The sequence below is a fragment of the Aquarana catesbeiana genome, linkage group LG10 (assembly GCF_042186555.1).
Source record: "Aquarana catesbeiana isolate 2022-GZ linkage group LG10, ASM4218655v1, whole genome shotgun sequence".
Taxonomy (NCBI): domain Eukaryota; kingdom Metazoa; phylum Chordata; class Amphibia; order Anura; family Ranidae; genus Aquarana; species Aquarana catesbeiana.
The window spans coordinates 111710885-111855063 of NC_133333.1; the positions used below are offsets into that span (position 1 = coordinate 111710885).

General features: G+C 44.2%; 2 protein-coding genes across 3 annotated transcripts; both read left to right on the top strand.

Annotated features, from left to right (window-relative positions):
• Positions 1-20468: 20468 nt before the first annotated feature.
• Positions 20469-89463, top strand: CXCR5 (C-X-C motif chemokine receptor 5). Of its 2 annotated transcripts, XM_073602445.1 has the most exons (5): positions 20470-20651; positions 45578-45604; positions 49783-49809; positions 68641-68667; positions 85620-89463. In XM_073602445.1, the coding sequence occupies exons 1-5, from the start codon at positions 20592-20594 to the stop codon at positions 86637-86639; spliced, it is 1161 nt and encodes a 386-aa protein (XP_073458546.1). In that variant the 5' UTR covers positions 20470-20591; the 3' UTR covers positions 86640-89463. The 2 variants fall into 2 exon arrangements, with proteins under 2 accessions (XP_073458547.1, XP_073458546.1); XM_073602446.1 differs by lacking the exon at positions 45578-45604 and having other exon boundaries at positions 20469-20651.
• Positions 89464-130283: 40820 nt separating this feature from the next.
• Positions 130284-139099, top strand: UPK2 (uroplakin 2). Its single transcript, XM_073602447.1, has 5 exons — positions 130284-130430; positions 134691-134834; positions 135595-135727; positions 137350-137411; positions 138573-139099. The coding sequence occupies exons 1-5, from the start codon at positions 130376-130378 to the stop codon at positions 138707-138709; spliced, it is 531 nt and encodes a 176-aa protein (XP_073458548.1). The 5' UTR covers positions 130284-130375; the 3' UTR covers positions 138710-139099.
• The last annotated feature ends 5080 nt before the right edge of the window (positions 139100-144179 follow it).

A 144179-nucleotide genomic window follows, 5' to 3' on the forward strand; every position in this document is an offset into this window, starting at 1 on the left:
ATGAGGATGGCAAACATGATCAACTTCTCCAGCTCAGTGGGTATATCTCGGGCTATCTCATCCTTGAGAGACCATGAGAAAAAGCAGCCACAAGGGCCTCATTGTTCCAAGCAACCTCTGCTGCCAGAGTACGGAATTCAATGGCGTAGTCGGCAACAGTTCTCGTACTCTGTTTGATGGACATGAGGCACTTGGCAGCAGAAGTCTCCCATAGAGGGTTTGCCCAGGCCAAGGCTCTCTCAGAAAGCAAAGATATCATGAAACCCACTTTGCTTCTGTCCATGGGAAACGCCTGGGGCAGCATCTCAAAGTATATCTCAACCTGGTTGAGAAACCCCTCTGCATTGGACTGGATTGCCCCCAAATCGCTGGGGAAGCAGAGCGGAACCAGGCATACCTCCTATAGAGGTAATACTCAAGGCGGGTGCCTGCACAGAGACTGGAGCAGCAGCAGGGACGGCCTGCAACACAGGTTGTACCGGAGCAGCCAAAGTGGGAGAATCCAGGTGAGCCGTGCGACTCAGGAGCATTTGTAATGCCATGGCAAACTGATCCATGCGGTGATCCTGCTCATCCCATCTGGAAAGAATATGTGGATTGACTGCTTCTTCTGAATTCATGCCCTTCGCCTACTGTCAGAAACAATGAATCAGACTGAGATAGAAGTACAGTTAAATCACATTTGTTTAATAATAATAAAAAAAAAGGTAAACAGAGTAAATGTAGTCAAAACATAGCCAGAGTTCAGGAACCGGAACGGATAGTCAGACAAGCCAAAACGTCAGGGAGCCAGAGATGAGCGTAGTAGAACAGCAAGCAGGATCTGGAGCCAGAAGGAATGTCAACCAAGCAAGTCTTTAACAGGAACAAAGCAGAGCGTCTATAGAGATGTGACCAAGGCGAAGGCAGAGATCATCTGGGCTGGACGGCTTATGTAGGCAGGACTGACGATATCATCAATAGGTGTCATTGTGGAGAGAAAGGAGCTGGAAATTAGCCGACAGCTGAGCGGCCAGCTTTGAGAAAGAAGAGCTGAGCCCAGCCCTGACAGTACCTCTATAGGGTTACGGTGGGAAAGCACCCCCAACACCCAAAGAGTGATTTTTCAGCACCTGTTTGACAGGTGCATATCATTGCAATTTTTTTCAACAAGGCAAATTCTTGCTTTCATCAAGAGTACCTCTATAGATTTACGGTGGGAAGGCGCCACCGACACCCAAAGACCAATTTTTATGCACCCGTTACTTTTATCCAAAGTCGAAGTGACACCAGAATGTATCCAAAAAATCTCTAATCTTTTTCCCAGTGCACTACATTGTGGCCTCATCATGCACACTGGCTCCCCAGCTGTTGCTGAGCAAAATAAAGTCAGCTTGCAGGGAAAATTTAATTTTTTTGGGGCTTTATAAATGCAATTATTGCTGTAGCGGATTCTAGACATGGTACAGATCTGCCACTTTACAGGTAGACTAATGCCACGTACACAGGAGCGGACTTTCTGGCAGACTTGGCATGGTGGACCGGACTCCGTCGGACAATTCGATCGTGTGTGGGCTCCAGCGGACTTTTTTTCCCCAAAAGTCCGACGGACCTAGAAATAAAACATGTTTCAAATATTTCCAATGGACTCAATTCTAGTCGAAAAATCCGCTCGTCTGTATGCTAGTCCGACGGACTAAAACCGACGCTAGGGCAGCTATTGGCTACTGGCTATCAACTTCCTTATTTTAGTCCGGTCGTACGTCATCACGTACGAATCCCTCAGACTTTGGTGTGATCGTGTGTAGGCAAGTCCGTTCGTTAGGAAAGTCCGTCAGAAGTCCGCCAAAAGTCAGTCGGATAGACCATTGGACCAGTCCGGTCGAAAAGTCCACTCGTGTGTACGTGACATAAGGGGACCCCAGGCACTATATTGGAAGGAATTTTTCATTTTTATGCTTTCACTTTAAAAATCAAAAAATCACTGCTCATTTAAAAATGACGTTTTTCACAAACTTTTGTTTATTGATACATGTCCACCAGGGCAGGACCCGGACCCCTATAACCATTGTATGCCCAATTACTTGCACATAAACCTCGAAAATGGGCACTTTTGATTTTTGACATTCGGGTCCCATTGACTTTAATGGGGTTCGTTATTCAGGTCCGAACTTTTGCGGTTTTCCAAAAAGTTCTGGTGTGAACCGAACAGCGGCCTGTTCGGCCCATCCCTAGTTGTGATCTGGCTGGTTTACATTCAGGGCAATCACCACAGAGGAGGACACGCGGAATGATGACCTTAAAACAAATGCAGGGTGAAGAGGGCACTGCTAGGATTTCATCCCTGGCGTCCATGTGGTCGCACATAGCACTGCCTACCTCCCAGTGCAGACGGGCAAAAAGCAAACATCAGGGCTACTGGGCGAACCTGGAGGACTACATTACATGGGACTGGTGGCTAACCATGACCTGTGTGGTGACCAGACAGAGTGAGTAAGCTGCTACAGTATAGCGAAAACAGAAACATTCATAGGTGTGCACAGCCTATTACATTAGTGTGTGCACCCCAAAGCTCAAACACATACTACTGATCACTCACGATGAAAGGGTAGGGGCCCGTAAGTTACATATTTACCAGCCCCTTACCCCACTCATCCTAAAACCTCCCCACACAACAGCTGGAGGAGATGAAACTAGGGAAGCTGGCAGCGCTGCTGGGGAAGGGGGGGGGAGCCAGGGCGGTATGGGGGAATTTGTGCTGCACAGGTGATTAGGGTGTGCCTGGGTACACCTGCGCACACCTATGGAAACATTATACACTTATATTACAAGTTACAATAATTTGACTAAGTATATCATATTCACATGCCCTTTGAGTTAAGCAGTCCATTTTTTAGGAAACTCCTTTAATAATCAATTGTATTGATCCAATGGCATTTGCGGGAATGAGGACGATTTTAAGGGGGAAGGGTCTTTTGGTAGGACTGTAACATAGGTTACAGGAAAGGCTTAAAACTTAAAGTCTCATTGAGACCTGGATACTTCATACCTTTTAAGTCATAACTCCAACGGGCTTCTAACTGCAATAGTTTGATCAATGCTTCTGCCCCTCGCATGCATAGGTACATGCTTAAGGGCCATAAGTTTGACCATGTGTGTGTCAAAATTGTGATATAAGCCTTCATGTCGGCTAATCAGCGTTTCTATAAGGCATTTCTGAATAGGAGTTATATGATCTTTAATGCGTTTATAGAATTGGCAATTGGTTTTAAAAATCTCCACATAGGCATTTACCTAGGTATACCACTCCTACAGTCTGACATGTCATCCTATGTTTATTAAAAGGGCTGGCCATTTGGAAGAAGAATGCCATTGCCATTCAGTATATATTGACAAACATCACAATTTCCACAGGTGTACGTGCATATTCGCTGTGGATTGATCTCAGCGGTAGAGTTGAAATGACTTTTGACTAATCGGCCCTTTAAAGAGGGTGCTCACTTGTAGGTAATTTTTGGATGTGGTTTTATATATTAATGGTGGAATCTGCTGATAGCAAAGGCCAAAATTTACTTATGATATTTCTAGTTTGCTTATGTTGTCTAGAGTATTGAGTTATTATTCTAACTGATTGGGATGAATATTTTTATTTGTTAGAGAAGTGAGGGAATTCCTTTCCTGTTTTTTTACTTTATTGTGTGCTTTTATTTAGGCATGTATGACTTTATCCCCTATCTCGTAATCTAGAGTAAGGCTACTGTACAGCCTTTATAAAACCAGCTCCCTGGCTACAAATCCTCCTTAGGTGCATTTATTGGTTATATGGTATACTTCTGAGTAGAGGCTTCGGGTGTGAACTAGCAGCCTGCAAAATAGTATTGCCTGCAGAAGGCTTTCTGTATACAGAAACCATGGCAGAACTTTTAAATGACTCTTGGGATGAATACACAGGGCTTTTTTTCAGGGGGAACTTGGTGGAACTCAGTGGCTCAGACCCTTTGGTGCCTGCTCACCACAATCACTTGTAAACACAGAAGTCTGGTTTCTGTGTTTACAAGTGACAGCTCTGCCCTCTGTGTGTAACCCCCATGAACTCTGCACTCTGTATGTAATGCAATCCTGATATTTAATGCCCCTTTAAGACCCTTCTACTGTTTGTGAAATATGATCACACCCACTATTTGATGTGATTTTAAGGGTATGTGTGGGGGGAAGGGTTTTTGGGGGTCGTGGTTGAGTTCCAGCACCTATTGTTTGAGAAAAAAGCCCTGTAAATACATATCTAAACTTCAAAAAGAATTTGGCCAAAATGAATCCCGCGAATCAGAACTAAGCTTCTTGTTCTCGGCTTTGACCAAATGGCTTGATATAAAGTCACGTTTACATTGGCATGTCAAAACATTCCAAGAATATATCAAAGATGATTTAAACTCTCTAGGGCTTCATGTCCAAATTTTTCCCTCTTTTAATAACATTGAGCCTGCATTTAAAACGGCCTGGGAAAATAATTTAATATCTTGTTCTACAGGTATGATGAGGCTTCTAATTGAAGAGTACCAAAAACATTTAGTCGATATAGATACCAACATAGATAAAATATTCTCTCAAATTAAACCTTTACAAAGCCATTCATCCTTTCAGGAATTGAATAAGAAACTAAGAATTTATATAGAACTCCTTAATAAAAATATCCTTGCTAAAAAAAAAAAAAAAAAACATTTCTGGGAGACAGACAGGCCTTTTCTGAGGGAAGGGCATATAAATGGAATAAAAAAGTTACAATAGAAGCTTTCAACGTAATCCTGTATCAAACCATGATCAAACGGAGATGTCAGACACTGCTTCTGCATCATCCACTATCTCACATTCATTCTCCAAACATTTCAAACATATCAGACGGCCTAAAAGATGCCGAAATGGCGACAACCCTCCTATATCTTCCACTAATAAGCGTGCACCTAAACACAATTCTCACACTTCCAGGGGCAGCAGCTGCAGCACCAATGGATTCTGTTGGAGCTGGGGCCTCAGTAACCACCACAGATAACACCTTTTTGTCACTCCTAAAATTCACACAATATTTTTCCCAAAAAAACAGGAGAACTTTCCTGCTCCCCCAATTCCAACACCACCCTAAAATCACCAATTTTGTCTTCTGAATTAAATATTATTAACCTTTCATCTCATTCCCTCACCCAAGATGAAATTTCGGTCCTCTCGAAAGGACTCTCGTTTTGCCCAACCAACAGACTGGTCAAATTCAAGGCAATCAAAGATCTTCACTTATTCACTAGAAAATTATTACTTAAGAGCATGTTTGAAAAAGACAAACCTGAATATAAGGGTTGCTGTACATCTAGTGAGAGGCAAGTTTTGGATAATTGAAACTCCCTGTTGGAGGAGAGCGAATCGAGAGACCTGATCGATATTATCGATTTAGACCTCCTTCAAAACAAGGAGATGATCCACCCACTAATACCACCAATACTATTCCCAAATCCTTATTAAAAAAATCCTCTATACCCTGCTCCCAGCACCAACCACGGTATAGCCACATTTCTTAAAATGACAGGTCAGGAAATAAAGTCCTTGGATTCCTGGCCTTATAGTTCAGGAAATCTTACCAAAAATAAAAAGATGGCATTGAAAAACTTATCAAACAACTATGATATTACTATAAAACCTTCGGACAAGGGGGGCAATGTTGTCCTTATGGACAACGACCAATATAGTCTGATGTGCTCCAAGATGTTAAGTAATCATGACTGGTATCGCCCAGCGAGTACAGATATTGTTGAGGTATTTAAAAAGAAGTTTTACTCTTTCGTTGATGATGCCTTTCACAACAAGATCATTTTGAAACAGACATGGGACTTTATTCGTACCCCATACCCAAGAGTAGAAATGTTCTACTCCCTACCAAAAATTCATAAGAATGCTACAAACCCTCCAGGGAGACCTATACTCTCTGGCAATGGCTCTATCACTGAGAGTCTCTCTAAACTTATAGATGTGCACATCAGACCATTTGTTTCTGCGTTGCCTTCCCATGACCGTGATACTATACATCTTTTGCAGATTATTGAGGGGATACAAGTTTCTGAAAATTGCATCCTTGCGACGATAGATGTAGAAGCCCTCTACTGTTCAATTCCACATTCTAAAGGGCTCTCTTGTGTTCATGTGTTATCTCAAACGAGCCATTGCGAGGAATTGTTCAATGATTTCATTGTCCTGTCTTTGGAACATATTCTTAATCATAATGTTTTTCTTTTGATGGTCAAATTTTCCTTCAGGTGCAGGGCGTGCCATGGGCACCTGTTGTGTCCCTGGCTACGCCAATCTGTACCTTTGGGAATGGGAAAGGGCCATCTTCAGTGATGAGGGCCTCTCTATGTACCTGTGCCACGTCGTTATGTGGCACAGGTATATAGATGACATCTTTGTCGTCTGGGATGGCCCACAGCAACTCTGACACCTCAAGGGCGGCCTTTTTGGACGTCGAGATATTTAAAGATAACTCTAACATGCTTTCATGCAAGCTATTTAGAAAATCCGCTGCAGGCAATACGATTCTCCACTCTTTCAGTTTTCATCCAAGACCCCTCGTTGAATCCATACCCTATGGCCAATATTTGCGTATTAAACGCAACTGCTCCGAATACTCAGACTTTAAAAGAGAGGCTAATAATCTTAAACGTCGATTGCTTGAAAGGGGCTATAGCCACAAAAGCCTAAAAAAGGCATTTAACTGTGCTGATGCAAATAGCAGACACGATCTTCTTTTCTCAAAGAAGATCAAACCCCAACGAATGCCAAAGAATCATTACCACCTATACTGAGGATCATACTCAATTGATACAGATCTGTCAAAAATATTGGCATCTTCTGGGGGCGTGGCCGGCCGGAGAAGAAGATGGACGCCTAAGCACATAGCTCGCCAGCCAGGGGACACAATCCAGCGCAATCGGCTGCCCTTACAACGCCATCCACACCCATCCTTGCTCCACACATCCAGGGGACGAAGATGCAGCCATCCAGGAAAAGATCTACCGACCACAGGCCTCAGAAATTGACAGAATTTGAATACAAGCCGGCGGGATGGGATATCCAAGATGGCGCCGACCAGGCCGTGCCACGAGAGCCATACACGGACCTCCCGGATGCCATCACGGATGAACGAATAGACCCAGGTACCATTGGTCACCCATCCCAGACACTGGAGGGTGACCCCCTCCCTAGCAGCCCAGTCAAAGCTAAGATGCGGCTAGACACGCCGCCGCACTGGACACAGTGCCAGAAAATTGAGGCCCAGGCTCCTATTCCCTTCTCCCTAGACCAGGCCCTGCACTCCTCTATGGCCTCCTTCCCTACCTCAGGCCAGCCAGTCATGGACACTACCCTGAGGGACATGCTGATCTCCCTCCAGACTTCCCTTATGACTGACCTCTCATCCATGTTCCACAGAATCACCTCAGATATCCACCTACTGGATGATAGGACGACTAACACTGAGAGAGGGATACATGCATGCACTACCACAGTGAATGAAGTCATTGACGCTTATGACACAGTTAAAGAAGAACAGGCATGGATGCGGGCCAAGCTGGCCGATTTAGAAGACAGATCCCGCAGGAACAACATTAAGCTCAGAGGCGTCCCTGAGACCATACTCCCCGCGGACCTGCCACAATATGCAAAAGAATTGATGCACATAGTGATTCCTGAAGCGTCTCCGCGCGATGTAATAATAGACAGGATTCACAGAATCGCCAAGCCATCCCACCTCGCAACCTCAGTCCCCAGAGATGTCCTGATGAGGGTCCATTTCTATCATATCAAAGAGAAACTCCTCATGGGACTCAGAGCTAAATCACCTTTACCTGCTCCCTACACTGGCATCCAACTCTTTCCCGACCTGTCCAAGTATACCCTCCAAATGAACCCGATAACCAAAGGCCTGCAAAACCATAAGCTGCAATACAAATGGCGCTACCCCGCAACCATCCTCATTGCGCACAATGGCCAAATGCACACCATTGGGGATCTAGAAAAGGGCCTGAAACTCCTCCACTCCTGGCGGATAATCCCTGAGTTACCCAAACCAACTCCTCAAGACAGAGGATCCAATACGTCCCGCAGCCTACAAAACCGCAATTTTAACGGAAGGATGCACCTTTCTCTACTACACTTGGCCGCTAACATTTAATATGGCTCCCCTGAGCTCTGGCAACCTGCTACTCCTGCCTTCTCCTCCCGGTGTTACTAACTCTTTGTACCCCCACATAGAGGTCTACACGGTGTTGAACACCCCCTCTAGATTTTCTTTTATTACTAGAACCACCTCCAACAACTGCACCGAATCTTCCACTACTGGATCACGTTGCCAATTTCTACCAGTTGCCCTATATATTTTACGTTAATGTTATTTCTTTGACTTTTTTTCTTTTTTTTTTGTTACCTGATACCTAACACATTGCTCTATTCGCAGTATTCTAGTCCACTCTACTTTCAGACCCTCGGATAGCCACAAATCTACTACTAACTCATAGACCCAGGATTCTCCAGAACCAGCCTCCAATACCGGCCTCCTACCACTTCAATCTACACTCAAGCCTTGAACTTCCGCATCCCTACGGCTGAATCTCGCTCCCAGGTACCCCTGTATCAAAACTTCAGCGTCTAACTGTAAGTGCTGCGCACAACACCCACCAACCCCACAACCGCACGATGCCGTTCACCATACTTTCTTTGAAAGCCAATGGGCTGAACCATCCCGCCAAACGTCACTCACTGTGGAGGACCGCTACGGCTCTCCACAGTGACGTACTATGTATCCAAGAAACTCACCTACTGTCTTCCAATACATCCTTATGCAACAACCACCAATATCCCCATATCTATCATGCCACCCACCCCACTAAAACAAGAGGAGTCATGATAGCGATCCGGAACACTATAGACTTCCAACTCCTAGACGTAGTGTCAGACCCCGAAGGTCGTTTTCTTATCCTTACCTGCACGATCAATAAAGCGACCTATACTTTAATCAATATATACGCCCCAAACTCCCACCAAATTAGATTCTTCCACAGAGTCCTACGCTCTGCCAAACCCACCCAAAAAAGCCACAGAATACTATGTGGCGACTTCAACCTGGTCCCAGATGTATCGATGGATTCCACCTCATCGGCAAAACGCCGTGAATCACCATTGAAAAAATTCATCACCTCCCAGGACCTATATGATGTCTGGAGATGCCACCATGGCTCTGAACGTGACTTCACTTTTTTTTCAACCAGACACCACTCGTACTCGAGAATAGACCTGTTTCTTTCTGACAAATGTATTTTACAAAAAATATCTGAGTCAACAATCCACACCACGACATGGTCGGACCATGCCCCCATCTCAATTACAATACAAGATACCACTTTACAGCAAAACACGTTTCTCTGGCGTGCTAACAACTATATTATCCAAAACGACACATACACCCCAGAAATATCAAAACACATTACTGAATTCTTCTCCTTGAACAAAGGCTCGGTACCCGACCCTGCCGTGGTGTGGAGCACGCACAAAGCGTATAAGCGAGGAATGTTAATTAAACTTAGCTCTTATCATAAGCGAAAGAGAACGCAGCAGATAGACGAATTAACAACCCAGATAGCGACCCTAGAAAACAGACATAAAACCAACCCCCGAGACCCACAGGCAAACCAACTACTATCCCTCAGACAGGAGCTTAGAACCCTATTGCTCCACTCCTACGAGTTCCTTCACAGGAAATTTAAAGCGTCTACATACTCCACCTCTAACAAAGCTGGCAAGAAACTTTCCCAACGACTTAAAGGTAGACATATCAAAACCAAACTAACCCAACTCATCCACCCCCATACGAACACCCCCTTAAGCAACCCCCAAGACATAGCCGATGCCTTCAGTACATACTATAAAGACCTCTACAACCTGAAACAGGACCCCCATACCCCACAACCCACACAAGACAAAATTGACCACTTCCTTCACAATTTAAACTTACCCAAATTGACCGAGAAACAACTGACTACCTTAAATGCTCCATTCACTGACCATGAAATAAAAAAAACTACCGACTCCCTCCCGAGTGGTAAAGCACCGGGCCCCGACGGAATAACAGGGGAATACTATAAACAATTTTACCCACAGCTGATCCCACATCTTACTGACCTCTTCAATCATGCTGCCTCCTCTTCTGCCTTCTCGACAGAATATTTAAAAGCGTTGGTTATTACGATACCGAAACCAGGGAAACAGTCGAATGTCCCCCAAAACTTCCACCCAATCTCCTTACTCAACCTTGACCTCAAATTATATGCCAATACGACAAGACTAATCAAAATTATGCCCACTATTATACACCAAGATCAGACAGGATTCACAAAAGGCAGACAAGCCTCAGATGGCACCAGAAGGATGATTGACCTTATTCACCATGCTGAATACACCGGAACGCCTTCTCTGCTCCTATCTCTGGATGCAGAGAAGGCGTTCGATAGAGTTCACTGGTCCTACCTCGAAACGGTCCTCCGGAAGTTTGGGTTCCAAGGCCAAATTCTTGGAGCCATTATGGCATTATATTCCAACCCCGAAGCTCAGGTTTACACAGAGGGCATGCTATCCCGACCATTCCCAATCACAAACGGCACCCGCCAAGGATGCCCCCTATCCCCCCTCATATTCAACATACTTATGGAACCTTTATCAGAACATATCCGCTCTAACCCCAACATCTCTGGCCTACAGATTGGTCCTTATCACCACAAAATTAGCCTGTTTGCGGATGATGTAATCCTCATCCTCACCAACCCGACTCTTTCCCTGGCAGAAGTACAAAAGATGCTAAATTGTTTTAGCTCGGTTTCATACTACAAAGTCAACACGACTAAATCCTTCCTACTAGACATCAATGTAGACGCTACCATGAAGAACCTCCTCCAATTACAATATCCATTCGCATGGGCAGACTCTGACATATCATATCTAGGCATCCAACTACCGAAGACGACTAGAAAACTCTATTCATGCAACTACCTTGCACTCCTCCAAAACATTCAAGGGACTTCACAAAATATATCGAAACACGAACTATCCTGGACAGGTAGGCTTGCGGCCTTTAAAATGATCTGCCATCCCCAAATACTCTACTACTTTAGAACCCTACCCATCCCCCTGCCCGCCACATTCTTTAGATCCCTCCAGACGTTATTTAATAAATTCCTCTGGAATGGGAAACGATCCAGATGCGCCCATACAAAACTGGTCAAACACAGACTGGTGGGAGGCACTGGCTCTATAGATTTTGAAGACTACCACTTGGCGGCTATCCTAGCCCAATTACCCTGCTGGTTTCAATCATCCCCGACCACGTTGTGGGGTCACATCGAACACTCTTCGCTCACAAGACCCAACCTGAAATCCTGGCTACTAAGCATACCGCTAGGCACCTCAGTCCCAAAGTCCCTCTCTCCTACAGTGAAAGCCTCAGCACATGCTTGGAAAAAAGCGTCAACCCTAATGACATACACTCCAAACACGCCACAATCCCACATTCCTATACAATCCTTGCTCCATCTAATGCCTGAAATCTCACTCTCATTATGGACCCTTAAAGGCATACACTCCATACAAGACCTATTACAAGACAACCACATCAAAACATTCCCCCAGCTACAAGCCGCATATGCCTTACCTGCATCCGAATACTTCACTTATCTCCGTATACATCACTGCCTGAAAACTATATTACTCCCCATCTACAATATCCACCCCAAGACATGGGAGTACCTCACCAACCCTGACACGAAAGTTAAAGGTATCTCTTATTTTTATAATAGCCTCCACCACAAACGTACCTTTACCAAACTACCACCTCACCACACCTGGGAAAAAGATCTTGCCAAAAATGTTACCGACACACAATGGCAACAAGCCCTCAAGTCTATTTACAAATCCACCAAATGCGCGGCCCTATGGGAACCCGCACAGAAGATTGCACTACGATGGTATTTGACCCCAGCCCGAATAACATCCTTTAACCCTCAAATGCCCAATACTTGCTGGAGATGTAAATCTTCCACAAGCGACTTACTACACGTTTTCTGGTCATGCTCCAAATTACAAAAATACTGGGACAGTACCTTCCACTTAATCTCGACCATCACCCAAATCAAGACCCCTCCATCACCGGCACTTGCGATCCTCAACCTCACCATTGAGGACATTCCTCATCCTTTCATATTCGTAACCACCCATATTCTCATGGCAGCCAGACTAAATATAACCAGACATTGGAAGTCCGACACACATCTGACACTTACCCAAGTCACTGACTTGGTTTCACTACATTACAGCTACGAGACTACCACAGCCGCACACTCTGGCCAAGCCACAAAACTACACAAAGCATGGCAACCGTGGATTGACTGGACTAAAAGCTGCGCACCCCATGTAAAAACGAACTGATCTACTGACCAGGGATGGACTGGCCATCGGGACTACCGGGAGATTCCCGGTGGCCGATGGCTCAGTCTGGGCCAGTTTCACTTCCAGCCGCATCTGCGGTGCGCGGCGATCTACCCGTCAACTGCCGACAGCTGGCGCCTGACGGGTAGATCGAGATTAGCCAGCATGCAGAGTAGCGCAGGGAGCTTCTGTAGTAGTAAGTTCTCTCTCTCGTGTCATCATGCTGTTCCCCGGCGGCCCCTCCTCTCTTCTTGTCTATACCAATTGGCTTGTAAGATCATCTGGTATAGACGAGAAGAGAGGAGGGGCCGCCGGGGAACAGCGTGATGACACGAGAGAGACATTACTACTACAGAAGCTCCCTGCGCTACTCTGCATGCTGGCTAGTAAGATCCCACAATGTGCCATGTGCCCCACAATGTACCCTGATGATGTGCCCTGATGTGCTATGTGCCCCATCATGTGCCCCGATGTGCTATGTGCCCCATCACGTGCCCCGATGTGCTATGTGCCCCATCATGTGCCCCGATGTGCTATGTGCCCCATCACGTGCCCCGATGTGCTATGTGCCCCATCACGTGCCCTGATGTGCTATGTGCCCCATCACGTGCCCCGATGTGCTATGTGCCCCATCATGTGCCCCGATGTGCTATGTGCCCCATCATGTGCCCCGATGTGCTATGTGCCCCATCATGTTTCCCCCCGATATGCTATGTGCCCCATCATGTGCCCCGATTTGCTATGTGCCCCATCATGTGCCCTGATGTGCCCGTGCCCTGATGTGCCATGTGCCACGTGCCCTAATGTGCCATGTAGCCTGATGTGCCCTAATGTGCTATGTGCTCTGATGTCCCCCGTGCCCTGATGTGCCATGTGCCACGTGCCCTAATGTGCCATGTAGCCTGATGTGCCCTAACGTGCTATGTGCCCTGATGTGCCCCATAATGTGCCCTGATGTGGCCCATCATGTGCCCTGATGTGCCATAATGCGCCCCGATGTGCCATGTGGCCTGATGTGCCCCATGCCCTGATGTGCCCTGATGTGCGATGTGCCCCATAATGTGCCATGTGCCCCATCATGTGCCATGTGCCCCATCATGTGCCCTGATGTGCCCCGTGCCCTGATGTGCCATGTGCCCTGGTGTGCCCCGTGCCCTAATGTGCCATGTGGCCTGATGTGCCCCGTGCCCTGATGTGCCCGTTCCCTGATGTGCCATGTGCCCTGATGTGCCATAATGTGCCCTGATGTGCGCCGTGCCCTGATGTGCCCCGTGCCCTGATGTGCCATGTGGCCTGATGTGCCCCGTGCCCTGATGTGCCCGTTCCCTGATGTGTCATGTGCCCTGATGTGCCATAATGTGCCCTGATGTGCCCCGTGCCCTGATGTGCCCTGTGCCCTGATGTGCCATGTGGCCTGATGTGCCCCGTGCCCTGATGTGCCCCGTGGCCTGATGTGCCCGTTCCCTGATGTGCCATGATGTGCTATGTGCCCCGATGTGCCCTGATGTGCCACGTGCCCTGATGTGCTATGTGCCCTGATGCGCCCTGATGTGCCCCGTGCCCTGATGTGCTGTGCCCCGATGTCCTATGCCCTGATGTGTCTTGTGCCCTGATGTGCTTTGCCCCGATGTCCTGTGCCCTGATGTGCCCCGGTGTGCTGTGCCTTAATGTCGTGTGCCCTGATGTTCGGTGCCCTGATGTGCTGTGTCCTGATGTGCTATGCCCAGATGTGCTGTGCCCTGTACCCTGATGTGATGTACCCTGATGTACTGTGCCCTCACATGCCCTGATGTGTTGTGCCCTATTAGCTGATGTGCTGGGCTCTGTACCCTGATGTGCTGTGCACTGTACCCTGATATGTTGTGCCCTGTACGCTGATGTACTGGGCACTGTACCCTGATATGTTGTGCCCTGTACGCTGATGTACTGGGCACTGTACCCTGATATGTTGTGCCCTGTACGCTGATGTACTGGGCACTGTACCCTGATATGTTGTGCCCTGTACACTGATGTACTGGGCTCTGTACCCTGATGTGCTGTGCCCTGTACCCTGATGTGGCCTGGTGTGCTGTACCCTGATGTGCTAGGCTCTGTACCCTGATGTGGCCTGATGTGTTGTGCCCTGATGTGCCTTGTGCCCTGTGCCCTGATGTGCTGGACTCTGTACCCTGATGTGGCCTGATGTACCGTGCCCTGATGTGTTGTGCCCTGGGCCGGTCTGGATGAAGTCCAGGGCCACATTTTTGTCCCAGTCCAGCCCTGCTACTGACCCTTCTTCTTGACCGAGCAATACCAATCACTATTTGAGAATTTTATGTTAGTTATATAGCTGGTAATTTTATGCTAGACGCAAATTTCGTATCTCTCAGCAAAGGGTCCCCTTCGCTCCTGTGCCACTAGAGCTCCCATATGGGGTGACACACCAGTGAAGTGGACCGATCACGCTTTTAGCACTGTATGCAAAGATACGTTTAATACTTGTTGTATCAGATCAGATTGTGGATAGAAGGTTATACTTTTAAATTGTTATACAGACGTCATTGCACAACGTACAATGCTTAATTGTACATTGTATTGCATTTGAAATCTAATAAAAATATGGAATTAAAAAAAAATATTGGCATCTTCTAACCTCGAACCCTGTGGTGGGACAGTTTGTACCTCCCACCCCAGCGATCACTTACAGACGTGTCACCTCTCTGTGTGATATTCTGGTTAGCAGCGAATACAGAGGTTCTAAATGTGGAGATCCATGCAAAACCTTGGGTACGTTTCCCTGTGGTTCTTGCATGTACTACCAATACATGGATTCTAGCAAACACATATATCTACCTAATGGAAAGTTGTTTAATCCTAAACGTTTTTCCAATTGTCAGACCAGATATGTGGTTTACCTTCTGCTATGCAGCTGTAAATGTTTCTAATTGGGAAAACCATGCAAAAGTTATGGCAAAGGATTTACTGACATATTCGAGCTATGCAAACCAATGATCCAGACCTTCTCCTTGGGAGGCATGTTCTACAAACCCATGGTGGGATATGCCCAAAGGTGTCTGTTCTGGTACTTGATCGTATACACCCCAGTCTGCGAGGAGGAGACTTGAATAAGCTCCTCCTACAACGCTAGCTCAGGTGGATATCCAATTTGAATGCCACCGTACCACCAGGCCTCAATGAGGCCTTCAATTTAAAACCCTTTTTATCAGGTTTCTCATCCGGGGGCTTTGATAGAGACCTCTAATATAATTGTAATGAATTCCTTAGTGGTATGTGGTATTTATTTTACATTTTTTTTTATCATGTATGTATACAATCTGTTTGAAATAAGTTGCTCTAAATCAGTCTTATATTCATGTCATATTCATGTTACATCTATGTTATATTCATGTTTGAATATTTGTTCTATACATATGTATCTAGTCATACCAAATGTAAAAAACATATAATTTAACCTCTTTTTCTTTTCTTTTTGTTTTTTCAGCTTTAATAGAAATACCCTTTATTTCCTTCTGTGGAATTTGAATGTACAAGAGGAATGGTAGCCTCCTGTTTCAATTATTTACTAATTTTATTTTGTTACCAGAACTATATTATACTACATATATTTTTTCTGTAAATTAGAATCTTGCGATGCTGTGGTGCGACTTTTTGCCATTCCCATCTGTGGCTCATTGAGGCTCCCCGGCACACAGGTGCCCTTGGATGTTTTCACATCCCAGGGCATTCCCTCTGTAAGGGCTGCAATACACTGCGCGACCGCTAAGGATGTGCCCATGAGTTCAGCCCACGCAGCTTCAATTTTCCATCTTATCAGCCCCCATGTTCCATCTGGTGTGGCTGTATTGTGCTGCATGGCTGTTTGGACGCTCTCCCTGCGGCGCATGCGCAGTTTGGCTGTGACCAGCTTGCCAGTACTTGCCTGCCCTTTTGTTGTACCGGCGGCTGATTGCGCGTGACGCCAGGTGCCGCATTGGCGAGAGGGAACGCCCTCATGTCTGCCCAGCATCATCTACACATATGCTTCCAAGCACAACAGATCAGCATATATTGCTGACAGTACTCTGTATCTTTCAGCGCCCCCATGTTTGGTCAGTGTCATCTACACATGTGTTTCCTAAGCACAGCAGATCAGCATATATTGCTGACAGTACTATGCATCTCCCAGCGCTTGCACCTGGTTCCAGCTTATTCTAATAAACAAATTAATGAATCACTATTGACCCATTCTGGCTTAAATACTCCTTGTATGCATCAGTTTTCTGCTGCACAGCCAGGATTCAGTCACACATGTAATCTGTGAAACAAGGTGAGCGTTTTTCTCAGAGTTTAAAAACCTGCATATGAGTCTTATTGTACACATCTGTTGCAAGGAAAGTTTATCTACTATTTTTTTTATTGGAATCCAGCTAGATTTGGGATTTATCGATATATTATCATATTTTTTGTATATATATTTTTTCTAAATTTGACTGCAACTGATGTGCAAAAATGACTCATCATTAAAAATGAATATACATTTATTGATACTATTCTATATTTACTGGTATTACTTTTTTGTTAGATTGACGGTTTCCTGAGTTTATGGCTGTTCCTTGCGAGTTTTGATTTGCTGCTTAATGGTGGAGGCAATGCACACCACGGCATACTTTGAAACACAATCTGGAAACATCCCAGTTTAGGGTTTTTCAATGTTTACCAGTTTCGATGACCAGCTATTTAACTGGCTGAATTCCGTATCTCTGGGACAATACTGCTGTTTAAATATTTTTTGAGACCTGAGGCCCTGTCGCTCTTCAGTGTGGTTTGTGCACTATCCTGCAATGGATATTGTAATTGTGAGTATATCTCTTATACCATGTCCTGATTTGTTCTGCTATGTTTATACAATTGTTGCTATTTTAAGTAAATATACATATATACTCTCCATTGTATGTTTTATCATAATGAATTACAATTTTTTTTCTTTATTAGACATATAATAGTTCGCTTCTATTTAACACCTGAGGAAGGAAATGAATATATTTATCCCTATTTCCATGTATTTCCGAAACATGTTGGGATTTTTTGTGATCATATCGTCTGCATGACCACTTTTTTGGAGTCTATATGTGGTCCAAACAACAAGCAACTGTATATGCATATATATCCTATTCTATGATTTTAGGAATATCTAATTGTATTTTGTAATTGTCATTTTGTAATAAAATTTGTTTGTTTCTTTTTATATACTCTAGTAGTTTTTGCTTCTACCCCTTACTCATACTCTTACCAGTACAATCCCTTTAAGGGCATCCTCTTTTCCAAATTGTTACAGTATGGGATGTGGTAGGAGTTTTTCTGGGAATTAACTCTTAGGTAATTTCTCTTGATTTATTTATTGTTCTGCATACAGAAGAGCCCACCAATACATCTTCATTAATGAAGATTTCTACATCCAAAAAACAAATCTTTTGCTGAACACAATACATTGTGAATTTCAAATTATATTTATTAATGGAAATGGCATCCATGAATTGCATTAGTTTATCCTTTGTTCCTGACCAAAATAGCAGCACATCATCAATATATCGATACCAAGAAATTATATGCATTAGAAGTTCGGAAAAGTCCTCACGCTTGAATAGTTCCCTTTCCCACCCCCCCAGGTACAGGTTTGCATAAGACGGGGCACATTGTGTCCCCATCGCAACACTCTGCACCTGGAGGTAGTAGGAGGGGCTAAACATGAAGACATTCCACTTAAGAATAAACATAAGCAATTCTAAAACAAATTCATTGTAATTCTGAGCTGATTGTCCTCTTTCTCGTAAATTATTTCTATGACTTTTTTACCTTTAATGTGGGGGATGGTATTATATAGACTTTCAATGTAAATTGCCACTAACCATGTATTCTTAGGAAGATGAAGACCCTTAATAGTTTTGAGGAGGTCTATAGTATTTTTTATACATGAAAAAAAGGAGGTCACATGCGGATGTAGGTAGCTGTCCACATGACTTGCGCAGCTGATATTATGTGTCATTGTTTTATGTATTTTGGGTAAGGCATAGAATGTTGGGATCTTAGGTTCTTTAATGTGTAAAAAAATCCAAGTATTCTTGTCAATGGTGCCCCTATGGAATGCCTTCAAAATAATATTTCGCTTTTCGTTACAGAAGTTCTCTATTACAGTTTTGGAAATTATTCGATACCACACTATCCAGAATGTTCCTACACATTTTTTCATATTGCTCAATGTTCGACAAGGGTCCCTGTCCTCATTTAAAAAAACTTCAAACTCCTATATTCAAATGTATATGCTGATCTAAAGGGTGTAGGGTGTTCTGCAAGACTTTATATGCTCCCAAAATTTCTGGAGGTCTGGGAGCCCCACATCTCCTGATATATTGCAAAGCAGCACAACTGATCCAGCTTGTTCTACCAATTATAGACCGGCTTTGGTCAAGCTGGAATCTCAAACAGGTGCCCCACACCCAATAGACCTCCTTATGTGAATACCATCAAAGAATTGTAAGGCTATATTATGCCCCGCTTTATTCCACTTTTTTACATCTTTGAGATAGGGTGTGTAAAGCATCTCCTCCTAAATCCCACACACACCAGTTGTCCCCTTTTTAAGAATCCTGCATTTAATCCAGAACTCACTGGCAATTTTCTCCAGGCCTTACCCTTCACCAATCATTATAAATAAATGGTTATATCGGATAGAACACTTTTTCGCCCACAAAGGACCCAGATCGCCCTAATATGTCCTTCAAACGCTTAAGATGCCCCCCTCAGAAGTGTTTCATGTGCACCAAATTCTCCATTTCTTATGCTCAATCAAACAATCCCTGGAGGATTTCACAACAAGAACTCTATTTGAAAATAGATATATGCAGTATGCAGGTCCAAGGGAAGGTAACTCGGCACTATACCAACTGTTCAACATCAGATAAGTTACGTCACCAATTGGTGTTGGAAGCAGATTTAGGAACAGAAGTATGTGGGGAAGATTGGTCCTCCTGGACAACTAAGATATACTATGTCAAGGGATACTCAACACTAATAGAAGCAAATTACAGAGTCATCTCGGAGTGATATCTGGTTACATCCAGACTTGCTAAGATGTATCCCAGTTCATCCCCTTTTTGTTTCAGGGGCTGTAGACAGGATGGCACTATGTATCACACCTGGTGGACTTGTCCCAAGGTTGGGAGATTCTGTACTAGGGTGTTCACTATGATTCTTTCAGGGACTAATATAACTGTACCAAAAACTGCCCAAATTGTTCTTCTGAATGAATCAGTAGAGGACACCCCCAGACATATCCAAACTATTGTATTTTATATCTTCTTAGTGGCTAAAATTACCATTGCAAAATTAGATATCTTGTAATTCATATAGCTGAAATGAAGAACAAATTTCTTAGATAATGTTACATGAGAAGTTGGCTAGCATCCTTCAGGACAAAAACACTAGATTTTAAAAGATGTGGAACCCCTAGTTCCTCTTCTTTTCCCTTTATTTTACTCTGCAGTATTGCCTGTATTCCAATTGACTACTTATAGTAGCAATGGATCACAGGTTCTCTATTTGATGATATGGGGTACACCACAGTACAGTATGCTGACCATTGATTAGTGGAGCTATTATGCTCCAAATTTTTAATGTAAGGAAATTAAATGGAAGCCAACCACTATCTTGTTCACTGTGGTTAGTTCTCTAGAAACATTTTATCTGCTTTATCTGGTCTAATTGGTGCATATACTGTTTATGTTCTGAGATATAATACTTAATGTGACTATACTGCATTCTTACTGCCCTCTGATCCACATAAATGTTTGCACTTTTTGTTTCTTGCAAAACAATAAAGAAAATATTGCAAAAGGAAAAGGAGGAAGGCATAAACAGATACTAGACAACGAGTGTTGTTTCATTCAGGATGCTGGTGAATGTTATACTCATTTTTTTCTTTCTTTGTGAGAAATTCACAGATAGTATCTTTGCAGCTACCTGATTTGCCTACAGTAGGATCTGGTTAACAGCAAGCTGTGAGTCTGTTTTGTGTATTGTACTTTACTGACAGGTGCAGTCAGTACCATCTGTGAATTTGGGTCTACGGTATGACAGAAGAGAATATAGAGAATATATGGGGAATGGACGACCAATTGAGCCTCAGTGCTGTAAGTTATGTTTAGTATACTTTTTAGAATGTATTTTTACTATGTGCTATTCTAAGAACAACTCTTGGCTCCAATCAGGATAAAAAATTCTCTAATTAGGAATTTTAAACTATTTCAATTATATTATAACAGATGTTATTCATTTTGCTTGCGGCTATGATGAACATGCTCCTGACCCAGATTCTCAGTTCAACTGAGAAAAGGCTGCATTTGCATTTCAAATGGGTATTGGTGTCATATTGGAGTCCAAGATTGCATGCTGCTTGGGGCTGGACAGATCTTTAATGGGGATAGATGGAAGAGGGTGTAGGAGACATACTGTTGAAGATGAAAGGCAAAATAAGGAAAGCCAGTGGTGTACAGAGCCAGGTAACTGGCACATAAGGAATGGGAGGCAATGAGTTGTAGTTTGAAGGTTGTAGACAGTGGAAGATATTTAACATGGTAACAAATCAGCTTCTAGGTTTTATTGTCAAAGCTTAATCAAACAAGCTAAAGTTAGAAGCTGATTTGTTACTATGCACACCTTCACCAGATTCTGTGTGCACCAGTTTTTAGTCTACCCCACAACCCAGTTGAGGGCTGTGCAGCCACTTGTGTATGGCTGTCAAATTTTGACATGCAGCTGTGTCTGCTTCCACCTCCATAGGCTGCACGCAGCTCGGGCTGATGCAGGTGCCAAAACAAGCTTATTAATAGAGCTTATTAATAGTTCAAAAATGTATATATATATATATATATATATATATATATATATATATATAAAAATGAAGACTATAAAAATGTGTATATAGTGTATATGTATGAAAAAGGGGTGGACAAACTGTAATGGTTGGGCATGGAAAGACAGGTAATGGAAAGGAAATAAAAATAAAAATAAACCCCTACCTGCTATATTCCTTTTAATATCTGGATGACATCTGGCCCATAAGAGCTTCTATTCCCTTCACTGTATCGTCATTTAGTACCACAGAGGTCTCCCTGGTTATACCCTCTTTGGAACTCACCACCCAACTCTATTTTCGTCCCACTGGCATAACATATAACAAATTATTGTACAGGTGAAATACTCCTTTACTGATATTACCGACCGAGATTTGTAGCTCCCCTCTCCGGACACAGTTAGAACCCAACAGGGGTGTTCAGATGTCGGGGGAGCATACCTGAGTATACCTGTACTTCACCCTCACTAAGTTATACACACCAGACATAGTATCATACTCAAATAGCAGCCAGTGGAGATGTCCTCTTACCATTTATGTCAACTTCCTTATCTGTTCCTATCTTTGGCTTGGTTTTCCCTCTTAGTCTTGTAGTCTATTGATTACTGAACATTTTATATTGTACTGTAATTATACTGTATACATCTAAACCGTGTTATGCTTGTAACATTTAAATGTTGCACTATACTCTCATTGTTGTAATGAAAACTTCAACAAACAATTTGAAACAAAAAAAATAAAATAAAAATAAATATAAAAAATGGAAAGATAGGAAAGCTCCAGTCCATCCTATTAACTGTACGCTCTAATGAGATGCATTCAACTAATATCAAGGTACTTAAATTATAAATGAAAAAAAGTAGCATAGGTTCATATTCTAATGAAACACATGTGGTGAGATAAACCCCTGTCACCCTTCAATATTTCTGGAAATCCTAGAGACCCCTCTTCATTTTCACACACTGACAAACATGAGGAAGGGGACAGTGGGAACCATTTTTCCACGTCCTTTGCTTCCCCTCCAGTCAGATCTGACCTTCTGACCTGTGACTTGACATCTGACATTAATGTTCTGAAACCATTTTTCCACCCATCTACAGAACCTTCACAGATCCCAACATCAGCTAATCTTGGCAATACCCTCATGCTTTCCACAGAGAACCTCATATGTTCTAATTCTGGAGTTTTTTTAGGGAACATCCCAGCTCTCCGCCCAGTGGAGAAGGCCACAAAAAGAAAACAAAGAGAAGAGGCAGACGAGGCGGGAATCGTAAACAAAATATATCACAAGAAAATACCACAGACACAATAAAAATACTTAATTTATCATCCCACATACGTATAGATGGGCATATATATATATATTATATATATATATATATATTTTTTTTTTATTTATATATATATATATATATATATATATATATATATATATATATATATAATATATATATGTCCTCTGAGGAAACATCTATATTAAAAAAAGGTTTAATACAATTTGCCCCAACTAATTCTCCCATCCCTTTTGTGCTTTTTTAAGACTTTAATAGTTTTATCCAGAAACTCACTCTTAAGTGGTATTTTAATCTTAAGAAGTCCCAGAACTATGACTATCTCCGCATCCTCCTCCTCCATTGCGACTACAATGAAGAAGATTTGAGGGTGTTAGAGATTCTAGAGGAACTCCAGACTGAACAGACCTGTGAGGGTTATCCTTCTTTTGCACAGATTTCAAACGCTTCAGTTATACACACAGACTTGAAACCTCCTGCCACGTTTAACCCCACACATGCTAAGAGCTCCTTTTATAGCTGCCTTTTACCATGTTACTTTTGCAGAATTAAGACATCTATGCTCTTCTGCTCTATCTGTCAATTACAAACATCAAAATTTGACCCATAAAGAAAAACAGGCACTAGACAGAATATCACAAAACAATGACCTAATAATCAAACAGGCAGACAAGGGAGGGGGCATAGTAATACAAAATAGGTCAGTTTAAAGAGGCAGATTATTGTCGGACCAAAACATCTACAAAAAACTTGATGCATTTAAGTCTAAATTGAAGGCACTAGTTGACCAAGCCTACCATGAAAAAGTAATTAATTTGGGAGAACACCAATTACTTTACAAAGAATTGTACAAGCACTTCTACTTTTACCACCTGCCTAAGGTGCACAAAGACCCCATCTGTCCTCCCAGAAGACCCATTTTTGCTATGGATAGCTTTACTAGTGGCCTTTCCCAGTATATTGACTGCTTCCTTCAACCTATAGTCCAGTCCTTACCCTCTTATGTGCGAGATTCCTCTCATTTGTTGGAGACTCTCTCCAACTACACGTGGGAGGACTCCTACACTTGGTTATCCCTTGATGTTACGTCACTCTATATATCACTCCCCCATGAGGTTGGGCTCACCACAGTAGGACATTTTCTAACAAAAGAACCTCACCTTCACCATAAACAAGCCCAGTTTGTCCTGGACAGTGTAGAAAATCTGTTTGGATCATATTTATTTCAAACACCTGGGGGTTACTATCTCTAGATTCATGGCACTGCCATGGGCACTTCCTTTGCGCCTTGCTATGCTAATCTCACCATGGGCTGATGGGAGGAGTCATGCATCTGGAGAGGTAACCCCTTTGCCTCACAGATGATATACTAGGGCAGATATATTGTTGACATGATCGTCATGTGGGATGGCCCCTTTTCCTCTATTGCCCCGTTTGTCCAACACTGCAACAATAACCATTTGGGTATTTTTTTTACTCGTGTTTAACCCCACATCTCTAGACTTTTGGGATTTGGATGTATCCCATGCAGAAGGCTGCATTGTATCTAAAACCCATTTTAAGCCCTCTGTGGGAACTCCTATCTCCATTTTGCTAGCTGCCACCATCCCAAATGGAAACAAAATATCCATAAGGGTCAATTTTGCCAGAAAAAAATGCACCCAAGAAGAGGATTACCTAGCCCAGGGGAACATCCTTGTAGATAGGTTTATAGATAATAAATATTACCCTGATTTAGTCAATCAAGCCTTTAAAGCTTGTCTATCCCTAACCTCAAACAGTAGTTCTGCATCTTCCATAACCAGCACAGAAGTCAAGTTCATTACCCAATATAATGTTAAACATAAAAAGATGGGGAAAATTATTTAACTTCATTGGGGTATCCTACAGGATCCCAAATTAGGGCCCATTCTGCCAGATAGATCTAGGGTAATTTATAGAAGAGCCCATAATGTTAAAAACATTGTTGCCCCAGTAGGATTTCCCATTCTGTTATCATCCCTTCTAGTTCTCTGGTTTCTTTTTGCAATTTAACATGTATGTTCCAATGCAAAAAAGGTCAGATGCAAGATGTGTCATTTTGTACAGCACCGCCAAAAGACATTTAATGACACTTCAGGCAAGACTTACCCTATAAAAAGCTTTTTTAGCTGTTCCACTGAATGTGTGGTTTATCGTTTGTCCTGCCTCTGTGATCTCCTCTATGTGGGCTGCACTGTTCTCATGGTAAGGTGCCCACTTTTGGGAACACAGGAGGTTCATTGAGGAGGAAGAAGAGGACCATAATTTACCCAGGCACTTCCTGACTCATCATAACAAATCCACAGAAGGCCTGAGAGTCTGGGTGATAGAATCCATTTCACCTTGCGACTCTCAGGTCGAAAATTTTCACAAACTATGCCGCAGGGAAACATTCTGGATATTCACCTTAAACACTTTGTCCTATCTCACATGTGTGTATAAATAAATAAATAAATAAATATATATATAGATATAGATATAGAGCATGTATGTATGTACATATATACTGTATGTATCCCTCTACACAGCCAATTGTTGAGTTTTCCCTGACATTCCTGTGTACTATTTCTGAATTTAAAATTTTTATTTTATGGAATTTTATCTCACCACATGCTGTTTATTAGAATAGGTCTCTACGCTATTTTATTTAATTTTTAATGTATTATGTACCATGATATTAGTTTAATACATCTCATTAGAGCGTACAGCTGATTCGATGGACTGGAGCTTTCCTATCTTTCTTTTTTTTATTTTTATTTCCTTTCCATTCCCAACCATTACAGTTTGTAATTCCCAACCATTACCCTTTTTGATATATATATATATATATATATATATATATATATATATATATATATATATATATAGTGGGGACGGAAAGTATTCAGACCCCCTTAAATTTTTCACTCTTTGTTATATTGTAGCCATTTTCTAAAATCATTTAAGTTCATTGTTTTCCCTCATTAATGTACACACAGCACCCCATATTGACAGAAAAACACAGAATTGTTGACATTTTTGCAGATTTATTAAAAAATAAAAACTGAAATATCACATGGTCCTAAGTATTCAGACCCTTTGCTGTGACACTCATACATTTAACTCAGGTGCTGTCCATTTCTTCTGATCATCCTTGAGATGGTTCTACACCTTCATTTGAGTCCAGCTGTGTTTGATTATACTGATTAGACTTGATTAGGAAAGCCACACACCTGTCTATATAAGACCTTACAGCTCACAGTGCATGTCAGAGCAAATGAGAATCATGAGGTCAAAGGAACTGCCTGAAGAGCTCAGAGACAGAATTGTGACAAGGCACAGATCTGGCCAAGGTTACAAAAAAATTTCTGCTGCACTTAAGGTTCCTAAGAGCACAGTGGCCTCCATAATCCTTAAATGGAAGACATTTGGGACGGCCAGAACCCTTCCTAGAGCTGGCCGTCCGGCCAAACTGAGCTATCGGGGGAGAAGAGCCTTGGTGAGAGAGTTAAAAAAGAACCCAAAGATAACTGTGGCTGAGCTCCAGAGATGCAGTCGGGAGATGGGAGAAAGTTGTAGAAAGTCAACCATCATTGCAGCCCTCCACTAGTCGGGGCTTTATGGCAGAGTGGCCCGATGGAAGCCTCTCCTCAGTGCAAGACACATGAAAGCCCGCATGGAGTTTGCTAAAAAACACCCGAAGGACTCCAAGATGGTGAGAAATAAGATTCTTTGGTCTGATGAGACCAAGATAGAACATTTTGGCCTTAATTCTCAGACTCATGGCTGTATTAGATCAAAAGGGTGCTTCTACTAAATACTGAGCAAAGGGTCTGAATACTTAGGACCATGTGATATTTCAGTTTTTCTTTTTTAATAAATCTGCAAAAATTTCAACAATTCTGTGTTTTTCTGTCAATATGGGGTGCTGTGTGTACATTAATGAGGAAAAAAATGAACCTAAAAGATTTTAGCAAATGGCTGCAATATAACAAAGAGTGAAAAATTTAAGGGGGTCTGAATACTTTCCGTCCTCACTGTATATATATATATATATATATATATATATATATATATATATATATATATATATATATATATATACACATTTTTATAGTCTTCATATATACACTTTTATATGTATGTACCTGTATATATAAGTGAATTATTAATAAAAAGTATCCTTTCCTTTTCCCCTCATATTGCACTTTATGCTTCAATATTTTTGTTGAAGTTTTTCACAGAACAAAATTAAAGAGATTTCAGCATTGATTCTGAATAATACAATGCTTACAAAATCTGCATATCATACCATACAAAAATGGAAAATCAAACTTTATAATTGCATAAGTACAATCTGAAGAACATATTACCACACTCCGCATGGCGATAGGCCCTGCTTCCTGAGACAACTTGCCTCTTATGTTTTAGAGGTAAATAATCATAATCTGTAATAATGATGTTCTATTAACCACAGTCTTGATTGTTAATCTCCAAAGCGAACTGTAGGACAGACTGCAAAACCTAAACATCTCAGTATGTCCTTCTATGTAATGGTATCAACTCAGGTGAACAAAATATGCCCCCCACAGTGAGGAATGCACATCTCCCCCCTCAAGTAATGGAAGATGCTCCATCCCCCAAAAATGTGAAAGCACGCAGTCTGGGCCCCTCAATACCAAAATCCAGAAAGAGGAGAAAGAGAGAAAAATAGAAAAAAAAAGGGGAGGGGGGAACCAAGAAGAATAAGAGAGAAAAGAAGGAAGAGAGAAAAGAAGGGGGATCATTAGTCAAATATCCGATCCATGGACCCCATACCATTTCAAACACCTTCAATTAATCTTGTAAGATTGCTGTCAACCGTTCATTTTACATAAGCCAGGAAAGTATACGTTTGAGTTGGTCAAATGGTATAGCCGCCGACCTCCAGTTCCTTGCTATTGTAATTTTAGCGGAAACAAATATAAATTTGAGGAGCAGTCTCCGAATTTTAGAGAGCTCCTCAACCTTACAACCCAGTAATGTGTGTTTTGGGGACTTGGTCAGGTAATTTGGGTGAGAGTAAAAGTTAAATTTTAAACTCTGATCCAGAACCGCCGTACCTTGGGTCATTGCCATTAAATGTGATAAGCTGTCCCTTCCTGCCCAAAGCCCTGAAAAAACTTAGAGGAAGCCCCCGGGACAAAAGTAGAATAAAAATATTTCAGCAGATTGGGGAATCCCAGGCCTCCCTTCTGTTTTGGGGTAAACAGTGTGCGTTTATTCACCCTGGGCCTCTTGTCTCCCTATTTAAACTGAAGAAGCTTCTTTTTAAATATCATCTGATCTAACAAGTGGTGTGAAAAAAATATAAAATTCTTGGAAGAATATTCATTTTTACCGAATGCAGTCTGCCGAACCACGATGGAGGGTAAAGCTGCCATCTAGCCAAGTCTGCCGTTAAACGATTATATAGTGCGGGATAGTTGTGGGAATATGCAAGGATACCTAGGTAAGAAAGAGCCTCTGGTTCCCATTGAAATTTATAAGATTGTTCAAAGGCCTTTTGAGTGTTGTTCTGCAAAGAGATATTTAGTGCTCAAGATTTGTCTGAAAAAGGTCAAAGTATTGCATACAAGTTGGGAAGGGAGGTAACGAGCAAAGATATGACCATCAAGATGTCATCCACGAATATTATACATTTATGTTCCCTATCCCTACATTCTATTCCCCGAACATCTGGACAATTTTGGATTTTAATTGCAAGTGGCTCCATTGTTAAAACAAATCGCAATGGGGATAGAGGGCACCCCTGCCGAGTTCCTCTGTGAATAGCGAGGGATCATGTAGAATACCCCTTAAGCATTAAGGATGCAGTGGGCGTGTCATTTAATGCTTGGAGAAGCGATACATTTTTTTTGACCGAAACTGAATCGAGATAGAACATGAAATAAATAGTCCCATGACAGGGAGTCGAACGCTTTATGGATATCTAAAGAGAGCAGCATGCCCTGTCGGGGTTCCAATCAGAATGATTGGCTGAAATTATATCTATAATTCTCCTGGTCTGGTCAGATGCCTGGCGATTGGGGGCAAATCCTGTCTGGTCTAGGTGAAAATATTGTGAAAGAAAGGAATTTAATCTAGGGGCTAGCACCTTTGTCATTATATTTAAGTCCACGTTTATCAAGGAAATTGGACGATAGTTAGAACAATCTCCATGAACTTTTCCCGGTTTCGGTATAACGTGAATGTATGCCACATTTTTTCATGTTTTGGGATGCTATTACCCCGCCTTAAGTCATTAAAACAGGAGCACTGATGGGGGGGGGGTCAGGATCTCCTAATACTTCCTATAATAATGGCCAGAGAAGCCACCCGGGCCTGGAGCTTTAGAGGGATGCTTGATTTTTATAGGCATTCTAATCTCAGATTCCGAAAACTCCTTATCCATAAGCTTGACATGGTTTGTTTTAAGATGTGGTAGTGAGATATATCAAAGAAATTCATCTGCCTTATCCTGTGAAAACTGATCAGGCGCATGGTATAACTTAGAATAGAATTTATGGAATTCCTGTAAAATCAGTTCAGAATTTTGGGTTGGGTGTCCAGTAGATAGGCTTAGTTTAGGTAAAGTAGGCGTATTCACCCGGGGTACCAATTTGCTAGCTAGCATCGTCAACAATAACTTTATCAGAGAATGATCCGACCAGGGGACGGACAATATTTTCACTGATGTTATATACGATAGTAATGAAGTGTGTACAAAAATGTGGTCTATTTGAGAATATGTATGTTGCACCTGTGAAAAGCGAGTGTAATCTCTAGTGGAGGGGTGGGCCTCACGCCAGGCATCGATCAAATCATAACAATGTAACAGGTATGCCACTTTGCTGCTGTTTTTAGGCACTTGTTTCAAAATCACCTTGGCAGGGTCAGATTCATCTAGAATCCGATCCAATGGAATATTACTATCGCCACCCAAAATCACCTGCCCCTGTACTTTAGGCAGCGACACCGCCAAAATCCTGCTAAAAAATTCCACCTGTCCAGAGTTCGGGGCATAATAGGAAATATGAAAAAAAGGGCAAATCAGCGCAAATACGTACACAAGTAACAAAAAGCAGCTGGACACCTGGGTCAAAAGGTCAAATCCCTAAAAGTAATAAATAGCAGATGGTGCAGCGCTAAATAAGATACAATAAATAGTCCATAAAATCCAAGCAATCACAAGTAATGGGACATCATGCTGGAAAATCAGTGGGTAAGTGTGATCCCTCCACCAGTATACAGGTTGGCCTCTCACCTCAGCACCAGGACCCTTTCGTTATAGAGGGTCAAATGCGCTTTCCCTTATGGGTCATATGGTAGTGATAAGCAGCGGATCCAGATCAGTAGAACAGCAGTAACAGACGAGCCATAAACAAGGCACTCATCCAGTGCCAGATGTATGAGCATGAACGAGATGAAGATGCGAGATGGCCGCGGGTGACGTCACGACGCTCCCTTCCTTCCGAATGGAAGGAACGGAAATAAATTAGACCAACTGGTCGTGAATATGACCCACCGACATGATAAATCTGCCATTCTTGTCTTTAATTATAGCGATAAGGGTGAAAGGGGTCTTTTTAGAAAAACATACTGCCACCCCCCCTTTTTCTCAGGGCCAGAAGACAAATAATACTGTGGCTATCAGACACTGAGGTATCTAGGGGCTGAGGTCTTAGAGAAGTGAGTTTCCTGTAACAATAGGAAATCAGCCCTCCATGAGTGGTAGTATTGAAAGGCTTTAGTTCTTTTGATAGGGGATTTAAATCCATGCACATTATGGGTAATTATAGAGTATTTGGTGGAATAAATTTTAGTCACCCTGGTAGGGCAGAGCACACTCAGCTTGATCCATGGAGTTGAGAGGCCAGATTCTCAGAGCCAAGTTTCATAGTCCCCGTTGGTATCCAAAACAGGAAAGCAAGACCAGAGCGTGGAGTCAGATTCCAGTGTTGGGATGGGGAAAAGAATAGGAAAGAAATTTAAATGAGTAGAAAAGAGAGTAGAACGTTTGGCCAAAGGCCTAGTTTACAAAGCATAATAAACATCAAGTAACATCTACAGGAGTGGGTCAAAACCCTACCCATAATCAATGTCCGGGATACAAGTCGTGAGGTCACCCTCATCATCCGAAGAAGGTAACCTCACTGAAGGGGCATGCGTGTTCACCCTGACCCAAAAATCATGAAAATAAAAACCGGAAATAACATTTAACGATTGCAACTTTTGAAACCATATTTAACTGAGAGGATCTCCTCTTCCAGTGTCCCAAAAGCGGAGAGCAGCCTGGTGTGATCACATCCAACTTTTGTCTGGTAGTATGTTTATTAGAGGGTAGCAGCATGGCTGCTCCCAGAGGAGACTGACATTGGTCGATAGCATTTTGCAGCTAACTGACATTAAAGATGTACAAAGTTTAAGGTAAGAGGAATTTAGCGAAGTGCAACCATTTACTGAACAGGAAATGTCAAACGGGTATGATAGTGGCGACTCCACTATCAGCAACAGGTCGAATCCAGCCCTAAGGGAACAGAGATTTTACCCCCGTGGAAGGGGGATGTGAAGCCATCAGGGAATCAGCTGATTGGGGAAGATCTCCTGATGCCCGTTGCTCCAACCAAAATGGCGAAAGAGGGGGGTTCGCCTGATAGGAAGATGAGGCGGCCTGAGATTCGTGAGAAATTATCCCCAATTCCAGTAGTAAATCTTCTCCATCTTGAAATGTAGAAAAGTAGTGAGGTTTACCTTTATATGTAAAAGATAATTTAAATGGGAATGCCCATCTGTACTTAACTGTTGGTTCATCAGCTGCTGTAATAAAGGCTTCACGTTTCTCAGTTTCTCTACTGTAGATGGGGCTAGATCCATATAAAGCTGGATAGGTGCACCAAACAGGGACAGGCCCTGTCTGTTTTTAGCTGCAAACATCAACTTCTCCTTCATGCGATAATAGTGTGGCTTAACTATTATGTTCCATGGCAGGCCGTCCGACCTGGGGGCAGTCAGAGCAAAATGGATTCTATCGATTTCCATCTGATGTGGGGATATATCTGGAATCGGTTCTTTCATTAACTCCTGAATGGCCCCTTCCAAATCAGTATGAGTTTCTGGAAGTCCTCTAATGTGCACGTTGTAACTACGGAACCGGTTTTCCAGGTCTTCAATTTTTGTATAGGCCTCCTCTAATCTGTTTTGGAGCTCTGTGATCATGGTGGAGTTTTGGTTAACCCTTGCAACAGTACTGTCCACCTTGGATTCAATTATATCAAATCTTTCACCTATACCTTGAATATCATGTTTAAGGTCTGTAGTAATAATGGCACAAGCTTTGGAAAGCTCCTGTTACAGCAGCGCAGAGAAGCACTGTGTCCCCTGCATAAGGTGCTGGCTGTGGTGCAGGCAGGTCCCTATCAGGACTTGGTTGGCTTAACATTAGGTCTGCCATCTCTGCCATGTTTAAATCCATGGATGACACTGGGGAGTCAGCAGGCTCACGTGTGCTCATAGGAGTTCCAGGTGATGGGGTTAGTGAAAAGGACCTACCCTGCTACTCTGCCTCCTGATCCCCTGATGACTGGGAGGAGAAGGGGTCATGTATAGGCTCATGCTGGTTATTTTTTGGTGTGGATCATTGTGCCCTGGATGTGCCTGAGCCGCCTCGTGGTTCACCTTGCTCTGACGCCATCTTGGGAAAGTGCATCTGTCCGGGGAAGGGGCGTGCCGCTCTGCTCCACTTCAATTTCCCTGCTTATATGTTCTTCTTTTGGGCTGACCTGTCGCCCATCTCTGCATCACCCAATGGGGATAACAATCCAGCTGGATTTGGGTGTCCGCTCGTGTCCCTGCTGCTATTTATAGCTGCTTTGGACCGTGGTGCACGGAGCTCATTCAGAGCATGTCCATCCTCGAGACCGCGTGCATGCGCACTCCCTCATATTTCACTTGTAAAAGTTCCCAAGCTACATTGAGGTCTGTGCGTTTTTTGTCAGTCTATTAGTACCTTTCATCTGTGCGGGCTAAGCCCCGTGTGGCTGACTCCGCCCATTCCTCATTGCATTTGGACACCCAATAGCTATGCAAATGGTACTTAAAGCGGTGCTCCACCCAAAAGGGGGAGCTCTGCTTATTTGCCACTACCACCCGTCCGCTGCCACATTTGGCACCTTTCATGTGGGAGGAGGGGGGAGCGGATACCTGGTTTTGGCAGGTACCCGCTCTCACTTCCGGGTGACTTTGCCACGGCAAAGTCATCTGGAAGTATGTCCCCCTCCTCCTTCCTCCGCCGCCGGACCATTCACAAAGCGCAGCGTGCTTTGTGCATGCGCAGTAGGGAACCAGCTGTAAAGCTGCAAGACTTCACTGCTGGTTTCCCTTACCTGAAATGGTGGCGGCAGCACTCAAGAGCTGATTGAAAAATCGGCTTGGGTGAAGACACCGCTGGATTCATGGACAGGTAAGTGTCCTAATATTAAAAGTCGGCAGCTACAGTATTTGTAGCTGCTGACTTTAAATTTTTTCTGACGGAGCCTGGAGCTCCTTTTAAAAAAGCCCTGAAACCTCGGGGCCGGTTTGCCTGATGAAGGAGGTAGGGCCTCAGAAATGTGTTGCGTGCCGCCCCCATGGTTGTTCCGAGCTCCTGTCAGTGGTGCGTGTGTGTGCTGGAGACATCGCCATTCTTCATCTTCCCGGCGGGTCTCGACTTTGCAAATTGCGGCTCCACTGGTCCATCCAGACTGTTGTTTGCTCGCCCTCTGCCTGCCCCCACCCTGTTCATTGGATCTTGGAATCTTTTATGTAAGTGTTCTGCATTAAAATGGAAGTTACTTTTAACTCTTGCTGACCTGGTGCCCTTTCTCTTTTGCTTTATGTCCATGAGTTATTCCCAGACCTTAAGGAGCTGCCAGAGACTGCTGGTGTTATATACTTGTGCACTGTCATCCTGCTGATTAACCCTATCACCGGATACGTCTTTTATGAACTTGCTTGGACTTTTAATACTGATTCAGCTATTGTGCTGTCTGCATGTCGGTAGAGTGCTGCTTCACTTGCTGTATTCAGCTTGTGTCTTTGTGTGTGCAATAGTTTGGACCTTTTCTTAAAGTTTGAAGCAACTGAAATAATGTAACAACATAATGCATGATCTTCCAAAATAACTTCCAAAAATGTGAAATGATTCAGAACAAGGAATATACCAAACAAATTCAGAAAAAAAAATATTCTAACATAACGAATAAAACAAAATAAAATGATTAACTTAATAAATGAATCTGAAACGGAGTGAAATGAATTTTTCCATCGTGCACATCTCTATCTGCTGTTCTGTTTATTGTTCTTTTAAAGACCTATAGAAGAATAAGCTGTGCTTGGAGACCTGCAGTGCAAGGATCTTCTTGAGTTTACTTCATTCATTTATTTTGTGTAGCTCTACTTTGCCTGTTGCTTATTGATCCTTCCCACCACTATACATCATTTCATCAGATCGCCAGTCATTTGAGGGGTGGTTCTTACATGAAGAAGCAAAGCCCTTCTCTACTATCATGGTGGCCTTGTCCACATGGGGACACAGAGGTTTGTAAGTGAATCCTTCAGAAAAGATCAGCTGCAGGAAGCTTAACCTTTGCCCTCCCTGTGACTATTTTGGACCCAACTCTATACTGTTGGTGGTCTCCATAATATTGTGTAACAATATCAAATTGGAAAGGCTTCTAAAGGTTCATGCAAACAAGGCCTTTACAGGCATTGTACATGCCTAGAGAAATTCCCCAGTGCTTTTCTGTTCCTGGGGAACCACATGTGATGCGTATAGCCTGCCATACAAGTGAATCGCTGTGCACAGCAGTGCTCTTGTAAGCGCCAATGTTTCATTGCATCAATGTTTACCCACGCGTGTGCATCTGATGTATTTTCTAGATGTTGAAATTTGCTATGTGCATGAACCCTTATACTGCTTACTCAGAAATGTTATCCTTGTTTCCATTAATAGAAACTTGATGACAGGCTTGGTGCCTGGAATCAGATAGCATAAAAAATAATAATTCTCTAACAAATGAAAAATAGTTTGCGACAGAAATGCATCCGTTTTGTATATACAGTAGCTTTTTATTTACCCTTATGCCGCGTACAGACGACCGGACTTTTCGGCATCAAAGGTCAGACGGAACGAATCCGTCGGACAATTCGATTGTGTGTGGGCTCCATCAGACCTTTTCTGTCGAAAAATCTGACGGACCTTAGAAATAGAACAAGTTTCAAATCTTCCTGACGGACTCAATTCCTATCGAACAAACTGTTTGTCTGTATGCTAGTCCGACGGACCAAAAACGACGCAAGGGCAGCTATTGGCTACTGGCTATTGAACTTTCTTTTCTAGTCTGGTCGTACGTCATCACGTTCAAAACGATCGAACTTTGGTGTGATCGTGTGTAGGCAAGTCCGTTTTGTTGGAACTCCGTTGGAACTCCGTCAAAAAGTCCTTCGGAGTCCAGTCTGACGAGAAGTCTGCTCGTGTGTATGCGGCATAACATGCAGTTATATGATTTTCCAATGGCACATTCTAGTTGCAATTGCTATAGCCAGATAGTTTATGGGCTAAAATGCATCTAAAATAACAGCTCAGAATAGATAACTGTCTGGGGAATCAGTCAAAAATATTTAAAGTCTGCAGGTAAAGATATCTTGTTTGAATGCAAAGTCCATTTGGAAAAAAAAAAGCCAATCACCAATAAGAAGAGAGAAATCCTGAAATTTCTGATCCCCAGTGATAGATATGAGCAAAAAGCTGGTGAAGCACATTGAACCCAGTTAAGCCAAAACCACTCAGATATTATTAAGCTGTTGAAAGTTGTTCCATTTTGACATCCTGCTTACTAAGCAGGTTTCTTGGTTTGTGGGGTTTTGTCACATGGCACATTCTCTCAATAAAAGACATTACACAACATTTGCCCTGACGTCCAGAGCAACAGACAGAATACCAAGTAGAGATGGGTGACGCGGGTCTCTCAAACTGGGATTCAACTTTGAAAGGACAGATCTAGAGGTACCCAGTAATGGATGAATCTTTTCCAATCAGCCGGGTGACTTTATTTGCTCTCACACACTGCCCCGTCAAAAGAATTGGACTCTGATCCCTTACCAGTATACAGTACATCTGTGGCTGTGCACACCCCTATGCCTAGAATTATGAGCTTACTTACTGTTCTTTGATTTTTACATGACTGACAGAGCAGAAAATAATGGGGATTTTCTGTGTTGTCACTCATAAATATGTTCCATAAACAGTTGAAAGTAACCTTGCAACAAGAAGTATTGATGGTATGGCACTTTGGTATAGTAATTTAGTAGAAAAGTGATGTCATTATGAATGAGAGTACAGAAATGCCACCTCTTGTATTGCAGCACCTGTTTCACGCTCCACTGCTGGGTTTTCCCCTATGTGTGCAGCCACATGTTTCCAGCCAATCACAGCGGGGGCGCTGTCTTAAAGGGCTAGCATGGGGATTGCTCTGTGTTTAAACAATGCTAGCAGCCAGATCACCCACCTATGTGATCAAGTGGTTTCCTGTGCCTCTTCTGATCACCAGCATTCCTAATTCTTCCAGCTTTTTTCCAGACTTGCTCCCAGTGTGTCCCAGCTTGTTTTTAGCCTTGCTCCTACTGTGTCTCAGCTTGGTTCCAGGTAACCATCCGTATTCCCATCGCACACAATACTGGAACAAGCTCCAAAACAATGCGGCTGCGGCAACCACCAGCTAGAAACTGGAACATACATGATGCAGTGTAAATATTTGCCAGCACACCATCATTCTTGCTCCCAGTGTGGCCCTGCTTGCTTTCAGTGTGTCCCAGGTTGTTTCTTGCCTTGCTACCTGTGTGTACCCGCTTGTTTCCAGCCTTGCTCCCAGTGTGTCCCAGGTTGATTCTTTCCATGCTTCCAATGTGTCCCAGGTTGTTTCTTGCCTTGCTGCCTGTGTGTGCCCTCTTGTTTCCAGCCTTACTCCCATTGTGTCTCAGGTTGTTTCTTGCCTTGAGTGTGTGTTCTCTTGTTTTCAGCCCAGTGGCATCACTAGGGATGGTGTTACCCGGTGCGGTAAAACATGGTGTCACCCCCCTCCACCAACTATAGTCGCCCCTCTGTACAGACCCCCCTCCTTCAGTACCGACCTCCTTCCAAGTATAGTCCCCCACTCAGTACAGACCCTCCCTCCACAAAGTATAGTCCCCCCCTCAGTATAGACCCCCCCACTTAGTACAGACCCCCCTTCCTCAGTATAGACCCCCACTAAGTATAAACCCCCTCCTTCAGTACAGACCCCCCTCAGTACAAACCACCCCCATCCTCCATCAGTACAGACCCCTCCCCCCAGGTCAAAGCGCCCCCTCCATTAGTACAGACCCCCCCCCCAGGAAAAAGCACCCCCCTCCATCAGTACAGTCCCCCCCCAGGACATACCACCATCCTCCATCAGTACAGGCCCCCCCCAGGACATACCACCCCCTCCATCAGTACAGCCCCCAGGACATACCACCCCCCTCCATCAGTAGAGCCCCCCCAGGACAGACCACCCCCCTCCATCAGTAGAGCCCCCCAGGACAAGCTACCCCCCTCTATCAGTACAGCCCCCCAGGACATACCACCCCCCTCCATCAGTAGAGCCCCCCAGGACAGACCACCCCCCTCCATCAGTAGAGCCTCCCCCCCAGGACAAGCTACCCCCCTCCATCAGTACAGCCCCCCCAGGACATACCACCCCCCTCCATCAGTACAGCCCCCCCAGGACAGACCACCACCCTCCATCAGTAGAGCCCCCCCAGCACAAGCTACTCCCCTCCATCAGTAAAGCCCCCCAGGACAAACTACCCCCCTTTACCAGTACAGCCCCCCCAGGACAAACTATCCCCCTTTATCTGTACAGCCCCCCAGGACAAACTACCCTCCTTTATCAATACAGCCCCCCCCAGGGCAAACCACCCACCTTTATCAGTACAGCCCCCCCCAGGGCAAACCACCCACCTTTATCAGTACAGCCCCCCCACCTGTTGCAACACCGCGGAGGACACCGCCCACCATCGCAAGCCGACACCCCTTTCCCCCCGCCCGTTACCGCACCAGCTCGGGCGGCTCAGGTACATGGAACACCCGGGCGGCAGCTGGAGAGGAGAGGACAGTCACAGCGTGCAGCCGCCCAGGTGGAGAATGGAACATGACAGGCTCAAGCAGCAGCGCCGTAGTGCAAGACAGAGAGGAGGAGGAGGAGAACACCTGCAGCGCTGGAGGTGGGTTTCCAGCTGAAAAAAAAAAGACTTCAAAAGTCAGCCAGGGCTTTCCTCACCCTCGGGAAGTTGTCACCCCTCTAGCGGGTGTCACCCGTGTGCGGACCACACCCCCTGCACCCCCTAGCAACGCCTCTGTTCCAGCCTTACTCCCAGTGTGTCCCAGGTTGTTTCTTGCCTTGCTCCCAGTGTGTCCCAGTTTGTTTATTGTGTCCTGCTGTCTACTGTTGTCACGCCACGTTGGACGATACTAAGCTAAGCAGGTCAATAACTTCTCCGCGGGATGTGGAAACCTTGCAAAAAGATCTGAACAAATTAATGGGGTGGGCAACTACATGGCAAATGAGGTTCAATGTAGAAAAATGTAAAATAATGCATTTGGGTGGCAAAAATATGAATGCAATCTGTACACTGGGGGGGGAATCTCTGGGAGAATCTAGGAAGGAAAAGGACCTGGGGTCCTAGTAGATGCATAGTTGCCAACAGTCCCGATTTTCCCGGGACAATCCCGATTTTGGGACCCTCGTCCCAATTGGAGAGTGTCCCGATTCGGGATTTTCCATAAGGAAAATCGGGAATGTTGTTTTTTTTTTGTTTTTTTGGAGCAGCGGGCTCCAGCAAAATGGCGGCCGGCGCCGCCGCTCCATCTGCCTCTAGTGTTGAGTGGAGAGGGGAAGGGGGCTCGATCCGTGCAGCCAATGAAGCGGCTTCTTTGGCTGCACGGCCCCTCCCCTCTCCACTGAAGCGAGAGAAGACACGGCGCTGGCGCTGGCGCCGGCGCCGTGTCTTGCTGAAAGTTCCCCAGCCCCGTACTGCACAAGCGCTGCCCCTGCGCAGTACAGGGGGTCCGCCACTGCCGAGGGGAACTTTCTCGGCAGAACACCGGCCGCTCCTCCACTGAGCGGGGGCCGGGCTGCATTGAGGGGGGGAGGCTGCACTAACTGAGGGGGCTGCACTAACTGAGGGGGGGCTGCACTAACTGAGGGGAGGCTGCACTAACTGAGGGGGGGCTGCACTGAGGGGGGGCTGCACTGAGGGGGGGCTGCACTAACTGAGGGGGGGCTGCACTGAGGGGGGCTGCACTGAGGGGGGGAGGCTGCACTAACTGAGGGGGGCTGCACTGAGGGGGGCTGCACTAACTGAGGGGGGGCTGCACTGAGGGGGGGCTGCACTGAGGGGGGGGCTGCACTAACTGAGGTGGGGCTGCACTGAGGGGGGCTGCACTAACTGAGGGGGCTGCACTGAGGGGGGGCTGCATTAACTGAGGGGGGGCTGCACTGAAGGGGGAAGGCTGCACTAACTGAGGGGGGCTGCACTGAGGGGGGCTGCACTAACTGAGGGGGGCTGCACTGAGGGGGGGCTGCACTAACTGAGGGGGGGCTGCATTAACTGAGGGGGGGCTACACTAACTGAGGGGGGCTGCACTGAGGGGGGGGAGGCTGCACTAACTGAGGGGGGCTGTACTGAGGGGGGCTGCACTAACTGAGGGGGGCTGCACTGAGGGGGGGCTGCACTAACTGAGGGGGGGCTGCACTGGCTGGGGCACCTGATGCAAGGACAGACTCTGGCGGGGGCACCTGATGCAAGGACAGACTCTGGCAGGGGCACCTGATGCAAGGACAGACTCTGCCGGGGGCACCTGGTGCAAGGACAGACTCTGCCAGGGGCACCTGATGCAAGGACAGACTCTGCTGGTGGCAGGCGACGTGGCTAGTGACACGCTCAGGGATCCCACTGATTCGGCATTATGGTGAGTTGAATGATTTAATTTTATATTACAATGTAATAATAGAAATAATGCGCTTCAATCATCCTGACACCATAACAACCATGGTGCCGGGATGATTGAAGCGTTAACACCAGGTGTTTGGAGTATCTTTATCTGCTGATTGTTAAACTTTCTAGAATACACATATTTCTATTGTTGTGTAGGATCTGGGGCTGCTGTCCCGTCATTCCTCTCTCCCCCTCTCCCTCTCCCCCTTTCCCTCTCCCTCTCCCCCTTTCCCTCTCCCTCTCCATCCCTCATTCATCTCAGACTCTAACCACACCCTCTTGAGCCATGCCAATTTAAGCCACGTCCACTTTCACGTAAGCCACACCCACTTTTCATGCAAGCCACGTCACTTTTCATGCAAGCCACGCCCTCTTTTCACGTAAGCCACGCCCATTCTCCGCCGCGGCGTGCAGCGCGCCGCAATTATTATTTTTACTAGGCCACACCTACAAACGAATGCCCCGTCCCCTAATTATTGATCGGCTCCGCCTACAGCCAAAAAAGTGTCCCACATATTTTTTTTTCAATGTTGGCAACTATGTAGATGATAGGCTCAGCAATGTCATGCAATGCCAAGCTGCTGCTAACAAAGCAAACAGAATATTGGAATGCATTAAAAAGGGGATTCATTCCAGCGTTAAAAATGATAATTCTCCCGCTCTACAAGACTCTGGTCCGGCTGCACCTAGAGTATGCTGTCCAGTTCTGTGCACCAGTCCTCAGGAAGGGTGTACTGGAAATGGAGCAAGTCCAAAGAAGGGCAACAAAGCTAATAAAGGGTCTGGAGGATATTAGTTATGAGGAAAGGTTGCGAGCACTGAACTTATTCTCTCTGGAGAAGTGACGCTTGAGAGGGGATACAATTTCAACATACAAATACCATATTGGTGACCCCACATTAGGGATAAAACTTTTTTGCAGAAGGGAGTTTAACAAGACTTGTAGCCACTCATTAAAATTAGAAGAAAAGAGGTTTAACCTTAAACTGCGTAGAGGGTTCTTTACTATAAGCGCAGCAAGGATGTGGAATTCCCTTCCACAGACAGTGGTCTCAGCATAATTGCATTTTATAGTTGCCCCCCTACTTTTGTCCCTGTCCCCACATGTGCCCCCTAAATATGAAAGCTGGAGACGCCACTGGGTGGGGGGTCAGCCTGTCAGTGCTCAGACCATACGCCGCACACTGCATAAAATTGATCTGCATGGCTGTTGTCCCAAAAGGAAGCCTCTTCTAAAGATAATGCACAAGAAAACCTACAAACAGTTTGCTGAAGACAAGCAGACTAAGGACATGGATTACTGGAACCATGTCCTGTGATCTGATGAGACCAAGACAAACTTATTTGGTTCAGATGGTGTCAAGCGTGTGTGGTGGCAACCAGGTGAGGAGTACAAAGACAAGTGTGTCTTGCCTACAGTCAAGCATGGTGGTAGGAGTGTCATGGTCTGGGGCTGCATGAGTGCTGTTGGCACTGTTGTGAAGCTACAGTTCATTGAGGGAACCATGAATGCCACCATGTACTGTGACATACTAAAGCAGAGCATGATCCCCTCCCCTTAGAGACTGAGCCGCAGGGCAGTATTTCAACATAATAACAACCCAAAACACACCTCCAAGATGGCCACTGCCTTGCTAAAGAAGCTGAGGGTAAAAGTGATAGACTGGCCAAGCATGTCTCCAGACCTAAACCCTATTGAGCTTCTGTGGGGTATACTCAAACGGAAGGTGAAATAGCTCAAGGTCTCTAACATCCACCAGCTCTGTGATGTCATCATGGAGGAGTAGAAGAGGACTCCAGTGGCAACCTGTGAAGCTCTGGTGAACTCCATGCCCAAGAGGGTTAAGGCAGTGCTGGAAAATAATGGTGACCACACAAAATATTGACACTTTGGGCCCATTTTGGACATTTTAACTTAGGGATGTACTCACTTTTGTTGCCAGCGATTAAGACATTAATGGTTGTGTTTTGGGTTTTTTTGAGGGGACAGCACATTTACACTGTTATACAAGCTGTACACTCACTACTTTACATTGTAGCAAAGTGTCATTTCTTCAGTGTTGTCACATGAAAAGATATCATAAAATATTTACAAAAATGTGAGGGGTGTACTCACTTTTGTAAGATACTGTATGTGTGTAAAATTTAAAAATTGCTCCATATGAGCAGAGGTCATATGGCATGACCTCATATTTTCATTAGCATTACCTTTTGTAATACACTCTACTTTTTTAGACAGACAGATCCAATGAAGCATCCTTTCTCCAACATCCCTGCAAGCACAGCATTAGTAAATATCAGTGGTGGGTTTTTAAGGGCCAACAAGGCCTTCTCTGCTGGCCTAAACACTGCCCAAATCAGAATCATTGACTTTTTTCCATGAATGTGTTATTCACAATAGTGTATGCTCTTCCTTTCATAGCTTTTTCTCTTGGTTTCGCTGCTTCCAGTAGTGTATGTTTATGTTAGAGCTTTTATCCATTTCAGCCATGATAGCCATTATGTGTTGCCAGGGTCAAATACCGTAAATCTGCCTTAAGGTCCTTAGAATCAACAGTACGGGTGCCTGTAGCTCAGGACTCAAAATTTCAAGTACTGAGCCACTAGCCAGGCCTTAAGAGTTACTCGCCACCAGTTGCCCCACCCAACCCCTAACCTGCCCCACCCCTAAATCCATCCCTAAACATGCCCTCATAAATTATCTCATGAATATACACTGTTAAATGTTTTATGCAGAATTAAGTTCCAAAAATAAATAATAACAACAACTTTAACAATATTAACATAAAGCATATCAGTGCAGCCTATCAGTGCCCATCAGTGCAGCCTCATCGGTGCCCATCAGTGCCGCCTAATCAGCGCCCATCAGTGCAGCCCCATCAGTGCAGCTTATCAGTTCCGCCTCATCAGTGGCCATCAGTGCCACCTCATCAGTGGCCATTAGTGCAGCTTATCAGTTCAACCTCATCAGTGGCCATCAGTGCAGCTTATCAGTGGCCATCAGTGCAGCCTATCAGTGCCCATCAGTGCAGTATACCATTGCCCATCAGTGCAGCTTATCATTGCCCATCAGTGCAGCGTATCAGTGTCCATCAGTGCAGCGTATTATTCCCCATCAGTGCAGCGTATCATTGCCCATCAGTGCAGCGTATCAGTGTCCATCAGTACAACATATTATTCCTCATCAGTGTGGCGTATAATTACCAATCAGTGCAGCCTATCAGTGCCCACCAATGTAGCGTATCAGTGCAGAGTATCATTGGCCATCAGTGCAGAATATCATTGCCCATCAATGCAGACTATGATTGCCCATCAATGCAGCCTATCATTGCCCATCAGCGCAGCGTGTCAGTGCCCATCAGTGCAGCGTATCATTTCCCATCAGTGCAGCATCAGTTTAGCCTATCAGATGCCATCAGTGCAGCCCCATCAGTGCAGCCTATCAGTGCCCATCAGTGCAGCATACCATTGCCCATCAGTGCAGAATATCAGTGCAGCATATCGTTGCCCATCAGTGCAGCATATCGTTGCCCATCAGTGCAGCATATCATTGCCCATCAGTGCAGCGTATAATTGTCCATCAGTGCAGCGTATAATTGTCCATCAGTGCAGCGTATCAGTGCCCACCAGTGCAGCATATCATTGCCTATCAGTGCAGCGTATCATTGCACATCAGCACAGCGTATCATTGCCCATCAGTGCAGCCTATCGTTGCCCAGCAATGCATCATGGAGGAATCAGGAGGATCTGCCAGCTGGATGACACAGAATGGGGATCTCCCGTTGAGAGTGGCTTGTATATGAATATGAAAGTGGCTTGTATACTTGTATATGAAACAAAGTCCCGCCTCCTAGACCACTGGTCAAATGCTGGTCTAGAAGGTGGGGTTTTGTTTGACAGTGGTGGCTATTCATATACAACCCGTGTCTCACAGGAGATCCTTGTTCTGTGTGATCCGGCTGCACGATCCTTCTAACAGTTTCTTGGCTAAGCACTTCTGCCAGAAGCTGTGTGGCCTTTTTTACAGGACATCAGAGCAGCCCAGAGGGGCGGGAAGCCCCCCCTCCAGGCCGCCCTGATGGCTGCACCGCTTCTGCCAGAAGTGGTCAGCCAGGAAACTGTCAGCCCAGTCCTCCCCTGTTCCACACTAATTTCCACTTGCCAAATGCGAGCAGGTGAGTGGAAATTTTGAGGGCTGCTGTAGCTTATAGTAAAAGGCCACGAGACTGTAACTTTAACCAATCAGTTTTTGAGTTGGCAACACCAGGGCCATCTAACAGGTGTACATTCACATCAACATTTTCACATCCTTTGATTGGATGGTTGGTCAGAGAGTGGAGAAGAGGGACTTTTTTCCATTTTCGGGCACAGGCACGTCCTGCACCACATGTTGCTCTGCACCAGTGTACCTGTACAAATTATAGTTCTGGCTGGTTGTCTACTGTATGCCTTCCCTGGCGGATTGTATATCACTCCCCAAAGTGCCACAAATCTATCAAACAAATTATTATTAGTATAGAGAGAGGACATTAGCAGGCTTCTGGAAAAAAAAAAAATGATAAAATCTTATTAAGCTGGGGGGTGGCAGCAATACAGGTATCCCATAATTTTCCAGTGGGAAATTCGATTTCAACGTGTGTGTGTAAAATAAAGAAAATGTTCCGGATGCAAACAGGTCAGATGACATGACATTTTCATTAGTATGAACTTTTGCACTAAACTCTATACTTTTTTAGACAGACAGATCAAATGGAGCATCCTTTCTCTATGTGGCACTAACTCTCGGTGGAGCTGCTGGTTTAAAGCGGGCTGTTACCTTCACTCTCGATACCTCTGTTTCACCGGCACCGGGTCCAGGGTCCCGTTGAGTTTACCTCTGGACGATGTAGACACCAAACACTTGAGTATTTTTTCCAATGCTTTAATGAACCAGTAATAAAGGAGCAGGAAAGAGGCAGAGAGAAAGTTGCAGGGAAGCTCAAATACCTTTCCTTAGTATTCATTAGAACATTCTTTGCAATTGAGCACTTGTAGTTGAATGCACTCCCCTTGTGGGATTCAATCTTTGCCCGCCTGGATAGGCCTCTCTCACTTGCCTAGCAGCCAGTACGTAGCACGAACAAAAGTCTCTGCCACAGACTTGTTTGGAATAAAACCCGTATGATCCTCTGCCACAGGATGTATTGGTTTGTGATGAATGTCAGACACAGTACTTGAACCTTTAAGCCAACCCGGCAGTACTATGCAGTAAGACTACTTCAGGATATGTCCTCCAACCGAGTCACCAGGCCCCTCTCCAGACCAGCACTCTGCATGATCCTTCCATGACAGGTCCTCCCCTGGGATCTACTCCGTTGTCCAGCTTCTTCACTCAGGATAGACAGCTCAGGACCCTTCCTCTGCTGCTGTGGTAGGCCCCAGACAGGCTTCTGGGCCCACCCACACGCCGCAGCGGCATGGGCCTCCGAACCGGAGGACCACGAGGTGGTACTCTTAACGCATACCTGTCGGCCAGGAGGGCCAGCAGGTGGCTGAAAACGAACCCCTAAGCATGGCGTCTGTCCCATAAATACCCTCTCCCAGAATGCAACTCGGAGGACCACCTCCACCGAGCTGTCTCCGGGACAGAGGAGCACTCATACGCTTCCACACGTTGCCTTTCCAACACTAGCCCATGGTGACAACGACACCCACCGGCACAGTGTGGAACCACACGCAACTCAGCCAAGCTGGAACAGAGGCAAATATAACTTCCTCTAACAAGTAACCCACAAGATTTACCTATCAGCAGTAGATTAAAAATCTACCAGCGCTACATCTAACATTTTCTGTTTTTTAGGATGAACTCTTTGAAAACACATCATTGGTAAGTATACATAGAAAATAATAACTATAATGTACGTGTCATCTCTGAAAACATAGCATTGGTAAGTGTGAGTGGTGGGACGTCAGGGTCAGCAAGGCCTTCTTTGCTGGCCTAAACACTGCCCAAATCAGAATTACTGACTTACATTTTAATATATGTAGCGGTACCCCCGAAGGGGTTGCTGGTGATTGCGATCCGTCTCCCACAATGCACAGCCAGGCACACAAATTTCCAGACACACTTAGTCAAGAAACAATCCTTGTACTTTATTTAGTTTTTTGTTTTATTAGGGGAATAGTACTTGGATGGGGATAGGGTGCATATGAGATGCCCGCTTGATGGAAGAAATATACAGGGACTGAACTATATTCACTCCGGTATATACAACCTCTTCTCCTTCACTGCCAGCACATATACTTGCTTGCAGACTATCACTCCCAGGACCAGCTAGCATTGTTATAAAGAGTCTGACATTGGCTCAGCCAAAGAAAATGCCTTTTGCAGGCAGGGACCGCGGGCCCCTATGGTGTTGTAGATACAGGTAGTCCTTAGTGCTAGCTCTCCCACATGTGGCTACTGCTCCCAGTACCACCTCTTCAGGCCAGGGATGTGCGGTGAGGTCAGTGGCTGCTGAGGCACTGGCTAGTATCAGAGTCAAACACACACAGGTTACATACACCGTGAACTTTAGAGCGATAACTTCAAACCAGTAATTTCACAGTAAATAGATAAATAATAACCCTTTCATGACTAAGCCTATTTCTGACATTTGGCGTTTCTTTTGCTAGAAAATTACTTAGAGCCCCCAAACATTATATATATTTTTATATATAAGAGAATAGAGAATAAAGTGGCGATTGTTGCAATATTTTATGTCACACGGTATTTGTGCAGTGGTGTTTTAAACGCAACTTTTTGGGAAAAGGGACACTTTCATAAATTTAAAAAAAACGAAACAGTAAAGTTAGCCCAATTTTTTGTATAATGTGAAAGATGATGTTATGCCGAGTAAATAGATACCAAACATGTCACGCTTTATAATTGCACGCACTCGTGGAATGGCGACAAACTACGGTACCTAAGAATCTCCATAGGCGATGCTTTAAATTTTTTTTACGGTTACCAGGTTAGAGTTACAGAGGAGGTCTAGTGCTAAAATTATTGCGCTTGCTCTGACGATCGCAGCGATACCTCACATGTGTGAATTGAACACCGTTTACATATGCGAGCGCTACTTCCATGTGCGTTTTCTTTGCTGCACGAGCTCACAGGGACGGGGGCGCTTTAAAAAATTTTTTTTCTTTTTTCTTTTATTTATTTTTATATTATTAAATTGTGTTAAAAAAAAAATTGATCACTTTTATTGCTGTCACAAGCAATGTAAACATCCCTTGTGACAGTAATAGGTGTTGACAGGTACTCTTTATGGAGGGATGGGGGGTCTAAAACCCCCCCATCCCTCCTTTGCACTTTAAAGTATTCAGATTGCCATTTTCGGCGATTCTGTATATTTTTTTAAAACCGGCGCCATTGGCAGCCGAGTAAACAGGAAGTGACGTTGTGACGTCGCTTCCGTGTTTACAATCAGGAGACTGGAACGAAGCCTTTTCCGGATTTGTTCCAGTCTGTCACTAGCTATCATCGTTCGGGTCTCCCGGTGGGACGAGAGCCCCGTTCAGAGCGGCGGGAGGCTGCTCCTCCGGGATAACAGCCAAGTGGCTTTTAGCCGCATCGGTTGTTATCCCTGGAAAGCCGATCGCCCACTCTACAAAACGATACCGGGATGAGGCCTGCAGCCGGTATAACCCCCGAAAGCAGAGGCCGCACATCTGCGTACGCTCTGCGGGAAGGAGATAAATTATTATGTTATAACATATAGCATAATAATATATGATTTAGCTTGATTAAAACAGTCCCTTTTCAGCAGTAGAAAAATGTCATTCTCCCTGTTAACTGTGTGAGATAAACTTGGGATTAGGGGTATATCTTATACCCATTAACCCATGTTTTTTCCTTCTAGTTAAGAGGGCTGGGCTGGAAGGTAGCATATGTCTTTTAGACACATGCCCCCTTCTATAACATTGCAGTGAGAGGACAGCCTCCACTGCAGCACTTTTATTGGACAGCTGGGGCCAATGACACTTTACCATTGGTCCAAGGCTCCAAGCTGTCCATTGAGCACAGTGCCTCTGACAAGAAGTCAGAGGCACTGTGAGCTCATCCTCTCAGTCTGCTGCAAACAGAGTGTACCAGCTTGTATTTGAACTGGCTGCTCTGTATGCAGCTTCTGACAGGCTGTGCAAGGAGCCCTGTATATCCGGAACCATAGGTTCCAGGAGCCCCAAATTTTGACCAGTGTTGGGGTAGTACTTTGGCTACCTACCTCCCAAAGGTCGCTGAGCTACAACCCTTGAAGTTTGATCATTTTTTTCTTTTGTTTTTATTGTTCTGCCTCACCTGCCTCCCCTGACAGCACGTCCATGCTTCAGGCCCTGCTAGCCCTCCTGGCTGCAGCTGCCCCTTTCCACTAGTCAAGCCACCACAGTCCTCCTAACTGGCTCTGCACCCATCCCAGACTGCTCCATCCCAGTCCTGTCAGGTGTGCCTCCCAGTCCTCCTGACCATGTGTCACTCACAAGCCCCCCTGTCTGTTCCTGTTGTTCCTGGAGACTTGCCCAGCAGTGTTCTCCCGTTGTCCTCTCCTTGCTCCCAGTGCCTCCTGGCAAGGACACCTCCATGGTTTTGGGAAGGTCTCGTCTGCACCCGAGCCCAGGCCCAAGGCCCCCCTCCCCCCCCCCAGACTGGGGAGCTCTCTCAAAGGCCATGACAGCCTAACACTCCATCTCCAGCCTCCACCTGAACAACTCCTCCCCAGCTGGGCTGACCCAGAGTATGTGAGGGGGCCTGCCCCCTGCAAACCCTTGTTGGGGATTGGTCAGGGCCCTCAGAATACTCCAGGCAGCTCCACCTTACCTCTCCTCCCATTCTTCTAGAAGGTTCCAGAACATTCGAAAAGTAGGGGGGAGGTCTCAGTGATACTACTTGTGAGTCATCCAGCTCTCCCTGGATTTCTCCCCAACCCAGGACAAAAACACAGACAGGCTTGGCTACCAGCCAAGCCTGCAAAAATTTACCTAGACTAGCACAAAAAAATAAACTATCTATACTTCCTTACTAATGGGTGCTACATATACATTATATATACTGTATTTATCGGCATATAACACGCGCCAGCGTATAACACGCATCCCAAGTTTAGGAGGGAATTTCAAGGAAAAAACTTTTTAAGGAAAAAAAACTTAGATTTAAATGCCCATCAATGCAGCCTTATCAGTGTCCATCTGCAGCCTTGTAGTGTCATTTGCAGCCTTTCAGTGTCGTTTGTAGCCTTGTTGTGTCATCTGCAGCCTTGTGTCATCTGCAGCCTTGTTGGATGGTTGGTCAGAGAATGGAGAGGAGGGATATTTTTCCATTTTCGGGCACAGGTAGATAATTCTGCACCACATGTTGCTCTGCACCAGTGTACCTGTACTAATTATAGTCTACTGGCTAGTCGTCTACTGTAAGCCTTCTCTGGCGGATAGTATATCACTCCCCAAGGTGACATAAATCCAGGGTTGTTGATGCTCCTACTGCATGATCTCCCTTGCAAGTGACTGTAGTATAGTATAGTATGCTGGGAGGTACTACAGCCGGGTAGGTGTTTCAGCTTAATGTTGCAACAAAGGTAAGACATATGACAGATGGTAGAGCTTTTAAGGAGGGGGGAGAAAATGAGGGCAGTGGAGGGAGGGGGTTGTATGCAGAGGGAAGAGCTACTATTTGATGCCATTTGGCAGGTACGTGTGTGTGGCGGGCATGGTTGAGTTCCTGCACCTATTCTCTGAGAAAAAAAGCCCTGAATAAATCTATCAGGCAAATTAACATCAGTATAGAGAGAGGACATTAGCAGGCTTCTGGAAAAAAATATTGATAAAATCTTATTAAGGTGCGGGTGGCATCAATACAGGTATCCCATTATTTTCTAGCAGGAAAAAAGAAAATTGTTTTGGATGCAAACAGGTCAGATGACATGACATTTTCATTAGTATGAATTTTTTAATAAACTCTGTACTTTTTTAGACAGACAGATCAAATGAAGCATCCTTTCTCTAATATAGCAATTTTCTGTTTTTTAGGGTGACTTCCCTGAAAACACAACATTCGTAAGTATACACAGAAAATAATAACTGTAATGTACTTGTTTGTACTAGTTTGTCATTAGTCACCTCAAATAAGTAATGAAAACCAAACGTTGCAAGTAAGTAAAAAAGTAGCATAATAAATAATTGTTTTAGGTATCCATATATCAGTTAGGTCATTGATCTAGTAGCTTTTTTAATAACAATTTGCATCCCAATTTCAAGGCAATAATCTTACACAAATGGCGGCTGAATGAACTATATGGAAAACTCTGCTAGATTTGATTGTTTCTAATAAACCAATACCCATCAGGTTACATGTGAATAACATCAGGTGTGACATTAGAAGACAATGTTTAAGTCTATAAAATACCATCAGAACACATTAAGTTCATCTTACAAGAGTTTCATTTGGACAGAAGGAAAATAAAGGAGCCTTTCAGGCTTGTCTCAGAACAAAACAGTCAATAGCACAGCAGTTGCTGCTTTTTGGACCAGCAAGGGGTACAGTGGAAGCGGTGTATGGGTTTATTAGGAACAGGAGAGAGGGGTGAGAGAGGAAATAGGAGACATGAAATAGAGTGGGGCGGGGGAGGGGGCAGAAAGGGAAAAGGAAAAGGGGGACCACTGCAGGAGGCTACACTGTAAGGCGTCTGGCCTCCACCTATGCCGACCAGATTTTATAGAATTTCTTCGGACAATTACGACCCATGTATGTCAGCTTGTATAATGGGAGAGTCGTATTGACTAGTTCCTTCCAGGCAGAAGTCCTAGGCAGATCCAGGTTCCTTCTATTGAAGCAGGATTGTTTTCCTAGCATAATATGCAGTGTAAAAGATAAATAATTTAATGTGAGTGGTAGTGGGTAGGTTATCCGTCATGCCCAGTAACAGAACCAAGGGATCAAGTTTAAGGGGCACCCCAATAATTGAGCTCATGTCAGCAACCACCGCCTGCCAAAATTCCTGTATACGCGGGCACAACCATACCATGTTTTTGTAGTTTCCTCCCCTTTACATTTTGGGCACACATCATCGGAGGTATGATACATAACCGATAGTCTCTGTGACGTATAATATACCCTATGAAGGAATTTTAACTGTATGAATCGATCCCTAGCCAAGATCATAAGAGGGATGTACTGTTGGAGGCTCTTGGACTAGTCCTCCTCCGTCAGGGCCGGTAAGTCATGCTGCCAAGCCAGGAATGCCTTTCTAGGCCCAGCACCACCCGTGCATGTGAGTCGGAGGTAAATAGAGGATAGTGTTCTATCTATAATGCGGGCCGTAAGAAGCCTCTCAACTGAATGGGGTGCCACCAGGGGCGGACTGACCATTGAGCCACTCGGGCACCCCATCAGGGTTGCCAGCCTCAGTAAAACCAGGGACAGTATGTATAAATCTTTGTTTTTTTTGCATCTGTCTGTGTATACTGTGTGTACGTGTATGTGTATACTGTGTGATTGTATACTGTGTGTGTGTATACTGTGTGGCCCCATAATCTCTGATTGCCTGGGGGCCCCATAATCTCCTATTGCCCAGGGGCCCCATGAGTTATCAGTCCGCCCCTGGGTGCCACAGTGATAAATCCCGGGAACTGCGCTCGAACCGCATGCCGGAGCTGCAAGAACCTAAAGTACATCCATGGGGAAGCCCAAATTTATTCTTCAGCTCACCGAAGGAGAGTAAACGCCCCTCAGGCATGATATCACGTAGCGTTCTCACACCATGTCGGGCCCACAGCTGTGGATCAGGCACAGTCCCCAGGTGAGACACCGATGGATTACCCCATAGGGGGTATAAGGAGAGAATGTTTGTGGCTCAGCCAGAAGCCTCGAGATCTGCCTTCTCATGGGGGTGGTAATTTGTGTACTGGATCTAGGCCCCTGATATACCAGGTTGCTAAGTTCAGAATAGGATCCCAGTATGGCTGCCTCTAGGTTCACCGACGGGTTGGATTGATCCTGGGTAAACTACCACCTCACTGACACCAGGACAGCCGCCCAATATTATTTCTTAAAATGGGGTAGTGCCAGGCCCCCCTCTGACAATGAAAGTTGGAGCGTGAGTCTAGCCACCCTTGGGACTGACTTCTGCCATACAAAGGCGCTGATAGCTTGGTCAAGTTTAATAAAAAAATAATTAGGTATACTAATGGGGGTGTGTCTAAACACATATAAAAACTTAGGGAGGAAGGACATTTTAATTAAATTTACTCTACCCTCTGGCTTAAGTGGCAAGTTTTTCCAGATTGAACATTTCTGAAGGAATCGCTGTAGGACTGGACGAACATTGGCCTCCATATAACTTGGTAGATGTCTATGGATCTGGATACCTAAGTATTTAAGGCTGTCTACCCACTGGAGAGGGACAGGCAGATCGGGGGGGGGGGGGGTCCCGTCTGATTTAAGGGAGATAGCACTGATTTGTCCCAGTTGATTTTAACACCAGGAAATCTACCAAAGGAGTCAATAAGTGTCAAGGCAGCTGTCAAGGATTGGTTGGGATTGTTAAGATAGAGAAGGGTATCGCCCGCATACATTGACACTTTTTCGACAATGGGGTGCACAGATATCCCAGTGACTGTAGGGGAAGATCGGAGCAGCATAGCCAATGGCTCAATAGCAAACAGGACTTTTAATAACACAACTGACCAGTGAAGAGTTCCACAGAATTTAAAAGGATGCATTATGCAGCTTAAAGCAGTTGTAAACCGCCGATGTTCAGAAAAAAAAAAAACCTGCAAGGCAATGTGCTAGTATGCATCGCACCTTGGAATGAAGCCCTCCAGCGCTGTAAAGTCACCACTGAGAGGGCTGACATGTTCCCAGGGCCGATGCTGGACGGGGTGCACGGGGTGCAATGCACCCAGGCACCACAGAGTTGGGGGCGCTGAAGCGCCAGAGTGCTCCCCTCCCTCCTCCTCCTCTCCTTGTCAGTAGGTGGCTCTCTCTGCTGGTCGCCGCTGCCGCTGTGTTTCCTGCCGAAGCCCATCCCCCCTCCTCCTCCTGTCAGAGGAGGAAAGCGAAATGAGATCGGACCAGCTGTCTCTGCATGAGAGACCAGCCGCGCAGTGACGTCACTGGGGGGGAGGCCCATGCCTGTGCCCAACGTGTTCCAGTTCTCCTCCTCCTGTGTCTCACTCCCGCCTGCTGCCCAAGCCTGACACGCTCTGTTCTCCACACGGGCGGCACGGCTGCACACTGTCCTCTACTCTTCAGCTGAGAGCTACTAATGTAGGGGGAGGAGTTTGTCTTGGGGGGTCTATACTAATGTAGGGGGAGGGGTTTGTCCTGGGGGTCTATACTAATATAGGGGGGGTGGTTTCATCCTGGGGGTCTACACTAATGTAGGGGGGTGGTTTGTCCTGGGGGGGGTCTATACTAATGTAGGGGGGTGGTTTGTCCTGGGGGTCTATACTAATGTAGGGGGGTGGTTTGTCCTGGGGGGGTCTATGCTAATGTAGGGGGGTGGTTTGTCCTGGGGGGTCTATACTAATGTAGGGGGTGGTTTGTCCTGGGGGTCTATACTAATGTGGGGGGTTTGTCCTGGGGGGTCTATACTAATGTAGGGGGGTTGGTTTGTCCTGGGGGGTCTATAGTAATGTAGGGGAGTGGTTTGTCCTGGGGGGTCTATACTAATGTAGGGGGGTGGTTTGTCCTGGGGGGTGTGTACTAATGTAGGGGGGTGGTTTGTCCTGGGGGGTCTGTACTAATGGAGGGGGGGTGGTTTGTCCTGGGGGGTCTGTACTAATGTAGGGGAGGTAGTTTGGCCGGGGGGGGTCTGTACTAATGGAGGGGGGTGGTTTGTTGGGGGGTCTGTACTAATGGAGGGGGGGTCTGTACTAATGGAGGAGGGTGGTTTGTTCTGGGGGGTTTGTATTAATGGAGGGGGGTGGTTTGTTCTGGGGGGGCCTGTACTAATGGAAGGGGGTGGTTTGTTCTGGGGGGGTCTGTACTAATGGAGGAGGGGTGGTTTGTTCTGGGGGGTCTGTACTAATGGAGGGAGGTGGTTTGTTCTGGGGGGTCTGTACTAATGGAGGGGGGGTGGTTTGTTTTGGGGGGTCTGTACTAATGGAGGAGGGGTGGTTCTGTACTAATGGAGGGGGGTGGTTTGTCCTGAGGGGGGGTCTATACTAATAGAGGGGGGTGTTTTGTCCTGGGGGGTCTATACTGATGGGGGGGTCTGTACAGAGAGAGGGGTTTATACTTAGTGGGGGGTCTGCACTGACGAAGGGGGGTCTATACTTAGTGGAGGGGGGTCTGTACTGAGGGGCGACTATAGTTGGTGGAGGGGGGGTGACACCATGTTTTACCACACTGGGTGACACCAAGCCTAGTGACGCCACTGCAGCCGCGGGCTTATTTCCCCTCTCCCTCTCCTCCTTGCGTGCGCTGCTGTACTAGTGAGCGGCGCACTATGTTTCTTCCCCTGCCTTCATATCGGCCAGGGAAGAACAAAAAAGGACCAAAGAAGAGGATTGTGGGACATGTAGTCCCGAGGACATGCAGCCCCACTGTAACACGGAAACTGCAGCCCACACAGCATGCTCAGCTGAATGGGAGAGAGAGAGAGCCAGGAGCCCGGGAAAGCTTTCAGGGAAGTACACCCAGGACTCCAGAGGGAGAGTGCAGTGCTGAGGGAAAATCATCAGAGAGAGAACTCCGCTGCCCTGCGCCACCAGAGGGAAAGCCACACAGCCTGGCGCCATCCCTGGCGGAGAAAGGAATGGAGTCATTGCCAGAATACAGATCTGGGCTCTACCCAACGGAGTCGCCACGGGCAATTCAGAATGAGCTGACTCCTGATCAGAGGAACCGTTGTTGCTGTATCGCTGGGTCAGGTGAGAGGGCCGATCGGCCATTATCTACTAACGTCCATAGGAACTGCAGTCTCTGACCATCTCTTGTAACATGTCTGCAGTCTCTGACCATCTCCTGTACTATGTCTGCAGTCTCTGACCATCTCCTGTACTATGTCTGCAGTCTCTGACCATCTCCTGTAATATGTCCGTATTCTCTGACCATCTCCCGTACTATGTCTGCAGTCTCTGACCATCTCTTGTAACATGTCTGCAGTCTCTGACCATCTCTTGTAACACGTCTGCAGTCTCTGACCAAATCTTGTATTATGTCTGCAGTCTCTGACCATCTCCTGTAGTATGTCTGCATTTTCTGACCCTCTCCTCTATTATATCTCCAGTCTCTGACCGTCTCCTGTAGCATGTCTGCAGTCACTGTCCATCTCCTGTAATATGTACACATTCTCTGACCATCTCCTGTACCATGCCTGTAGTCTCTGACTGTCTCCTCTATTATATATCCAGTTTCTGACCGTCTCCTGTATTATGTCTGCAGTCTCTGACCATCTCTTGTATTATATCTGCAGTCTCTGACCATCTCCTGTACTATGTCTGCAGTCTCTGACCATCTCTTATAACATGTCTACAGTCTCTGACCATCTCCTGTAGTATATCTGCAGTCTCTGACCATCTCCTCTATTATATCTCCAGTCTCTGACTATCTCCTGTAGTATGTCTGCAGTCTCTGACCATCTCTTGTAACATGTCTGCAGTCTCTGACCATCTCTTGTAACATGTCTGCAGCCTCTGACCATCTCTTGTATTATGTCTGCAGTCTCTGACCATCTCCTGTACTACGTCTGCAGTCTCTGGCCAAATCTTGTATTATGTCTGCCGTCTCTGACCATCTCCTGTATTATGTCTGCAGTCTCTGACCATCTCCTGTACTATGTCTGCAGTCTCTGGCCAAATCTTGTATTATGTCTGCCGTCTCTGACCATCGCCTGTATTATGTCTGCAGTCTCTGACCATCTCCTATAACATCTGCAGTCTCTGACCATCTTTTGTGTCATGTCTGCAGTCTCTGACCATCTCTTGTGTTATGTCTGCAGTCTCTGACCATCTCCTGTACTATGTCTGCAGTCTCTGACTATTTCTTGTAACATGTCTACAGTCTCTGACCATCTCCTGTAGTATATCTGCAGTCTCTGACCATCTCCTCTATTATATCTCCAGTCTCTGACCGTCTCCTGTAGTATGTCTGCAGTCTCTGACCATCTCTTGTAACATGTCTGCAGTCTCTGACCATCTCTTGTAACATGTCTGCAGCCTCTGACCATCTCTTGTATTATGTCTGCAGTCTCTGACCATCTCCTGTACTATGTCTGCAGTCTCTGGCCAAATCTTGTATTATGTCTGCCGTCTCTGACCATCTCCTGTATTATGTCTGCAGTCTCTGACCATCTCCTGTACTATGTCTGCAGTCTCTGGCCAAATCTTGTATTATGTCTGCCGTCTCTGACCATCTCCTGTATTATGTCTGCAGTCTCTGACCATCTCTTGTAACATCTGCAGTCTCTGATCATTTTTTGTGTCATGTCTGCAGTCTCTGACCATCTCTTGTATTATGTCTAAAGTCTCTGACCATCTCTTGTATTATGTCTAAAGTCTCTGACCATCTCCTGTACTATGTCTGCAGTCTCTGACCATCTCTTGTAACATGTCTGCAGTCTCTGACCGTCTCCTGTAGTATGTCTGCAGTCTCTGACCATCTCCTGTACTATGTCTGCAGTCTGACCAGTCTCTGACCATCTCTTGTAACATGTCTGCAGTCTCTGACTATCTCTTGTAACATGTCTGCAGTCTCTGACCATCTCTTGTATTATGTCTACAGTCTCTGGCCAAATCTTGGATTATGTCTGCCGTCTCTGACCATCTCCTGTAGTATGTCTGCAGTCTCTGACCATCTCTTGTAACATGTCTGCAGTCTCTGACCATCTCTTGTAACATGTCTGCAGTCTCTGACCATCTCTTGTAACATGTCTGCAGTCCCTGACCATCTCTTGTAACATGCCTGCAGTCTCTGACCATCTCTTGTATTATGTCTGCAGTCTCTGACCATCTCCTGTACTATGTCTGCAGTCTCTGGCCAAATCTTGTATTATGTCTGCCGTCTCTGACCATCTCCTGTATTATATCTCCAGTCTCTGACCGTCTCCTGTACTATGTCTGCAGTCTCTGACCATTTCCTTTAATATGTCCACATTCTCTGACCATCTCCTCTATTATATCTCCAGTCTCTGACCATCTCCTGTAGTATGTCTGCAATCTCCGACCATCTCCTGTAATATGTCTGCATTCTCTGACCATCTCCTGTACTATGTCTGCAGTCTCTGACCATCTCTTGTGTTATGTCTGCAGTCTCTGACCATCTCCTGTACTATGTCTGCAGTCTCTGACCATTTCTTGTAACATGTCTACAGTCTCTGACCATCTCCTGTAGTATATCTGCAGTCTCTGACCATCTCCTCTATTATATCTCCAGTCTCTGACCGTCTCCTGTAGTATGTCTGCAGTCTCTGACCATCTCTTGTAACATGTCTGCAGTCTCTGACCATCTCTTGTATTATGTCTGCAGTCTCTGGCCAAATCTTGTATTATGTCTGCAGTCTCTGACAATCTCCTGTATTATGTCTGCAGTCTCTGACCATCACTTGTAACGTCTGCAGTCTCTGACCATCTCTTGTGTCATGTCCGCAGTCTCTGACCATCTCTTGTATAATGAAGATAAATAAATAATTGTGTCTGCACTGAGAGGTAAATAAAAATAAAAAACAATATGTGCTAAACAAAAAACATCAATACTGCAAAACCTATAAGTGTCAACAATCAAAAAAAATTCAATTATAAATGCTAAAAGCAATAATAAGTGCAATCCGCCTGTGAAAAAATAAACAAAAGTGCAACATGCAAAAAAGGTAAAAGTCCAGGTGCTGGTTGTATAATAATAGAGTGTTCACATCTCAGTTCAAACCAGTTCATAAGTAGCAAATATAAAGTGCAAAAATATAGTGTCCATAAAGATTGGTAATCATCATGCTCATCCTAAATGGTGTACATATTAAAGCATGCTTCAGTGCTCTCCTGTGACCCCCAATCGTGTATGCGCTCACCTCTGAGCATGTGACACAGTAATTAAACAGTGTCTAAATGCGCATTGGAGCCACTCCTGGGCTCATATAGGGTATGCTGGTACTGATCTCCACCTCGCTCAGATAACATCAATGGTAACATGTATAAGAAAAAAGAAACTGCATAGCATAATATCGCCAGGGATTTATTAAAAAATCATGAACAGTTCCCTTCAGGAGGGTACTGTCAGACTTGTGCGTAGCAGACAGGTGAGCCCGATGTAGCAGGGGGAGGCCTCCCTTACGTATCTGGTTACCGGCCCCTGGTAGTATGGACAGGAGGCACGGGAGCACAGAGTGGTATGAGAGCCTGGCGGGTAGCTGCAGGAAGATCCCGGTTAAGATGGTTATGGAGATCACCAGTCAACTGGAGCACAGGCAGTGGGTGCAGAGCAGGAGTGGAGCGGGTTGGTCGGTCACAGGCAGAGGTCGGCAGCAGGCGGGCAACGCAGTACAGAGGAGCAGGCAGATTCGTAGTCAGGACGGTCCGGGATCAGTGGCAGGCAGCAAACAAGGAGAAACAGAGACAGGCCGGTGGTCGGGAGATCGGAACCAAACAGGAAACAGGAAACAGGAAGCAGGAAGCAGGAACACAGGAAGCTGAAGATCGGACAGCACCGAGCCCCCTGTGCAGATGGCCTAAATAGGCAGGTTGGCGCCAAACACCGGGCGCGCGCGCCTGCCGACGCACGCCGAGGCGCCGCGATGCCCACCAACAGCGCATCTGCCCAAGGGAACTCTCTGACAGTGCCCCCCCCTCAAGGGCAGCCTCCGGATGTCCAACTGTGCCAATTTGGAAGCGTGGGTACTCCTAAAAGACCTCAGAAGCTCTTCGGCATGTAAGTTGCCCTCTGGCTCCCAGGAGTTATCCTCTGGTCCGTACCCCCTCCATTTGATCAAATACTGCAACTGGTTGCGTCTTTTCCTGCAATCCAGAATAGCTTCCACCTCGAATTCTTCCTTGCTATCGACAATTATGGGTTCTGGTGGGTCAGTACTTCGACCAGCAAAAGTGTTGGGTACAACAGGTTTCAGCAATGAAATGTGAAAGACCGGATGAATCTTCAGGGTACTAGGTAGATTGAGTTCATAGGCCACATTGTTAATCCTCTTCTTGACTGCGAACGGACCCAAGAATTTGGGGCCCAATTTCCTTGAAGGGCAGGCCATTCTTATATTGGTCGTGGATAACCAAACCTGGTTGCCAGGTTCCAGGATGAGCTCTCCCCGCCTCTTCCTGTCAAACATCTTTTTATTATACTCTTGGGTCTTAGCCATGGTATCCTGCAAGAGCTTGTTGTTACAAAGAAAGAAGTCCATGGTCTCAGAGACCGCAGGGATCGCACATTCAGGTAAAGACCTGGGCAGAAAGGACAGGTGGAATCTGTAATTGGCAAAAAACGGTGTTTGCTTAATGGCCGAATGTAGAGAGTTGTTATAGGAGAACTCAGCGATTGGCAGCAGAGAGACCCAGTTGTCCTGAGAGAAAGATGAAAAACAACGGAGGTATTGCTCCAAAGTTTGATTAGTTCTCTCCGTCTGCCCATTAGTCTGGGGATGATAAGCGGAGGAGAGTGCCAGCTCGATTTCCAGGGAGTTACAGAGAGCCTTCCAGAACCGTGAGGTGAACTGAACACCACGATCAGATATGATGTTCGATGGGACTCCGTGCAACCTGACAATCTCTTTAATGAAGACCCTTGCTGTCTCCATGGCCGAAGGTGTGCCCTTCATTGGCAGGAAGTGAGCCATCTTGGTTAACCTGTCTACGACGACAAAGATGGTAGAGAAACCCTCTGACTGGGGAAGCTCTACAATGAAATCCATTGATATCATCTTCCACGGTCTTTCTGGGACGGGTAATGGCTTTAACAGACCCCAGGCTCTAGTCCGGCTATTCTTGTTCCGGGCACAGGTGGTACAAGATTCTACATAGCTCTTGCAGTCGTTCACTAACAAAGGCCACCAAAATGTGCGCTGCACTAACTCCGTTGTCTTCAGCACACCGAAATGTCCAGCCATCTTATGATCATGGCAGAGCTCCAGCACTGCCACCCTCAAATCTTCAGGGACTACGATTTTACCCTTGTGCCAAAAAAGACCATCCTGGGCCCTCACCAGCTCTCCGGAACTTGGGGTCCAATTTAAAGAAGCTTGTTTTATGCGGGATAATAGATCCACTTGAAGCAAAAGAAAATTTCCGGATGAAAGAATGGTGTCCGGATGCTCAGGTTTGCCAGAATCAGGGAACATACGAGAAAGAGCATCCGGCTTGGTATTCTTGGAACCAGGTCTGTACGTTATATGAAACTGAAATCTGGAGAAGAATAGAGCCCATCTTGCTTGTCGGGGTTTCAGTCTTTTGGCAGTTCGGAGATACTCCAGATTTTTGTGGTCCGTATAGACCAGGATAGGGTGTGCTGCACCCTCCAGTAGATAACGCCACTCCTCCAAAGCGGATTTAATGGCCAGAAGCTCCCGATCGCCAACATCATAATTTCTCTCCGCTGAAGAGAGTTTGCGGGAGAAAAAGGCCACTGGGTAGAGAAGGGCCTTTGGGCCTTGCCGTTGGGACAGAACAGCTCCGACTGCGACCTCCGAAGCGTCCACTTCAAGGACGAATGGTAGAGCAGGATCCGGGTGTTTTAAAATTGAGGCGGATGTGAACAGCTCCTTGAGTTTTTCAAAGGCAGATTGTGCCTCAAGGGACCACTGGAATCGATTCCCTTGTCTGGTTATTTCGGTGATGGGGGCAATTATTGTAGAGAAGCCCTTAATGAACTTCCTGTAAAAGTTCGAGAAGCCGATGAACCTTTGAACCCCTTTTTTATCGGAGGGAGCGGGCCACTCTAGAATGGCAGATACTTTCTGCGGATCCATTTTTATACCATCAACAGAAATGATTAGGCCTAAAAACTGGATGCTTTGAAGTTCGAATTGGCATTTTTCTGGTTTAGCATAAAGTCCATGCTGCCTGAGACGAGCTAACACATTTCCGACATGCCTGCGATGATCTGAGACTGAGGAGGAAAAGATCAGGATATCATCTAGGTAGACAATAACATAAAGATCCAGAAAGTCACGGAAGATGTCGTTGGCAAAATGTTGGAATGTAGCAGGTGCGTTGCACAGACCGAAGGGCATGACAAGGTATTCGTAATGTCCAAATCTGGTGCGAAAGGCTGTCTTCCACTCATCTCCTTCTCGAATGCGGATCAGGTTGTAGGCACCACGGAGATCTAGCTTGGTAAAGATTACTGCGGATCCTAATCTCTGGAAGAGTTCGGGCACTAAGGGTAGCGGGTAACGGTTCTTGATTGTTACTTTGTTCAATTCCCGATAATCGATACAAGGACGCAAGGAATGGTCCTTTTTCTCCACAAAGAATATGCCAGCCCCGGCCGGAGAGGTAGAAGGGCGGATAAACCCTTTCTTCAGGTTCTCGTCGATATATATTTTTAGAGTATCCAGCTCCTGCTCTGTCAGTGGGAAAATCCTTCCAAAGGGAACTTCTGCTCCAGGTAATAGCTCGATTGGGCAATCGTAAGGCCTGTGAGGAGGTAAGGCCTCTGCTCCTTTTTTGCTAAAGACGTCCAGAAAGTCCCAATAGGGTGCAGGGACCACCTGTTGAAGTTCGGATTCAGTGTCTAAACAGAGTAATTGGGTAGACTCAGCAGAATTTGTATGTAAGCAGTGTTGTCGGCAGTAATGAGACAAGAACTTGACTTCTCCACTGGACCAGTCAATGCTGGGGTTATGGGCCTGTAACCATGGCATCCCCAATATGATGGGAAAAAGGGGAGAGGAGATGGCATCCAGGCGCAGAAGTTCTTGATGGTTAGGGCCCATGGTGGCCAACAAAGGAATGGTTTCCTGCGTGACAGGGCCAGAGCGAAGAGAGGAGCCATCTGCGAGATGTACCGAGAGTCCCCGGACTTTGGACTGAAGAGGAATGTGATGGTTGGCAGCGAAGGTCAGATCAATAAAACAGCTGCAGGCTCCTGAATCAATGATGACTGTAGCTGGAATAATCTTTCCTGGAAGCTGTAGGGTGATAGACAGAGCAAGATGATTAACAGGTTTAGAGAAAGCAGGTGCACAAATTGAAGAGATGGACAGCGACTTAAGCGACTTACGTGTCTTATTTGGGCAAGACCTCACGAAGTGTCCAGGCTCCCCACAGTACATGCAGAGATTGTTAACTCTTCGGCGTTGGCGTTCTTCTGGATCGAGAGAAGGGCGGAATAGCCCGAGTTGCATTGGTTCGGAGGTGTCAGGAACTGATGTGGCTGGTGCCGGGAAGGACTGGCTGGGAGAGCTTGGAACCTTGGGTAGCATCCAGGTAGGGCGGAATTGGCTGGTAGACCTCTCGGAGCGACGCTCTCTGAGGCGTCGGTCGATCTGAATAGCCAGATTGATGAGTTCATCCAAGGTTTGGGGTACACCGACCCGTGCTAACTCATCCTTCAAGGGATCAGACAACCCCATGCGGAATTGATAACGTAAAGCCGCATCATTCCAACCAGTGTCGGAACTCCACCGCCTAAATTCCACCACATAGTCTTCTGCGGCTCTACGCCCCTGTTGAAGGGCGTGCAGGGCGGCTTCGGCAGTCGCTGTTACCTGAGGATCCTCATACAACTGGGACATGACGGTGAAAAAGGCATCAAGGTTGTCCAGTGCTCCAGACTTCTGTTCCAGGAGGCGGTGAGCCCAGGTCTGTGGTTCACCAGACAAGAGGGAGATCACAAAGCCCACCTTGGTCGCCTCCAAGGAAAAAGTGCGAGGTTGCAGGGCGAAGTATAGCTCGCAGGCATTGCGGAAGGCACGAAATTTACTGCGGTCCCCAGCAAATCTTTCGGGTACGGGTACCTTAGGCTCTGGAGGTAGCATAACTACTGAGGGCGCAGATGGCGCTCCGGCCGATGAAGCAGCTTGTGGATGGGTTGGAGCTGACAGGACCTGGACTTGTTCTTCCAGCCTTGTGTAGCCTTCCTGGAGGCTCTTCACAGCTTGCGTGAGACCCACCAGGTGTCTACACAGTTCCTCCATGGGGGAGGTTCCCTGCTCGGGCTCGGACATGGCTGTCCGATACTGTCAGACTTGTGCGTAGCAGACAGGTGAGCCCGATGTAGCAGGGGGAGGCCTCCCTTACGTATCTGGTTACCGGCCCCTGGTAGTATGGACAGGAGGCACGGGAGCACAGAGTGGTATGAGAGCCTGGCGGGTAGCTGCAGGAAGATCCCGGTTAAGATGGTTATGGAGATCACCAGTCAACTGGAGCACAGGCAGTGGGTGCAGAGCAGGAGTGGAGCGGGTTGGTCGGTCACAGGCAGAGGTCGGCAGCAGGCGGGCAACGCAGTACAGAGGAGCAGGCAGATTCGTAGTCAGGACGGTCCGGGATCAGTGGCAGGCAGCAAACAAGGAGAAACAGAGACAGGCCGGTGGTCGGGAGATCGGAACCAAACAGGAAACAGGAAACAGGAAGCAGGAAGCAGGAACACAGGAAGCTGAAGATCGGACAGCACCGAGCCCCCTGTGCAGATGGCCTAAATAGGCAGGTTGGCGCCAAACACCGGGCGCGCGCGCCTGCCGACGCGCGCCGCGATGCCCACCAACAGCGCATCTGCCCAAGGGAACTCTCTGACAGGTACTCACAATGTGTGGGTGCGTGAGTGCCCCATCCTATCCAGAGTATGATATGCAGGTGAAAACTCGTATGGCGTGCGGTGTGGTGTATAGTCCTCTGCTCCTCTGTGCTGACAGCTCTGTCCTGCCCCTCCCCTATGCGTGTTCGGCACAGGGATCACGTGCCTTCATCTGGGGGATCTAATAGGACGGATGCTCTATGTGCTATATATATTTTGCCTGGGACCGCCGACAAGACTAGTGATAGACTACAGCCGTGAGGAAACAGCAGCGAACGGCGCTGAACATCAGTCACACCAGTCCGAGATAAACTGAAATTAACTAACAGTAATAGCCCAATCTGGAAATGTAATATTTGCGTAAGTGAACCAAGCTATACTGCTAACCCAGGACAGAGCTGCGCATCAAAGAGGACACCATATCGCATCTCATAAATAAATTTTAACATTGTCAGCCTGTTGAATTGATTATATAAAAAACATATGTTATACATGATCAAAAAAATTTATATATAAATAATTTAAAAAAATTTTATAAAATTTTAAAATTTTAAAAATTTTTTAAAATAGTATGATTAACATAATTATAATAATAGTACATGAAGATGTAAAAATATTTAAGAACAATCCCCGCATCTAATAAAATAAATCATAATATAAATCAGAAATCAGCATATATCTCAATAGTGTATCCTACATAAAATACCATACCCCTCCCCAGGGGGGTCTATAACCACTACTACTTTATTCAAAATAATCAACACTTATAAAAGAATGATCCTATTCCTAATATGAAATATATGTCTGTAAATAATCAAATAATCAAAAATTTTTTTTTTTTTATTTAAAAAAAAAAAATCTCCTTATAAACTGTGCCGCCTTACAGAGTGCTTAGAGGGAGCATAAATATCCATATATGGACCAAACTATGTATAAACTCTTAGAATATATAATTCTGTATCAGGAAGAATGATATCTAAAATAATAATTCATCAACAAAGCTACTCCACAATGTATGATCCTCTCCTACTGTAACTGTATAATGTCTGCACTCTCTGACCATTTCCTGTATTATATCTCCAGTCTCTGACCGTCTCCTGTACTATGTCTGCAGTCTCTGACCATCTCCTGTAATATGTCCGCATTCTCTGACCATCTCTTGTAACATGTCTCCAGTCTCTGACCGTCTCCTGTAGTATGTCTGCAGTCTCTGACCATCTCCTGTACTAGGTCTGCAGTCTCTGACCATCTCTTCTATCATGTCTACAGTCTCTGGCTATCTCCTGTACTATGTCTGGGTGCTCTTTCTAACAGACTCTCTAACAGAAGCCCTCTCTGTGTGCATCAGAGACACTCCCCTCCAGGTCTCATTAGTGTAAGCTCTTCCTGTATTTGCTTTATTGTTAAGAGATCATGGGAGGATCCTAAGGTAACGAAGACTTCTTAGGGAAGCATCTCTGTGTTTGAGTCATTGCCATAGAAACATTTGTAAAGGGGAGGAGTTGGTAAGATGATCATGCCCACGTGGGGGCGCCAGAAATATTTCTGCACCCAGGCGTCTGTGACCCTAGGATCGTCCCTGCATGTTCCCCCTGTCTGTCTTGCAGGTTCACAAGCTCTGGCTATGTGATTGGCCAGATCCTCCATTTCCAGCACTGTAACCCGGACCTTCAGAGCGAGTGCAGGCGCCAATGATGTCATCAGCTGCATGCACTCTGAATATCTCCTAAACTGTATAAGTTTAGGAGATTTTCACAGTACCTACTGGTAAGCCTTATTATAGGCTTACCTGTAGGTACAAGTTGTAGTACAGAGTTTACTACCACTTTGAAGGGCAATATTCAAAATACAGACAACTTTCAAATAACATGCTTTGAGTATGCTTTAAACCTGCAGTAACCTTAGGAAACAGTACCATGTATACCTTTAAGGCATCTTGCAAATGGACTTAATTATTTATTAATGGTTATGCAGAGGATCTTGCTGGTAGAAAAACCCTGAGTAAAAATGCACAACTTCACCAAAAACAAAGGATTTTCCAGCACACTTTCCAGCTAGCCTGCAACAAAATCAAATTGACCCTGTCTAACAATACACATTAAAAACAGAGGGTTTAATTGCACACATTTTCAAATACATGTGGAAGCTGCAACGCCGCACCAAGGCTCCCATGCAGTTCTAACTCTATGTTTGAGAGTCTCCATGTTGGAGTATATATAGCAGTGGATAAATCAAAAGCAGATGTGCCTGGAGGGAGCCCACCCCTTTTTAAAGGCCAAGGGAAACATTGGAAGCTCAGCAAAAGCACAATCGCAGCTGAAGGCATCCAATGTGTCCCCATGTTAAATCCAGTGAGCAAGCTACAAAAAATGTCAAGCACCCCAATTTATAACTAGCCCTTTAACAAAGGTGCACATAGAAGTGGGCTAAATGAAAAAAAAAAAGATTTCTCCAACCACACAATCGTGGTGAATGGAGAAATCACCACTGTTAGGACATTGTATTCTGAGAGTGGCACCTACAGTTGTCGGAATACACTGATCAGCAGATGCAGCTACTAATTGGGAACATTTTTCAAACATGTGACTTTACCAGAAGCCAATAAAACGATTGACTTAGTTTCAGAGGGAATGACAACACACTGAAATTTGGCTGAGCCCTGGTGAACTGCTCAAAAATTTAGTTTGGGTATGGCCAGCCTTAGGTAAATTAATCAATGTTTCTGCACATCTTTTGCTGTTACCTTAGAGTTCTCTTTGTCTTCCTTCACCATTGGGCAGTGTGCTTTTGCAGGACACCCACTCTTAGGAAGAATAGACAGTACTGAGCTTTCTGCCTTATTTTGGATTTTTGGATTACTAATATTCAGCAATCCTGAAATACAGAACCGTCAGCTACTACAAGGTATGGTTATCAATGCCTAAAAGCTACATTGGAACGTAGTGATTGGAGGAAAGAAACCCAAAGAACCCAAAGAAAATGCCTTTTGCAGGCAGGGACCGCGGGCCCCTATGGTGTTGCAGATATGGGTAGTCCTTAGTGCTAGCTGTCCCACATGTGACTACTGCTCCCAGTACCACCTCTTCAGGCCAGGGACGTGCAGTGAGGTCAGTGGCTGGTGAGGCACTGGCTAGTATCAGAGCCAGATACACACAGGTTACATACCCCGTGAACTTTAGAGCGATAACTTCAAACCAGTAATTTCACAGTAAATAGATAAAAAATAAATTATTATGTTATAACATATAGCATAATAATATATGATTTAGCTTGATTAAAACAATACATTTGTAGCAGTAGAAGATTCTCATTCTCCCTCTTAACTGTGTGAGATAAACTTGGGATTATGGGTAAATCTTATACCCATAAACCCATGTTTTTTCCTTCTAGTTAAGAGTGCTGGTCTGGAAGGTAGCATGTGTCTTTTAGACATATGCCCCCTTCTATGACACTGCAGTGAGAGTACAGCCTCCACTGCAGCACTTTTATTGGACAACTGGGGCCAATGGCACTTTACCATTGGTCCAAGGCTCCAAGCTGTCCATTGAGCACAGTGCCTCTGACAAGAAGGCTCTGACAAGAGCCTCAAGTCTCAAGTGCCTCTGACAAGAAGTCTGCTGCAAACAGAGTGTACCAGCTTGTATTTGAACTGGCTGTTCTGTATGTAGCTTCTGACAGGCTGCACGATGAGCCCCGTATCTCCGGAACCATAGGTTCCAGGAGCCCCAAATTTTGACCAGTGTTGGGGTAGGACCATACTACAACCCTCAAAGTTCAATCGTTTTTTTCTTTTGTTTTTAATGTTCTGTCTCACCTGCCTCCCCTGACTGCACATCCCTGTTCAGGCCCTGCTAGCCCTCCTGGCTGCAGCTGCTCCTTTCCACTGCTAAAGCCACCACAATCCTCCAAACTGGCTCTGCACCCATCCCAGACTGCTCCATCCCAGTCCTGTCAGGCGTGCCTCCCAGTCCTCCTGACTGTGTGTCACTCACCAGCCCTCCTGGCTGCCCCTGTTGTTCCTAAGACTTGCCCAGCAGTGTTCTCCCACTGTCCTCTCCTTGCTTCCAGTGCCTCCTGGCAAAGACACCTTCATGGTTTTGGGAAGCACCCGAACCCAGGCGCAAGGTCATCCCCCCAGACTGGGGAGCTCTCTCAAAGGTCATGACAGCCTAACACTCCATCTTCAGCTTCCACCTGAACAAATCCGCCCCAGCTGGGCTCACCCAATGTATGTAAGGGGGCCTGCCCCCTGCAAACCCTTGTTGGGAATTGGTCAGGGCCCTCAGAATACTCCAGGCAGCTCCACCTTGCCTCTCCTCCCATTCTTCTAGAAGGTTCCAGAACATTCGAGAAGTAGGGGGGGGGGGGGCGTCTCAGTGATGCTGCTTGTGAGTCATCCAGCTCTCCCTGGATTTCTCTCCAACCCAGGACAAAAACACAGACAAAAATTTACCTAGACTAACACAAAAAAAAGAAACTATTTATACTTCCAGCACTAGAGGGTAACACATATATATATATATATATATATATATATATATATATACATACACACACACACACACACACACACACACACACACACAGTATCTCACAAAAGTAAGTACACCCCTCACATTTTTGTAAATATTTTATTATATCTTCTCATGTGACAACACTGAAGAAATTACACTTTGCTACATTGTAAAGTAGTGAGTGTACAGCTTGTATAACAGTGTAAATTTGTTGTTCCTTTGATTGGATGGTTGGTCAGAGAGTGGAGAGGAGGGACATTTTTCCATTTTCGAGCACAGGCAGATAATTCTGCACCACATGTTGCTCTGCACCAGTGTACCTGTACAAATTATAGTCTACTGGCTGGTCGTCTACTGTAAGCCTTCTCTGGCGGATTGTATATTACTCCCCAAAGTGACATAAATCTACCAGCAAATTTACATCAGTATAAAGAGAGGACATTAACAGGCTTCTGGAAAAAAAATATTGATAAAATCTTATTAAGGTGCGGGTGGCATCAATACAGGTATCCCATTATTTTCTAGCAGGAAATTAGATTTTAACATGGTGTGTAAAATTAAAAAATTGTTTTGGATGCAAACAGGTCAGATGACATGACATTTTCATTAGCATCAACTTTTATAATAATCTCTGTACTTTTTTTAGACAGACAGATCAAATGGAGCATCCTTTCGCTAACATAGCAATTTTCTGTTTTTTAGGATGGCTACACTGAAAACACAAAATTCGTAAGTATACACAGAAAAAAATAACTGTAATGTACTTTTTTGTACTAGTTTGTCATTAGTCACCTCAAATAAGTAATGAAAACTAAATGTTACAAGTAAGTAAAAAGTAGCATAATAAATAATTGTTTTGGGTATCCATATATCAATTAGGACATTGATCTAGTAGCTTTTTTTTAATAACAACTTGCATCCCAATTTCAAGGCAATAATTTTACACAATTGGTGGCTGAATGAACTATATGGAAAACTCTGCTAGATTTGATTGTTTCTAATAAACCAATACCCTATCAAATGTGTGTGTCTGGGAAGATTTAGCCAACAGTGTCCAAAATAATCTAACATTTAAAGTGCACCTGCGCCAACACCATAGACAAGATTTTTTTTTTAAATTAAAGTGGGGTTCCACCCAAAAAAAAAAAAACTACATTAAAAATCCTAAAAAAAAATACAAAAAAAATTTGGATATTTTTTTTTTTTTTTTTACTCACCTCTAAATGCCTGTTGCTAGGTGGTCCGTCATAGTCTGCTTCTTCCAGTGCCTGGGCTGGTGACATCACTTCCCCCTCGGCACAGGAAAGGCTCAGCTCTGCTCCCTCCCTCCTGTCAATCATCTGGGACCCATTACAGGTCCCAGGTGACTGAGCGGCCAATCACGACGCGCGGCGCTGCTCACGCATGCGCAGTGGGTGCCAGGCTGTGAAGCCACAGCCCGGCGCCCACAGTTGCAATGCCGGCGCCGCTGAACGGAGGGGGAGACGAGCGGGGCTTCGATCCCCCACATCGCTGGACCCTGGGACAGGTAAGTGTCCAATTAAAAGTCAGCAGCTGCAGTATTTGTAGCTGCTGACTTTTAATTTTTTTTTTTTTTTTAATGGACTTCGGGTGGAACTCCTCTTTAAACACACACCAAGATTGTAGCAAACAGGACTTTTTTTTTTTCAGAAGGAATGTTTATTAAGATAAATCATCAGGTTACATGTGAGTAACATCAGGTGTTACATTAGAAGACAATGTTTAAGTCTATAAAATCAGAACACATTAAGTTCATCCGACAGGGGTTTCATTTGGACAGAAGGAAAATAAAGGAGCCTTTCAGGCTTGTCTCAGAACAAAACAGTCAATAGCACAGCAGTTGCTGCATTTTGGACCAGCAAGGGGTACAGTGGAAGCGGTGTATGGGTTTATTAGGAACAGGAGAGGGGGGGGGAGAGAGGAAATAGGAGACATGAAATAGAGTGGGGCGGGGGAGGGGGCAGAAAGTGAGAAGGAAAAGGGGGACCACTGCAGGAGGCTACACTGTAAGGCATCTGGCCTCCACCCATGCGGACCAGATTTTATAGAATTTCTTCGGACAATTACGACCCATGTATGTCAGCTTGTATAATGGGAGAGTCACATTGACTAGTTCCTTCCAGGCGGAAGTTCTAGGTGGATCTGGTGCCTTCCATTGAAGCAAGATTGTTTTCCTAGCATAATATGCAGTGTAAAAGATAAATAATTTAATGTGAGTGGTAGTGGGTAGGTTATCCGTCATGCCCAGTAGCAGGACCAAGGGATCAAGTTTAGGGTGCATCGAGATGATCGAGCTCATGTCAGCAACCACCCTCTGCCAAAATTCCTGTATATGCGGGCACAACCATACCATATGTTTGTAGTTTCCTACCTCCCCTTTACATTTTGAGAAAAAAAAAATCATCAGAGGTATGATACATAACCGATAGCCTCTGTGGCGTATAATACATCCTATGAAGGAATTTTAACTGTATGAAGCGATCCCTAGCTGAGATCATAAGAGGGCTATACTGTTGGAGGCTCACGGACCAGTCCTCCTCCGTCAGTGCCGGTAAGTCACGCTTCCAAGCCAGGAATGCCTTCCTAGCCCCAGCACCACCCGCGCATATGAGTCGGAGGTAAATAGAGGATAGCGGTCTATCTATAATGCGGGCCGCAAGAAGCCTCTCAACCGAATGGGACGCCACAGTGATAGATTCCGGGAACCGCATGCCGGAGCTGCAAGAACCTAAAGTACATCCAGGGGGGAAGCCAAATTTATTCTTCAGCTCACCAAAGGAGAGTAAACACCCCTCAGGCATAATATCACTCAGCGTTCTGACACCATGTCGGGCCCACAGCTGGGGATCAGGCACAGTCCCCAGACACTGATGGATTACCCCATAGGGGGGTATAAGGAGAGAATGTTTGTGGCTCAGCCAGAGGCATCGAGACCTGCCTCCACACCAGCACCGTGGTTCTCATGGAGTTGGTAATTTGTGTACTGGATCTAGTCCTCCAATATACCAGGTTGCTAAGTTCAGAATAGGACCCCAGTATGGCCACCTCTAGGTTCACCGACGGGTTAGATTGATCCTGGGTAAACCACCACCTCACCAACGCCAGGACAGCTGCCCAATAATATTTCTTAAAATGTGGTAGTGCCAGGCCCCCCTTCGACAATGAAAGTTGGAGCGTGGATCTAGCCACCCTTGGGACTGACCCTTGCCATACAAAGGCGCTGATAGCTTGGTCAAGTTTAGTAAAAAAAGAATTAGGTATACTAATGAGGGTGTGTCTAAACACATATAAAAACTTAGGGAGGAAGGACATTTTAATTAAATTTACTCTACCCACTGGCGCAAGTGGCAAATTTTTCCAGATTGAACATTTCTGAAGGAATAGCTGTAGGACCAGATGAACATTGGCCTCCATTCAGCTTGGTAGATGTCTATGGATCTGGATACCTAAGTATTTAAAGCTGTCTACCCACTGGAGGGGGTCAGGCAGATCAGGGGGGGAGGGTTTTAGTTGCACACATTTGCAAATATATGTGGAAGCTGCAATGGCTCCCATGCAGTTCTAACTCTATGTTTGAGAGTCCCCATGTTGGAGTATATAGCAGTGGATAAATCAAGAGCAGGTGTGCCTGGAGGGAGCCCACCCCTTTTTAAAGGCCAAGGGACACATTGGAAGCTCAGCAAAAGCACAATGGCAGCTGAAGGCATCCAATGTGTCCCCATGTCAAATCCAGTGAGCAAGCTACAAAAAATGTCAAGCACCCCAATTTATAACTAGCCCTTAAACTAAGGTGCACATGGAAGTGGGCTAAATGGAAGAAAAAAAAAGGATTTCTCTAACCACACAATCGAGGTGAATGGAGGAATCACCGCTGTCAGGACATTGTATCCTGAGAGTGGCACCTACAGTTGTCGGAATACACTGATCAGCAGATGCAGCTACTGATTAGGAACATTTTTCAAACCTGTGACTTTATCAGAAGCCAATGAAACAATCTACTTACTTTCAGAGGGAATGACAACACACTGAAATATGGCTGAGCCCTGGTGAACTGGTCCAATTTCAGTCTAGATATGGCCAGCCTTATGCCCCGTACACACGGTCGGATTTTCCGATGGAAAATGTCCGATCGGAGCGTGTTGTCGGAAATTCCGACTGTGTGTAGGCTCCATCACACATTTTCCATCGGATTTTCCGACACACAAAGTTGGAGAGCAGGAGATAAAATTTTCCGACAACAAAATCCATTGTCGGAAATTCCGATCATGTGTACACAAATCCGACGGACAAAGTGCCACGCATGCTCAGAATAAATAAAGAGATGAAAGCTATTGGCCACTGCCCCGTTTATAGTCCCGACGTACATGTTTTACGTCACCGAGTTTAAAACGATCGGATTTTCCGACAACTTTGTGTGACCGTGTGTATGCAAGACAAGTTTGAGCCAACATCCGTCAGAAAAAATCCTAGGATTTTGTTGTCGGAATGTCCGAACAAAGTCCGACCGTGTGTACGGGGCATTAGAGTTCTCTTTGTCTTCCTTCACCATTGGACAGTGTGCTTTTGCAGGACACCCACTCTTATGCCCCGTACACACGGTCGGATTTTCCGACGGAAAATGTTCGATGTTCGATCACACAAAATTTGAGATCTGGATCTCAAATTTTCTGACAACAAAATCCATTGTCGGACATTCTGATCATGTGAACACAATTCCAACGCACAAAGTTCCATGCATGTTTGGAATCAAGCAGAAGAGCCGCACTGGCTATTGAACTTCCTTTTTCTCAGCTCGTTGTACGTGTTGTACGTCACCGCATTCTTGATGTTCGGAATTTCTGATAAGATTTGTGTGACCGTGTGTATGCAAGACAAGTTTGAGCCAACATCGGTCGGAAAAAATTCATGGATTTTGTTGTCGGAATGTCCGATCGCGTGTACGGGCATTAGGATGAATAGGCAGTACTGAGCTTTCTGCCTTTTTAAATATTTTGGATTACTAATATTCACCAACCTGAAATACACAACTGTCAGCTAATGCAAAGTGTGGTTATGCCTAAAAGCTACATTGGAACGTAGTAATGGGAGGAAAGAGACAGCCAGAAGATAAGAAGATAAGAAAAATTCTATCTTCGCACAATAAAAGCAAAGTTCAAAGGAAATATCATCTTCTCAAACTAATTCTTGGGGAGCCCATCTGCAAGGATTTAGCAGCAATTGAAGAGGAAGTTAGAGCCAAAAGAAGTGAGAAAACAGTATTGATTGCATAGTGGAATCCAAGGATTCATAATGCAGGACTATGGTAACCCTGTAGCACATTCAAAATAGCAGCTGCAGCTTTCATTTCCCTCTTCTAAGTAGATGTGCCAGACCACATCATTGTTGCAAATGGTAGAGGACCAAATATTCTTCTGACCTGCTGGGAATCTTGGTTTAGAAAAACCACTGAATCACTGCTATATTACACCAAAAAATATGAAATAAATTGAAACAACTTTAAATATTGAAACAATTATATGAGCAACGTAAACACCTCTACATAAAATATACTGTATTTCTATCAGAGAGGTTCCCCAATCTTCCACAGGGTTCTCTCCCTTTGAGTTATGGTATGAGAGGCACCCACGGGGCTATTGGACATTGCCAGAGAAAAATGGGAAAGTAAAGCCTCGTACACACGATCCGATTGTTGGCAGGGGATTGTCTGTTGACAGACTGTTGGCCTAAAATCTGACCGTTAGTACCCTCCTTTTGACAATTGTTGTCCAACTTTCTTCCTATAAATGTTGGATGACATGCTAGTAAATTTTCGGCCGACAACAGTCTGTTGTCAGATTTTCTGATGGTCAGTACACAAGTCCATCACACAAAAGTCGAAAGTACAAACACACATGCTCGGAATCAATGCTCACCAAGCACGAAATTAGCAGAAGGGGCCCAAAGGGTGGCGCTCAAGAGCTGAAATTCCTCATAGTACGTCACTACATTTGTGTTTGTTGGCCGACAATTGTGTACCGTCAGTATGCAAGACAAGTTCCTGGCACACGCCCTTTGTACAAAAATCAGACGCTCGGTTGGCCAACAATCTGATCGTGTGTACGAGGCTTAAGAGTACCCTTTGTTGAAGTGTGATTAAGCATGTGGTGCAAAATGCAAGATAGAATTGCGCATATGATGCTGTTTGTTAAGAAACAATTGGCCCAAACCCAGTTGACCTGGGACCTAAGTCTGTTCTTTTGTACCGATAGGGAGTTGGTATTGGTCCCCATGGTGGAAAGTACATTTCTAGCCAAGTGGCAGCACTAAGTGGTTAGCAGTTCTGCCTAGCAGCACTAGGGTCATCGGTTTGAATCCCAACCACGACACTACCTGCCTTTAGTATGTATTCTTCCTGTGCCAACGTGGGTTTCCTCTGGTTACTCTGGTTTCCTCCCACACTCTAAAGACATGCTAGTAGGTTAATTGGCATCTGTCTAAATTGGCCTCAGAGTGTATGTATAAATGTGAGTTAGGGACCTTAGATTGTAAGTTCCTTGAGGGCAGGGAGTGATGTGAATGTACAATATATATATAAAGCGCTGTGTAAATTGACAAGCGCTATACAAGTACCTGTAATAAATAAATAAAATGGCAGGGCCCCTATGAAATGATTGAAAAAGTGGGTGAAGTGATTTGCCAACCAGAGAGAGTATGTATCATGTGAATTTGCTAGAATTGTGGAAAGATAGGGGATCTTTAGTTACTGAGACTACCCTACTTCCTACTTAGTCTGACTTTATAATTCCTGAAGTCAGGATAGCAGAAACTTTGTTAAAAGCTCAGGAACAGGAAGCTAGAGAATTTGTAAATATCTAAAAACATACATACAATTCTTAACACTTCTAAGTGTCTTAGTCTGATAAGCATCATTGTTGGTTTATTGTCAATAGGGATCTAACCATTTTTTGAAAGCAAACAATTTGATGTCCAGATTCAGACCCTTTGGAGCAATAATGTTCAACTCAAAAATTCACTTTCACTCACATCTGGACAACTGTTTGATATAGTCTACTCCTCTCCAGTCAGGCTTTACTACCTCCAGTTTTTTTTTTTTTTTTCCATTTCAGCCCCATCAAGCCTATGTTGTTGCTTACCTAGATTACGTGATCATCCATAGTGAACATTGGGACTCACATTTGCCAAAGGTTCAGGCCATGTTAAACTCTATCTGCAAATTCTGTTTTTTAAGCCAGTCCACAAAAATGCACCATTGGGCTAGAGGAGGCAAAGTATCTGAGGTATACCATAGGAGGAGGTATAATAAAGCCCCAGGTAAACAAAATTGACACTAATTCAAATTGGCACGCCCCACCAGCAAGAAGCAGGTACAAGCATTTTTAGGGATTGCTGACTAATACCTGAATTTTTTTCCACATTTTGCCTCCCACACTGCTTTGCTAATAAATTTGACAAATGGGAAGGAATATGTCATGATTAAGTTGACCCCTGATGCAGAAGCAGCTTTTGAGTCATTAAAATAGGCTTTGTGTGGTTAGCAAGTGCTGTACTCTCCTGACTTCTCGGGCGACTTTGTGGTCCAGACCGATGCATCAGACATTGGGTCGGGAGCTGTATTATCTCAGATTTGGAAGAGGGAAGAGCTCTTTGTATTTGCCCTTAGCAGGAAACTAAAGTCCCATGAAGTAAATTATGCCACCACTGAAAAGGAGAATTTAGCAGTAAAGTGGGCTTCGATATGGATAGACATTTTTAAGCTGATTATGGATCATGCTCCATTAAATTGTATGGCTCAGAACAAAGAAACCAATAGGAAGGTGAATAGGTGGTTCTTGGTCCTTTAAGAATTTAGCTTTATAGTTTTCCACATTTTGCCTCCCACACTGCTTTGCTAATAAATTTGACAAATGGGAAGGAATATGTCATGATTAAGTTGACCCCTGATGCAGAAGCAGCTTTTGAGTCATTAAAATAGGCTTTGTGTGGTTAGCAAGTGCTGTACTCTCCTGACTTCTCGGGCAACTTTGTGGTCCAGACCGATGCATCAGACATTGGGTCGGGAGCTGTATTATCTCAGATTTGGAAGAGGGAAGAGCTCTTTGTATTTGCCCTTAGCAGGAAACTAAAGTCCCATGAAGTAAATTATGCCACCACTGAAAAGGAGAATTTAGCAGTAAAGTGGGCTTCGATATGGATAGACATTTTTAAGCTGATTATGGATCATGCTCCATTAAATTGTATGGCTCAGAACAAAGAAACCAATAGGAAGGTGAATAGGTGGTTCTTGGTCCTTTAAGAATTTAGCTTTACAGTATAACACCACCTAGGATGGATGGGGAAATGCAAATGCCAGTCCCAGGTTCACCCATGCCTGGCAGCCTGTGTTATAACCCCAGGATTTAAACAAGGGGGAAGGGGGTATGTGAGAGGAGGCCAGGAAAATTGCTGGTTGTAGGATGGGAGATATATTTGTCCCACATTCAGGCAGTAGGCAGTAGGCAGACTATTTTCTTTTACCAATGCTATTATTGAAGAAATCAGACAAAAAGACGGTACAGGTCTTCCAATTTACAAAAGCAGGTAAACCAGGTAATAGCAATAAAGAAGTCCTCCATCAACTATAATTATGGGAAGGTCAGATACATGCATAGGTGGGGGATTTACTAAAACTGGAGCACTCAAAATCTGGTGCAGATGTGAATGGTAGCCAATCAGCTTCTAACTTCAGCTTGTTAAGTTAAGCTTTGACAATAAAACCTGGAAGCTGTTTTATATGCAGAGCTGCACCAGATTATGCACTCTCCAGGTTTAGTAAATAACCCCCTATAGTGTTACAGAGGCATATATTTTGTTGATTATAAACATAGGAACTATAGATACAAGTAACTCTATAGGTCTTGATAGTGCATCTACTGGTCCTTGGAGTGTGGACCTAAAGCGCAGAAGATGGATGAAGGCCATGAAAAATCTTTAAGACGGAAATTGGAGGTATAGGGAAGGGCGTATATGTAGACTATGTTTCTTTTTCTGATTCACTATATTACTAAAAGTATTGGGACGTATACTGCACTGGTCCAAATTATTTGGTGGAGGGGGATTATGGTGTAGGGTTGTTTTTCGGGGATTGAACTTGGCCCCTTAGTTCCAGTGAAGGGAATACTTAAGACGTCAGCATACCAAGACATTTTGGACAATTTCATGCTCCCAGTTTTGTGGGAACAGTTTGGGGATGGCCCCTTCCTGTTCCAACATGACTGCACACCAGTGCACAAAGCAAGGTCCATAAAAACGTGGATGAACAAGTTTGGGGTGGAGGAGCTTGACTGGCCTGCACAGAGTCCTGACCTCAACCCAATAGAAGACCTTTGGGATGAATTAGATCAGAGACTGCAAGCCAGGCCTTCTTGCCCACATCAGTGCCTGACCTCACAAATGTGCTTCTGGAAGAATGGTCAAACATTCCCATAGACACACCCCTAAACCTTGTGGACAGCCTTCCCAGAAGAGTTGAAGCTGTTATAGCTGCAAAGGGTGGGGCAACTCAATATTGAACCTTACGGATTAAGATTGGGATACCAATAAATTTCATGTGCGTTTAAAAGCAGGCGTCTCAATACTTTTGATAATATAGTGTATGTAGTGAACTTGCTGAGTTGGCTCAGAGGTCAATGAGCCCAACTAAAACAGGTCTAAGTACCCTGGGCTCTATACATCTCCCAGTCTGCATAGGAAAGATGCTCCACTCTGGAACCAGTTCTCTGTGTGTGTCAGACTGGGCAGCAGACATCCGCATGTGATAAAACTAAGCCTGTGTGGCTAGGACTGTTTGTTCTATGTGACGGTTAGGTACCTGGGCAGCAGTAGGTTGCTCCATGACAATTAGGGATCAGTGAGTTAGGCCTCTTTCACATGGGCCGGATCCAGTTTTGCTCAGCAGGGGATCCGTCTGCTGTTCTCCTGCTGAGCTGAGCGAAATGGCCGGGGGACAGGTCCGTGACTTCTCCGCTTATGCAGAGCGAGCATGCTGTATGGACAGGCAGATGTAAATGGACCGGCTGTCCATTTTACACCTGACTGCTCTCAGATCTGATCTGGCCAGCCGGAGGGAAACGGATCCCCTTCCTTTTTTTTTTTTTTTTGCTGGATGAAATCAGACCCGGAGGTAGCCAAGTGTAAACGGACACAAATCAGAGGAAAATGGAGTGTCCGATCGGGCCTGGCTGAAAAAACGGACTACCAGACCCAATCAGACCTCTCGTTTGAAAGGGGCCTAAGTTTTCTGGTTTTGTTTTACTTTGCTGTATTAATGTCTGTGCATATTGTACATAGTCTGTAAATAAGTTGCCGTATGTTTTCACCAAGACCTGCTACCTACTGTGCTTATTAACTGTGCTGCAAACCAGGGGTCAGCAACCTTTTTTCACTTAAGGGCCGGATTCAATGTATGTAAATGCATTAAAGACCACATTCACCTGCTAATAAATGAAGATAACATAAATAATCCTAACAAAGTAATAATAACAGTACAGGTTTACCTCGCTTTAAGGTGCTTCACTACTAGAAAGTTAGTTCACCCTAAGGCAGCATGCGGGTTCACTTCCTCATGGCTCTGGCATCGCTGCAGGATATTACACAGCCCCTGCATATTACACAGCCCCTCCTGCACATCACATAGCCCCCCCCACCCAGTCCCCCCTGCATATTACACAGCCCCTCCTGCACATCAGATAGCCCCCCCCACCCAGTCCCCCCTGCATATTACACAGCCCCTCCTGCACATCACATAGCCCCCCCACCCAGTCCCCCCTGCATATTACACAGCCCCTCCTGCACATCACATAGCCCCCCCCCCCCACCCAGTCCCCCCTGCATATTACACAGCCCCTCCTGCACATCATATAGCCCCCCCCACCCAGTCCCCCCTGCATATTACCCAGCCCCTCCTGCACATCACATAGCCCCCCCCCCCCCACCCAGTCCCCCCTGCATATTACACAGCCCCTCCTGCACATCACATAGCCCCCCCACCCAGTCCCCCCAGCATATTACACAGCCCCTCCTGCACATCACATAGCCCCCCACCCACCCAGTCCCCCCAGCATATTACACAGCCCCACCTGCACATCACACAGCCCCCCCCCACCCAGTCCCCCCTGCATATTACACAGCCCCCCTTACACACCCCCCTGCATATTACACAGCCCCCCGCAGCTCTACCCTTTCCTACCTTGCCCCAGCATAGAGGGAGACAGAGCAGAGCGGAGCAGGAAGCTGAATGAAAACACGGGAGAGACACACAGCAGCGCTGATAAGACAGCGGGAGCTTCCCGAGTTAATTTTCATATTTATAAGCTGGTGGTTGGTTGCTAGGACCACCTAGCAACCAATCACCTGGAAAGTTAACTCTGGAAGCTCCCACTGTCTTATCAGCACTGTTGTGTGTCTCTCTCCTGTTCTCATTCAGCTTCCTGCTCCCTGCTCTGCTCTTACTTAACCCCTTCATGCCTAAGCCTTTTTCTGACATTTGTTGCTTACCAGTTAAAATCCGTATTTTTTGCTAGAAAATTACTTAGAACTCCCAAAAATTATATATATTTTTTTAGCAGAGACCCTGGAGCAGGGGTCATGGCAATATTTTATGTCACACAGTATTTGCACAGTGGTCTTTCAAACGCAATATGTTTGGAAAAAATACACTTTCATGAATTAAAAAAAAAAAAAAAACAGCGAAGTTATTCCAATTTTTTTGTATAATGTGAAAGATGATGTTACTCCAAGTAAATAGATACCTAACACGTCATGCTTTAAAACTGTGCACATTTGTGGAATGGCGACAAACTACGGTACTTAAAAATCTCTATAGGCGAAGCTTTAAAATGTTTTCAGGTTACCAGTTTAGAGTTACAGAGGAGATCTTGTGCTAGAATTATTGCTCTCACTCTAACGATCGCAGCGATACCTCACGTGTGGTTTGAACACTGTTTACATTTGCGGTCGTGACTTAGGTATGCGTTAGCTTCTGCGCACGAGCATGGAGGGATGGGGCGCTTTAATTTTTTTTTTTTCTTATTTATTTTATTAATTTAAAAAAAAAATCTGATCACTTTTATTGCTGTCAGAAGGTATGTAACAGTAATAGGCAGTGACAGGTACTCTTTATGGAGGGATCGGTGGTCTATAAGAGCTTCTTAGCCGCATTGGTTGTTATCCCAAGAAATTCAACCACCAGCTCTAAAAAAACGGTACTGGGGTGATGCGTGCAGCTGCAGCTGTACCCCGGTACAACCCCTTCAAACCGATGCCACATATTTGCTTACGGTCAGCGTTAAGGGGTTAAGATGTCCGTGGGCCGAGAGCACATGAATTCATCACGTGCACTGACGGACCGGACATTTAGAGGCAGCAGGCCGGGTGCGGCCCGCAGGTTGCCAAGCCCTGCTGTAGACTCTTCCAGGGAGTCAAGCACACCCCACTGCTGAACTAATCCCTCACAATATTTATACACATACATATACTGCAAGAATATACATTTCCTAATAATTAGTCAAAACAAAAACCTAATTAAATTGGTTTAACATCTCTGGTTACAAAGCAGAAATTTTTGTTGCACACATTCGAAAATACATGTGAAGCCATTGCCGCATGAGGGCACGTTTGCAAAGCATGTAAACTATTTGTACTATCAGCTATAGAACATACATATAACATATATATAAGTATATAGCAATGCAAACACAAGCTGACCTAGAAGCAACCCCTTCCTCCTTAATGAACAGCAACAAAGCAGTAGCCCAACATTGCTTAAAGCTGTATCAAACCCAAAAGCAAACATTTATTGTATTGCATCTTACTAAGAGATGATGGCTGTATTAGTTTCCTTTTTTCGGCTTTCTTTTGCTTTATTTTCATCTTTAATTCAGCCAGTAAGTCTGCTGCTTTTTAAAAGTTCAAGCTCTCCAGCAGAATGTATCAGTTTACACAGATGAGACAATCCATTTACCACTGCCAGGGGTGATTAAATAATCAGCTTTTATTTATTCATGTAAAATCTGTTTGCTGTAACTGTTGGAGTTTGGCTTCATTATGTTTTTGCATTCAAATCTGCTAATACATTTACCAATCTCGACCCCCAGACTGACAATGCTGCTGTCTGCTGTGTCCTGGCTCATTCCTCCAGAGTTGAGTCTCACTAATACCGGAGGGGTGTTACTGGCCAGATCACCAGGTGTAAACAGAAAGACAAAAGGCCTACAAAAAGAAAATTGATGCAGCCACCACATCTAATGATTGGAAAGCTGCACGATTATACATTTTTGGTTTAATACTGCTTTAAGGCAGCTGCAAACCTCCAGTGTGTTTCTGCACTAAAAAAAACATCAAAGTAAAAATGACAGTCACTCTGATCAATTTAAAACTAGCAAAAACAGGAAAATATTTATTTATTATATAGGAAAGCTTACGACAGGTTCCCCTAATTCAGAAGGAGAGGTGAGTACACCCTGTTGATTGTTTTAAGGACCTGTCTGAGTTATGTATTGGTAAGAGTTAGTACCTTAAGACTACAAAACTTTACTATACTGAGAACTCTATAAAACCTTTGAGAACGATTTGCTAAAGTGATGTGCAAATAACAGTAATACATCAGAAAATTGTCTTGGAGGTGTTATTTACATATCATACTCACTTTCCCTTATCCCTGTCATCAGTTTTTACTTACATACGTTGCCCTTTAAATTACCCTAAATGAGGTTGTGCTGATTTGAATTCAGTAGCAGAGCAATGCTTATCAGTGCATGAAAAGCAGTGATAGAACTTTCATTTTCAGTAACCATGAAAATATGTGTGAAGAATCTTCCAACATGGGTGGGTGAATGGAAAAATACCGCGCTCTTCAGCTGTAATGTGCAAATGAGCGGTTAAGATTTCTACCTGAAACAAAAGCAGATAAGAGGTGCTTACCAAAGTTTTATGTGTAATGTCAGCACTATTTGAAGCAATTCAGTGAACATTTACTGGATTTATAGTGTAAATTTATTATAAAGCAAAAATGTATTACCTTGTTTTTAAGACAACTATTAAATATACCCAAATCAGTGAATAACTATGTTGCTGTGCAGTTTTATCTTTCAAAAATGCTTATGTGGACATTAAAACTAAGAAAAAAGGTGCATTGAGACACAATAAGCTAAAAAATAAAATCCATCATTAATATAGTAACATAAAAATATTCATTCAAAATAATTTTTTTCACAAATGACCAAAATGCGTCTTGGAGTGACCTCTTATTCATTATAAATTAACTATAAATAATTATTACAAAGCACAAATAACTTTATGGAATCCTAAAATGTCTCATATCCATGCAAATGTTTCATTATATTGCAATTACATATTTTTTCTAGATTAGTTGGTGTCAGAGGCAGTTCTAGGTTTAAACCAAGGACTTTGTTTTGTTATCAGGCTTGCTTTCTAGTGACATGTAGCCAGTTTAGATATCTCCAATTATTTCCCTTGTAGACACGCACTAATAACACTCCAGAATCGAAAAGTGTGTTGTTTACACTTACCTTAATAGTGAATGCATTGGTCTTTGAACTTCAGGACATTTTATGCCTGTTACCATGCATATTTGAGAGCCTACATGTCTCCTGTGAAAGTCAGAACAACAGTATGGATGTTTTACTGTTAAACAGTTTTGTTCTCAATTCTGGAGTGTTATCAATGCTTAAGACAAGTAGGGAAATAGTTGGAGATACCTAAACTGGTTGCTTATCTGCTGGAAAGCAAATAAGACAGAACAAAGACCTTATTGCGGCACTAATATTGTCTCTGAGCTGGGTACACACAGGCCAAGTGTAGGGAGACAATGGCCGGTTCAAAAAAAATAAAAACGACCTACATTCGTCTTTTGTGTATTTAGGTCTGTCGAACAGAAGCTGGTCGATTGGTTGGCTTCTGTCGGACGTGCATGCTGGAAAACCATTGGCTGCCATTGGCTGAGATCACTGATCGGAGTGTATCAGCGGGGGGGGGGGGCGGGGGAGATCGATGAACTAAACTTGCATGGGTTGAACGAATAAAAACTAATAGTGTGTACCCGGCTTAAAGTGTAAGTAAACCCTCCTATCGTTTTCAGCCAAGAAAGCTGCCATCTTTGCCTCTGTTTAATCTACAACTGCCATGATGCTGCACATGTGATCTGTTTAGACAACAGCCATTGGATGGTTTGACAGTTTGGTTGAGAGCACAACCAATAGGAGTGTTACATTTCCGGCATGTGCTGTTTTATAGATGGGTTTACTTCCGTTTTAAGTCCACCAGTTAATCTATTATAGAGAAGGTCTGTAATTGCAATATGATGAAAAATTTGGATGACTATGGGACATTATAGAGATCTTGTAAAGTGTACTTTGTCATCATAATTAGTAGTTAGTCTATAACGAATGAGAGATCACTCCAAGGCGGTCATTTTGGCCACTTATATCTATTTTTTACCCTAAAGGCATTGTAAAGTGTCTCAAGATTCTATCCATTAAGGTAAAGAAACTTCTTTGCTGCAGCTTCCCCCAGAGCCCCCCTTTTTCTTACCTCAGCCCATCCATTCCAGCGATGTGCACGAGCACAGAGGCTCCAGCCGCTGTCTCTGTCCTCATTGGATAGAGTGATAAAAGCAGGAGCCATTGGCTCCTGCTGCTGTCAAACAAATCCAGTGACATGGGAGAGGGGGAGCGTCCCGCTGTCTGTGTCAATGGACGCAGCAGCGGGACTCAGGAGCGTGCCCGGACGGGTGCCCCCATGGAAAGTGGCTCTCTGTGGGGGCATCCGATGAAGGGGAGGAAGCAGGAGCACCGGCGGGGCACCCCAGTAGAGGAGGATCAGGGCTGCTCTGTGCAAAAAGCAGGTAAGTATAACATGTTTGTAAAGGTTTGAATCTTTTTTTTTAAACAATCACTTTAATCCTGGATAAAGTCGTGTGCTTGGGTCTGTTTTTACAAATTTTTATTTTGTGGGTTAATATAGTTCCAGGCATGTATTTTTTTAGCATAAAAAGGGTTTTTGGATAATTTTTGACTGAATTATAATTTTGTATTCACGATCGATCTGGCTTTTAACTTACTGTCAATAAGCCTTTTTTCTTAGTTTTTATAATGGACTATTTCTGTGTTCTGCCCATGAAAATGATGAGGAAGAAATTTCTGTCTTTAGTTTGTAGGACAGCAAAAACATACACGTGATTGCCAAGCTAGGTACAGTTTACGTGTAATCAGTATGTATGGTATCTGTATGTGCTGCAACACTCTACAGTACCCATTGGCAGCATGCAAAAGATAAATCTTTTTTTTTTTTTTTTTTTTTTTTTTGTTTACAAACTTTTTTATTAGGTACAAAACGTTATAACATAAGTACAGTGATATACAGTATATAATAGTCATCGAGATATAGGGATTATGGCAAAAATAAAAAGCATAAAAGTATTGTAAAGGATCAAATCTTATTTTTTTTTAAAAAACAAATATGTTATACTTACCTGCTCTGTGCAATGGTTTTGCACAGAGCAGCCCCAATCCTCCTCTTCTGGGGTCCCCCAATGGTGCTCCTGGTTCCTCCCCCCTGCCGAGTGACCCCATAGCAAGCTGCCTGCTATCGCTGCACTCATGCAGGCTTGCTCTGGAGCCACACTGTATGTGTCCATTGACACACACATCATGGCTCAGGCCCACCTCCTGTTCTCCGCTCACTGGGTGTGATTGACAGCAGCAGGAGACAATGCTGTCTCTGGGCCTATGAGGAGGGTGAGAGAGGAAAGAGTCCCTACTCTTGTGCACAATGCTGGATCAAGATCGGGCTCAGGTAAGTATAGGGAGGGGTCTGGGGAAGGGAGCTGCACTCAGGTTTTTTACCTTAATGCAGAAAATGCATTAAAGTTAGAAATCCTTCAGCCATTAGAACCACATTAAAGAGAATCTGTTACTTTGCCCCGTCAGGGCTGGCAGGTTCCATTGATAGGACACACTTCTCCTTTTATCCATAAACTTCTCTTACCTGCTATTCCAGGAGTGCTGACTCTAAAGCCCCATACACACTATTTCTGCTGATTTTTGTCTTCAGGTTTAACAAAACCATGTAGTGCAAGGGCCTGCCTGATTGCATACAGATTGAAACTCCTAAGGTTTGACCTCATATTAATTGGTTTTGGTAAATTTGAAGACAAAAATCAGCAGAAAATCTGATAGTGTGTATGGGGCTTAAACCCTTTTTAAGTGCCTGTTGGAGATTGCACAGGATTAATGACCTTCTCCTTTCCTTCATGCTTTCACTGCAGAAAAGAAGAAAGTCCCATGTCCCTTTTCCAGGTCTACTTGGTATGTTTCAGTGTTCCTGCAGAGGGACAGAGCAATGGGAGAGTTTAACAAAGGAGAGTATTAGTGAATGGGGGGGTGTTCCTTATCATGGGAACCAAACACAATGGTTTGGCTCCCAAGCCGTGCATGCTTTTTGTGTATGTTATGTAATGTTAATATGTTTGTTTTTGGAATGCATGTAGCAATTTTAGCATAAATACAGACATCCTGACAACCTATGTGTGTTACATATATTCATCATGCATACTGTTCCTGCAATCCTCAGTTTAATGCTTTTTTTTTTGTTTGTTTTATAAACAGGATGATAATGACTACGTATGTGATAGTACCATCAATGACAACCAAAAAGAACTTCAGCAATTCCAGCGCATTTTCATCCCATTGCTTTATAGCCTTGTATTTGTAATTGGCATTATTGGAAATGGCCTTGTCCTCTATATTCTAATGAGGCACCGTCGCTTACGCTCAAGCACGGATAATTTCCTTGTGCACCTGGCTATTGCCGATTTACTGATGCTTTTTACATTCCCCTTTGGGGTGACTGACGTTTTAGTTGGATGGGTATTTGGAGATTGCCTTTGCAAGATAGTGAGAGTTATCAGCCGTATGAATTTCTACTGCAGCAGCCTCCTCCTGGGATGTATCAGCATTGACCGTTATATGTCTATAATCCATGCTGTCAATGCTTTCAGAAGGCAACATGCCATAACTGCACATATCCCATGTTTTTGTGTTTGGTTCGTCTGCTTTCTTCTATCCTTGCCAAACCTATTCATATTAGGAACCTTTCCAGATGGGAATGTTACCAGGTGTGCATACTATGATGGCTCTTTTCAAGCAAATCGTTTTTGGCAGGCTGAGAGATTCCTCAACCATGTGGTAGGATTTTTATTGCCGCTGATCCTCATGACCTTTTGCTATTCTCACATTATAGTCACCTTGTGCAAATCACCAAGACGAGAAAAAAAGAGGGCAGTCCGAGTGGCCATAGTGATAACCAGTGTCTTCTTTTTGTGCTGGACACCATACAATGTTGTCATTATTGTGGACACTTTGGATCGGCTACAACTAATCAATAGTTGTGTAGATTTCAGACAACTTCACTTAGCAATGATAATTACAGAGTTGTTAGGGTATATTCACAGTTGCCTGAATCCCTTGCTGTATGCCTTTGTGGGGGTAAAATTCCGAAATGATGCCTTGCGTGTTTTAATGCATATCACATGCTTCAAATCAAAGATGATCAGTAAGCTAAACGTACTTCAAAGAAAAGGAAGTACTATAGAATCTGAAAGTGGTACAGTCATGTCCAGTTTTTAAAATGTCAAAGTCCCTCTCAAATGTACAACAGTATTAATTATGAAAAATAGTGTGGACCATCTGAAGGCCATCATTCAAATCAGGACAAAAGCAGAGAAGGTAGAGGATCAATTGATAAGTTAAAATTATCATTTCAAAATTAACTTTCCACACACTTAATTGTTCTAGCTTAAAGAACAACTATCAACAAAATACAGGATTTACCAAGGGTATTATAAAACTGCTGATAAAATGCAATGCAAAAATACAGTATTTAAATTATTAAACAAAAATTCTGTAAATTGGATACAGCGGCTGTTCAGTTGAAAAAATTTTGTCTGGTTCCTTTTATTTTTGAAGCAAGGGATGTTGGGCGGTAGGCGGCTGTCAGGGCCATGCATTGAGTGAATTTCAGGCAGTTCATCATGAACTAGACAACATTTTACATGTATGGCCAGCTTAGTACATGCTGCTCTCAGATATTACTACCTGTGCATTTCCTCCTGGTTGGCTTTCCGCTCTAACAACCTCCTAAAACAATATCCAGTTGATCTCATGCTAGACGTACCACCAACTAACAATCCTGATTTGACAAATAGAAAAACATTCCACTGCCCTAGTTACAAAAATGATGACCAACAACAACTCATTCAAAAAGATTTTCCAACAAAATTGCTGTAGATAATCATAATTTAAAGAATAGGCACAAGACACAAAAGTGCTCAGATAAGACAACTGGAACATGTATTCATGTTATTCTTTTACTTACATTTTTTTTTCTGGTTCAATAAATGTTATTGAATGTTTGCAGGAAATTTTACAGGAGATGAATACGAAAACATTACGAAATTGCACAAAGTGCAGCAGGAGAGGTTGTCACCCCCCTATACCAGTACCAAATATACACAAAAACAAATGAGACTTCAATAGTCCATGAGTCCATAGGCAGAGGAGTCGCATATAAAATGACGGCAGGTCAAATCCGGGAGTGATCCAGATTCAGCACAATCTGAAGGAAGGCCCTGAAAAGCACATACCTTTGGGTATATCAAGGCTTGACTCTTAATAAGAGGAGAGCAACAGAACAGGTACAGGTATAATTGCCGTTCAGAATAAAATGACAAAAGCAAAACACAAGGAAAAAGCAGATTAAAGAAAAAAAAGGGATGGAAAGAAAATGGGAGAGGGAGGTAGGGAAAGGGATGATGGAAGAAAAGAAAGAATGGGGGGTGGGGGGAAGAGTACCTTGGAATGCCACAGCCACCTAATGACTCAATCCTACAGGATCCTACAGGTGTGGCATATCCAGATGCTGATTAGACAACATGATTATTGCACAGGTATGCCTTAGGCTGGCCACAATAAAAGGCCATTCTAAAATGTACAGCTTCACTGTATTGGGGGGTGCCGGGGGGTCCAAAAACCAGTCAGTATCTGGTGCTACCACCATTTGCCTCACACAGTGCAGCACATCTCCTTCACATAGATTTGATCAAGTTGTTGATTGTGGCTAGTGGAATGTTGGTCCATTCCTCTTCAGTGGCTGCTTCAGCTTCCAGGAATTGTGTACAGATCCTTGCAACATGCTACAACAAGAGGTAATGGTCGTGGATGAATGGCACAACAATGGGCCTTAGGATCTCGTCACGGTATCTCTGTGCATTCACATTGGCATCAATAAAATGCACCTGGGTACGTTGTCCATAGCATACGTCTGCCCATACCATAACCACCCAGCCACCATGGGCCACTCGATCCACAACGTTGACATCAGCAAACCGCTCACACACACACACAACACCATACACGCTGTCTGGCATCTGCCCTGTACAGTGAAAACCGGGATTCATCCGTGAAGAAAACACCTCTCCAAAGTGCCAGACGCCATCAAATGTGAGCATTTGCCCACTCAAGTCGGTTACGACAACGAACTGCAGTCAGGTCGAGACCTCAATAGGGACGACGAGCATGTAGATGAGCTTCCCTGAGACAGTTTCTGACAGCTTGTGCAGAGAATCTTTGGTTATTCAAACCGATTGTTGCAGCAGCTGTCCGGCTGGCTGGTCTCAGACGATCTTGGAGGTGAAGATGTTGGATGTGGAGGTCCTGGGCTGGTGTAGTTACACGTTTTCTGCTGTTATGAGGACGGTTGGATGTACTGCCAAATTCTCTGAAACGCATTTGGAGACAGCTTATGGTGGAGAAATTAACATTCAATGCAAGGGCAACAGCTCTGGTGGACATTCCTGCAGTCAGCATGCCAATTGCACGCTCCCTCAAAACTTGCAACATTGTGGCATTGTGCTGTGTGATAAAACTGCACATTTTAGAGTGGCCTTTTATTGTGGCCAGCTTAAGGCACACCTGTGCAATAATCATGCTGTCTAATCAGCATCTTGATATGCCACACCTGTGAGGTGGATGGATTATCTCGGAAAAGGAGAAGTGCTCACTAACACAGATTTAGACAGATTTGTGATCAATATTTGAGAGAAATAGGCCTTTTGTGTACATAGAAAAATTCATAGATCTTTAAGTTCAGCTCTTGATAAATAGGGGCAAAAACAAAAGTGTTGCGTTTATAATTTTGCTCAGTGTACAAAGGCAGAATATTATTTCTTTAACAATATAGTTTTTGTTACTGTAATATAATATTATGAAGCTATAAGATGAACTACAGGTGCCTTGACAAATGACAACAGACGTCATCAGCTGATGTCTAATTGGTGGTCATTTAAGCATATACTGTACAATGCAAAATAAAAAGAATAAAAAAAAAAAAACATGGTAAGTACATCTCTGCAATGCATGAACATTTCCCTATGGTTCATCCTTTTTAGATATACCACAAGTACAAAAAAATAACTGCAGATGTGCCTAGAATATAGTCTTCACCTTTCTTTCTATCTGGGCGCATCTTTTGAGCTTTGATGATTTACAAAGGCCCTTTTTTGTAACATTCAAACAATAAAACAAAGTGTTATCAATGGTATTCTTAGCAGACCAAAAAGGAGCAAACAAGAGAAGTTAATTGTTAGGGTTTACATACACTTTTCACAATGGCCCTTTTCCACCCTCTAACAACTGTGAAAATTACAGGTATCAAATCACCTGTTTAAAAGGACATATAAATAAATTGTAGATAAAAAATGCAATTAAAAATATCAAGTTTTTATAAGTAGCTTTTTTATTTTTATACGCAATACTTTTTAAAAGTATTTTTTTTCTGTTTTTATAAGCAATACTTTATTACTTTTTTGTAGGTAGATCTAATTTTCTGGTAGATCAGCATGAGCTGTACAGAGAAATGAGGAAAATGACTCATCAGTATTTCTTTTTTAGTAAACTTTGTTTACAGTATTTCTTGCTTTGAGTTTGCATTTTGTAAAAGTGTGACAAATGTACAGTAATTCAACTTTTTTCAGGGTGAAAAAAAAGTAGGATTAAGATGCATAGTAAAACAGACTTTTGTAAAGTGGCCTCAGACAGTATTATATAGAATTATGTATATTTTTATGTGTTTATAATCTCTATGTATCCCTTTAGAGGAAGCTCATCTCTGAAATATTTTAGTCCAGTTCCAGCAGGCATCACTGTAATTAGACAGCCTTGTAAACAAGCCCTAAAATTGTCAGTCTGTCCTAAAATATTTCATTTATTTGTAGGGGTACTTGTAGGGACTGTCAACCTTTTTTATATTATTATTATTGGTTGACCTAGAATGCTAGATGGACTTGTGTCTTCTTTCAACATGACTAACTGTGTAACCTTTTTATCACTCTAGTGGCCAGACCACTGTACTTGAGTTCTCCGGCCAACCAGTTAACTCTGCTTTGTTAGGGTCTACCTCTTCCTGATGTAGTTTTTACAGAAATGTTATATTGGTAGAATGGACTGTATACAATTATAATGTGATTTGAGATGTATAATGTGTATGCATCGACTTGCAGGACAAAGTGTAAAGAGAGATTGCTAGGACTTTTCCCAGAAGAGCTCCTGTCCAGTAAGGGCTGCTATTACTCAACTGCCAGAAGTATTGGTGGATCCAGGGCAAGAACATCACAGCTACGGGTGTGCTCATTGCCTGGGAACTACCAGTGCTGTCAGGGCTTGGACAATGGCAGCATCCAGTTTTGGATGGGAGATGTCAGTCTTCCTGACAAGTTCAATTTAATTCAGCCACTATTTGATTTATTGTTTGTATATATTTATTTAATTGTTTCATGTAATGTGCCTTGTGATGCTACATCTTATCTACAAATATTTTAAAAGTAATTTACAATTGTTCTTAAACTTTACTTTGTAGACTAAAATGTTATACTGTACAGCATATTGTATTATAAACAATATAAAACATATAAAGCAATAAAGATGGTAAAAAATTAATGTGATTGTATTTGTTTTACTTTAGAATAGTAACTAGTTGGAAAAAATTGCTTGATTGGCAAAAACACAACAGAAAAATACATTTAACAAAATTAAACATTACATGATGATCAGGACCAATAGCATACTATGACATGCCAAATGAAATGACAATTCAGCTGGATGCTACTCCAAGAAAGGAAAGCAGCCATTTATATCTCTGACAGAGGTCAACTAAACTCCATGGACACACCCCCCCGGGGGGGCTTTATCACATCAGTCTGAGCTTACAGTACTACAGCACTGAATGGTGCCCAAATCTGATTAAGTAATTGCTGAAGCAAGCACCACTGCCAACTGGTAAGAAGTGGAAGGATCCATGATGCCACCAGATCACCCAAAAACCCTTGGAAAAAGGTACTTGTATATTTTTTGAAGAATAAGTGCAGGAGGGCCCGGATTTGGGGCTCAGGGAATGGGGGTTGAGAAAAGTTAGAGATGAGCTTAAAGGTCAATGATTTGGCTATTTCCCACAAGATAGGTCAACCCCCACTGTTGACCTATCTTGTGGGAAAATAATAGCAACTGGCCAGAGAAAAATCCATCCCAGCAGCAGATCCACTCAGTGCTTAAACACCCCAATACCACTGCACTGAGGAAAAAATGGCAGAGTGGTCGACATGTAATTCGATTGACTACTTGTGCATATCAGGTGCAGACACAATGAGGGTGATTAACTAAAGGCACTGCAAGTGTTTACATACAAGAGCCCTGCGTCCCCTTTCTCCCACAATGGAGAAGGGTGAGGAAAAAGTATTTATAAATGAAACATTGATAAATTAAGTTTAAAGCGGAGTTCCACCCAAAAGTGGAACTTCCACTCATCTGATTCCTCCCCCCCCCTCCGGTGCCACAATTGGCACCTTTCAGGGGGGAGGGGGGTTCAGATACCTGTCTAATACAGGTATTTGCACCCATTTCCTGGAATAGACTCACGCCCCTTCCTGCACCCCCCCCCCCCACCCCCGCTGTCTCCTGGGAAACACACAGGATGCACTGTGTGGAAATCTCTACCTTGAGCTAGCCTTGTTAAAATGACCTTTCTCCCTAAGTTTCTATATATGTTCCGCCATACCCGTGTCCCAATTCCAAAAACATTTTTTAATAAACTGAATCAAATTGTTACCTCCTTCATATGGGCAGGTGGTACTCTTAGGATTGCTAAGTCTAACCTTCAGCTTTCACTTACCCTTGGCCATTTGGCCCTTCAATGTTTTTCCAGAAATAATGGCCCCTGTTCTAATCCCAACAAATCCTATGGCCCCTGTTCTAATAATAATAATAAGAAATAATGGCCCCTGTTCTAATCCCAACAAATCCTATGGCCCCTGTTCTAATCCCAACATCACTGTTCCTATGAAGGCTACTCTCTGTGTTTTAAGACAGGTCAGCATTGAATTAGGAACCACAGATGTATGGTCTCCATACACCCCACTTTGGAGGAATCCCATGCTGCCACATCTCTGTTCCCTACCGGACCCATCTATCTGGGCCAAATATGATATTAAAACGTTGTAGGATATTATGTCTCCAGGACATCTGTTAACGTTTAACAGACTGCGATCCTTGAACCACCTGCCCAATAGGATGTATTTCAGATACTTACAGTTGAGGCATGCAGCTCAGGCCCAAATTGTGTTCCAGCAACTGCTTATAGATTAAGCCAGAGTCCTCATTGCCTACAGAGATTGTGAACACACTGTAACCTGAGTAACCTGAGTGTATCTCTACTGTTTACAGACCATAGTTTCTGCTTATTTGCTAGGCATTTTGCTTGTTATAGGTATATATGCCAGTCTTGTATTGTATTCCTAATATTGTAATAGTTTTGTATGTAAAGCATTTTCATTTAGTAAAAGCACATTAATACATAGTTACATAGTTGCATAGTAGGTGAGGTTGAAAAAAGACACAAGTACAACCTATGTGTGTGGTTATATGTCAGTATTACCTTGTATATCCCTGCAGAGTTCTGAGCTTCCTTGCTTATACCGGACAGACCAAAGCAAAACAGTTTACTATTGTACTAGTCTGTTATGTGGTTGAACATCTTGTGATAGCTGAACATATGGATAAACCCCTCTCCTCTTTGCATCTTTGCCTATCCCAAACCGATACTTCGAAAGTTACTAGATTTTTCCAGACATGGCAGCAAGATGTTCCTACCCTAACTGATAGTGATTGGGAAGAGGGTATCCAACAATATCTTCCACTTCAATGGCGAGAGACAGATGGGTGCAGGTAAAATTTCTGCATGTGACTCTAAAAAACTTAGTGTATACTGCATAGAGTGTATTACTCACTTCACAGTGACTCTTGTGTCTCATGTATAATACTGGGAATGCCGTGTCTCATGTATAATACTGTGCATGCTCCCTGACGTAAATGTCACACTGAACCTGGCACATTTATCCACATGGTGATCCATATGGATCCAATAATAATATTTTTAGGGGTGTTTTACATGGTTGATACTACTTACCATAAAAAGTTGTTTCTGCTCTATACAGCTCTTGAGATCTTGCCATCCATTCTCCCACCTTTCCCCCCTCTCCAAACCTCTATACCTCAAGCAAACCATGCTGGTCATGGTGGTATATTTAGGTCGGTTGAGGGGTGCCATCTAGCAGAGATTCACCTTCATCTGTGTAGTTGAACATGTTCCATCGAAGCCACGTTTTCTTGTAACGTTCATGATTGTTTAGAGCTGAGAGTATTAGATCCTCCATTTTATTGATGTCCTCAACCTTTCTGAGCCACATTTGAATAGAGGGCGGGTCTGGATTTTTCTAGGTGAGAAGAGAGGAAAAAGAGAAAATAAGATAGTAGTAGGAGAAATAGTGGTTTGGGGAACAGGGTCCAGGGGCCTGATCCTAAAGAACTAATTATACATAAGTGCACCCACTGTGGCACACGGTCTCGTTAGTGAGCGTAGGCCTAATAAGGGGTAAGTGGTAGGAAACAGCAGGTGGAAAACGTCCTGAGCCTTCCAGCAACTATAAACAGGATTAATGTTGGGCAGCAGAAGATAAAGAAGACACAAAAAACATTTTCAATATTAGCAAAATGAACAATAAAAACAGTAGAAAACCCCAGCTCTAGTAGGTTCCGTATCTATAACTCGTTATTTAAATATATATATATTAAGGATGAGCTGAACACCCCCTGGTTCGGTTCGCACCAGAACTTGCGAACAGGCAAAAAATTTGGATGAACCCCGTTAAAAGTCTATGGGACACAAACATGAAAAACCAAAAGTGCTCATTTTAAAGGCTTATATACAAGTTATTGTCATAAAAAGTGTTTGGGGACCCTGGTCCTTCCCCAGGGGACATGTATGCAAAAAAGTTTTAAAAATGGCAGTTTTTTCGGGAGCAGTGATTTTATTAATGCTTAACCACTTGCCGACCGGGCCATTGCCGAAAGACAGCAACAGCGCGGTCGGCTAGTTCTAGGTGGATGTCCATGGACGTCATTCCAGAATGTTGCTCCCACGCGCCCCCTGGGGCGCGCAACCGGGAACATCTGTGACCGCAGGGTCCTCCGGACCCGGCGCATCACGGATCACGGTAAATAGCCGCTGATCGCGGCCGTTTACCACGTGATTGTTCCGTCAAATGACGGAGCGATCATATGTAAACAAACCGGCGTGACGTCATGATGCTGGTTCCTCCCTCCCCTCTCTGTACCGATCGGTACAGTGCGAGGAGAGAGGGGGAGAGGGAGAGAGATGGCAGCACCGCTCAATATAAAAAATAGCAATACTCTGCAATACTGCAATACTCAGCAACACTGTGCAACACTCTGCACTACTCTGCAACACTGTGCAATACTCTGCAACACTGTGCTATACACTGCAATACTCTGCAACACTGTGCAATACTCTGCAACATTGTGCAATACTCTGCAACACTGTGCAATACTCTGCAACACTGTGCAATACTCTGCAACACTGTGCAATACTCTGCCAATACTCTACCAATACTCGCCAATACTCTGCCAATACTCTGCCAATACTCTGCCAATACTCTGCAATAAATTTTAACAGAAACAAAGAATTTTTTTTTTTTTTTTTATCGAATTTTCAGTCTTTTTTGATTTATAGCGCAAAAAATAAAAAATCCAGCAGTGATTAAATACCACCAAAAGAAAGCTCTATTTGTGTGAAAAAAAGGACATACATTTCATATGGGTACAGTGTTGCATGACTGAGTAATTCAAAGTGTGAGAGAACCGAAAGCTGAAAATTGGTCTGGTTAGGAAGGGGGTTTAAGTGCCCAGTTGTCAAGTGGTTAAAGTTAAACAATAAAAATGAAACAAGTTTTCCCGTGTTCAGAACAGTACCACAGCAAAATGACATTTCTAAAGGAAAAAAAGTAATTTAAAACGAATCATGGCTGTAATTAATTGTCGGGTCTCGGCAATATGGATAAAACTCGTTGAAAAAAATGGCATGGGGTCCCCCCCAGTCCATTACCAGGCCCTTTGGGTCTGGTATGAATATTAAGAGGAACCCGAACCAAATTTTTTAAAAAAAAATTGCGTGGGGGTCCCCCCAAAATCCATACCAGGCCCTTTAGGGGAACCCTGTGCCAAATTTAAAAAAAAATGGTGCTGGGGTCCCCCCCAAAATCTACACCAGACCCGAATCTGTTATGGATTTTAAGGAGAACCCTGCGACAATTTTTTTTTTTTTAAATGGCGTAGGGGTCCCCCCCAAAATCCATACCAGACCCTTATCCCAGCACGCAACCTGGCAGGCTGCAGGTAAAGAGGGCCTCATCCCCACAACCCTTGCTCAGTGGTTGTGGGGTCTGCGGGCAGGGGGATTATTGGAATCTAGAAGCCACCTTTAACAAGGGGACCCCCAGATCCCGGCCTCCCTCCCTTTGTGGATTGGTAATGGGTACATTGTACCCCTACCATTTCACAAAAAAAGTGTCAAAAAATAGGAAAAAATAGGAAAAAAGACAGGAGACACTTTGGGACAAGTCCTTTATTAAAAAATAAAAAAAATAAAAATGTCCCACGATGTAGATCCATCTCACGCCGCACGAAGGACCAAGAAAGTAAAGAAAGCTGCAACAGCTCCGCCTCCATGGGAGGCTCCCGTTGAGTGATGCTTCTTCTCGGTGACAGCTGTTATATAGCGGAGTGCAGGGCCACCCGGTGATGTAAACGCCATGTGACATCAGAGGAAGGTGGGGTCACCCGTTTACATCACAGAGTGGCCCCGCCCCCAGCTATATAACAGCTGTCACCAAGAAGAAGAGTCACTCGGCGGGAGCCTCCCATGGAGGCAGAGCTGTTGCAGCTTTTTTTTTTTTTTTTGGCTCGTCGGGCGGCATGAGATGGATCTACAATATTTTTTTATTTCTTATTAAAGGACTTGTCCCAAAGTGTCTCCTGTCTTTTTTACTATTTTTGACACTTTTTTTGTGAAATGGTAGGGGTACAATGAACCCGTTACCAAGTCACTTAGGGGGGGAGGCCAGGATCTGGTGGTCCCCTTGTTAAAGGGGGCTTCCAGATTCCGATAAGCCCCCAACCCGCAGATCCCCACGACCACCGGGCAAGGGTTGTGGGGGAAGAGGCCCTTGCCCCCATCAACATGGGGACAAGGTGCTTTGGGGGGATACTCCAAAGCACCCTCCCCATGTTGAAGGCATGTGGCCTGGTACGGTTCAGAAGGGGGGCACTCTCTCGCCCCCCTCTTTTCCTGCAGCCTGCCAGGTTGCGTGCTCGGATAAGGGCCTGGTATGGATTTTGGGGGGAACCCCTACGCCATTTTTTTAAAAATTTGGCACAGGGTTCCCCTTATTATCCATACCAGACCTGAGGGGCCTGGTATAGATTTTGTTGGGACCCCCCCCCCCCGCAATTTTTGTTAAATTTTGGATTCGGGGTTCCCCTTAATATTCATACCAGACCCAAAGGGCCTGGTAATGGACTGGGGGGGGACCCATGCCGTTTTTTTTCAATGAGTTTTATCTATATTGCTGAGACCCAACAATTCATTACAGCCGCGATCAGTTTTAAATTACTTTTTTCTCTTTAGAAATGTAATTTCTATGTATATATATATATATATATATATATATATATATATATATATATACACACACACACACACACACACACATATACATACATACACAGATACACACACACGCACACACATATACATACATACACAGATACACACATACATACAAAGCCTCCGCATCCCAGTTCCCCACAGTGCGTCGGGCCCAGCCACATATGCAGGTCCAGCAACTGCCCCGCCGCAAGGCACCGCCATGTGGCACAGCTGCAAAACCACGGTCTGACAGCTCAGTTCACGTAATGGCCAAGCCCCACCACGGGGTGGCCAAAGGCCAAGCCGGGACAGCAGGTCGAGGCCAGTCTCCCCAATGGGGCCCATGCACTAGAAGCCCCGGTATTATATAATTAAACCAGATATATTAAACAGTGCAACATAAGAACAGTGCAACATAAGAACATTAAGGCAATGCTATCTGTATAACTGTCAACTGCGACTTGTCTAGCAGAAAGACAGTTATGCAGAGGCCCATAAGGACCAAACTCACCATCTGCACAGACCAGTCTGACTGGGTACATATAAAAGAAACAGGGGGGGGGGCACCTCTAAGTGAGGTATTAAAACAGTATAATTTATTGCACAAGATTAAAAACACTTACAAGATATAAGTGGGAGTCATGCTTGTCATAAGAATGTAGTCCTGGCAGTTCTACTGCGTCCCACAGGCTCCTCGCACAATCTGGGTAGCTGGGAAAGGTTCTGGTGTGATGTTGTGCTGAATAGCTGTACATTAAGGATGAGCTCCGGCGTGTTCGCAGACTCCACGTGCAGAGCCCGCCAGGAAGTCGGCACTGCACTGCGCTAATCACAGGCAGTGAGACATTTCCCGATCTCTGCAGCCACGCATCGGGACAATGTCTCAATGCCTGTGATTAGTGCAGTGCTGACTTCCTGGCGGGCCCTGCACGTGGGGTGTGCGAACACGCAGGAGCTCATCCCTACTGTACATTCAGGACAACCAGGAAGTAGTCAGCTCCATGCTGTCCAGCTTGAACCGGAAGAGGAAATTATTTCACCAGCATGGGACGGGAGGAAGGGGTCAGGACTGTCTCTGTGGAATGAGCTCACAGTTACTTCTACTGGCCTGTTGTTCACTGGAGGAGAGCATCATTAAATACACCCTCCTGGGCATGACGTCTGCAGCCGTAGAACTACATACGGTCAGCGGACCAAAGGCAATGGGATGTTTCGGGGGCGGGGCTCTGCACCTAACAACAATAGTGGCTATATAAACAATGGCTACTCACAAGCTGGTTATTCTGACCATCGTACATCCATCCCACCCCACCTTCGGGGCCCTGGGTATGTTCGCCCTAACAATTATGGGGAGCAACATGTAGTACACTATGAGGGAGACTACACCACCGGTTACAATATACCAGTACAGAACAATTTCTTACCCTTAGGAGACATTCAGTGCCCAGAGGAAGGCCCCTACCAACCATCCCCTGAAATAAGGGAGAGTATAGATAACTCTGGTGGCCAATACGCATTCAACCACACTGAAGGTACGGAAATTAATAGTTCGTATAACCTTGGACACCAGAGTTGGGATTTTCCCAGATCCAACCAGGGTACAAAAAGGCTGGTAGAACTAAGAGAGGAACCAGAGGGGAGAGGCGCATTAAGTCCAAAAAGACCAAGGACATAGATGGTACTGGAATTTTTAACCTCAGTTCTCAGACTTTGACTAATTCTGAGATCAGAGTTCTGGACAAAGGCTTAAAGTTCGCCCCACCCCGAAATATCAATAAGTTCCAAACATATATGGACATCCGTAAATACATTAGAAAACTTAACATTCAAAGGTATATGGTCGCAAATCCCATTAATCCCTCTAGAACATTGACTGACGGTTTCTCCCACTCAGGTTTGTCCAACGCATCTTTGTTCAACCCTCCCAGCTATTTATCCCCTTCGCTTAAAGTCTTTAGGGACTTGGCCTTGAGGGAGTTGAAGGACTTGAATGTGAAGATTGTAAGAAGTAAGAAGGACATCCAGCTAGGCATAGAATCTCTTTGCAGTAATAAACAACTGGTTATCCGCTCTGCGGACAAAGGGGGTGGGATAGTCATTCTTAATAAGAGCGATTATATGCATGAAAGGTATTGCATTTTGGGTGATGACACTACCTACACCCGATTGCCATCTAACCCCAACGCAGCCTATAAAACCGAATTGGAATGTTTGGTCACCAGAGGTTCTAATCTCGGTATCCTAAATAAGAAGGAAAGGGCTTTTTAGGGTCCCTAGGGCCCCTAGGGTACCGATAATATATTATTTGCCGAAGATACACAAGAGCCTTGTTTGCCCCCCGGGACGTCCCATAGTTAGCGGGATCGATTCCGTTACGTCCCGGGTGGGCAAATACATAGACTTTTACCTGCAACCTTTGGTGCACACTATGAGGTCAAGGACACTCGGGATGTCATCAATCTCCTCTCCGACCTCACACCGAGGGAGGGGATGATATTGGTGATGGCCGATGTTACCTCCTTGTATACGGTTATTCCCCACCAATTGGGTTTAGAAGCCGTATCTGAACATCTTAATCGATTGTCTAGTCTCCCTGATGAACAGATTGAATTTATCATGTCATTATTAGAGTTTGCAGCCACTTATAATTTTTTTGGGTTCGATGGGAATTATTATCGCCAGGATAGGGGGGTTGCAATGGGGGCTAAGTATGCCCCTAGCCTGGTGAATTTGTTCATGGCCAGATGGGAGGAGGATGTCGTCTATGCCCAGCCAAGGTGGCCTGGTGGTTTGTTACATAGACGACATCCTCCTCCTGTGGGATGGCACTGATTCTGATCTATCTGAATACATGTGCTTTCTCAATAACAACGATAGGGGGATTCAGCTCAATTATGAAGCCGGTTCGGAACAGATCCATTTCCTGGATCTTACCATCTCCATACACAACAATGAATTCATTACTTCTACATACTTCAAACCGACTGATAGAAATTCCTTTATTCCCCATGACAGCTGCCACCACGCGTCATGGCTCAAATCTGTGCCTAAGAGCCAGTTTCTCCGACTAAAGCGGAATTGTACAGACACTGCCACCTTCCAGACTCAGGCACAGATCTTAACTCAGAGGTTTGTTGCCAAGGGCTATTCCCCAGATTTTGTTGCCAGTACGTTGGATCAGGTAGTCAAAGTGGACCGTAAGGATTTGCTCAGAGAGCAAGCCAAAGGCCCAGTTGATGCCTCTTTTCGTTGTCCCTTTATCACTGATTTTACCTGCCAACACTCTAAAGTCAAACATATTATTAACAAATATTGACATTTTCTTAAAAACGATAGGGTGTTGATATCCACCCTGCCAGACAAACCTCAAGTAGTTTTTAGGGGGGCACCGTCACTCAGAGATAAAGTGGCACCCAACATTTTTGACCCTCCTATCTCAAGACCAACTTTTTTTTCGGAGTTGACTGGGTATTTTCAATGTAGGAGGTGTCAGGTGTGCTCTCTGAACGGTTGCAGGAGTAGGAGGTATGTGAATTTAACCTCCACCTGTACCCGAAGATCCTTTACCATCGAGCCCTTCATTACATGTTCCACCTCGGGGGTCATCTACATGCTGCAGTGCCCTTGTGGCCTGCAGTATGTGGGCCGGACCAAAAGACCCCTGCAGGTGCGATTAAACGAACATATTAATAATATCAGGAGAGGATTTACCAAGCACTCTGTATCAAAACATTACTTGACTGTCCATGGCAGAGACCCCACAGGTACCATCTTCCTGGGTATCGATAAATTTAGGCCCCATTGGAGGGGTAGTGTCCTTGTTCGGAGCATCTCGAGATTAGAGATGGCCTGGGTTCACAAACTAAAGACTTACACCCCTTTTGGCTTTAACATCGATGTTAATGCTTTTATCGACATCTCTTAGATAGTCTGGGCTATTATGGTCATAATGGGCTAATTTCACCTTTATTTTCATATTTAGTTTATTTATATAAAAAAAATTTTTTTTATTTATTTTTCAATATTGTATTTTATTATTTAATACTGTATTTTTATTATTTTCTTCCTTTACTGTAATTTTTAAAAAATTATATCACACATATGTGAACCTTATCCTGCTTTTTGATTGTATAGGATACTTTTGATTTAATATCTGATGTCTGTACGATTCTCTGGGTTAGGGGTGCCTTCTCATCTCAGGGAGACGACAATATTTTGATCTGTTCTTTGAGCATTAATAACCCTATTTATGGATCATCTACATATAAAATTTTATTTTTTTTGACCTAGGTCATCTGGGTCAGACTACCTGGGTCGATTAAATTATGTCCTTTAATGACCAGTCACGGATCGCGCACTAATGGTGCTGCTGATCCATCATTTATTTTTCTAATAACAATAATAACTAGTTAGAATTTTTGTATTAGATCACATGTCCTTATTTCTTATTTCTAGTGAACTTTGCGATAGCAGCTTTTTAGGCCGCAGGTTTTTGGTGTGTGTATGGTAGTTTTGACAGTGGCGAAGTACACACTGTTACCATGTCTCTGAATGTCTATCAGGGACATGACCATATGTATTTGCCCTCACTGTTTCCCTTAGTTAAGATGGCGCTTTAATTTTCCTGCAACAATGAGGCGTTGTTGTTTCTTGTATATAAGCGGTGGGTCAGGACGTGGCTCGTATCCCGTGACCACGTCCTGTAGTGACTAAACGACGTAGGGAGGAGGAGCTACGTCCTGACGACACCGCTATTCGAGTACCCGGAAGTTACGGGCTTTCCTGGAGCCGGCCGGCTTTTTATATATGCCTATATACAACCGCTGTTTGTAAGTGCATTTCTTTATTTTACTCAATAAATGTGAGGATTTTATGCTATGTGGAACAATTTATCTTTTTCACGCTGACACATCCAATCCATCCTGTTGCGGTCTGTGGAGAGGGTTCCTGTGGACTGGATGACACCTAGTGCCTGTCTTTGAGATCCCTGGCTGGGGTTATAGCCGTCTGCCCAGTGAGGTCTCCTATAATTAAGGGACCAACGCTCTCTGGTAAGAGGCAGCAGTTTTGAAGGTGGAGATTATTTTTTTTACCTGTCACTTGGGGATATTTTTGGTTTTTGTGTTTGGTTTCCGTTTTTTGCTATACACAATATATGGACTTTCATCAATCACTGTTTATTGTGCACAGATTATATGGACATTATCCACGTTTTTTATAAGTTGTTTCACAACATTGATTATTACTTATTCAATTTATTTTAATCTATATTTCGTTAGGAGATTTTAAGGCATTTAACTGTTGCCTATATCACATTATTAGCGCGACTTTTTTATTTTTCAATGGGATGAAGGAATTTCGGAAAAATAGTAGATTATAAATAGTTGGGCTTACAAAGGTTGACAGCTGATGCAAAACAGAGCACATATTGAGCTAAAAAAGTCCAAAAATCGAACTAATGCTCGGCTTCCACTAGTGCGACCTATCATGCGATTTGGGACTGTAAAGTCGCACGACAAGTCGTTCCCCATGACTTCCAATGAGCACCGTTCACATCTGTGCGACTTCAAGTTGCAGCAACTTCAAAGCAGTCCCTGCACTACTCTGGTCCCACTTTGATGCAACTTGAAGTCCATTGGTCCCAAGAATACACAGGCACTGTCCACAGTCGCATCAAAATCGCAGCAAAAAATTGTGGCAAAATCTTGCGCCTTTCAGGTCGCAACAGTGGAAACCCAGCCCAAGGGTGCACGATCTGAATATCAATATTAAAAAATCAATCAAAAATGTTTTAATTATATATATATATATATATATATATATATATATATATATATATATATATATATACATACACACACATACACACAAACACACATACATACATACAAACACACACATTAAAAACATGTGTGAAAATGAATATGTAAGAATGACATTATGTGCAGAATTCATATATTTGTAAAAGAGACATCATAAAATGTATTTTTGTATCTTTGTATACTGTATGACCACACAAATGCAGATGCACACCAATGTATGTATGTGTGAGATAGTTACTTACAATCCCACCACCCCCAACTGCAGACTAGGGGCCCAACGATATCCAAATTTGAAGATGATGACCGTACAGTTCTACTGTAAAAAATTAAATAGTATTAAAGAAGCTGGTATCTACGTACATGTATTATAACAGAGTATGCATCTCAATCTCGTCGGTAAGCCCCCCCTGGCGAGAGAGTGCTTAAAGAGTATATCCAGAAGGTCTCCTGCTGGCACAGCCATTTAAAACGCTCCGCAGCAGGAAGATCTCTGGAGATGGTCTCAATCACCCAAACCTGTAGACCCAGAGTTGCATAGTTGCTGGACACACTCTGAGGATGGCTGCCTCTTTTTAAATCACCATCTTACCATGGGTCAACCTGGTTTTTACCTAAAGACTGACTAATCAAATGTACATTATTACAAACTAAGGGCATTGCCTCCTGGAGTGCCAGATACCCAATTTACCTGATTGGGTACATAGGGGAAGGAGTGCTGACTGAGATCTCAAATAAGAGTCCTGAACAATTTAGTTGCACTGCTTAAAGGGATGTGAAAAATTGAGGAGCAAAGCCCTCCAACCTGAGGATAAGTTCCATGTGGTGGTCATCGACAGAAGGTCCGCCAGGGAGATGATGAAAATGACAAAGAATGGGTTTTGAGCCCGGGAAAAAATTAGGGTACTAATCCCCTGACATTAGCGTGTTATACGTGGGTCAGTAATGTATTATAGCAAGGCAGGTAACTGGGGCTGTGTCTGCACCACTTCTCAGCAGCATGATGTCCCAGGTAGTCAAGACAAGGGTGTAGAAGCAGTTCCAGGGCGTGTCACAGGACAATTACGCATGACTCATCACACAGTGAGACAGTAATGCAGGATTATCTGTATATCTAGTAACTGCCACAACCCAGCAAAGCCCTCCAGATTGACAATAAGTTCCATGTCGTGGTAACAAGTAACAAGCACAATGGAAGGACGATAAGGGGATAAGGTTTGAGCCCAGACACAACTAGGAGGTCCAAGCCCTTGATATTAACATGCTATAGGAGGAGTAGCGGCACAGTACAATGTGTCAGATAACCAGAGCTGCATCTCCAACATACCTCAGCAGCATGATGTCTTGGACGGTACAGGAAAGAATGTAGGATTAGGTCTAGGACTCAGGGCTCAAGCTCTGAGGGCTAAGGTGGGTTCCGGGATCCGGAGATTTCCTGATGGTCTGGGTGGAAGACCAATGGGGCCCGGAGTGGAACCGGCTCTCCTTGCAGGTCGCGGGAGCGGTTGCAGCCAATTCAGGACATTAATGGCATTCGTACCCAGGAAGGTAAACAGGGCTGGCAGATCCTCTGGATGATGGAGCATGAAAGATGAGGAGCCCCTCTGGACGGTGAGGGAGAGTGGGAATCCCCATCTGTAGGTGCAACCTAGCTGTCGCAGTTTATCCAAGAGTGGACGGAGCAGTGTTCGGCGCTGGAGGGTGGCCCGGGAGAGGTCTGGGAGGATCTTCACCGATGCTCCATCAAAGTCCACCTCACCGCGCTCCCAGGTCTTCCAGAGGATAAGCTCCTTATGTGTGTATTGGTGGAGCCGGCAGATCACATACCGCGGTCTGCCGGCATCTGAGGATCGGGGGTCTAGAGATCTGTGAACTCTGTCCATCTCTGGATTCACCGGGGGGGCTGAGTCCAGGAGTCTATGAAAAATATTCAATAGAAAAGGGAAGTTGGGACTTTAAAATGAAGCATTTGGGTAGTGGAGGTAAAATAAACCATATTTGAAATGCAATATAAAATGTTTATTGATTGTACAGAATGACAGACAATAAAAGGAGTATTCATTTCATATGCAGTAAACCATTCATTGTATAAATGTATAGGAAAGGTACAAATAGCATAGGCATAATGAAAATTATATACACATAGCAGCACATGATCTAATATAGATAAGAATAGTAGTAAAGCATAATATTGTTAACAACAATATGCCTGATAGCGACACATGCACCCACATAGTAAATATGCGTTTAGTAAGTAGGAAACAATGTATTCATTTACGATGTATTTAGGGGGAACAGATGGTGCAGATGACTGTGGTTCCATATAAGATAGCTGAAGCATCAAAAAAACAGAGCTCGACGCGTTTTGTGGATATTCCCCACTCATCAGGAGCTGATGCACATGAGTTTCCTATGGGATATATATATATAAAAGTATAATGAACCACATCCATATAAAGAAATAAAAAATAATAATAAATGAACTCTTTATATGGACTATGTGGTTCATTATACTTTTATATATATATCCCATAGGAAACTCATGTGCATCAGCTTCTGATGAGCGGGGAATACCCACGAAACGCGTCAAGCTCTGTTTTTTTGATGCTTCAGCTATCTTATATGGAACCACAGTCATCTGCACCATCTGTTCCCCCTAAATACATCATAAATTAATACATTGTTTCCTACTTACTAAACGCATATTTACTATGTGGGTGCATGTGTCGCTATTAGGCATATTGTTGTTAACAATATTATGCTTTACTACTATTCTTATCTATATTAGATCATGTGCTGCTATGTGTATATAATTTTCATTATGCCTATGCTATTTGTACAATGAATGGTTTACTGCATATGAAATGAATTGTCAGAGAGCGTACCTCGGCGGGCAGGGTGCTCGCGGTGGTGTGTGTCGGGGCGCGTCGGCGCGCGTTGGCGCGCGCGTTCCTGTGGACTCCGCTGTGCGCGTTCCTCGTGGTGCTGGCATGTGTGTCCCGGGTAGGCCTGTTGTGCACGCCGGTGTGCGGGGGCGGGGGCGGGTGCGCGCGCCTGTGTGTGCTGGTGCGCGCGCGTGCACGTCGTTTGGCGCCAAACGGCCTATTTAAGCCGGCGTCCCTCTGTGATCAGTGCTGCCTGATCAACAGCTTGCCATCCTAGTGCCTGACCTTGTATCTGAACTGTTCCTGATTACCTGACGACCCGGCCTTGTCTCCTGGACTTCCCATTGAACTCTACCTGTACCTGACCTCTGCCTGCTTGACTACCCGTTTGCCTGTTCCACTGTACCTCTGCTGCCCGTCTGTTGCCGAACCCAGCCTGTCTCCTGACCATCCGTTTGCCTGCTCCACTGTACCTCTGCTGCCTGCCTGTTGCCGAACCCAGCCTGTCTCCTGACCATCCTGCTCAGTCTTGTTGCCTGTGTTCCAGCCAGCTCCAGCTATCTCACCTGTCCATCCTGCAGTATCTGGACTGTTACAGACAGGCCAGGCTCTCATACCACTCCGCACTCCTGTGCCTCCTGTTTGCCTTACCAGGGGCCGCGAGTCGGACGCGTAAGGGAGCCTACCTTCTGCCCAAGCGGACTCACCGGTCTGGTAAGTAGGAGCCTGACAGTATCAGGCAGCCATGACCGAGTCCGGGCAGGGGGCTTCCCCTATGGATGAGCTCTGCAGACATCTGGCAGGATTGACCCAAGCGGTAAAAAGCTTACAAGAGGGATATTCAAGACTGGAAGAGCGTGTACAGGCCCTATCTGCACCCTCCGGTCCACAGGGGGCCGCAGCCGCAACCTCAGCACCCTCCGTAGTCATGCTACCTCCAGAGCCCAAAGTACCAGTACCAGAAAGATTTTTTGGAGACCGAAGCAGGTATCGTGCTTTCCGGAATGCATGTAGTCTCTATTTCGCTCTTCAGCCACGCACCTTCTCTCTAGAGGTCACTAAGGTGGGCTTCGTTATCTCCTTGTTATCTGGCAAACCTCAAACCTGGGCCCACCGACTCTTGGAGCAAAAATCTGACGTCTTGGAAAGTCTGGATGCCTTCTTTGGGGCAATGTCTCAACTTTACGATGACCCTCAGTTAACCGCCACTGCAGAAGCCACTCTACACTCCATCCGTCAAGGCCGTCGAGCGGCAGAGGATTACGCTGTCAAATTCAGGCGCTGGAGCTCTGATACGGCGTGGAACGACGCAGCCCTGCGCCATCAGTTTAGGATGGGCTTGTCAGATCCTTTCAAGGATGAGCTAGCGCGGGTTGGGGTGCCTCAGACTCTGGAAGAATTAATCAACCTGTCCATTCAAATTGACCGTAGGCTGAGAGAACGTCGCACCGAAAGATCCACCAGTACCTATCGCCCCACCTGGATGCTCCCACAAGTTCCCAGTCCTCCCAGTAGGCCCTCCGCTCCACCACCTGTTCCAGCCTGTGATGTACCAGAACCCATGCAGCTTGGTCTGCTTCGTCCCTCTTTGACTCCTGAAGAGAAGTTACGCAGACGGGCTCATAACCTTTGTCTCTACGGTGGAGAACCTGGGCACTACGCCAGCAGTTGCCCCAACAAGACGCGTAAGTGTCGTTCCGCTGTTCGTACCTGTGCCCCTATTTTGCCAACACCTGGTACGCATCTAACTATCTCTGTCACTTTACAGCTTCCCGGAAAGGCTATCCAAGTTCCAGTCATCATTGACTCCGGAGCCTGCAGCTGCTTTATCGACCTGACCTTTGCTACTCAACATGACATACCTCTCCTACCCAAGACCCAAAGCCTGGCTGTTCATCTTGCAGACGGTTCAGCCCTCCGTTCCGGTCCGGTCACTCAAGAAACCGTCCCCTTAGAAGCTATTATGGGCCCTCAGCACCGGGAATATCTCTGTTTGGATGCTATCTCCTCACCTCTCTTCCCAGTCATTCTTGGAATGCCATGGCTGCAGGTTCACAACCCCCAAATCAACTGGGCTACTGGAAGTATTGAGTTTCTCTCAGAGTACTGTCAACAACATTGTCTGCAAAGAGCAGACCTTGAGGTTTCCCAACTTCTCCGTTTACATCCTGATGCCAACCTGCTCCAAGCTATTCCTGAGCCCTACCGAGATTTCTCGGATGTATTCAGCAAGAAGGGTGCAGAGATACTACCTCCACACAGGCCCTACGGTTGTCCTATAGAGTTGCTACCTGGAACGGAGGTACCCTTCGGCTGGATCTTTCTGTTGACTGAGCAGGAGCTGGGCACCCTGAAGCAATACTTAGACGAAAATTTAAAGAAAAAGTTTATCCGCCCGTCCACTTCCCCGGCCGGTGCTGGCTTATTCTTCGTAGAGAAGAAGGATCATTCTCTTCGACCATGCGTCGACTATCGAGAATTAAACAAGATAACGATTAAAAATCGCTACCCGCTACCCCTGGTGCCTGAGTTATTCCAAAGGCTGGGAACTGCCAAGATCTTCACGAAATTGGATCTTCGCGGAGCCTATAACCTAATCCGCATCAGAGAGGGAGACGAGTGGAAGACCGCTTTTCACACTCGTTTTGGGCATTTCGAGTATCTCGTTATGCCCTTCGGTCTTTGTAATGCCCCAGCCACTTTCCAACATTTTGTTAATGACATTTTTAGGGAATTTTTGGATCTCTACGTCATCGTTTACCTGCATGACATTCTCATCTTTTCCTCTTCCTTGGCTGATCATCGCAGGCACGTCCGGAATGTCCTTGCTCGGCTCAGGCAACACGGATTATACGCTAAACTTGACAAATGTGAGTTTGAACTCCAATGTATCCAATTTCTGGGACTCATCATTTCTGTTGAAGGTATTAAGATGGACCCACAGAAGGTGTCCGCCATCCTGGATTGGCCTGCACCTACAGATAGGAAAGGGGTCCAGCGCTTTGTAGGATTTTCCAATTTTTACAGGAAATTCATTAAAGACTTTTCTAAAATCATTGCTCCCATTACAGGACTTACAAAGCAGGGAACCCGATTCTGTTGGACGTCCAGGGCACAATCGGCCTTCGAAAAATTAAAGGGTCTGTTCACATCAGCCTCTATCCTCAAGCACCCTAACCCTGCCCTGCCATTTGTGCTAGAGGTCGATGCCTCGGAAATCGCAGTAGGGGCGGTACTCTCTCAACGTCAGGGCCCCAAGGCTCTTCTGTTCCCAATAGCGTTCTTTTCTCGCAAACTCTCTATGTCTGAAAGGAATTATGATGTGGGAGATCGGGAGCTTTTGGCCATCAAGACGGCTCTGGAGGAGTGGCGCTATCTTCTGGAGGGTGCTGTACATCCTATTCTCATCTATACTGACCACAAAAACTTGGAATACTTAAGATCTGCCAAGAGACTTAAACCACGACAGGCTAGATGGGCGCTCTTCTTCTCCCGCTTCTTATTTCACATCACTTACAGACCTGGCTCTAAAAATGTGAAACCAGATGCATTGTCACGAATGTTTCATGATTCCAAGGAAACCGCCCCTCCAGACACTATCCTGCCGGCGGGAAATTTTTTACTTCTTCAGGGAGATTTAATTTCCAGAATTAGGCAAGCCCCCTCAGAAATTCCCCAACCTACTGGGACCAGTTTAAGCGACGGGTTGCTTTGGCACGAAGGCAAAATCATGGTCCCTGAGAAACTTAGAGTGCCGGTATTGGAATTGTGCCATGACCACAAGCTGGCAGGTCATTTTGGGGCCCGGAAGACAACTGAACTGGTGCAACGCACCTTTTGGTGGCCACAATTGATTGAGGATTGTAAGAATTATGTCAGTTCCTGCCACACTTGTGCCCGGAGCAAAAGTAATCGCACAAGGGCCTGGGGCTTGTTGAAACCCTTACCAATTCCTGACAGGCCCTGGAGAATGATTTCGATGGATTTCATCGTAGAACTACCCCCATCTGAAGGTTTCTCTACTATCTTTGTTGTGATTGATAGACTGTCCAAAATGGCACATTTTCTCCCCATGAAGGGTACACCCACGGCCGTAGAAACGGCGAAGATCTTTGTCAAAGAAATAGTGAGACTACATGGGGTACCCGCTAATATTGTATCAGATCGTGGTGTCCAGTTCACCTCCCGGTTCTGGAAGGCACTGTGTGGTGCTCTTGAAATTGAGCTGGAATTCTCTTCGGCCTATCACCCTCAGACAAACGGCCAGACGGAGAGAACTAACCAAACGCTGGAGCAATACCTCCGTTGCTTTTCTGCATTTTCGCAAGATGACTGGGTGTCCCTGTTACCAGTCGCAGAATTTTCATATAATAACTCTCTGCATTCAGCCATCAACCAAACGCCATTCTTTGCCAATTATGGATTCAATCCCTCCTTCCTTCTCAGCTCTATTCCGGAATGTGCCCTTCCTGCAGTGACTGAAACAATGGAGTTCTTCTCTACTAATAGTAAGCTTCTGCAGGAGACCATGGCCCAGTCCCAGGCATCTTTTAAGAGGATGTTTGACAAGAAAAGACGTGGGGAACTTATCCTAGAGCCTGGTAACCAAGTGTGGCTATCCACAAGTAATTTAAAGATGGCTTGTCCTTCCAAAAAATTGGGACCTAAGTTTATGGGTCCCTTCCAGGTAAAAAGAAAAGTAAATGATGTTGCGTATGAACTCAACCTGCCGGATTCTTTTAGAATACACCCGGTTTTTCATGTATCACTTCTGAAACCAGTTGTTCCTAATTCCTTCTCTGACCGTAATGCCAAGCCACCCAAGCCTATTATGATCAATAACGAGGAGAAATTTGAAATCGAGGCAATCCTGGATTGCATAAAAAGGCAGAATCAGATCCAGTATCTCATTAAGTGGAAGGGGTATGGACCCGAGGATAAATCTTGGGAGCCTGAAAGTAATCTCCATGCTGAGGAATTGCTACAAGCCTTCAAAGACTCTCACGCAACCAGGTTGGCCCAGTTGGGCATCCGGAGGCTGCCCTTGAGGGGGGGGCACTGTCAGAGAGCGTACCTCAGCTCCTGATGAGCGGGGAATACCCACGAAACGCGTCAAGCTCTGTTTTTTTGATGCTTCAGCTATCTTATATGGAACCACAGTCATCTGCACCATCTGTTCCCCCTAAATACATCATAAATTAATACATTGTTTCCTACTTAATAAACGCATATTTACTATGTGGGTGCATGTGTCGCTATCAGGCATATTGTTGTTAACAATATTATGCTTTACTACTATTCCTATCTATATTAGATCATGTGCTGCTATGTGTATATAATTTTCATTATGCCTATGCTATTTGTACCTTTCCTATACATTTATACAATGAATGGTTTACTGCATATGAAATGAATTGTCAGAGAGCGTACCTCGGCGGGCAGGGTGCTCGCGGTGGTGTGCGTCGGGGCGTGTCGGCGCGTGTTGGCGCGCGCATTCCTGTGGACTCCGCTGTGCGCGTTCCTCGTGGTGCTGGCATGTGTGTCCCGGGTAGGCCTGTTGTGCACGCCGGTGTGCGGGGGGCGCGCACGCGGGCGTTTGCGGGTGCGCGCGCCTGTGTGTGCTGGTGCGCGCGCGTGCACGTCGTTTGGCGCCAAACGGCCCATTTAAGCCGGCGTCCCTCTGTGATCAGTGCTGCCTGATCAACAGCTTGCCGTCCTAGTGCCTGACCTTGTATCTGAACTGTTCCTGTTTACCTGACGACCCGGCCTTGTCTCCTGGACTTCCCATTGAACTCTGCCTGTACCTGACCTCTGCCTGCTTGACTACCCGTTTGCCTGTTCCACTGTACCTCTGCTGCCTGTCTGTTGCCGAACCCAGCCTGTCTCCTGACCATCCGTTTGCCTGCTCCACTGTACCTCTGCTGCCTGCCTGTTGCCGAACCCAGCCTGTCTCCTGACCATCCTGCTCAGTCTTGTTGCCTGTGTTCCAGCCAGCTCCAGCTATCTCACCTGTCCATCCTGCAGTATCTGGACTGTTACAGACAGGCTCTCATACCACTCCGCACTCCTGTGCCTCCTGTTTGCCTTACCAGGGGCCGCGAGTCGGACGCGTAAGGGAGCCTACCTTCTGCCCAAGCGGACTCACCGGTCTGGTAAGTAGGAGCCTGACATGAATACTCCTTTTATTGTCTGTCATTCTGTACAATCAATAAACATTTTATATTGCATTTCAAATATGGTTTATTTTACCTCCACTCCCCAAATGCTTCATTTTAAAGTCCCAACTTCCCTTTTCTATTGTACCAAATACCGGGATGGAGGCACTTAATTGTGCCTCATATAAAGTCCCAATTCCCCCCTATATATTTTATGATGAGCGGGGAATACCCACGAAACGCGTCAAGCTCTGTTTTTTTGATGCTTCAGCTATCTTATATGGAACCACAGTCATCTGCACCATCTGTTCCCCCTAAATACATCATAAATTAATACATTGTTTCCTACTTACTAAACGCATATTTACTATGTGGGTGCATGTGTCGCTATCAGGCATATTGTTGTTAACAATATTATGCTTTACTACTATTCTTATCTATATTAGATCATGTGCTGCTATGTGTATATAATTTTCATTATGCCTATGCTATTTGTACAATGAATGGTTTACTGCATATGAAATGAATTGTCAGAGAGCGTACCTCGGCGGGCAGGGTGCTCGCGGTGGTGTGCGTCGGGGCGCGTCGGCGCGCGTTGGCGCGCGCGTTCCTGTGGACTCCGCTGTGCGCGTTCCTCGTGGTGCTGGCATGTGTGTCCCGGGTAGGCCTGTTGTGCACGCCGGTGTGCGGGGGCGGGTGCGCGCGCCTGTGTGTGCTGGTGCGCGCGCGTGCACGTCGTTTGGCGCCAAATGGCCTATTTAAGCCGGCGTCCCTCTGTGATCAGTGCTGCCTGATCAACAGCTTGCCATCCTAGTGCCTGACCTTGTATCTGAACTGTTCCTGATTACCTGACGACCCGGCCTTGTCTCCTGGACTTCCCATTGAACTCTACCTGTACCTGACCTCTGCCTGCTTGACTACCCGTTTGCCTGTTCCACTGTACCTCTGCTGCCTGCCTGTTGCCGAACCCAGCCTGTCTCCTGACCATCCTGCTCAGTCTTGTTGCCTGTGTTCCAGCCAGCTCCAGCTATCTCACCTGTCCATCCTGCAGTATCTGGACTGTTACAGACAGGCTCTCATACCACTCCGCACTCCTGTGCCTCCTGTTTGCCTTACCAGGGGCCGCGAGTCGGACACGTAAGGGAGCCTACCTTCTGCCCAAGCGGACTCACCGGTCTGGTAAGTAGGAGCCTGACATGAATACTCCTTTTATTGTCTGTCATTCTGTACAATCAATAAACATTTTATATTGCATTTCAAATATGGTTTATTTTACCTCCACTCCCCAAATGCTTCATTTTAAAGTCCCAACTTCCCTTTTCTATTGTACCAAATACCGGGATGGAGGCACTTAATTGTGCCTCATATAAAGTCCCAATTCCCCCCTATATATTTTATGAAAAATATCCACGACTGTATCTTGTAGTTGCTCTGGTCCAGTAGCCTCAGGGAGACCCCGGAGCCGCAGATTGTTACGGAGACCCGCGATCCTCTAGGTCCTTCAGGTGTAGTTGCAGGGCCAACACATAGAATTCTTGAGAGGCCTGGGCAGCTTCCAGTATGGAGACTCGGTTTTCCAGGGCAGCGATGACTGTCTCACCCGTGGAGACCCGATCCGCGAATTGGTGTACTTCAGTGCGGACAGCTTGTACATCATGCTGGGGTAATTCCTCCAGTCTGTGGAAGAGTACCTCAATATCAGCCTTAGTCGGCAGTGCTTGGATGAGGGCTCGCAGGTCCAAATCACCCGGGTTCAGCAGTGACCCTGAATGACCAGATGGAGAACCCATCGGGCGGGAGCGGAAAGCATCTGGTAAGTCAGAATAGATATGTGAGGCTAATGAGGTCAGGGATGCTGGAGGTGCCACCATCGGAGAGGCCTCTGAGGTTCTGCCACGTGTCTCTGCCATGTGGGCCCGGGAGCTGGAAGAATGCAGTCCCGGAGAGAAGTGTGGTATCTCCAACCGGGCAGAAGCTCTGTGGAGATTTTCCACCCTTCTCCGTTTAGCAGGGCACATTCCGGGATAGTATACCGCCTGGAAAGTGATGTTTTGCTGGAAAGCATGCAGAAGCTCAAGGACTTCACTTCTCTACTCCGCCATGTCCAGGCCACACACACCCCCCACCCCCACACCCCCCCCCCAGGAGTGAGTTTTTGTACTACCTTCATTTACGCCACTTCATCGAATCACTGGCACAGAACCTTACCTCTCCAAAAACAGGCTTCAAATGTCTCTGTAAATCTGCTGCAACCACTAAAGGTGCCTATTCCCTGATTTACATGCCTATTAGAGGTCACATCTCTGACCGAATGCTATCCTACTGTGCCCGTTGGGTTGTGAGACCTGAAAAAGTCTCTCCCGCCAAAAGACTGGGCGTCGATCTGGCAAGCCATCTCAAAATGCTGCCACAACATAGAAGCCCTTGAAAAATCGTACAAAGTTCTTTCCCAATGGTATTTCACACCAGCGCGCATTGCTAAAAATGTCCCTAATTGCAAGTCCTATTGCTTTCGGGCTGTGGGGTAGACGGTGACACGTTTTATACATAGTGGTCGTGTTTAGTGTTGCTTGCCTGTGGATAAGAGTGTACAGGATCCTATCACTTACACAAATAAACATCTAGAAAAATCCTTGGGAAGCTCTTCTCCACAGACCAATAAAAGATGTGCCAAGGCCAAGGTGCCAAGTGCAAGGTCCGGCACTCTAATCTCCTGAAGGAAATACATTTTTATGACAATGAAACAAACCACACTACATAACTGCACCAACTATAATCTGAGGGGCCCCTGTTTTTCTGTTCAACCTCCTAGCTCTCAGGAATAAGCTGATGTCCCCAGTGGGAAAGTCTGCCTCCCCACCCTTCTTTCAGTTCCCCTTGTTGTTTCTTTCTCTTCTGTTTCTGAAGGGTCTCTTCCCCACCTTTTTCTCCTCACTCGTGATCGCTCCTCAGAGAGCCAGAATGGGGATCTGTCAATGTAAACAGACAGATCTCCATTCTGTCAGGGAAGTAGAGAGAGATCTGCTGTTCCTAGTGATCAGGAACAGTGATCTCTCTCTCTCTCTCTTTTTTAAAATTGTCACTATTTTTTTTTTTATAGCGCAAAAAATAAAAACTGCAGAGGTGATCAAATACCACCAAAAGAAAGCTCTATTTGTAGGAAAAAAAATACATCAATTTTGTTTGGGTACAACGTCGCATGACACAGTGCCGTAACGCAAAAAATGGCCTGGTCAGGAAGTGGGTAAATCCTTCCGGGGCTGAGGTGGTTAAATAGTATCTCCCTAAGAGGTGTGAATGAAGAAATTGAGATCAGCTCTATTCTGTATGAAGTAGGAAATTATCAGCAACAATTAGAAACATTTAGATACAGGGGGTTATTTACTAAAGGAAAATCCACTTTGCACTGCAAGTGCACTTGAAAGGGCACTGAAAGTGCACTTGGAAGTGTAGTCACTGTAGATGCGAGGGGGACATGCAAGGAAAATAAAAAACAGCATTTTAGCTTGCACATGATTGGATGATAAAATCAGCAGAGCTTCCACTCATTTCAGATCTACCCCTTAGATTTAGAACGACTGCACTTCCAAGTGCACTTTCAGTGCACTTTCAAGTGCACTTGCAGTGCAAAGTGGATTTGCCTTTCGTAAATAACCCCCACAGTGTGTCTTCTCCTCGGAGTCCTCAGGTTTAGAAAATAGCCAGTAATATATCGCCACCTACAGTCTGTTCTAATTAACTATGTTGATTTATTAGCTCTATAACAGTTTTCATATGGTGATCAATTTCATGTATTTATTATGGCTATCTATTGTGTGCCTTTTGCAAGCCCTTAGGGTCTGAAGAAGCCTAGAATGTGTAAAGTCCCATTGTCAGTTTTTTAGCCATATCAATTAATATTTATTTATTATTATTATTGTTATATACCTTTTATTCCTTCAATTTGTGTGTTTTTTAACATGTTTGTATGACACAAATGTACTTTAATCAAATTTTTTTTCAAAGTAAATAATCATTCACTGTTGTTTTGAAACCAAAACGATGGTATGACACTTCTGCTTTATAGATAGAAACCAGGGACGTGCGGTGAGGTCAGTGGCTGGTGAGGCACTGGCTAGTATCAGAGCCAGATACACACAGGTTACATATACCCCGAATGTTAGAGCGAGAACAATAATTCTAGCACTAGACCTACTCTGAACATGTAACTTGTAAAAAAATTTTAAAGGGTCGCCTATGGAAATGTTTAAGTACCGAAGTTTGGCGCCATTCCACAAGTTGAATTTTAACCACCTCAATAGGGGACATTTACACCCCTTCCTGCCCAGGCCATTTTTCAGCTTTCAGCGCTGTCACATTTTGAATGACAGTTGCGCGGTCATGCTACACTGTAACCATGTGAAATTGTTATCATTTTCTTCACACAAATAGAGCTTTCTTTTGGTGATATTTAATCACTCCTGAGTTTTTTATTTTTTTCCTAAAAAAAAAAAAAAAAAAAAAAAAAGAAGACCAAACATTTTGGAAAAAAAAGTTTTTCTTAGTTTCTGTCAGTAAATTTTGTAAATAAGTATTTTTTCTCCTTCACTGATGGGCGCTGATGAGGCAGCACTGATGGGCACTGATGAGGTGGCACTTATGGGCACTGATGAGGTGGCACTTATGGGCACTGATGAGGTGGCACTGATATGTGGCACTGATGAGCACTGATAGGCGGCACTGATGGGTGCCACTGGTGGGCACTGGGCATAGATAGGCGGCACTGGTGGACACAGGCAGCACCGGTGGGCACAGATAGGTGGCATGGATAGGCAGCACTGATGGGCAGCACTGATGGGCACTGATGGCATTGATGGGTGGCATTGATGGGCAGCAGTGATGAGCATTGATGGGCAGCAGTGATGGGCATTGATGGGCAGCACTGATAGCCAGAACTGACTGGCATCACAAATGGCCACTGATTGCTGGCACTTTTGGGCAATGATTTCTGGCACTTGTGGGCACAGATTGGTGAGCACTGGTTGGCACTGATTGCTGGCAGTGGTGGGCAATCATTGCTGACACTGGTGGGCACTTAATTGTAATCGGGGCACTGATAGTGCCCTGATTACATACCTAGCTGTCCTCTGTGATGAGATGCCGCTGATCGGCTCTCCTCTCCTCACACTCTGTCAGTGTGAGGCAAGGAGGGCCAATTACCAGCATCTCCGTGTTACATGTGACCGGCTGTGATTGGTCACAGCCGATCACATGGTTAAAGAGTAGTGGCCGCGGCTCTTTACACAGATCAGGGTCGCGCTGTGTCCTAGCAACACTTCGCAAACGCGATCGCTGCGCTGAGTGCCCCGGGGGCGCGCGAGAGCGGTCGTTCTGGGAAGCCATCATTTGACGGTGAGCGGGCAGCAAGTGGTTAAAGTGTGACATGTTAGGTATCTATTTACTTGGCGTAACATCATCATCTTTCATAGTATACAAAATAATTGTAAATAGACAGTATATAAGACATACATATGATATTATAGATAGTCATATGCTAAAACAGGTTCTTTTTTTGGTCATGCTCCAGGCCACATGCTGATTGCAGTTGGCAAAAGGGGGCCCACATGGACCAGTGTCATACAATATATCTTCACCGCATGTTCATACATAACAAACCTATGTGTGACATCAAACATTGCTATTGACAGCCCCTGCATCTCCCTATTGCCCAGAGAAGTGCTGTATTGAGGTGGTCCAGAATATCTCTTAATTGGATGCTTTGATTTTTTAAAGCTCTGGTGAGTTTGACCCCCGAAGTGGAGTGGGTTCACATATGGTGGAGTTGGAATGATCGGTGGAAGGTGCACGCTGTGACATGCTCTAGGATCTACTTGGACACTCTCTGAATCACAACTGATATTGCACTAGTCTAATGGACTTTTTATGTGTGTAGTTGGCCACACTTCTGTTTTATGTTCAACATAGCGCTGTTTTAGTATATGACTATCTATAATATCATATGTATGTCTTATATACTGTCTATTTACATCTATTTGCTTTTTTAAACAGCTGCTTTTCTTTTGCTCCTTACCCTTGGTTTTTATATTTTTATTTCAGAGGGTCTGGTAGATAGCCTTTGTATGTCCTTTTATCTACTGAAGGATCTGGATGAATGTGGTTAGAGGTTCTGTGGCGCTGAGTGGTGTACTATAGGCCGAATTTTACACTGTTCTGTTATACAAAATAATTGGGCAAACTTCTTTTATTTTATATTCATGAAAGACTTTTTTTGTAAAAAAAAAATTTGAAAAACCGTGTAACATAGAAAGTTGCAACAACCACCATTTTATTCCCTATGAGGTCTGCTAAAAATATATATATAATGTTTGGGATTCTGCGTAATTTCCTAGCAAAAAAATGATTATTTTTATATGTAGGAGAGAAGTGTCAGAATTGGCCTGGGTGGCAAGGGGTTAATTACCATAATTAATATACAAATAATTATTATATATTGTTTTTAACCACTTCATTACCAGGCACTTTCCCCCCTTCCTGCCCAAGCCAATTTTCAGCTTTCAGCGCTGTTGCTGTTTAAATGACAATTGCGCGGTCATCCTACGTTGTACCCAAACAGAATTTTTATAATTTTGTTCCCACAAATAGAGCTTTCTTTTGGTGGTATTTGATCACCTCTGGGGTTTTTATTTTTTGTGCAACAAATAAAAAGACCAAAAATTTAGAAAAAAAAAGCTTTTCTTTGTTTCTGTTCTAAAATTTTGTAAATAAGTAAGTTTTCCTCTTCACTGATGTGGACTGATGAGCCTGCACTGACGGGCATTGCTAAGGCAGCACCAATGAGGTGGCACTGATGGGCACTGATGAGGCTGCACTGACAGGCACCGATGAGGTGGCACCAATTAGATGGCACTGATGGGTACTGATGATGGGCACTGATAGGCGGCACTTATATGGAGCACTGATGGGCATTGATAGGTGGCACTGATGGGCACTCATAGATGGCACTGGTGGGCACTGATAGGAGACACTGATGGCATCAAAGGCTGCACTAATGGGCACTGATAGGCGACACTGATAGGCACTGATAGGCGACACTAATGGGTGGTACTGATAGATGGCACTGATAGGCATCACTGATGGCACTGGGAGGCATTGTTGATGGACACTGATTGGTCACCCTGGTGGTCCAGGGTGGCATACCTGGTGGGCGTCCTTTGTGGGCATCCCTGGTGGTCCTGGCGGCATCCCTGGCGGTCCTGGGCAGGCATCCGTGGGGGGGGCTGTGCTGATAAACCATCGGCACAGACCTCCCCTGTCAGGAGAGCCGCCGATCGGCTCTCCTCTACTCTCGTCTGTCAGATGCGAGTGAGGAAAAGCCGATAAATGGCTCTTCCCGTTTACACTGTTATCAGCCGTGATGGACAAGGCTGATCACGTGGTAAAGAACTTACGTCAGAGGCTCTTTACCGAGATCAGTGTTGCGGTGTGTCAGACTAACACACCACCGATCGCCACGCTGCGCGTCCCCCAGGGCGCGTGATCGCGGCTTATCCTGCTGGACATCATATGACGCCCAGTCAGGATAACAACCACCACCCGGCCGAAATTTTGCTATAGGCCGGGCGGGAAGTGGTTAAGGTAATTTACTATATTTTCAAAAACTGTACTCAAGCAGATGGCTTATCGGACAAATTACTGAAGTTTGAAGTTATATCTTCAAACCAGTAATTTCACAGTAAATAGATAAATAATAAATTATTATCTTATAACTAGGGATGAGCTTGATGTTCGCGTCGAACATAAGTTCGACTCGAACATCGGGTGTTCGCCGAAGAGCAAACATTATGGGGCATTCTCAGAAAATTTGAGCGCTGCAAAATGCCCCATAATGTACTGCGAGATCGCAGTGCATTGCTGTATGATGATTGGCCAAAGCATGCACCTGACCTGCATCCTTTGGCCAATCACAGCGCCCTCTGCTAAGAAAGCCATAATTGGCCAAAAGCAGGGTACTGCGATATCCATCCATAAATGTCACGCAATACCCATCCATCTTCAATCACGCCGCCCGATGGAACCCAAAAAAATAGAAAAAAACATTTAAAAACTCTGCCTCCCGGCGACTGCTGTCTTTTGGCTGTGATAGCTGTTATATAGGCAAGGGCGGGGCCACCCTCTGACGTAACCGGATGCCCCCACCCCCTTTGACATCGCATGAGGCCTCCCATCGAGGCAGAGCTTTTTTTTTTTTGGGTCCGTCGGGCGGCGTGATTGAAGATGCCGCCGGTGATGGGGTAAGTGCTACCGACAGACCGACTGGGGGGGCTGTCATACTGTTTGCCGTCCCCACAAAAAAATGTCCACCAGCCGCTACTTTAATTGTAAAAAATGGTATTGCACTTACAGCAAGGAGCAGAATTGAAGGCAAAGGATAAAATCCGGCCAGCTTGCATAGACCACCTGTCTTTCTGGGATCGTAGCAACACAGTGACGTCAGCACGCCCCTCCTCCCGACGTGTTTTGTCACAAGATGGCGTTGTCCTGAGGGCCGGGGGCATGCGCGGGGGGTGTGCCTGGGCACACCCTAATCACTATGTGCTGTGCCGATTCCCCCTACTGCCCAGGCTTTGTCCCCGCCCCGCAGGTGTGAATGGGGCCTTGCCCCACCTTAACCCCACCAAACCCTCCTTTCTGATACAGCGATTTCTAGCTAAGATGATCAAAATAATAATAAGAGCACTTTTTAGCTGAGCACAACCCAATGCTGTAGTCCATCTCTCTAGCCATGAAATCACTGCTACAATCTCTTGCTAATCTCTGCATCAGCATTTTGTACCAGCGATCAATCTACAATCGCCCATGTGTCATCAATCTAAGTTGGTGGGGTGAAGGGCTGTAGACTCTGACCTCATTTCCCCATAAATATTGGTGTAGCATGAAACATGCTTAGAAAAAGATGGGTTTAGCTTTTAAAGGTTTTCTAAGAAGAAAATACATTTTAGCGTGAGGGTAGCTGATCTCATGTACTGTATGTAACATGTTCTGATTAAACCTCAGCTTGTCCAAACTGCATCTGTTTTCAAATTCTTGTATTTTCAGTGCTCACCCCCCTTGCACCCCTTTTCAGGTCGTTCATCTGGTATGACGACAAGTTATTCATTCCTCCACACAAAGAATGTGAGAATTGTCTGGCTGTACAAACCAGCTGAGCGACATTCCCAGCAAAGTTGACAGTTTTTGTTGGGGTAGAAACAGCAGTTCACAAACATTTTGCATTCTCTGAATGTGGAAAGGCAGGGCAAGCAAGCATGCATAGAGAGAATACAAGAGATGCTACCTTACTGTGACTAAATGGCCATCCACAGATTACATACACCATGCAATATAGTTAGATATTGATTCATAGGAGAAAAAAGTATTTGAAGGTCTCAATATAGAAGTGTCAGCAGAAATAGTTCAAGCCCATCCAAAGATCCCAGATAGGAAAGCACGCCACCCTTGTGCAGCAGTTGGGGGCTTACCAGAAAAATATGACCACTGATTAATGGTCAAACTCGCATTTGGTACACAGAGTACAGAGAACAGAGAACAGAGTACAGAATTAGAATCCTGCAAGAACCTCCAATCCCAGAGCCTCAATATACATGTCATGGATCCCTGTCAGTACCACAGGAGCAGCGGTTCATAGCCAAATGAGTGAGTCTCATACAACATCTGACATGAAAACAAACAGAGCAATTCCCATAGTAAAGTCTCGTTTGGCACAATAATACATTTATTAAAACATATTGCACTTACTATGTTCCAGTAAAAACAAGCATGTACAGCATGCAAGGTGAGCTCCGAATGCCCAGAAGTATTTCGTGCATTCATGGTGCGACATACATCCTAGCACCGTCCTATGCGTTTCGTCATGTATGACTTCATCAGGGGCAGATTTTTGTGATTATTAATGTTCAGACCATCTCTGATTTTGCCTTATTTATTCACGCACATATTTTTGTTTGTCACATTCATGGTTGCTTGTGGTTTATACATAAAATCCAAGTCACTTTATATATGTTCAGGCTCACAGTAGCGCTGCACGTTTGTGTCCCTATATAAACAGATGTGCTTTATTGTAACATAAAGAGGAAAATTACAGAATACCTTTTGGCATAGTACATAACATTACATGACAGATAAGCATGAGCATTCGCTTGGCAGAGTGGTACACAAGTGCAAGGAGTAATACATCAGAATATATTAATATTATAGGTAATACAAAAACAAAACAGTACCTCTCGTGTCTCAAGACTTCCCACGTCTCCTACTAGATAGTGCATCTATCAACTGTGGTTCCCTAGGATGAGAGCCAAGGAGTCCATACTTTCCCAAATTTCCATGGACAGCCTCGGTTGATATATGTGATTCTATACATGGGTATAGCTGCCTCGATCTGTGCTACCCAGGCCGACACGGTCGGGGGAGAAGAGTCTATCCACTTCATCAAAATCTCCTTTTTGGCATAGTAGAGCAGATAAGAATCAAGCAATTTTAGGTGATAAGCTCTTTGTTCATTGTCATGAATCCCAAGAAGGGCCAACTCTGGAGTGATTGGTATGGATATTTGCAGCCTGGAATTTATCTCCGCGAATATCGCACACCAATATGTTGCTATAAAGGGGCATTCCCAGGACATGTGGAAAAAAGTTCTGATTTGACACTTACATTTGTTGCACATAGGGTCTCTGTCAGGGAATATACGATGGAGTCTCTGTGGAGTATAATAAATCCTATGTATAAATTTAACCTGGATTAGTTTATCTTTAGATGCAATCACTAGTTTAGGACCGCTATCCAGACAGTCCTCTCAATCCTCTTTATCTAACGAAGGAATGTCAGTATGCCAGCTGTCCCATAATTTTGCTATTTTAGGAGAGTCCTTACCTAGGAGTACACTATACAGAGTGGAAAGGGGCTTAGAGACATCACCAGGCGCCAAGAGCTCTTCAATGGGATCTGCCTGAAGCAGAGGTGCCTGAGGAAACTGAGCCCGTGCCGCATGCCTGAGTTGAAAACATCTAAACCTCATCCCTCTGGGTAACTGGAATTTAGTAATTATTTCCGTAATAGAAAGTAACTCCCCTCTGGGCATAATTTGTTCTAGTGTTATAATACCAAATCTGGCACAAAGCTGTGGGTCCGGCACAGTCCGGAAGTGTTTAAGTGCTGAATTTCCCCATAGCGGATTTGCTGGCGATAATTGACCCGGTGAGAGGAATCTACGTCTGGCAGCCACCCACACCCTCCACGCTGCCTGAGTGGGTCCAGGAACTCTACGCACTTGGTCCTCGGTAGGGAAAATTACGGAGATCAGTGAGGGAGCCCAGACAGTTTGCCTCGAGGCAGACTGCAGCATTCATTTTGGATCCCTGAAACCACCAGTAAACCGACACCAACATAGCCGCCCAGTAGTAAACCTGGAAGTTGGGGAGAGCCAATCCTCCAAAACAAGCAGGTAGTCACAGAGTAGAGCGCGCCAATCTGGGGTTCCCTCCACCCCAAAAAAAGGTTCCCACCAAGCTATCAACCTCCTTAAAAAAGAAACAGGGACCCATACCGGAGAGTTCCTAAAAACATAGTTACATTTAGGTAGTATCATCATCTTAAGGAGGTTGATACGCCCCAATAGATTTAATGGTAGGTTAGCCCAGGCCAAGCATTTTGCACGCAAAGTATTCAAGATAGGGTTCAAATTTTTAATAATAAAGTCTGATGGGTTTTTTGTGATCACTATCCTTAAGTATTTAAACTCCTTCACACATTGCAATGGGGAGGATGGTGGCCCAGAGGCAGCTACATCATCCAGAGGAAACAGCACTGATTTGGTCCAATTGATTCTTATACCAGATAACCCCCCAAAATTATCAAAGATTCTCAGGGCCGCTAGAAGAGATGGGCCCGCATCATTCAGATATAGAAGCGCGTCATCCGCGTACAGAGACAGCCGCTCTTCCAACAAACCCACCCGCAGGCCCAGGACATCTGGAGCACTCCTGACCGAAATTGCCAGTGGCTCCAGTGCCAGGGCGAACAGGCTGGGAGAGAGCGAGCAACCCTGCCTCGTGCCGCGGAATAAATCAAAGGGCTCCGAGACCCGATTATTCGTGCGGACCCTAGCTTTGGGAGCCTGGTACAACAATCGAATGCCATGTATGAACTTAGGACCAAACCCAAATCTCTGCAATATATGCCACAGATAGTTCCATTCAACCGAGTCAAACGCCTTTTCGGCGTCAAGAGAGGCAATGACTCTGGTCCCTGGATTATCATGTGGAATAGTATGATTAAGAAAGAGTCGCCTTAAATTAATGTCGGTTCCCTTGCCAGGCATAAATCCGGTCTGATCTATACCAATCAGGTCTTCTATAACATGGGATAAGCGGATAGCCAGGACTTTCGCAAAGATCTTGGCATCAACATTGAGTAATGATATCGGCCTATAGGAGGCGCACTCAAGTGGATCCTTACCTGGCTTGGGAATCAACACAATTATCGCTTCGTTCATGGACTCGGGCAAAGACTCTAGGGCCGTGAAATTAGATAGTAGAGAGGTTAATTTAGGGGCTAGAATTTCACTGAAATTGGAATAAAATTCGGATGGTAGGCCATCCGCCCCAGGAGCCTTTCCCCCTCTGAGATGGCCCATGGCAACCTGAATCGTCCCTATATGATTATACTTTATACCTAAGTATTGTGCTAGCTGCTTTATTTCATTATTTCACAGGCCATAACACAGAAGGTTCTTCTTTTTTTACAATATACAACATAACAAAACAAAAAGAATCTGTTGCGCTAAAAGATGTACAGTAGATAAAAGAAAAAAGCAGCTGACACTAAATTCCTGGACACAATAACAAAACATAAAATAAAAAGTGTAGCGCTAAAATAGTAGATAAACAATAAAGTCCATCAATAATAAAAAACTGAGAAGTAGATCAAATCCAAATCTTCATTCAACAACTGAGAGTGGATAGAATAGCCACCACCGATACCCGAATCAACTGACCCTTACCGTCAGTGTGTAGGGTACACACAAAGTAAGTATTGATAAAATGGCCCCAGCAGTCTCTCTGAATCGATCGATCCACTCAGCTAGTAGTTAGGCTTAATCCTCTCTCAATGTTCATATCACTTAAAACTCCATGGACAGCTCAAGCAGCCACATAAGTATAAGAGATAAAAATACTCACTGGGCAGACATCCAAAACTCGGATTTATTATAGATAAAAAAAGACTGGTAAACTCACACTATAAAAGGACCACCAAGCATATGGAAACATAACGGTGTTTCCAACCGAAAAGATGGCCGCCACATCTTTTTTATTATTGATGGACTTTATTGTTTATTTATTATTTTAGTGCTACACTTTTTATTTTAATATACACCTGTTTTATCCAGAGCCGTCAGCCAGAATCTCTCAGTTCCAAAATATGCCGTGCCACATAAGAATAAGGTTTCATACACATGGATGTACATGGTCCACACAGCGTGCACAGCCTTGGTAATTACTCTTCTGCAAGCCGCAGCGCATAGCCACCCTTTGAGATGTATTAGAAGGTGGGGCTGTACGTTGTTTTGGGTAGAGGGTTGTGTAAAGCAGAAAGTGCAATTGGGAGCTTACATCCATATGCATGTAATTGCTTTACACAACCCTCGGCACACAACTGCAAACAGCCACATCTTCTACTGCATCTCAATGGATTTCTGTACACAGCATCTGTTGGTCCCAGGAGAATAATTACACAGGCTCTGCTGTGTGGCCACGTCCATGATTTCTAGAGCATTGTTTATATGGGTGGCAAGGGGGCAGTAAAAACAGGTGTTTGAGCCATGGTTTTATTGCCCCTAAAACCTAAAGATAGCATACAGACGGAGGGGGGTGTACACATGCCATGGCCATGATGGTTTATGGCAAATGTAACATGGTTTGTTGTGTTTGAAAGGCATCACCACCTTTAAAACCCATTCATTGAGGTCAATGGAACCGCTCCATACCCATGAGCCATTCAAAACCCCCATTTGACCAAAAATTTTGCCAAAATAAAAAATGGTATGCAGGAGATGGCAGTATCACCTCCTGGATGCTTGCAAACCGCTACTCTACAGCTCTCTAAAAAGCAATCTAATGCCAATTACTTTTCAAAGGGATGGCAAAGACTGACACACATGTATACTTAGACCAAGGGCTTGATAACACTAGCCTGCCTAATAAAAAAAAAAGTTTTACCATTTAGGCGCTGTCAGTGTGAGGACCGGCAAGGGGAAAAGAGATGCGTGTTTTAGTGCATTGCACTTTGTTTAAAGGGTAACTCTACTTTCATGGGTAAAAAAATAGCAAGTAAGGAAAAAATATTATAGCATATACAATTGCGATACAAGTCATATTGTAATTGAATGTTATTAAACATTACCTTACCTTTTCAATCTGCAGTGCTGCAATTTTCTGAAATTGCAAAGCAATATGGCTACCTGGAGGTGTGCTGTACACAGATAGTGTGCAGAATGCTCCCCAGAAACATCATTTCCTGCTTGTGTGATTGATTCCTCGATTTTCCCAGAAGTCTACACTAAGATACAAATCAGATTTCAGGCATCCCCTGCAACATAAATGTCATTTTTGATGCAATACTTGCTATAGGAAATCATGGCTAAAGGAATGCAGGCCCAGCAGCTTTCATCATTAGAGCCCTGCAGGTGCACAGCTGGTTGATAATTATGAGACCACTCCCATTAGACTCACTTTCCCACATGGACACAAACAAACACACAGGGATTTCTTTAAAACAAAAGGTAGGGATCTGCAACAAAGTTTGTTAAAATCCTTGTACACAGATCACCCAGAGGGGAATGTTTTTTCTCAACAAAATCAGAGTTAATCTTTAACTTTATTTGAAGTGTCACGTGGTAAACAGATGAGGGGGTTATGTGCTCAAGAGGGAGGATTAAAGTGAATCTCTTGCTTTGTCCTGCATGGTCAATGCACACATTCACCTTATTGGTAATATGATACAATAAAGTGGTCATTCTCAAGAGATTTTAGTAGCAGAACTGAGCTGCTGAAAATAACCCATGTAGCTTCTAATCAATAATCAATAAAGCCTCTAATCAATAAAAACTTATATAAACGTTAACATGGAATGTACTTTCAAAAGTCATTCCCAATATCTCTAAACCTGTAGTTTTCATAGAAATAATACCTGGTGATTCTCCCCTGAAGGTCCTGTTTTAGGGTGTCAACGCTCTGCCCTTGTCTTGTAAATATGCTTTTGCCTTGTCACTCTGTTGCATGAGCTACTAATGGAGACTACAACACATTTTACACAGGTATGGTCCACTGTTGTCACCATCAGGAAACTTGCCCTGATAAATGTCATGGTGTCATCACTGGAGCACATGCATGTGGACAGGAAGTGGTTGCAAAGAGGCTCAGGGAGATCAGCAGCACTGAGCTGCAACAAAGGAAGAAAAAAGGTGGAGGAAGATGATACATAATACTTAGGCAAACAAAAAGGCTAGGATTTACACCTACATAACTCGGTGTATGCTTTAAAAAAAAAAAAATCACATTTTAAAGAGGAACTTCACTCTACCCACTTTAAATTAAATCTTACATCCCTAGCAACTGTCCTGCTTTTTAAAAAAGTATGGGAATTTTTTTTTTTAATTATACTTATCTAGGTGGATGCAGCATCGGTCCCCCAACGGTTCTAAGGCTGAGAAACGAGCAATTAAACACCACTGATCGCTCTGAGCGCTGGGCTGTGGAGGGGGCGGGAGCGGCCAGCCCAGGCTCTCTAAAGACTTGCTGAGAGACTGAGCTGGGTGCCGGTCCAGGCATGTGGAGCGGATCCCGACTATATGGTCACAATCTTTCCAGAGCCTGGATCAGCACTGTGATGTCTGCCGTCAGCGCATTTCAGCCTGCTGTCTACTGAAAACTGGTCACAGGAGTGCAGAACGGACTGCACTCCTGTGATCCACAGGAGAAGTACAGCAAAACAAGCTTTGGCTGTACTTCTCCTAAAAAAAAAAAAAGAAGTAAAATAAAATAAAAGAAGCATACTTACTAGTCCTTTGAGTCAAGTGATGTTTTCATTACATTCAATGTCCTCTGCTCCCACGCTACCATCTTGAAAGTTGAGACCCCATGTTTGTGCAGATACGCCATGAGTGTTTATCAGGTCCCATAGACCTAGCAGAGACCTGTGGTGTGTCTGTGCATGCATGGGGAAACTCTGGGATCTCCCTGGCAGAGACCTAGAGCATACATGCGCATACAGAAGGAATGCACAACTTTCACGTGTGCGCAGACACAAGGCAGGCCTCTGTCAGGTCTGTAGGACCTGTCAGAGATCCATCATGTGTCTGCACAGAATCTTGGAATTTAAAAATAGCAATACCACCTCCTGGAACGTATATTATACAGTGCATCCGGAAAGTATTCACAGTACTTCACTTTTTCCTTATTTTCTTATGTTACAGCCTTATTCCAAAATGGATTAAATTCATTATTTTCCTCAAAAATTCTACAAACAATACCCCATAATCACAACGTGAAAGAAGTTTGTTTGAAATCTTTGCAAATTTATTAAAAACAAAAAACAATACTTTGTTGAAGCACCTTTGCCACCTATTAAAGCCTCAAGACTTTTTGAGTATGATGCTACAAGCTTGGCAAACCTATTTTTGGACAGTTTCTCCCATTCTTTGCAGGACCTCTCAAACTCCATGAGGTTGAATGGGAAGCCTCGGTGCACAGCCATTTTCAGATCTCTACAGAGATGTTCAATCGGGTTCAAGTCTGGGCTCTGGCTGGGCCACTCAAGGACATTCACAGAATTGTCCCGTAGCCACTCCTTTGTTATCTTGCATGTGTGCTTAAGGTCGTTGTCCTGTTGGAAGGTGAACCTTCAAATTAGTCTGAGGTCTGGAGCGCTCTGGAGCAGGTTATCAAGGATGTCTCTGTACATTTATCTTTCCCTCGATCCTGATTAGTCTCCCTGTTCCTGCCACTGAAAAACATCCCCACAGCATGCTGCCACCACCATGCTTCACTGTAGGGATGGTATTGGCCAGATGATGAGCAGTGCCTGGATTCCTCCAGACATGACACTTGCCATTCAGGCCAAAGCATTTAATCTTTGTTTCATCAGACCAGAGAATTTTGTTTCTCATGGTCTAGAGTCCTTCAGGTGCCTTTTGGAAAACTCCAGGCAGGCAGTCATGTGCCTTTTACTGAGAAGTGGCTTCTGTCTGACCCGTCTACCATACAGACCTGGTTGGTGGAGTGCTGCAGAGATGGTTGTTCTTCTGGAAGGTTCTTCTTTTTCCACAGACAAAAGCTTGACCTTGGACTCTTGGTCACCTCCCTAACTAAGGCCCTTCTCCCCCGATCTCTCAGTTTGGCTGGGCGGCCCGCTCTAGAAAGAGTCCTGGTGGTTCCAAACTTCTTCCATTTATGGATGATGGAGGCCACTGTGCTAATTGGGACCTTCAATGCTGCAGAAATGTTTCTGTACCCTTCCCCAGATCTGTGCCTCAATACAATCCTGTCACAGAGGTATACAGACAATTCCTTGAACTAATTGGAGAATTGAAAAAAAATATATATAAAAAAGGTATGTTCTATTAGAAAACATTTTTTTCTGCAATTGTTGAAGAGGGCAGAAGCATTACAGAGGAAGGTGTTTTAAGGAGTGAAGTTAATTTAGCTATGATAGAAATCTCACATATTTGTACAAAATGTAATTCTTACAAAGCTGGCCTCACATCTGTACATTGCAATAATGTACGGTTAAATGTGCATGATAGAACACAATGTGATGTGCGTTGTGTTGCAGTGCTATGCACTTAAAATGGAACCCAACACTCACGTACAATAGCCTTAAATGCACCTGTGTTGCAGCCCACCACAAGGCACGTGTCTGATATTCAAATTTTCACTTCAACCTACAGTATGTTCAAACCTAATGGGTTGCCTTAACACAAATATGGAATGTTAGTGCTAATGCAGTAATGCACCTCAACAGACCGCTACCCTCGCAATGGGTCTGAAAACATTAAAAATGCAGTAAGTCACGTAGCTGGACCAGTGTTTTTATCTTTCATCAGTACTCTTAAAATAGCAGAAATCTCTAAAGTGATAAAGATTGTAGGGAAACCAGGCTAAGATATGCAGCAGAGGGTACAGTGTTTCAGGTCAGGGTGTGTTTGTAGATGAGAATTTCCGGCATGGCCACATTCTTTCCCCCCACTACACCTTGATTGGTCCGTCCAGGAAAGGTGAAACTCATTATTTGGCTTTTCACTTTATAGACACACTAGAAACAGGTGGAACTACCTGGAGTCAACATGCAGCTTCTGGGGCTTTCCGTTTTTCTCCTGCTTATCTGTACCTCTTATGCCCGTAAGTTTGAATATTTGTTCTTTTTTTTCTATAGCTGTCCTGTTTACTATAGTTACAGATGGTAGTGTTGATTTACTAAAGCAGAGCATGTTCAAACCTATATTATTTATTGTTTTTACATTTTATTTATTAGTTGTTTTTTTTTATTTTCATTTTTTTTGTGGTGGACTTTCACTTACTAAATGGGATAAAGTGCTGACTGCAATCATCTACGAGGAAAAAATCCAGATTAGGTATTCTTTGCAATGTGAATTTTTACTTTGTTTAAACTCATTCACTAAGACCGGTACAAATTCTTTGCAAAGTGAAAATTCACTTTAAAAATGAAAAATGCTCTACTCCTTAATATATCAGGGGCATTGAGGTTGATTTACTAAAACTAGAGAGTGAAAAATCTGGTGGGCTGTGCGTGGTATCTAATCAGCTTCTAACTTCAGCTTGTTCAATTAAACTATTACAATAAAACCTGGAAGCTGATTGGTTTCTATGCAGAACTGCACCTGATTTTGCACTTTCCAGTTTCTGTAAATCAATACTATTGTGTTTAGTTTGTATTGCCATTTGTATATGTAAAACTTACTTCAGAAAATAGTATGTTGACAGCAGGGCTTTTTTTTCTCAAACAATAGGTGCTGGAACTTAACCACGGCCCCACAAAACCCCTCCACCTACACACACCCTCCAAATCACATCAAATAGTGGGTGTGTTCAGTCAAATTTCACGAAAACAGTAGGAGGGTCTTAAAGGGGCATTAAATACCAGGACTGCATTGCATACAGAGTGCAGAGCTGTCACTTGTAAACACAGAAACCAGACTTCTGTGTTTACAAGTGATTGTGGTGAGCAGGCACCAAAGGGTCTGAGCCAGAGGTGGTGGAACTGAGTTCCACCAAGTTCCCCCTGAAAAAAGCCCTGGTTGACAGTGTAGCCTCCTAAAAACTATCATGTTACAGTATATGTATTTATTGTGATTTCACAGATTACTCTGTATTAAATGAGATCTAATTAAACAAGGTATGTAATACTTTAATCCTTTTTTTTTTGTAGGCTAAAATAAGCAAAACTTAAACACATCAGTGTTTTTTTAAAGGGATGTAAAATGTACAGAGTAAAATACAAATCAACAACATTCCTGGAAATGCATAGATATAAGTATTTGTAGTTTTTTGCAAGGCCTCATGCCAGAGGTGTAACTAGAAACTTCAGGGCCCCAGTGCAAGAAATCATGAAGGGGGGCCCCCCTGGGGCGCCCCACCCCGATAAAGCATGAATTTTGATACTGGCAGTAGTAGTGTTGAGAGGGGGTGGTGGTGTTGAGGGGGGAGGCAATGGCGGTGGTGTTGAGGGGGGGTGACAGTGGTAGTGTTGAGGGGGGTGGCGGCGGTGGTGTTGAGGGGGGTGGCAGCGGCGGTGTTGAAGGGGGGTGACAGCGGTGGTGGTGCTGAGGGGGGGGTGACAGCGGTGGTGGTGTTGAGGGGTGGTGGCAGCGGTGGTGGTGCTAAGGGGGGGGGGGGGGTGACAGCGGTGGCCCCCTGAAGTGGCGGAACTGCAGGTAGGGTTGCCACCTCATCCCTTTAAACCTGAACACATATGAATTACACAGGTTCTGAGGCTAATTTAATGCAGATAAGGCACCAAGTGAGTTTAATTACCACCTTAATCGGCCACAGAACCTGTGTAATTAATATGTGTTCGGTTTTAAAGGGATGAGGTGGCAACCCTAACTGCAGGGCCCAGGGCAAGTGCGACTGCTGTGACTCTTATAATTCCGCCACTGCCTCATGCACACAGAGCTTAAAGAAACAATGCTAGTACAGGCATTGAGCTTTCTTTTTTTTTTTTGGCCTGTAAAAGCATTTCTATATAAGCCTATGTGTCCATGTACACATAGACATTACAGGCTCATTAGAAGAGCAGTGGCGACCCGTCCACAAGGGGTGCAGCCCCCCTAATCCATGCGCCTGGCCCCTAATCTACATGCAGGGTGCTGGACGCTTGGATTCCAATGGGTTTTTTGTTTTTTTTTTGAAGCACATGATTAGAGTCTGAGGCTCTAATTCGCTTAAAAAAAAGGGTGGGCTCGGAGTGCAGAGCACTGCGCCCTGCGCCCACCCAGTTGTGTGACATTAACGAATTAATATTCACTAATGTCTTCCTGATTCTCTGGCCAATCAGGAAGCGGGTCCTGAGACCTGACTGGCCGAGAGAAGAGGCGATCGTTTTGGCCGCTGTGCCGAGGAAAACCGCGGAGGAAGCTGCCGCCAAGGAGGAGGATACGCAGGATGCTGCCCGTGACCTAGATGGGGTAAGTGCGGGGCCGACCTACACAAAAAATGCGCCTAAATACATGTAAACGCTAAACATGTATAGCGTTGAGCGTTAATGCATTCCAATAGCCAGAATAAATTAATAGAATGCATTTATGTCCAAACGCTAGATGCATAGTGCAATACACAGCTTTTAGTGCGTTAATTCTGCCACCATTTCCAGCAGTTCTGGTTCAGATGCCCCGTGTGCATGAGACCTAAATGTGTATTGAAATTTTACAACTATGTTTCAGATCGATTTGTGCATATTTCTTATCTGACTTTACCTATTGATTTTATGGTTGTGTATATAAAATATAATATTGTACTTGTAATAATTAACTTTGTCTGAACGATATCCTTATTCGCCAAATATAATCCATATGCATCTACTACGTAATGGCCCTGTAATCTGGTTTTCATTAAGGCCCTTTCACACCATGGTATTCCATTTTGCGGGTGGAGTCGCTGCGATTCTGCCTGCATTTCGGAAACGCTGCAAATCGCGGGACACCCTTGCGATCCCGGCTATTTTGAATGGCACCAAATCGCAGCGTGATTTTGCCCGAGGAATTGCTGGAAAAACGCACAAACAGAATCGTGAGACGCCCAAAAGAAATACAAGAACTTCTTTTGGGCGCCAGGCGCCCCACGATTCTGTTTGCACGTTTTTACAGAGATTTTATTGCGATTCGGCAGGTGACAATCACAGCAAAATTGCACCGGATTGCAAGAGTGTCCTGCGATTTGCGGCGTTTCCGAAACGAGGGCACAATCGGGGCCATTCCGCCCGCAAAACGGAACGCCGTGATGTGAATGGAGCCTAAATCATTTCTACCTCCTTGGAATGTCCTCAGTGAGCTCTGGAACCTTTCCTTTTCCCCTTTACTTCTGTTTGTTTGGAACAAGCAGTTCAAGTTGGGTGTGGTCATGTGCACTGCTCTATGCACATTACACATCTCATAGTCTTTAGTTCATCTTGGAAGTGAGCAAAGGAGGGTGGCCACGATCCTACACACAGTGGGACCATAGAGAACGAAGGTAGCCACCCTCTAACAGGAAGTTCGATCACAGCAGCAAAAAGAAAATCTGGAGATTTGGAGGAGGCTGAGAGCAATAGAAGGGACTTTTTGAGTTAAGAATACATACTTGAATATAATTTTTTTTTTTTAAAACTACAGTTTAGTGTCACTTTAACTTATACTGGCCATATAATTAAATAATATATGCTTGGGCTTAATAAAGACTAGGTGCGATAATATTATTTTCTCCATCTGCACTTCAAGTTTAGCTGTAGCACAAGAGAACTTTTTTTAAAATTTGGGTAGAGTAGGGAGGGTTAAAACCTCTGTAGGCTATTTATTGCTATCTGAGGCTATCTGACAATGCTGCTGTCCAAAGGGGCCCCCTGTGCTCCTTCATCCAGAATGGAGGCACTCTAATACAGTAAGGGTGTCAGTGGCCAGATCACCAGGAGCAAACCGAGGGAAGAAATCCTAAAAAAGGAAAACTAAACTATCGTACTCACCATATCTAATAATTAGTAAGCTGCAATATTTTAAATTTTTGGTTTTGGGTTTACTACCACTTTAGGGCATCTCAGCAGCCATCAGACATCTTCTACGTTGGGTCTGAGGACCGCTGTGTGAATGGTATGTGAAAGAGTGTCAGCACAAGCATACTGTACACTATAGACCAGGACATGTAATGAGGATAGTGTGCTTTGCTGAGTTTGACTATTCAGAATATATTTCTGGAATGCCAAGCACTGGTGAGTGCCCAGGACTCCTTTATGGTACTATGGTACTTGTATATACGCTCTAACAACATATTCTTTCCAACTAACGCAGGTGAAGGAAGTAAGTTAAACTGTAAACTGTCAGCTCTTTAGATGGATGGAGGATCCTAGCGTGTTGGAAGTACACTAAACCATTTTTTTTTTCTTTCTTGCAGAAGACAATCCCACTCTTCTAGCTACTGGGATCATTGGAAATCTTATGAGCACATCTGTAATTATAGCATTTCCTACCTCATGTAAATATTCATTGCAGCAAGCACAGCTTAATGTCAGCCAAGTCGGCCAAGATTCAAATACCAGTAAGTATATTATGTAGTTTATAAAGGAAACATCCTGAATATAGAAGCTGCCGTTACATAAACTCCTGAAAGTATTAGCTTTTTGGCTGCCATACTGGCCTACTGGCTTTATTATTTTGCTATTCATGGAACTGGAAGAAGTATGCAGTTAAGTGATGAATGAATGCTGAAATCCTGCTATGCATACTGGCTACAGGTCGGTGACTGGGAAAGTGGTGGAATCAATGGCTCAGGATTGCAGTACAGGATTCCTAGGAGTCCTAATCTGATGTTTTGTTTTTCTATTTCTTTTGGAAATTATCAGTAAAAGAATGAGAAAAGGAACAGTTTTAATTAGCCTCTGATATTTTATCATATTACAATATTGCCATAATAAGCATGTGTACACTTATTGGCACTTACCTGGTAACTCCTGCATGGGCAGACTAGGCCAATTCGTGCCTTGGACCAGCCCCTATCATTTACCTAGAAATACAGTATCAGGCTGTTTATGACTGATCTATAAAATTTGGAATAATGTTTGCTGATTGACTATTTAACTATTACTGTTATTTTTTTTATTCTTTTTTAATTAGGGCAGTAATAGCAATAATAGTGTATCAGGCACTGTATGTTCCAACGTTTTCTTTTAGATAGTTATTTCATGTTATGAGTGGTCCAACTAATAGTGTCTGCCTTGTTTTAAGGCATGTTTTTTTTAGATTTACCCTCCTGTTTTAACAATACTAAATGAAAAATATTTCACACATTTTTTTTGCAGTTTATAACCTTACGACACCACAGTGCCGCCTGAAACGTGACCTTGTTGTGATTAGCGACTCACAGTCTGGCAACACGCAGACCGTCAACGTGGGTTACCAAGTTACAAACCTGACTGCAAACACCCAATACACGTGGGTTCCATTGCTGTTTTAGATTTGTATATTTTATTTCTTTCTCTCTTGATATGTATAAATATGATCATTTCTATCAAAAACTAGAAACTGTATACAGAATTAAAAATATAAAGCATCTGTATTATCTTTAAGGGGCAGTTCAAACCACATGCAGTTCAGTGCATTTTTTTTTCTCCATCAAAACCACATGAAAAGCAGGTTATATGGTCTTCAATGGCATAGTTCACCTCGGTGTGGTCAGTTCCAGGGCATTACAGTTCCAAAAAAAAAACTAGAACATGCTGCATTTTTTTTCTGCACTAGACTGTACTGGAACGTGGTGAAAAATTTTGCAAATAGTCTTTCTCCATAAATGTAGGCTAAAATGTATTTTGCTACATTTCTTTGGTAAAAATAACCCAAATCAGTGTATTATTTAGTCTGTGTGACAGAGTCTACATACTATGGTATATATATTTGAAAAATGATCAATCCTGATATACTGATGGTCTATCTCATTTCTTGAGGCCCTAAAGTGCTAGTACAGTACAAATGACCCCTTTTTGGAAAGCAAACAGTCTAAGGTATTTAGTAAGAGGCGTGGAAAGTTTTTTAAATTATTATTTTTATTTTTTTTTTTTGGAAAATGAAGAAATTATCGTAAATTTTCACAATATTTTTTTACTTTTTCATACTGTCACCAGTGCAGTACAGTACAGTGTTATCATATGACTGGTATGGTGGTGATACTGGCTAGTGACAGTATGTAAAAAAAAAAAAAAAAAACAACTTTTTTTAACATCCTTTTTTTTCGATATTATTATTTATTTTTTTACATACATTCATCAGAGGAGTTCAGTGTCACCATTTTTTTTTTTTTTTTTTTTTTTTTTTTATGTTATTGCTTGTTACAGTGGTGATCACTGTAACAGCAATCGTTTAAACTGTCATGAATGGCTTTCAATCATGGCCTATTGTTTAATATTGTGCTGCTGTGAGTGGCCACAGCAATCACATGGTACAGGATTCTAAGATTGGCCAAGATACCATGTGATCACTGGTGACCAATTACAGATCACACACAGCAGTAAACAATGATGTCGTGAATGAATTACATTCATGACTGTTATTCACAAGGTATCATGTGATTGCACAGCGATCACGTAGCATCTGGGCCATTCACAGTGGCCTGCTACTGAGCACCACATTTTGTGATCGCAGATCGCACCTCTGTACTGGAGTCCTAGTGAATGTGGAGACTAAAAGACAGGACCGAGCTGTCAAACTGGCAGAGGCAGCTGCCCCAGTATATTCACCAGAGCTCTGCTGTCAGCGTAACACTCACCCAATCTTTATCAGATGCACTAATGTCATTCCTGGTACACAAAGCAAAGCACAAGTAACCCTAGGGACTGTACATTTGTATATACATTGAAGAAATTCCATTCTTCTCAATTTGAGGGTGGGGTCTTGGGTGCCAGAAGATTTTTTTTCTCCAACTGGAAGGGTATTATATTGCATAGGAGAACAGAATATATTTGGATCCTAAGAAATATAACACCAAAATATACAATATTGCATGACAAAAACAGCTGCATTACATACAATTAACATACAAAATGTAATTTGTCATTTTGCAGGGCATATTATGTGATCAACAATACACAGTTTTCAGCAGTTACTTTTACTACACTTAATGGCTGTAAGTACACTAGAACAGATTATTATCACCCTATTCTTGCCTCCTCTTTCCTTTTTTTCTGTCTATCACTATCACGGTACACATTCATAGATCATACATGTGTGTGTATATAGATGCTTGTAGGTATAGATGCTGTAACTATATAGTTTCTGTCCTTTTATTTCAGTTTTCAGGACTGCTTTCTACCCTGTCCCTTAATTCTATAATTTCGTTGTTGAATGTAACTATTTTAAAGAAAACCTTGATTTTGGTAATCTGTTTTGATAAATGTCTGTTTCGATAAATGTCTGATGTAAAATAAAATGTACTTTCCTAAGTAACATACAGTATATAAGTAGTATCCTCTGGGGGAAAAAAAAATAATAAAAAGAAAAAAATAATATATACACACACACACACACACACATATATATATATATATATATATATATATATATATATATATATATATATATATATATATATATATAATGTGTGTGTGTATTTATTATGTGAGGCATAATGGCAATCTGGAGGTAAATTTTAACTCCAAAGAACTCCAAAGCTCTTATGGCCAGGAGTTACAATATCCTATTATTTTGACTGGTGTAGTGCTCTGTATGTCATGTGGACATCACGCTCCTGTCAATACTGGGTTCAAGTTTTAATTGTTCCCATAATTATATCATTGTTAAAAGTACTTATGCCTATAAGAATGGTTATCATACTCTGAGTATGACTAGGTCATCATGATTACTAAGTATATTTATTACATGTATTTATATAGCGCCAACAATTTAGGTATCATTTTACATATTGTACATTTGCATCAGTCCCTGCTCTCAATGAGCTTACGCTCTAAGGTCCCTAACTCACATTCATACATACAAAAACTAGGGTCAATTTAGATGAATTCCTCCCTGTCTTTGGCATGTGGGAGACAACCCATGTAAGCCCAGGGAGAACATGCAAACTCCATGCAGATATTGTCCTTACTGGAAGCTCCAGGAGTTGCAAGGCAGAAGTGATAACCACTAAGCCACTCTGCTGTCCCCTATATCTTGTGCATTCTTCTAAGTGATATTTCTGTACATTTGCCTATTTTGTACTAGAATAATTAACTGTATAAACAGCATACATGCTTAAAAAATAATTTTATGTGTATTTTCTCTCTTATTACAGTGTCTAATACCCTACCAGTTGTTTTTGCTCGCAGTGGAGGAATGGTTGTGATTACTGTTCTGTTATCTGTTGCAATGTTCTTGCTCCTCATTGGTTTGATTGTAGTACTTGTACTGGGAGGAAAAGGCAAGAAGTAAAAGTACTGTGGCCACGTTATTGAACCTTTATTAGATGAAACAAGGATCCATCCTTATCACTGTGAGGAAATATTACGCACCATGACATAGTATGAATAAGGGGTGTGGAGCATTTGTAAGTTTTGTGAATGTATTCTTACCAAAGTTTTGTGTAAATAGTTTTTTTTTTTCTAATTCTTTGTTTTTTCATATCAAATACAAACTGTTTATTAATGAAAGAAGTAGAAAATTATGTGTTGGGTTTGGGGGGGGAGGGTGGTCAGGGTGCAGTAAAACCACAGCTCAACTTCCAGTTTTTACCGCCTCCAGTCACAAGTGTAAATTTAGGCCTTGAAGCACAGAAATGTTAAACCGTGTGATGATTATGTAATAAATATACTGGATATTTCAGTTGTAAGTATTCTTTATTATTGAAAATAATATTCTTTATCTTCAATGAGTAAACTTCCTATAATAAAATGTAAAAAATAATAAACCAGCAGACCAGATCCTATCCTGAAATAAAAAATAAAAAAACATGGCTTATGTGCAGGTAAAGTTGTTATCTTAGACGTTCCAAAAACATAAAAAATAAGAGATAAAAATATTTGCTGTGGATTCATGATTATGTTTGACATACATACTAGTACTATGCACACATATTACTGTTGTAGCGCTACTCCCAGAGGAGCCGCTGAATTGTTTCGTGATTTCTCTGCACACTTTCTCTGAAGGTGACACACTTCACTCACCCAGCACTTACCGACACACCTTGGGGTATTTCAAAGGATTTATTAGGCCAAGCATAGCCTAAACAAAGAGAGTGCAAGTGTACTTATACAGACAATCAATAAGAAAACATTATTTTGAGAGATAAATGGTTAAACACGTGCAGTATTCTGACGATCTGTAATTAACAGAACTGAACTGCATTTACCTAGCAACAGTAAATAAAGACAGTTGTAACTTGCTACAACACTCCCAGTTTTATCCCACTGGCCAGTGACTGAGGAAAAAACTGATTAAAGTGTTTGTTAACCCAAGAAAAAAAAAAAAAGAATCCTGCTCCTTTAACCACTTCAATACCAGGCACTTTCGCCCCTTCCTGCCCAGACCAATTTTCAGCTTTCAGCACTCTTGCACTTTGAATGACAATTGCGCGGTCATGCTACACTGTACCCAAACAATTTTTTTTTATCATTTTGTTCCCACAGATAGATCTTTCTTTAGGTGGTATTTGATCACTGCTGGGATTTTTATTTTTTGCGCAACAAATAAAAAGACCAAAAATGTAGAAAAAAAAGTTTTTCTTTGTTTCTGTCATAAAATTTTGTAAAGTTTTCTCCTTCACTGACGGGCACTGATAAGGCTGCACTGATAAGGTAGCACTGATAGGCGGCACTTGTATGCGGCACTGATGGGCACTCATAAGTGGCACTGAAAAGCTACACTGATGGGTACTTATGGGTGGCACTGATAGGTGGGCACTGCTGGGCATCACTGATGAGGAGACATCTGGCAGGCATTTGTAGTTGGCACTGACTGGCACCATTGCTGGGCACTGGCATCTTTTAGGGCACTGTGTGGCATCCCTGGTGGCCATGGGGGGCATACCTGGTCATCCATGTGTGCTGGCCATCCCTGGTGGTCCTGGGGGCATCCCTGGTGGTCCAGTGTGGGCATCCGTGGGGGGCTGCGCTGATAAACAATGAACACAGACCCCCCCCCCCCCCCGTCAGGAGAGCTGCTGATCATCCCTCCTCTACTCGCGTCTGTCAGACGTGAGTGAGGTAAAGCCGATAAATGGCTCTTCCTGTTTACACTGTGATCAACCATGATTGGACACGGCTGATCACATGGTAAAGAGCCTCTGTAAGGGACTCTTTACCGAGATTGGTGTAGCGGTGTGTCAGACTGACACGCCAGACCACCAATCGCCACTCTGCGCGGCCCCACAGGCACGTGACGGCTGTTATGCTGAAAGACATCATATGACGTCCAGTCAGGATAACCGAACCACCGCCTGGCCTTCATTTTGCTATAGGCCGGGTGGGAAGTAGTTAAAGCATGTTATAAGACACAGTGCTTGTCCTGTGTCATTTGGCTCCCTGTAACACCTAAAAAAAAAAAAACCTGGCTGATCCTGCCAGTTTCTCCCCACCCTTCTGTAAACTGACCACGGTGTATCATGGCTGCTGAGCCTGACACCGAAGTCAGTTTACGTGCCTCTGTCATCAGCAGCCTGCTATCTGCTCTCCTCTCTGTTCCTGTGGCCCCCCCCCCCCCCCCCCGCTCCTGTTGCTCTCATAACACTAACCTGTATACAGCATCAGTACTGCCTCCTATTGCAGTGCCCCCCTCTGTGAATGATTTATAAATGCTGTAAATACCTAAATTAAGAGCCGAGATTGCGATCACATGACTGGCCAGCTCTCTCCTCCTCCCCTCCAGACTGACTTTAGCGGAGGAATCTCAGCCCCGCCCACTGTATCTCTGAGGAGAAAAGGAGAAAGCTGGCCAGTCATGTTATCGCAATCTCGGCAGCGATATTAGGTATTTGCAGCATTTATTTTTATAAATCACACACAGAGGGGATACTACAATAGGAGGCAGTGATGATGGTGTATACAGGTTAGAGTGGCTTTACAACCACGTTAACTTGTATGATGTTAGTCTTTTACCAGTCCCAGGACACCTTCTTCTGGGTCTCCGGACACGTGCTCTGCTTCAGTAAAAGTCAGTTTGTTAGACAGGGATAGAATTTGCTGTGATCTTTCTCCTTCAGTTCTGCTGAGACAGTCCCTCTTTTCCTTCTTTGGTGAGAGTGCTCTCTAGTACAGTCTGATCTCACTAGGCATTCATATCACACCCTCCCAGGGAGAAGGCTCTCAGTCTGTTTGCTTCTCTGAGTTCTCACCTGATTGTGGTCAACTAAGGTAGGGATCCGTTCATCCAGCAGCTCAGTCTCTTTCACACACCTGCTTGCTTCCAGGACCATCCCTTAACACGTAGCATTGCAGAGAATATGATAGCAGCAGTAGTCTCTGATCAGCCCCATTCTCTCGGACAGCACAGCATCAGATAGCTCCAGCAAACTCTGGAAACATTTCACTGTTACCCCTTCACTTAAAACTTGCGGTGCTTTCTCTCAGCTGCTCAGTACAGAAAAATGGTTGCAGCAGCACATGGTTCCCACAGTGGCTTCCTCCCAGCATTCTGCAGGCTGTTGGCACAACAGAGCCCCCCTTCTCCAGAAACCCAGTTTCATGTCCCATTGCTCTGTTGCATTAGCCAATCACTGTCCTCCAGACCCAGCCAAGATGGCTGCCCCTCGCTCAGGAGATACTCCATAGACGAGCATTACAAAGTGGTCTCCTTAACCACTTAAACCCTGGACCATTTGGCTGGGCAAAGACCAGAGCACTTTTTGCGATTCGGCACTGCGTTGCTTTAACTGATAATTGCGTGGTCGTGCGACGTGGCTCCCAAACCAAATTGATATCCTTTTTTTTCCCCACAAATAGAGCTTTCTTTTCATGGTATTTGATCACCTCTGTGGTTTTTATTTTTTGCGCTATAAACAAAAAAAGCGACAATTTTGAAAAAAAAGCTATATTTTTTACTTTTTGCTATAATAAATATCCCCCAAAAATATATTAAAAAAAAAAATTTTTTTCCTCAGTTTTAGGCCGATACGTATTCTACATATTTTTGGTAAAAAAAAAATCGCAATAAGCGTTTATTGATTGGTTTGCGCAAAAGTTATAGCGTCTACAAAATAGGGGATAGTTTTATGGCATTTTTTTTTTCTACTAGCAATGGTGGCGATCAGCAATTTTTATTGTGACTGCGACATTATGGCGGACAGATCGGATACTTTGGGCGCGATTTTGGGACCATTCACATTTATACAGCAATCAGTGCAATTAAAAATGCATTGGTTACTGTGTAAATGTGACTGGCAGTGAAGGGGTTAACCACTAGGTAGGGGTTAAGTGTGTCCTAGGGAGTGATTCTAACTGTGGGGGGGGTGGGCTATGTGTGACATGACACTGATCACCGCTCCCGATTACAGGGAGCTGTGATCAGTGTCAGTGTCATTAGGCAGAACGGGGAAATGCTTGTTTACTAGCATTAGCATTTCCCCGTTCTTCCTCTCCAAGAGACTATCGCGGGTATCCCTGCAGACATCGAGTCCACGGGACCCGTGATCACACTCACAGAGCTCCCGGCGCGCGCGCCCACAAGCTGCCTCTTGAAGGGCAAAGTACAGGTACGTTAATCTGCCTGTACGTGCACTTCTGCCGCAGTATATCTGCGTGAGGCGGTCGGCAAGCTTTTAAAGATGGCTGATGCACTTCTGCATTATCAAATATTCAGTTTAAAATATATGTGAACCCTCACTTTTTAAAACAACCCATTCAGTTTAAAATAGAAATGAAAGGAAAAACATTTGTTTATAGATATAAAAAAAGGGGGTTTATAGTGTTTTTTATAAGTGATCACATACTCACTGTTCTTGACTGCATAAGGAGCTCAAATAACTGGGGAATTAGAAACAGCATAACACTGATCTTCCCAATGAATGGCTGTGCGGAGGGGGGGGGAGGCTGTCAGGACAAGTCTGATCATTGGAGGAGAGCAGGCTGAGTTCCCAGCATAGCTAGAGGACTAACCACAGGGTGTTCTCGTGCCTAGAGTGGTCAGTTTTTAAAAGGGAAGCAGAGTGACTGGCAGGAACACCAGGGATTTCACACAAATTAAAGCAATACAAAGAGAACAGGATACTTTCTCATACAAGTACAAAGTACAACAGGCACATATCAGGGATGTGAAATGTTGTTAACTCGGTCCACAAGAACAATACAGCAGCAACAAAGGAATAAATTCCGCAGCATTTATCAGCTACAGTCCAGGTTACACTACCATGTTTCAATTAATGTTACCAAATAATTTAATATCTTTTCAAAGTATATGTCAAACTTTTTTTTTTTTTAGAGTGGCGAGGAATTACAACTTCAGTCGGGCTTTTTACCGCTTTTCCAGGTTCCATTAGAGAGATTTCACATGAATTCCTGTCTTGTTGACAACAGTTTCACCACAGGAAGTGGGGGAAATTCTGCAACAGGGACACAAACAAAAATTTAAATCTGACAGGGGTTCTAGCCTTCCCTTACTTTACTTAAAGTCTAACTAAGGCAAAACCTTTTTTTTTTTAAGTTGTGGATGGAGTAGAGATGGATTAGAACACCTGTCAGTGTTTATTGCTGTCTGTGCCCCTGTAGAAGAAAATCTCAACTATTGGGTTGTCCCCAGAAAAGTAATAGCAGGGAAATCTTTCCAATGGGGACATTGGTGACCTGGGGGTCTCCAAGGAATATCCTTTATTTGCAAGGAATTCCACTCACTTCCTGTTTGGCTATGGAACAGGAAGTGAAGTAAAAGATCTGCAATGGGTCACAGATGGCGAAAAAAAAAATCTGACAGGGGT

Coding starts and splice junctions, on each gene's coding strand:
- CXCR5 (XM_073602445.1), top strand. CDS start 20,592: ATGACAGAAGAGAATATAGAGAATATATGGGGAATGGACGACCAATTG. Junction 45,605..49,782: donor TCTTTGAAAACACATCATTG/GTAAGTATACAT, acceptor TCTGTTTTTTAG/GGTGACTTCCCTGAAAACAC. Junction 49,810..68,640: donor TCCCTGAAAACACAACATTC/GTAAGTATACAC, acceptor TCTGTTTTTTAG/GATGGCTACACTGAAAACAC.
- UPK2 (XM_073602447.1), top strand. CDS start 130,376: ATGCAGCTTCTGGGGCTTTCCGTTTTTCTCCTGCTTATCTGTACCTCT. Junction 130,431..134,690: donor TATCTGTACCTCTTATGCCC/GTAAGTTTGAAT, acceptor TCTTTCTTGCAG/AAGACAATCCCACTCTTCTA. Junction 135,728..137,349: donor ACTGCAAACACCCAATACAC/GTGGGTTCCATT, acceptor GTCATTTTGCAG/GGCATATTATGTGATCAACA.